The 144,179-nt window shown below is 39.9% G+C and overlaps 1 protein-coding gene and 1 long non-coding RNA gene across 4 annotated transcripts; one reads left to right on the top strand and one right to left on the bottom strand.

Moving 5' to 3' along the window:
- Window positions 1–34,074: 34,074 nt before the first annotated feature.
- Window positions 34,075–49,426, bottom strand: sall3 (spalt like transcription factor 3). Of its 2 annotated transcripts, XM_005799023.2 has the most exons (4): window positions 48,325–49,426; window positions 36,705–39,872; window positions 36,181–36,512; window positions 34,075–35,578 (listed from the first exon to the last, which is right to left on the bottom strand). In XM_005799023.2, the coding sequence occupies exons 1-4, from the start codon at window positions 48,404–48,406 to the stop codon at window positions 35,144–35,146; spliced, it is 4,017 nt and encodes a 1,338-aa protein (XP_005799080.1). In that variant the 5' UTR covers window positions 48,407–49,426; the 3' UTR covers window positions 34,075–35,143. The 2 variants fall into 2 exon arrangements, with proteins under 2 accessions (XP_005799080.1, XP_023186654.1); XM_023330886.1 differs by lacking the exon at window positions 48,325–49,426 and having other exon boundaries at window positions 36,705–42,073.
- Window positions 49,427–54,794: 5,368 nt separating this feature from the next.
- Window positions 54,795–126,748, top strand: LOC111608057. Of its 2 annotated transcripts, XR_002752515.1 has the most exons (5): window positions 54,795–55,029; window positions 90,459–90,643; window positions 102,445–102,489; window positions 123,401–123,532; window positions 124,959–126,748. It is a non-coding gene; the product is annotated as an uncharacterized LOC111608057 (long non-coding RNA). The 2 variants fall into 2 exon arrangements; XR_002752514.1 differs by lacking the exon at window positions 102,445–102,489.
- Window positions 126,749–144,179: the final 17,431 nt, after the last annotated feature.

Here is a 144,179-nt window from a genome sequence, read left to right as displayed (position 1 = left end):
AGTAAAGTCAAACTGAGTGACAGATCTGCTCCCTTCAATACCCATCATGGGCCCCCCAGCCCCCACAGTCCTGCAAGCAGACAAGAAATAATTCATACGGCTTCCCACACAGGAGTGGGTGTCCTGTATCAGCCTGTCCGCTCCACTGCCTGTCTGTTATCACCTGCAATTGAAGTAATCCACGAGACTATTATATTGCGGCTTATTGTACAGGAGAATATAGCGACTCCCCCACCTCCACCCCTCACAGCTGAATCATACCTGGGGAAAGTTGACACCTGTCTGACTAACACACTCTCAGCACACAGTGGAAATGGGGCTTTTGTGTGTGTATTTCTCAGCCATACGCAGCACCGTGTACGCGTCGCCAAGCAGCACGTCAGAGCAATTTGAAATCCCTCAAAAAGATTTCAGGAAGATCTACGTTTGAAAAAGTCACCGAAAGGCTTTTCTCTTTTTTGTTTTTAATTACATACGGACGTTTATGACTCGAGTTTGTAATTTGACTTTTAAATTGTCGAGTTTACACAATTACAACAAAGTTAAACTCAAGTTAGAAGTATGTGTTACATTGCATCTATGGAAAGCCTTAAAAGTGCACAGATGCAAGTTTACATTGTCAGCTTGAATAATAGTAGCTGTCAGCAGTGCAACCTTTCTCTGTGTTCTCATAAACAACCTGTAAAATTGTGTTGAAGGAAAAAAAAGTTGAGTTCAAGGCAGCAGAGGATTCATCTGAAAGTTGTAAAAGCGACAGCATTACCTTTGGAATCAATACAAAACACAATGGCTGCACAAAACAAAAATTGTGATATTAAAGTCTCAAAAACCTAGCAAACAAGCACCTCATGAAGAAATTGAAAAGAACTCTTTCTGCCTGTAAATCACAACAAAATACCAACTCTAACAAAAACTGTAATTCCAAGTTGTAATACTCTGATAATATCCACATAAATGTTCCAATTTCTGCTCCAGTTTTGACCAGGACCAGAATAGCTCAGCTAATATTAGCAAACCCTGTAGCGGTTGTGCAAGCCTCACTTTTCTCCATATTACCATACCGTGTTTTGCCCATTTGAATATTGTTGTTTATTCCAGTAGCACTCAAAGTGTCTGAGGCGAACTCAAGCTTGGTGGGTTTTAAACGTGCGAGAGGTTTGTCTGGAGAGAGCGTTATTTTCTACAATCTGTGAACACCAACAAACGCTCTGACTTACTTACAGAAGGAACAAAACGTCAAGGCTGCTGAAAAGAAAAAAAAAAGTTTTTACCTGCTAAACTTTATGCTCACAAACAACTGCTCCAGTTTCCTCAGTGGTCCTTGTTGCTTATTCCCTAGAATTACCAACCAGCGCACTTTTCGGGAGCGCACGCACATTCCCTGCATGGAAAATCATTGTGGAAATCCAAGAGGTTTTGAAATAAATAAATCAAATTCTACCTTAAAATGTTTAGGTGAGAATCAGTCAGACATATGGAAGCCATCTTCCTTTGCTGTTGGCCTTAGTTCACAAGATGGAAATACCCTAAAAAGCTTCAAATTGCTCTAACTAAAGGTAGTTTGAGCTATTTTTTGATTCATCCCGGTAATATTTATTTGACCAATTGACGATGCTCACAGTCTTTGTGAACAGCATAACTCACATAGCTAATCCTGAGAGAGCAGCACACTGTACGTTCTTAAAACATTCACTTCAACACACGTGCAGCACGCAGGAGCATCATCAGCAACACAGACAGGTGCCTTACAGAAAAATGTGCTTTCTTAAGACCAAATTAAGAAAACTATTTTTAGACAAGCCACCACATGTGGAACGATAAACATGTGTGACATCATCGACGAAATTAGCCCGTTTAAAACTGCTTGGTAGCGCGAGCGTTGCATGTTTATGGCATCTTGCTCTGCAGATAGTTATTTCTCCTCTTGGACAAACCAAGCCAGATTGACAAGAGTAAAAGTTATGCAACATCAGCGCCCTGAGTCTCTGTTTATTGAGATGATTAAACTAAGCAGTATATATATATTTTTTTCCCATATTCACAGATTAATTAGGAAACGGGTAAATTAAAAGGCTTTGGTCACTGATTCCTGGCATGTCTCCCTTTGTCTAACCTGAAATGGCAGCTACTTTGTAACATGGGATTCTCACATTAATCTCACTGGACTTCACCTGCCAGATAGGGCAACCTGATCCTGCTGCAGCAAAGGTTTTACATTCCTAAGTTTACCTTGAAGAAGTGATAACGCACTGTCCACTCACTTGTCATATTTTTGATTCCTTTTTTTCTTTTTTTACTTATAGTTATACTTTATCACATTTCAGTTTTGAAATGTTTTGTGAAAGTAGCCGTAACGCTAAAGAATTCACTTTTTTTTTTTTTTGTCTGAGTTCGTCACTGTGCCGCGCTTCGGTTTCAAATAATTACAGTGCACAGTTGGCTTGGCTCAAACTATTTCCATTGTATGTTCAGCTTCAAGAAAACGAAGAGCTTAAACGCGTCTCCAACGAGACAAAAGAAAAAAAAGAAAAGAAAAGAAAAAAAAGTCAACAACCTGACACTCGCGGCAATAAAACAGCATTTGAGGGACTTAATAATTCAACACACTAAGATGCAAACTCACACAAATACCCATGCTCCCACAGCTTCTCGGGTTGCCATGGAGGCCAGAGAATGCATTGTACGGGGAATTGTCAACATTCCCATGATGAGCCTGCAGGCCCTGTGGTCCGGGGAGGTGTCGAGATGAGGCGGAGGGGGTTAGGGGGCGAGGTGGGGGGGAGTGGGAGAGGGGGAGAGCGAAATTGATTGTAAACGCTGAATTATTCAACCGAGCCCTCCGCCATTTGAGTGAGTTTCTTCGGTTACGTTCAGAAGAGCTTTCATAGCAAAACAGGAGAAGATTATCTTGCACAGCCGGCCCTTGCCGAGGCCCCCGAACGCCTCTCATTAACGAGACAAAGCATCTACAGCCCGGACACACAGATACCGACACACTGACACAAATTTACAAACGCGTGCGCGCTTCGCACCGCCAGGAGAAACTGGTGACACAGACAGACACACGTGCCCAAAGTGCTCCTGACACCGATATGTCGTCGCTGAACGCGCACGTTGGCCCCGCTCCAAAGCACTCAGACCCCACTGCTCGGGATTACCAAACCTGGACGATCTAAATGAGCCTGAATATACTAAATATCACCATTACAAAAAAAGACGTATTTAAACACTGATCCTTTGTATTGTATTTGAAATTCTACTTTAATATGTAGAATTAAAGTAGAGGAACACGAGAATTAGTGTTCCTCTAATTCTTGTGGGACTGACAAATGTTTCGCTCACTTGAGCGCCAAAATGATATTCCGAAAACAAAAACAAAATGAAAGAGCATGCCGGCTAAACTCTTTGCGTAAGCAGCTGATATATGCTGGGACTTCTTCTTCTCTGGTTGCTTTTTTGCACAGTTATTGGAGCTGTCACTGTTGCTTCTAGGAGAAAATGGGGGATTTAAAAAAACAATTGTATATTTGCTTACTTTATCTTCTTACTCATGCAAATAAATTTTTCCCACTATCCTTCAGACTTACAAAAAAACTGGTAACACTTTATTTGACGAGTTGTGAATAAGACTGTCATGGCACCGTCATAAACATGACTTAACACTTAACACTGAACATGAGTGAGTCTTCATGAATATTTATGACTGTTGTCATAAAGTGTCATTCAGTAAATCATGACACTTTTAATACAAAGTTGACATTATTCAAAATGTCTTTGTTATGACAACTTTACATTAACCAAGAAATCATGATCTGACATAAATTTGTTATAAAAGTATTACTGATTAAACTTTGGCTTTAATAACATAAAAATACATAATTTTAAAAGTTTTATCAGTAATACTTTTATAACAAATTTATGTCAGATCATGATTTCTTGGTTAATGTGGAGTTGTCATAACGAAGAAACTTTAAATAATGTAAACTTTGTATTAAAAGTGTCATAATTTACCGAATGACACTTTATGACAACAGTCATAAATATTCATGATGGCTCACTCATGTTCATGACAGGCGTTATGTCATGTTTATGACGGTGTCTTATTCACAACCAGTCAAATAAAGTGTTGCAAAAAAACTTGAATTACCCTTTATCTAGTTTTTTTTTTTTTCACATTTCACCATATTGTATAACACAACACAATTTTCTAAACGTGTACTATGTAAAATTATTTATAATGAAAGCAAAAAGAATTTAACTAAAACTTGTTTCTCTTTTTTGATTTTAGAACAAAATGAATCCTCTATTACACACTCAAAAAATGTATAATGAGGTGAGTTTTTTCTATAAATAATTCACCTCATTATTAGCCTATTGTAGATATTAAAAGCAGAATTTGCATGAGAGCATAAAGAAAACTCCTAAAATGTCTTTCTATTTCATTTCTTATTGCATTTCATTCTTTTTGTTTTTTTTTTCTTTGGCTTTGTAAGAGCCACAGCGTGGGGGGGAGGGGTCTTCATTATGCCGTTCTGATTTCTGTACTTTACTTTGTAATTTTTTGCTGCTTTATGACCAGGACTCAATTGACAAAGGTGTTTTTTTTTTTGTTTTTTTTTTGTTATCTCAATTGAAATTTTCTGGTTATGTAAAATGTAAGTTCAAAATAAATAAAACTTTGAACTTCCTTGTTGCTGAAATGTGCTACACATATAAACTGGATTGACTGAAACTTGAGTTTTGTTTCAAAGTAAGACGGCTGAATAAAAAAAATGCATGCCGCACTTTTCAGATTCTTGTGTAAAACATTTCACAAAGGACTTTTAAAGTTTGCAACTTTGTCATGACGATTAGGTGAGTTAAAACAGTCATTTTAGCAGGCCTGTTTCATTTAGCACAAAGAGAGAACTAGAGAGGATAAACAATGGATATAAAGAGTTCCACGCTGTTTTATTAAGCGTCAGTACGATTTAGTCTGACTCCAGTTACAGAAAATCCCAGTGACCTCACAGCTCTTGGACCTGGGCAGGACATCCAGTATGGCCGTAATGTACTCAGCTTGAAACAAAATGAGCGGGACGCGGGGATGCCAGAGATATGACTGCAGCGCCGCAGGAAACCCTAGCTCGGCGTTGCGGGCCCTTTGGCCCCAGCTATCATTTAATGGCTCGCTGAAATTTTAATTCTCTGATCACATTAAGTGCTTTTGGAAGACAACAAACTCTGCGACACACATCTTGGTGGTGTCAAAGAGGGACACGGAGGTACAGTGCTGGTGTCTTCTGAGGGCTTGAGTTGCGCTAGTTAGTTAGGTTGGTGTGTGTTTGTGTGTGTGTGACAGCTTTTTTTTTTTTTTTTTTTTTTTTTTTTTTTGCCACTGAGGTTTTTAGTGAGGATGTCCGGCTGGTGAAATTATTTCATATGAAATTTAAAACGTTTTTCTAAAGCACTCAATGCATTTCTCAAAGGTTCTTTTCTTTGAAAATAGTTCATCTCAAAATACTTGTTTACATCTGGACTTTTAATTAGAGTTGTGGCTAACAAAGGTGTATTTTTTATTTTTTTTCTGTAAATTTGGGTATAATAATTGTTTTTTCCTGTTGTGCCATTGACTTATTTTTGAGATTTGGAATATTTGAATAGCAAACCACACCAAAATATAAAAATCTATCAAGACCTTTTAGTTCTTTTTGTCGTTACTCCACTTAATTTCCTCTTTGCATAAGGAATAAAATAATTTTTGCTCATTTGTCACTCTTTAATGTTTCGGATCATCAAATTCATTTTCATAATTGACAAAGATAAGTTGAGCAAAAAAAGCAAACCACAAAACAGCTATTATCTAAAACTATTTGGGTCCCATTCCATTTTATTTACTTTATTTCAAATGTGAGTGCAAGTTTAACTAGCCACAACTAGATTTGATTACTGTTCATATCTCTAGTATAAAATAATCCCTACAATAGAACTTGTATGGCATTGCAAAGCTCAGCAGAATCACAATATAAAGCCCAACAGCAAGTCCTGATCTGAATGAATTAAAACGCATAAAGATTTAGAGTGTCCTAGTCAAAGTCTCAACTTAAGTGCAATTGAAATCCAGTTGTCTGACCTTAAATATGTGATGTATAAATCGGTTCTGGAAAAAATAAGAATGGGACATTCATCCACACTGATAACCCACCACCCCCCAAAAAACTCATTATCAGTGAAAGCAGCTTCTTAAATCCCAGAGTTGTAATTCTGAGCAATTTTTTAAACATTATTTCCCCTAAACTTTCTAACAGAGACCAAATATGAACACTTCTAAAGAAAAACAGAGAAGTTTCAGAGATGCGAACAAAAAGAAAACATGCTACATTAAAAAAAAGAAACAAAATTTCAAGACAAGATTTCAGAAACGATACGGTATGCGCCGTCATTAGCTGAAGGTATTTGTGTCGATCCAGTTCCAGTTTCGGAAGCTGATCAAACAGCACATCTTGAACAAGAAATCAAACACTGATTCCTATGCAAAGCACTAATTTGCAGAACACTGGATTACTGGTCGAGGTCATCCAAATACACAACCCTGTCAACATCCATCTGACCTCATCAGTAATTACAGGTCAAGCATTATGGAAATGAATTTGTGTGTGTTTGACAGGGTCAATTTTCTGTCGATATGTTTGATGTTTGATCACTCAAGGTCCTTCTGCTGTGCGCCAGGAGGAAGGCAGGTTCACCGCTGGCTTAAAAAAAAAAAAGAAAAAAAGAAGAAGAGGAGCAGAAACTTTTTTTTTTAAATTTTGCTAACAGCAAATAATATTCAGAGATAGCGGCCAGATCAAACATGAGAAGGGCAGAGGCCTTTGTTGCCCTCTGGCAGGCTGATGAAAGCGGAGCCCATCAAGGTCTTGAATTCCGAGTACAAACTGAAAAGCAAATTTTTTAGGTTTTTTTGGGGGGGGGTTTTCCCCTCGGCCTAATTGATACTAGTCGTATCCTGCTTCAACCCTCTGGGAAGCCAGAGGTGATGTTTTCATAAGACAGTCGTGTAAATAAAGCGCTGCACAGGGAGAGCACCCCCGCCAGCAGAGCATCATGGGAAGACGCTACAGCAGAGGGCCCACACAAGTAGCTGATCACGGCTCAACATGGACATCAGGCTTGTGTTAGCCGTCCGCTTTGACCTCCTGATTACAATTTGAGTATACAGTGCCTTGCCAAAAGTAGTCCAACCTTTTCACAGTTTGTGATATTACAACCACAAACCTCAATGCCTTTCACTGGGAGTTAATACGATTTAATTTTGCAATAGATAGTTACAAGATTAGGGATACGGATATAAATAACTGCGGTATTCGTGTTTAAAAAAGGGGCATTATCATGTAGAATCAACTTTTTTCTTTTTTTATCTTTGCCTCATGTTATAATGGTATCCCCTTATCAAAAACATACCCAGAGTTTTGCCTTGATTCTTCCGTGCATGTGTAAGAAAACCTTTAAATCTCCATGGCAACCATTCAATTGTGCAAAGCACCTGGTTGGACCTAGCCCCGCCTTCGAGGCAGTTTCCAGGCTACCGACCTTGAGAGCCTCCCAGAGCGACTCCCCCACTCAGCTCCTTCAGACTAGCTAGTAGCAATTAGCAAACACCTGGTGGAACTGCACATCTGCTGAGCTCGTTATACGGGGTACTTTTCAGTGCAATGCTGCTATAAGGTTAATATATGACAACTGTTGTGATTATTTTCTGTAGGTGGAGTTTCAGAAAGAGCAGGAGTTTTTAAAGAAACAGTGGCCCAATTTCAAGGTGTTGAATCAGGAAGTAAAAGTTCTTAAAAGCCATATTTGATATTTATAACATTCTTATATCAACTGATGGCAACATTGTTTTTGATTATGCTATAAAATCTCATTATGTGCGTGACAAACACATAATAGTGCCCCTTTAAGAGCACTTGTTTATGGTGCCTCTAAATTAAATTCCTGCACTACCGTCACCATTCATTCTCACACATTAGGATAACAGAGCACAGATCAAATGTGACCAGAAATGACCAAATGCAATGAGCAGAGGAAGATAAACACTGCAAACACCCGGAACAACCAAACCCCTTCATGAAACATTTTTTCTGCTCTACATTTGAGGCCTTATTATTGAAATAACTTTTTCTTAATATTGTTCCCAAAACATTTAACCCAGCATGCATTTTTGTTTGAGTACAGCTGATTCACCGAGTATATATTTTTTATTTGAAAAGCGAAACAAAAAGAAAAGATACAAACAATTTGTCAACATACTTGAACAAAGTAGAGCTTTCAGCTAAATACAAACAATGAATTGCGTCTTCTAATCGCCATCATTTTAATTTGGCTTAGTAGCATGACAGTAATTGCCAATTAAAGCAAAATGAAACTACAGTTAAGGCTGATGGAATTGCAATTAAGCAGGCAGGAACTTGTTCATAACGTAGCCTTATAACAGTTTATCTGAAAACACAATGGGAAACTTTTTTTTTTTTTTTTAGCTGCAAAACAATTTCCAGAGCGCAAACAAATATACCGGCCGGAGGAATACAGATCTCATTGGACATGATTCTTTCAGTCGTTCTTTTAAAAGGTGACAGAAATCTGAAGCTAAAGCTTGCAGTGCTTTTGACCTCTCTGTGGTATTATCTGATTACACTGCTGGCAGTCGAACAATACTACACCACAGAGGAGCAAGGACAGGAGCTAGACATACTGTACACGCATTCACTGAGCTCAGCGGCTGAATGCCTGAAGAGCTCAGAGAAATGCAGCCTGGGCAGTAAAACACATAAAACTACAAAAAGAAAAAGAAAATGCCTGCCTGGTGTAGAAGCTGAGAGTCTGTTCAAGCTGCGATCTTAATCGGTGTTGAAGGAAACAACAAAAAACAAAACAGTCCAAGTAAACTGACACACTGCAGCTTCTTTGAGATGATGCTTGACATCTGCATTAGGACCTCAGATGAACACACAATTAACTTACAAAAAATAAATAAAAACTAGAAAGGCTTTTTTTTTTTTTACAAAAAAGAAAAAAAAATCCTGCACTTTTTGGAGTAATTTTTAATATTCTGATCACATTTTTGAGCAATTTGTTGCTTGGATGTAATGATGTTGGACGTGTCCGTCTGAGTTTAATTCTGGTTTTCTATAATCCACACAGGTTCTAAATTATACATCCAGCATGAACTATGTGTTCGTACACCACCAACAAATATTTGCCATCAACAAGTCCTGGCTTTAACACTCCATTCAAACCGATTTATGTGCTAGTGCAGACCTAGACTTTAAGCTAAGTCTATAAAGTTTCCATAGGAGAACCACACCAGAAGCTTCACGTTATTTGTTCCAAAACCAATTTCGATGTTGATTTGGAATCGTCGTCTGGTTGGAACACCCAAATGTCTATAGTTTGACCCAAAATGTCGCCTCTAATGAAAGGAATTTGGTTAAAATGTTTAGGAACCACTCAGACACCAACACGACCCAAAGCTTGTCATCAATTGGAGTACGGTTGCCACGTGAGGTAGCATCATGCCATAGACATAGACAAAGAAAGAGGATGACCTCCTAATGTTTCAACAATTACTCACTAGATTGTTGGTACTTGGAGAGACAATGTTTTTTCCCAACAGGGCAAAGATCCCTAAATCATATCAAAGCCAGATTTGGAAAGAGTGAAAAGGTAGACTAGGAGTCTGGAAAGGCAAAATCCAGACTCAATTGATAACTCTGTCAATTCTGCCCAGAAGAGTTTTAAATGCCCAACCTGAATTGTGCCAGAAGCTTTTTGATGCCTACTAAATCACTGGGTGAGGTGCAACATGCTAAAGGGACTTTTAGCCAAATATTAATCGAGGTTGTGTGTTTTCTATTCAGTTTTTCTGATGATCAACCTCAGCGTCATATCTCACCATCACAAAGACGTACCATTCGAATAGAACGTCGGTTTTGTTTCATGCATCTTGAGAATCAGCTAATTGTCAAAGAGTTGGCAGCTGAATAGCGCCAGAGCGTTTAATCTGACCACAATGACATGTTTGATTGGTCAGAGCGTGGCTGGGTACACCGGGGTGGAGGGCGTTGGAGGCTTGAAGAGGGGGGGGGGGGGGGGTGCCCCTCTCTTGTGGCAGCGGAGAACAAACATAAATCTTCTTCAACAATCTATTTTCCATCATACTTATTCACAGGGGACATCTCAAAGTGGTCTTTACCCTTTCTGTCAATGGCTGCCCTCATCCATCAATTTCATAGAGAATTATACCCAGGATCGATGTAGTTCACGACCGCTGAGCATTTGTCGAGGGGCGGTGGAGGTGGCTGCGGTGGGTGGAGGTGGTGGAGGGGATACCGGGTGCATGCATCACTGCTCGTTCTCAGCACTCCGATGGCTACTTCTCCTCGGCCTACCCGCTCGCGCTCGGATAATTCACACCACGTCGCAGAAAACAAAAACAGTGTTTTTCCCGGTCCTTAAAGGTCTGCCTTCTCCCCTGCAATTAAGAACTTAGAAGTGACCAAGTAAACACAGAAGGATTCACTAGTAAATGGAAAGACATCAGCCAAATGAATAACAGCCTTCCTGCGAAAATGTTTGCATTTTGCTTTCGAGGAATTTATTACGCAGCTTTATATTTAATTAGATTGAAAAAAAAAAACACACACAAAAAAAACACTTGGCTGGTCATTATTCCACCATGCTGAAATTAAAACTGCGTGAAATGGATGCACGCTCACTACAGCTCACACTCCGGCAGGCGGAGAACACAACAAACAAGGCTTTTAGATTGCCAAATGATATATTTGCTGTTAGCACTAACCAAAGGGTGTATTAAAAAAAGAAAGAAAAACAAAAAACACAATTATGCTTGTAGCGGAGCAGCAGAGCTTCAAGTTTGGATGCGTCGCTCGCTTTTCTTAAAAGCCGTTATTCAAAAATAGAAATGAAATTTCAAAAGAAAGGCGTAATTGTGGCCGTCGTGGCTCTTCTCAGCAAAAGTCACCACGCTCCCCCCGCAAATATAGTCTGGATGCATAATGAAGCTATGAGGAGCTGCAGCACAATGTGTAATTGCTCCTTCTGAAACATTGATGAATTAGATTAGAGTGTGGGTGGGATCAAATTCATAAATCAAATTACAGTACCTTTCCTTCTGCATGCTCAAACAGCCAAGGATTCTTTAGAAGACGCGCTCAAATTGAAGGGGTTGAACTAAAGTAAATGAAGTCGACAAGATTATGTGTGTCTTCTCACTCCAGCATAGCCTTCGATGCATTTTTTACAATGGCAACCATTAGGCACTAATAAATACCAGTTAAGCCTCAGCATAACTGAATTATTAAATCTGTCAGTCAATATCCCATTACAGCCGTCTTATGAATAGTTGATTTAAATGACAAGGCTTGTCATGCAGCGGGGCCCTCTGTGGCATCTTTTGGACCTAATAAATAGTCCATGTAGTATCGTGGATAGTACGCTGTGAAAGTATTCATACCTCTGTTTTCACATTTTTGTCACATCAAAGCTACAAGCTTGAATGTATTTCCTTAGGATTTCATGAAAAGTGGAACATTATGATGAACCGATGCATGGTTTTAAAATTTCTTACCATATCTGTCTCTCTGTCTATTGTTTAAACCGGATATTTACATACACTATAAAAAGACAAGTACACTTTTTTTTTTCTCATTGTCTGAAGTTAAATCTGACCAAACTTTTCTTGTTTTAGGTTAGACAGAATTATCAAAATTATTTCTATTTGATAAATGCCAGAAATAACCTTGGAACTTTTTTTTATTTCAGAAGTTACATAAATTTGGTCAGTATCAGAGATAAGTATCTTTTACTGTATGACATGGGTCAAGCCATATGCTGTTTTTTTATTCAATACACATACTGTACATATCTTGTTTCAACTCTATCTATCTATCTATCTATCTATCTATCTATCTATCTATCTATCTATCTATCTATCTATCTATCTATCTATCTATCTATCTATCTATCTATCTATCTATCTATCTATCTATCTATCTAGCTAGCTAGGTAGCTAGCTAGCTAGATAGCTATCTAGTTATATTGCTAGCTAGCTAGCTAGCTAGCAATATAACTAGATAGCTAGATAGATATATAGCTAGCTTGATAGCTAGATAACAATTTATATATCTAACAATATAAATTGCTCTTTTATGTTGCTATTAGTCTGAAAGTTAAATTTTGGGATGAAGGCTTTCTTTCATTTATTACCTTTTTTGGGGCCAGACTTGTGGAGTCCATGTCTAACATCAGTCCTGTTGATAAGACCCTCCAACTTGAGCTGTGGAGCTCTGCAGTTCCTCCAACGTTACCAAGGGTCTCTCGGATGCTTCTCTGAATAACACTCACCTTTACCTGATCTGTCAGTTTAGGTGGCATTATCTGAGGAGGTTTGTTCTGCCTTAGTCTTTCCACTTCCAGACGATGAATTGAACAGTGTACAATGCTGAAAGCCTGGGGTATTTGTTTTATAACCTAAACCTGCTTCATAATTTGTTTTGTTGGTCAGTCACAGAAACTTCCAGTGAAATACATGGAAGACTGTTGCTGTCTGTAACATTATAAAAGAATTCAGGGAGTATGAATACTGTGAATAAGACATATGATGCAAAATGTGAGTTCCTTTCACATTCTTTTGACTCCACTGCTCGGTTTCCTTGCTTAACATGAATGGCTTGCTTTAACAGCCAAGGCTCTATTTCAATATCAATGTAATGAAGCAAAACATAAACTAAAGTCACTCAATGTGTAAATTAACTGTCAAAATTAAAAATTAGACCCCCAAAAAGGGCAATAAATTAAATCCAGACTCAAAGTTTCCAGATATACAACCTTGTTTTTTAACTTCCAATTTCTTGCTAATATGCAAGTCTCCCTCCTACACGCACGCACGCACGCACGCACGCACCCACACACACACACCCACTTAAGACATTAAGTCCTCAACCTGGACTGTGTTTCTGAGGGATATTGGCATGTACACGAGATTGATGAAAATTACTTCCAGAGCATTTATTTCCTCTAATACCAGTGAAAGAGGAGTGTGCACTCAGGAGATATTTGATCTGAATTAGGGAAACTGATGAAGCAATTGATTAATTGGAATTTAAGCCATCAGTCACTGGAGCCATCAGCAGCATCATTTACATTCCAAACAATCAGCTGATGGTCCAATAGGACACTGAGTATTAATACGCAAGAGTCAATGTGATACAGCCGCGTCGCCACCGCCCTTCATTGACATGCACAATGACACTTTAATCCCCGCTTTATCAAATCGCGTATATTTTGGGATTCTCCGGCCAATTCGATAAATCCCATGAATTTTTAATCCTAAAGCAGGAGCGGTGGTTTCGACACGTAGATTTGTCTTGTTCTGTTTTTGACACATTAGGACTGAAGAAAAGACTGAAACAAAGACTCCAGCCTGTTCAGCATAACTTTTCACAATTTTCCTATAAGAAGTTAGCAGATATTTAGCATTAGTCAGTTTTTTTAATTTACACTTTTACAGCTACAGTAAACAGATCGATTCATGTGTGTGTAAAGAAATAACATTATAAAAGTAACAGAAGTTTTCCAAAACTGTACAACTGTAAGTCACAGAACCTGTATTACTTGACCACATAACTTCATAAACTTATCATTTTAGAGTTACTTTCTGGTAGGCATTGAGGTCTACACTGTCAACAATTCTTGCTAGCCATCAACAAATACTGAAATACCTGTAGGGACTTAATGATGCGCTCAGCACACAAGATGAGTTGACACATTATTAGATTCTTGACAATACGATGGCTGAAAACCTCAGATTCCCCATTTTATTATTTTCTAATATGAAGAATTGTCTAGAATCCGTCCATCCAACATTACTACGTTATTTTTTTATAACTAATTTCAAAATATTTTCTTGTCCGATTCTGGGACGCTCCTCTTGCCAAAATGCCTTCCTTTTGCATTTTTCCAAATATATTTACTTCAATTTCTAATCGTATTAAAGATTCTCTCTACAGTGCAGAGAAATTCAGTTCACGTTTAATCTGTCTGAATATTTTAGAGAATTAGTCTAAAATATTGAAAACTGTAAAATAGCCCCTTAGTTTTGTAAATGTAGGAAGCTCTGAATCAGTCGTGATATCCTCACAGAGCTGCCGGTTAGCTCAACGAGCAGTTTGTGAGCAGACTCTGTCGCTCACAAACACAATAACTACTTCCTTTCTCATAACAACAATAAGCGTGTGTCCAGGTGTCGATGTAAAAGCGCACAATTTGGTCGCATTTAGTTCATCAGAAAAAGTCACACACTGACAGGAACTAGATAGAATTTGACAAGAAATATTGGTTCATTATTTCTCGTCACAAGATTTCATTACAGCCCCATGTGTTTATGCAATATGTTAAATTAGAACAGCTAGGCTACTTCACTAGTCATTTAGCTGACAACTGAGTAAGCTATTTTTTCCAATAATCATTTTAAGAAATATTCTGGAATTGTCACTAAGTTAGATCCTCTAGAACCAAAAACAGAGAAGAGTACATGTATTTCAGTATCATATGTCACATATTCATACAGCTGTGTTGTTGCCATTCTCTAAGTTTTATTAAATATTTGGTCTATTTTCATTTTTTCTGGTAGCCATACAGGGTAATATTTCTGGAAACCACTCTATTAAAACTATTTTTCACTTCCTGGTCAATTATTTGTTACATTAGCATAAAATGTATGTTTCCACAAGGAGAAAGCAATACATTACAAAACCAATTTTGATCTACAATCAGCTGCAAGAAAACAAAACTATAAGGGGAGCTCTTAAAGGCTTCCTATGCACAAATGACAAAGTAAAAAAAAAAAAACTCCAGATATATAATATATGTAAGAAAATATATGAGGAAAGTCAAAGTTATTTAATCAATAACCACCTTTTCAACACTTTTGACATCAATTTAAAGGAATGCCTCGCTACCTTTTCCTTTGCAACCGCATTTTTATGTTTTCTTTCTTGCTTTTTTTTATTTTGCAACACTCTGTTGTTTGATGGGGGGAAAATCACACAACTCGTCTTTAAAAAAAATTGCTTCAGAAAGATATTTTCCCAACTAACATTTAATGAATGAGCAGTGACATCAACGTGAAGATTAATTCCTCTATCCATTGGTCACTGGATACGTCATAATACCAGCCGCACTGAGTTCGCAGTCCAACAAAGTCACACTCGCAGGAGAAACAACAAAGCATCGAGTTCACTGTGAGTCACACCGTGAGCCACAGTGCTGGAACCCGTGAAAGGTCACGCATAACCATTAGCTTAGTTTCTTCAGACTACAAATAGTTTCTCCTTTCTGACGCAAACATGAATTATACGTCGGCCTATATGATTCACAGAAGGCAGTGATTGTCCTTTCAAAGTGCCCATTACGGAGGCCTATCATTGCGACATCAAGCCCTCCTTCCCATTGACAGCCCTGACGTTTCCCCACATGGCCTGAGCCCCCCACAGTCAGCCATGCCAGTAACTCTGCCTTCCTCCCTCCTTCTCTGTCTTCGCTCCCTCACTCGGCCGCCCGCTCTCGCGTTGTTAAGATTTTGCTGAAGAAGTTAGTCATTAGTTGAAACAGCAGAGTGCAGTAATGAAATCTGCCGGCCGCATCAATAGTGTTTACTGTTGCCAGTTTGCGCTTTTTTTTTTTCCTTTCTTTTTTTAATGTCTTTGTTGGGCGCGCCGCAGTGGGCTACAGCAGGCATCGGTGTAATGCTGCTGACCCCCACTGATGTGTGAGGCAGAGCGACTCAACTCTCTGTAACGTACAACTGCGTGAATCAGGTGTGTGTAACTTTTAGTTGCGCCGCCTATTATGTACCCTTTGCCCCCCCTTTTTTAAAAAAAATCATTCATCTTCGCCTGAAAACAAAAAGATCCCATTCATGTTTGTTCAGAAATCAAAAACGCATCCGGTTTGCATCGCCGGTCGCCCTCTTGGCTGATTGACTCGTTGAAGCGACTGGCTGCTTTTGCTCCGTCTTAAAGCTCTAATTAAGTCGCCGGGTGCGAAAAGTGACAAACAGCCCCAGCAAAACGGACAGCGCCGATGCGAACCATGGCAGGAGGAGACCCGCTCGTTTCCACAGATGGGTGTCAAAACATGGCCTCCAATCAAGTCTCTCCCCCCGCACACGCATGGGAAGTGAGCTTCTGAAAAGGAAAGACTAAAGTATTCTGGAAGCACTGCTGGCAGCTGCACATGCCCCAAAGATAAACTTTGTCAGGCCACATGTTAGAAACTGTGCTGGACACATTTGGCATTTTCGAAAGTAGTACAATCTGGTGTTCTCATACAGTTGTGGTAAAACTCCTCCAGATATTTGACATATGTTTCATGGTTTGTAGCAGCTTTTCATCTTCTAAATTTTTTTTTTGTCCTTGCTCTGAAGTTTTGATTGTGTTTTAAGAAGGAACATAACCACGTTTTTTCCCCCTGGGGTTCATAGATGACTGGAGAGAAAGCTCATGTCTCATGTATGACATAAACGTGTCATAAAGTCTCTTTCCCCACTAAATGATGAGCAGATGTGAGTGACAGCTGTCACCATAGTTACATAGCAAAAAAATAAATAAAAATCTGAACATTAACCATATTTAAAATTTGTGGTGTATGATTAAAAGCCATCCAGATTCAATAAAGTACAAATTTTACATTGAACTGTGGTCAAACACACTTGCCGGAAGCTTGTTGGCAACTTTAAAAATTGAAACCTGCCAAGAGACATGTCATTAGATCTCTGAGGGTTCGCCTGTATACTTTTGAACCTGTTGGTATGATTTTGAGCTTGTTTGGGTTATTAGGGGAGGAAAACATCTAAATAATGTCTGCAGATATTTTCTCAACCTTCCCATGTTTCAAAATGAAACAAGTTAAACTAGTTTCCACGCGTGCATCCCACAGCAGAACAGCACACTGTGTCTTTGCCAGATTGTATCTAAAACTATTATAGAGGACTCATACGAAGGAAAGCAAAGCAAAAATAAGTTTTATATGACAACCACTCGTAAGATTTCACCCTGTTTTCCACACCTCTCCCCAGCAGGGGAGATGAATTGTGCGCTCAGTACGCAGCTGATCCTGAAGTGGCATCGAGAGCCCATCTTTCATCACAGCCTTCAAGCGAGCCACTCTCGCACGAGGCTCATCCTGTCTGAAGGTGTACGTATAAAGTTTCACTAATGAGCAGTCACAGAAAAATTGCTATTTACACCCACTTAACCCTCAGCCGCACACGCTCTCGGAGTGGCACGCAAATGAACGTGCGTGTACACATCCTGCCAGTCGACGCCCCTGTGCCAGCTAGCCATCTGGTCAAAACATGATCATCATATGCAATCTGCCCACCCAGCCTGGCACTGATTCACCATGCCAACACTCCAATTACCCTCATCTTGCCAACAGCGCAGGAGAAAACCAAACAGTGTGCAGGCACCACAATGGGACCCACCTGTGCTGGGAGGGGCTCACGTTGCCTGACAGTTGGTTGCAGAGGTTGGCGGTACAGGAATGAAAAAGGTTTTGTTGTCCTTTTTTTTTTTTTTTTTTTTTTTTTTACATGCATTTTGGAAACATACTGCAAGACTTTACAGGTTTTATGCTACAGAAAACTTACTCTGCCCTCAAAAAGTATGCATGCTTGATCTTTTTCTCATTTTTACACAGTTTTCTTTTTTTTCCCTACATAAAACACAATGTAACTTTGTGTTGTAAAGTCACGACACAAAGTTGTGTTTCACAGAGGCAGTTTCTATTTTTCTATTCGAAACCCTTTATTTACTCTGACACGAAATCAAATCCGATGCAGCCAACTGCCTCTAAAGTCAACCAGTTGATGAATTCACTGTAATATTTCTGTGAAGGCCCCAAAGCCTTCTCAGATAACACACCAGGAAGGTAAGATAACGTAAGGTAATTTGATTTATATAGCACATTTTCAGCAATGAGGCAGTGCAAAGTGCTTTACATGAATTAGAAGGAAATACAAACAAAACAACAAACAAAAAGAAAAACAAAAAGGTAAAAGTATAAAACTACATATTGGTTCCCCATGTTTGATAAGAGTAAGAATTTATAAACTAGTAGAGTTTTCTCTGGATTCTTGATCTGATAAAACTAAATGTTGGTTCTAGGTTGACCTCTAGATTTGTACAATATGTCGATGTTGGTTCTCCATGTTTGATTCTTGTTCAGGGAGTTAAGTACATGGTACTTTCTAAGTTTGTTCTAGATTTGTAAACTAACAGGAGTTACTCTAGGTTTTGCTCCGATATTAAAAGTATGAAGCTAAAAGTTGGTCTAAAGTAATAAGTACTCTACAGTTTCTAAAAGTAATGAACTAAGCAGTTTTCTGAACGGTATATGGTATAAACTGACTGCTGTGCAAAAGTAAGTAAAACTTTACTTAGGTAGCAACTCTCAAGACATAAATCACTAAGTACTATACAGGAGAAAACCTAAAACATTAAACACCAGTACATCAAAGAGTTAATTGAATGTAATTGTAAAAAGAGTTTGAAGTTATTTTTTAAAAAGCTGACAGGTAGCATCCTATCTCAGGCTAATGCTAGCTTGTCAGTGCTAATGGAGAGCAGAGGAAGTAGGCAATCCAATGGGTGACCAGTCCAGACATGTTAGTTGCCAACTTCTCTAACGCCAAAGCAAATTAATATTCTCCTTCTCCTTTACCGGACAATCATTAACGATGTCAGTGGCTGGCCTTTGGAATGGGTTTAGCCTCCTGTAGCAAGGAAGTAGTCTTCATTTTAGCACTTATGCTGTCAAACATATTTAGGCAGGGGAATAATGAGTTACAGTAATCTAACCTCAATGAAACAGATGTATGAATAACAATTTCTGGTTCTGTACACCAAAATGAAGATGGCCAGAGGGAGATCTACAATTTGAATTAGCCAAACGTCACCAACAATCAGAAAGATATGAAAAAAAACAAACAAAAAAAACACTGTAGGGCAGATCGTGATACATCGGCTCAACATCTCAACCTGGCAAGCAAGTTCTGGCGGTCAACTGTATCAAAGGCTAAGGTTAGGTTCTGCAGAGCAAATTACGAGCTATCTGTGTTGGAAAGTAATACTTTAATAATATAATGTGAAAATTTATCAAAAAGTCTTAGGAGTGTAGATTTCTGATCATCTATTTGCTTTAAAGTTCAGAAAAACGTAGAAACAGGCCTACCTTAGGAAGCTTTCATTGTGAAATTGAATGCAAAAGTACCTAAATGATGGATTTTGCCTCATCAGTTGAGCCTGAAATCTTCTTCTCCAGCCCATATCTGCCGGTAAGCCCCCCGGCTCAACAGTAATCAATCTCACAGCCCATCTCCCTTTTCTTAATTTTAATTTTCCCTTTCTTAACCCATGCTAATTCACCCCCCTCTGCTGTATGATCCACGGACCAAAGGCCTCGGCAGCGCAGAGTGCCAGGAAGGGTCACTGTCAATTATATCCATTTAATACCCACTTATGTCTGCAACAACGTCTTCCTCCTGGGGTCACGCAGACTTCGCCCTGCGCTTTATCCAATAATCTCGCAGAATATAGGCTCGGATATTCCGAAAGATCAATGTCATTAACAGGGAGACACAGAATGCATTTGATTATGGATGTAATTAGTACAGGCTTGAGGGGGCTTGCTCTTATGCACAAAGAGGCAAAATCCATTTAGTATCAAAATTGCCTTAAAAGTGGACACCACTCTCAGATCATTTTTGCAACTGATGACCACCATAATGCAATTAGTATCACTAATGACAGGGAATTAGGGCTCATATACATAATACTGAAGCCTAACTTTGACAGATAGTGGAGAGCATTAAGTGTGGCTGAAAGATGTCCAGCCATGTGGTCAGAGGGTTCAGTTTACTGTGACCAGTCAGTGGATAGTCTAACGTTGGGCACTGATTTAAAACCAGTTTACCTGTGACAAAAAAAAGTGCACTCCTGCCAAGGAGTCCCACTGTGAAATGCTGCATTCAGAAGATGAAAGTTTGATAATTGTGTCAGAGGGCCAAAGAATATCGGACCAGGATCAAGAATTCGATTTCAGTCGACTTTTGTAGATCTGAATGGATTTCTTTGTCAATTCTTCTCTGCACCTTAGCTCAAGCTCAGTCAGATTGAACGGAGAGCGTCTGAACAGCGGTGTTTACATCTTACCACTATTTCTCTAATGGATTCAGGTCTAAGCTTTGACTAAGCCATTCTAAAATATTCATTTTTGTTGTTCTAAACCATTCCATTGTAACTCTGGCTGTATGTTTAGGGTTGTCTGTACTGGACGGTGAACCTCCTAGCGGTCAGTGGATGAGTGTGGCTCTAACTTAAAACACTTGAGTTGTTAGTATGACTAGAAAAGCTGCATTTTCATGACTTTCTTCTTATCACTCTTCCACAAAGGCCAGACAGATAAATCCCAATAAAACACACCGAAATCTGTTACTGTTACTTTCAAAAGGCACCAAAAGGGCCGTTTTGGCCTCCAGTGGAAGCCTGTAGCTGTAGATGTGAAAGGAAACAGGCAAAATGACAAGACAGAGGAGAGTTTCTCTGACGTCTATTGGATTGCAACTGCACTGAAACCCAAGCCTGTGTGGTGACAGAGTACGGCCACTTAAGATGGGGAAGATAACCGCAGTGACAGGCAGGTACATTTTTTATATAATATCATCCACCGGTCACACTGCGCAAGTGCGGAAACAGGGGAAACCAAAAGCGCAAAGCATTCTGTGAAAAAAAAAAAGGAAAAAATATTTAGTTATGTTACAGCTTTTTTTCTCCTAGTTTAATTTAATACCGGCTTCTAAGGTAACTAACAGCGTTTCGCCAGGACGGCTGGTATTAATGCGATCTTTTAACACCTTGTAACATGTTAATTATAAGCACCAACAACCTATAACATGTGCGCTTTGCATGTTAACAAAACCTCCCAACATTTCATGATACTCAATTATAGGCTTGTATATGCTTGGGCAGATTAGAGGACCATGTCAAACGATGGAGAAGAAAAAAATGGAGGAGGGGAAAGACAGCCTTATAATGTCTGGCTGATTTTCCTTTATAGCAGGGCTACTGAACCACTGGAAGTGCACACATGCTAAAATGTTCCTCTGTTTTCCATCAAGCTGCTGTGTAGTGGCAATGTTAAATGTAGGTGGTAAGCTCATGTATCTAATTATACAATAGCCAAACATTTTTGTTAATGAAATGGAAGGAGTGTAATTGAAAACTTCAGCATAATTATTGCTTGGCAAGTGTCTGGCTTCGGAAAATTGCACATGTAGGAAGAAGTCTCAGCAGGAGTACCTCTGACTTATGAATCAAGCCGGTCCAAAAAGTTCTCGCAGAGAGAGAGAGAGACGTGTGTCCCATATAGGTTCCCCATCTTTTATGATTACCGGGATAACGATGCTGACTGTTAGTATTACAGTTATAAAGTAAAAAAAAAGAAAAAGAAAAAGAAAAGAAAAAACATTGAAAAATGTTTTTCAATCAACCCTAAAGAAAAATCTGAACATTTCAATTGTCTATTATACAAATCATATGATATGGTGGAAGTAATATTTCAACCACCAAAAAACACCAGGTGTTAAATAAAACACCTGGTGTTATAACAGCACTCCAATGACATGTTTAAGATGTTTATTGCATCAATACTTGTAGGAGGAAATGATGTAAGAGACCCTTTGCCTGTGGCTTTAGCCACTAGGCCGCTAATGCTAGAATTAGCATTAGGTACCTAGTGTTAGAAGTATGCAAGATAATTGTGAATCAAATGCATTCCCCTATTTATCAGACTTTAACAAATTCTAAACAACTCAACCAGACCTTGTTTGTGTTTATAATACAATGGCTGTGAATATTAAACATTTAAAATGATTCTGGCAGATTAACCTCTTGTTTTCTTCAGGCTAACAAAATCCTTGTTACTTCATGAAGTTATGTCGGAGTCTCCAGCCTTCAATAAGCTACAAGCTTTTCCATTCCCACAGCTGCCGTAGCCTTCAGTCACTTTGTGATGTTTTTTTTTTTTTTCAAAAAGCTCACAGAGATGTGACCTGTTTTGTTACTGGTAAGATAATCGTTACCAATGGCAACTTAAAAAATAAATAAAAATCTTCCACTTAAGAAAAGCTCATTCAGCTGCTTCACTCGTTGAGAGATTTTGTTTCGATTGCTATTACAATAGCTGATAGTTTACACGTGCAAATTTAGCAAACCTAAGCATTTCGCTGCTTTTAGTTTTATTCTGCCTCGTCCTCTCACTGAAGCACAGTGTCTCTTTTTTTTTCTTTAAACAAAAAACCCCGTAGCAAAACACAGATATAAAACTGAGCAGAACATATTCTGCCTGTGCGTCTGTGATGAACCATCAGACGAATATCACAGTGACAGTGACGCAAAGCAGAACAATCCTGTTGGCTTCATCTTCAAAATATACTTTTTTTTATATATATTCAATACATTTGTAACAAAATAGTTGATAATAATCATAAAGCATTTTCACTCAAAATATAATGATTCGAATTTGATCATTTTAATTACAGTTCTAGTTTTGTCATTCATTGTTGTACTTTTACCTTTTCGGAACACTGCAGCTCACAAGACCCTGTCCTCCCAAATACAGTATGAAAAAATAAATAGCATTTGGGTGCCTACAGCTGCACTTTTTCCTCATGTGAGGGATTAAAACGGAGCAGGTATTTGAGTAACTTGGGACATCACCTCATAGGTTCTTCCACAAAGAAACCAGAGCAGCCAAGACATATAAATCCAGGTCAGGGTGTCTTGGCAGCAAGGCTAACAATGTTTGTCACAACTGCCCTCTTTCCATCTCAAGCTCAAATGAGAGAAGTCAGAGAAATATGGGATTACCATGAGTTATTTATGAAGCTGAAACCCAAGAGCCCTCTTTATGAAATCATCTCCGCTGATTGGGGCGTTTTTTGTTTTTTTTCTTTTTCTCCCCATCGTCCCTCTCAGCATCTGATATGATTTTAAACGGGTTGACATCAAAGTCGCCTGTGTAAAGTATGAGTGGTTTTGCACGCATTCAATCAAAATACAGATCTTTATCGGCATCACGCTGATCGACGCCAGCGGCCTGTTTTGAAACAGATACTGGGGCTTTCGTAGTCGGAATGGATTTTTTTTTTGCAGTTTCGAGATACGTTGGCAGGTTGGGGGAGGGAGAGGAATCCAAAAGTCCTTAAGAACCTGGAACTGATGCACTTCTTTAACCTGGCTAAGCAGGTTTCTTCTCAAGCAAAACCAGTTTTTGTCTGAGAATTTTTAAATAATACCAAAGATTTTAATTTAGTTTTCAGCAAAACGCCAAGTATATGTGTAGAGTTACTGAACAAAAGAAGAGCACGTTGCTTTAACAGTTACATATCCTCAGTTGTAAGCCTACACCGGGCAGAGAAATACACAAGGACACAATCAATGGCAGCTCATAGTTAATGAACTTTCTGACCTTTAGGAAAATGTACACTGCTTAACCAGATTCTGGGTAATTAATAATTCAGGTTCACCGTAAGAGAGATGGAGAGAGGAGCATCCTTCACCCACGTTCGGTCTTCAATATTATTTTGCCCAAGACGCGAGGCGTGATATTTTATTTTGGACAACCGGACACAGTAACAGAAAAGCTCATTATGGAGACTTTAATTTGGTGTCGGTTTTAATAAAAAGGCCGAATGAATCTCGGTTGCCTGACGAATGGTGGGATCCAAGCAGAGCAACAACTCGCTTTATAAACGTCCGGGACATTTTAGGCCGTCGCTGGAGACATTTTTGTTGAAGCTGCAGCAGAGGGTGGTGAAGAATTACAGCAGTAGCTTGAGCTGCCATTGAGAGCTTCTAAATGGGAGATCATGGGTGCATTATTGATGAGTTTCAGTTTAAGTTTCAGCTCTAGAGGAAATGATAAGATGTAATGCAATGGTCCGCTGTGATCATGTACAGCTTTGTCCTACATACTGTGTTGTCAGAGGCTAAAATGGCAGTCCGCCTCTCCAGTATGTCACTTTTTCTTACCTTGCTATAGAGAGAGTTCTGTTTGAACTAAAAAAAATGGGTATTTCCAAGTTACCACCCAGAAAAATGAACTTAAGCACCATTTTAAGTTCTGGTTTGGAAAGTCAGAGGTCCCAAACTAAAAGTCCAACATGGCTGCCATTGAACGTAGTGTTTATTCCAGTAATGAACTGTTCATCTGGGTTACTAAAGGAGCGTTAAGCTTACAGGTATAAAACATCCATACAGAAGATAAGTCAACTAATTAAGACACATAGAAACCGATTTAAGGAGTTCGGTTGATAGCTGAGCAGTTTTAAAACTAAATGGTGCCTTGATTTATTTAGTTCTGATCCTGGGAACATGGAAGTGAATGGGACTCTGATAATGTATGAGGTGTCGGCTGTTGATACCGGGCAAATCTGAAATGTATTTAGGCCCAAGACTACTCGGAGTTTTATAGAAGAAGAAGAAGAATTACTTTATTCATCCCAGCAGGGAAATTATTTTGCAGTTACAGCAAGAATTTTTTATACACAGATTAACACACACGACAGGAGCTGCGTCTGCAGGCAGCCAGCTGAGCCGGCGCCATTTTTGAAGGAGGACATGCGGCAAAGGTCGTCAGGACCGGGAGTCGAACCCGCGACGTCCGCGGGTCTAAGGCCTCCAAATGTGGGGCGTCTAACCCCCTGCGCCACCACAGCACGCCCCCAATAGACCAGATTTTATAGACCAGTCCTTAGAACTTCTTTCTAAGGACTGGTGTGAAATGGTTGTACGTCGGAATGGGTTGCTGCTGCCTGATTGATTCCTTGTACAGAAACCAGTAAATACACATTGCCGTAATGCAACCTACAGAAAGTAAAAGAAAGCGGTTTCTCTCTATCCAGTTTTTACAGCAAATCCTCTTACTTAGATAATATTTTCAAGATGCTACTAGGATGAGTAATGCTAATAGACATTATTGGGGTGTTAAAATATAGGGCCGACTCCATGACGACACCTTGGTTTCTCGTATCACTTTGGCCTTTACTATTTTTGGAATGATGTAAACTGAATATGCTTCAATTAATTCGTAGCATGCCACATAATGAAAATGAAATGGATAAGCAATTCATAATAACAGCAACAAAATCTGCTTCCTAGGCCAACTTCCTAGGTTATTATTGCTGTGCGTATGGTGTTTTCTGGGCCTGTACATATAATCAATACCCCTAGGCAATTTCAAACGTGATCACTTTGGATGGATTATTGCTTCGAAGCAAGGCTTTTCCATTGATCCCCTCATCATGTCAATCACCGACACTGACAACTCCGAACTCTTCAGATTCCACACATCAGCAAGCCCTGTTCCCAACCAGGCCGCATCAAAAGCAGCATGAGTGAAGACGCTGTTGCGGGATGTGCTGAGGTTGGCTTTCTTTCTTCGTTTTTATGTACATCGTAATGTACTTGAAGGAGCCATCCAGTTTCAGTGATCTGCATCATTCTGCTTTCTGCTGTGCTTCTCTGTCACTTTTTCTTTTTTTTGTTGTTTTTTTTGCCTATGAGAAAAATTTTCCAGCACAGGTTTTACAATGCAAATGCTCCACAGCTGTCACCGCTTTGTCACAAAATGGCAATGTTGATCTGTCGCATGATATTTGGATTTCTAAAGTTTGATCCAAAATTTGCTGTAGGTCACAACTAGAACCGACCGTGCAACACTTTGCAGACTGCTACTGGTACGTCTAGCTTTTCCTTTTCTTTCTCTCTTTTTTTAAGGCTTTTTATTCATTCCTGCAGTTGCATCAGAGGCTGAGATCTCATCTAATGAACAACAGATAGCAGAAGCTGTTTCAAATCAGTGTTGGGAAACTAGGGCTGGCTGGTGAAACACAGAGTGAGTTGTAATATCCTCATTTTCTCCCAGCTGGAGCAGACTAGAAGCATGTAACCGATAGTGTCTGCATGCATATTTTACCACCACAGACCAGGTGTAGCATTTCAGCCCATCGTACAGGAACTGAACTGATTTGACCAAGGTAGAGCAGAAGACGTGTAAAGAATGAGGCCGCATGCAGATTTGGTTTGGAATCACTCTGGTAGTTTATGCTGACGACATGTTCACGATATGCTTATCGGTTGTTCTTCTCGCAGAAACCCCATGAAGTCGTTCAAACAGCCAGTACAGTCTCAAAGAAGGAAAGGGACTTTAAGAAATGTGACACAATAATAACTTCATATGGTAATGAATGAATTTACAGCGTTTTCCTTTCGGTTTGTTTAAGCTGATGATCATTCATTTCGAGGGCAATTTGATAAATTACCATAAAACTGTATTTCCCCATTCTGCTAGTTGTGGTTCCATAAGCATGAAAAGACAGATATTTATGCTCCAGCAGGCAAATCAATTGATTTTGTCACAGATTCACGACAATTGTTTGCCAATTGAAATTGTTTGCCCTCCGACATGAGGTGTTTCGAATGCATTGTGCCACGTAGGAATAAATCTTGTCAGTTCTCCATTTATTCCACTTTGAAACACACTTTGTTTTTTTGCTTGTATGCGGTTAGATAGACGTATTCACAATACAAAAAATGAAGGGGAGAGAAGGGGGGATGCGAGTCAGTTTCTCAGTTTCTGGTCAGGGGGAGTCTCTGAAGATGGTAAAAATGTAAACTTTTTCAATGCACTCCAACGCAGCCTCCATTTTGAGCTACGTAAAATGAACTGGAGAGTGTAGGTAAGAAGAGGGATGTCTGGATTTGCTTTCCAGATTTGTTTCGCCAATGACCCAATCTCAAATACGCGAAATGTATTCGTATTTTTGACGGATCAAAAATACAACATGTCGGTTGGTTTAATATTAGTTTTCACTTTCAAAAAGGACGGAAACTGTTCATCGTTTGATGGTGAAAATGTTTGTAGGCCGAGAAACATTCAATAGACTTTCACAAATCAAACTTTAAACTAGAAATTGAGTTTGGCTTTAATAAAAGAAAAAGTCAAATAATGGTCCTAGGATAAACATAACAGCACGTTGACACTGGGCTGTCCATACATTAGGAGCACGGTTAACCGAGCCGATAAAAAGATGAAATGAGCCGTTGTTAATCATTGAATAACTCAATTGTAAATCTCATAATGGCCTCTGATAATGAGGAAGCTCCTCTTAGTCACATGACTGAGTTGGAGCCCTAATCATTGAATTGTTACAGTAAGTCTCGACAGTTTATTGGCATGGAATTCCATAATGGCTCGGATCAATAGGAACCCAGGAGGGATTCCTCACAGTCGGATTTGACGTATCTGAATAAGTGCCACTAAGGGAAAGTAGGCATACGAGAAGATGTCCTTACCAAGCAATTATATTAGCAAGAGTGTTCTCAACTTGCTTCGATTTTTTATTCTTTTTTTTTTTTTTTTACAAAATGAAGGCAAACTGCTTGTGAAGTTGTGACTCATGAAAAAAAAAAGGCTCTCAAATCTTCTGGTCAGTGAGGCCATCAAAAGTCAATTGTTTGGACAAATAATGCCGTGAAACTTCTGCGAACAAAAGACTAAATCAGGCTCGTGCCCTTCTCACCCTTCCGCCCCCCCTTTGAGATATATCTGCGGTTGGAATAATATAAGGCTTAAGGAAGCAGGTTGTGAGATAAAAGATCCACATCACAATGATGATCTCTATCGATCCGCAACCTTGGGAACACAGAGGAGGTTCGGCATTTGTCACGTCGAAGCTGAACCCAATAGCTGATCCGCAACGCGCTCTGATGAATTGGCCCTGTTCGCCAAGTTTGTTTAATTGATGACATGTTCCCTTTCAGGTGGACCACCGCTATGTTTCATGCATTCATTGATTTTCCAAAAGACCCCCACCTTCTCCTGCACTTCTTTCCCTGGCTCTCCTTAGACACCTCGGCGCATACTACAAATCCGCCACCACCTTGATTAGACCTCGACGGAAGAGGAAAGCAGCGTTCCTCGAGCCGGCATCTCGACAGCTTGTCAAGCTTTTAGAGATGACGAGGCAGAGTACGTTTGCACAGGAACTGGGCAGAAGTTAAATCTATTTTCTTCACAGACAACACTACAGATGAAACCGATGTGACCCTTTTGACTTGCAACATTCCCCAAAGGGGTTGAGGTACCTAAATTGCTGTAATGATGGAAGAAGGAAGGCCTGACTGGCTCTTCAAACATAGATTTTTTAAAATTTTTAGTCAAATAGTATTTTTTTTTTTTAGTATTTCACTCATCAAATAGCACTGTTGTTGTCATTTTAAAGCAAATCAAAATTGTAAGATTTTCCCCCCCAGATAAAGGTTTTTCTCAATCCCAAAAATCATTATCGTGTTCAGCTTGATGGTCTTCAGCCTTTGGAACCATAATTATTAATCTTTAGTTGTATCCCATTTCACAACTTCTCCCTATTTCGCACACCTACTCCTTAACTTTCAACGGAAGTTTCCTAATTACCTTTTTTGATGAATAGGAGCCAATACAATCAGATTATCTGAGGTCATAAAACGATGAAACCTCAGCATTCACACATCTAAGCATTTGGTTTGCTTAAAAAGACAAACATGTCTGCAATGCCCCATTTCATATCAAAAATGTTTTAGGCCTGATCTGATATTTACAGTGTAGTTGTTGAACATTTGAAATTTGGGTCTTCAAACTATGCAGTAAGGGTAAAGTTCAACACTAGTTGTGAGTGTATGGGTGGGGATGACATCAGGAAAAGGCGTTTGGAAAACGACACGCCAAAATGCCAATAGGTGCTCGATAAGAGTTTTTAATTTAAGGTAAAAACAGTGAGTGAGATCTTACTTGTAGCATTAGACAACGCTCCTGGCAATTTCATAAACTCAGGTTAGCTTGTCCCGGAGTCTGAAGTCAACATTTACCCTGAAAGACCACAAAAGCAACTTCATTTCAACTGCACTCTCAATAAAACCTCGTAGGTGTCTGTGCAAACATCGTTTCATGAACCTCCAAACCGCTGTCATGTTGGCATTTGGAGGTTATTTATGCCAAAACTAATCACTGTTTACACAGAAAAAGGAGGTAGGAGGCTGTGTACCACCCATGATTTTCCTGTGTAAAACACACGCTGAGAACGGACCATGTAAATTGTTTCTGGTTAGAGTAACTATCTAATAGAAAAGTAAGGCAGGATAAAACAATAACAAAATGGTCTCTTGCAGAGCAAATAAAACATAATAGGCAAACATATAACATGTGGGGACATCAGTTTTTACACTTTAGCTGAATACCTCAATCATGGTAGCAATGTCATCTTAGCTGCAAAAATATGAGGGTAAAATTTAACTTCATTTGTTTGTTTTGTGTTTGATGATTTTTAAGTGGAAACTATTTGTTGTACTTTAAGAATACAACTCTGAAAGGAAAGGTCAGAATGTCATACAATGATGCACTGGTCCTACCTGACTGGCTCCCAGCAGTGCTGACAATGTGTTGTCGGCTCTGGCCGTTGGTCGGAGCCGGGTCGGGTACGGTATGCTCAGCAGTCTCCGTGTCGAGGAAGAAGTGAAATGAACAAGCGTTAATCCGGTGATCTTTTTCAGTTTTATTCATCTTGGTTTCCTCACCTGTCGAAAACGTAGGGAAACCGAGCCGCCGATCGCAGGAACAATCCTGTTTCACTTTGGGTGCACGTAGACAACACGCTCCTAGGTAAAACTGCAAACACAGGAAGTGCCGAAGCTTAAGAACAACAAAACTGACAAAAATGAGGATGAAATGGTGCTTAAACTACCTGAGAAACTGCTATCTACATACAATTCGACAATAAAACAAATCACTCCACTTTTGTCTTAGTGGAGAACCTTCAGTCAGTTCTACAGCCACACAACTAGGAATATGGTGGAAATGATAACTACTGTAGATAAGATGATGCCTTCCTATAAGCCTTCAGTGACGCACTTTTTATCATTTGAGTTATTGACAATGTTTTCTTTCTTGGCTTCCCGTCTTCCTCCTTCCTAGTGGCCTCAGACGTCTCCAGTGCCGTTCAGGACCGACGATCACTAACTATTACTGATTGCGTTCAGGAAAGCATGTAAAATGTGAAGTGCGACCGCAGGCGGCCTTCTGACGTGCCACACTGAATTGTTTATCACTTACTATAGTGAACGGTTAATGTTTCAAATGCCAGCTAGGCTAAAGTGTACTACGCCTCAGCAACTCTTAACAACCCATACAGGAAAGAATTTGAATTGGTAACCACACAATGCTTCTTCTTCTTTCTTTTTTTTTCCCTTCAGGGTATCGGGAGTGCATAACTTTGTCATCTTGAAAGCCTCGCTTGAAAACGTACACTTGGAGGAGCAGCAGAGCGAGCAGCCAGTCGAGCGCTAGCCGGGGCAGATTTTGACCATCAAAGGGGGAAATTCCGGCCTTAGTGGGGTTTTAGAACCGTCCACAGAAAACACTGATTACCAGAGGACTGTTATCATACAGACACACACCCACGCACGCGCACCCACACCTTTCACACTCTCTTAACGTTGAGTTTGCACTTCAGGCGGATGCCCATGCTTTAGACAAGCGACAGTGGGAGAGGTGTGTGGGAGGGAATTTGACAGCCGAATGACCAAGAGTCCAAATGTGTGGCGTCCGTCATTAAGGCAGCTCGGACTTCGAGCAAATATAAAGGGAAGCCAGCGGAGCACCTTGGCGCGCTGCGGATTGACTCCACGACCGAGACGTGGAAGTGAAAGAACAAGAGGCGCCGGAGCAACGAAAGCAGAAGAGCAGTGCAATATGAAGGTAAAGAGGAAAAAAAGAAAAAACAAGGCACACTTTTGGATTTAAAGCACCTATCTCCAATCCCACAGCCTTGAGAATGGGATTGGATTACTGTCGGTTAGATTTACTCCCGAGGCTCTTCACCACTACATCATCGCAGGGCCCCCTGCCTCTGGATCAATGGGGATATTTACTGCGCCTGTTTCAGGGAGACTTTCACAGTGGGCAGGGCATTAAACAAACAGCCGACAGCCCCCGTCCCAATGATGGCCTGTCTGTTCACACTGCGCTGTGCCCAAATGTCACACACGTTCACTTGGAGCAGGTAGCCAACACAAACAAGTGCAGCTGAAAGAAGCAACGGTTGAGAGATATGCTCTGTGAGGAATTAACAAGAAAGCTAACACTTTCTTTCTTTGTTTTTTTTTTTTTTATAAAACGTAAAAAAAAAAAAGGCAGAGAAATGCAAAAGCATGTTTATTCAGATAATTAGCCTTGTAACCTACTCTTAAACTATACTTGTTAAAGTCCTCCTAAATGGACATAGCTCAACTGATCCTTTGTCTGGTTTCTATTAAAAAGTTCTTCACTAGTAAAACAAAATTGCAGGGCTAAATTACATTGTATTCTATTGCCTAATGGAAAAATAATAAAATTCTGAAAGGAAAATCTGGATAACAGTGTTTTTCTATAGAAATAACATTCATACATAGTCACCGCCGGGTCTAACCTCACGTAACCCCGTGTTCAGCAGGCAGGCCAACATGGCTGAAATCACCCAAGCAGCTGGACAAGCAAAAAAAAAAAAAGAGGCAATTGAAAATATCATACAAATGTGAGGAGAATCACCATTTAGTGTCCCAGACAAGAGCCTCCTCATATGCGGATGTGCCGGCCGTCTGCAAAATCATTTGCTAAATGCGAGCGCATGAGTGAAAGCATGAGCGGAATGCGTTCTGCTTCCAGACAAATATCAGCAAAAAAAAAAAACAAAAAACGAACGTCTCAACAGAGGAAAAACAGTCAGCGTGAGATTTCTTCATTACTCGGCGATTTCTCTGACTAAGCTCCCGGTGATCAGCTGACAGCGCGGTGTCAGACAATGGGCCCTACACGCAGGGAGCATCGAGCATTACCGGATCAGCCCCAAAGAGCTCTCCAGGGCTCTTGAGGAGTTAACTCACATCCATCAACATGAAAAGTAATATGTGTGTAAAAGTGAAATGGGAAAGGGGGGGAGTTGGGGAGGATAACAGAAAAATAAACACTCCTGGCTCAGTGGTGAAAGCCCATATAAGCTGGACTTTGATAGACCAGTCATTGCCTGGCAGCAGTGGTTTATGTCCGGGGTGACTGACTGGGTTTTTGCAACAGGAGTCATAAATGGTATTTTTGCACTGAAAGGGGGGTGGAGGGGATATATTTGTCTTTATTTCACATCTTGACTGTATTTGGGTCTCCATGTTAGAGTGTAGCTGATTTAACATTGACAAGCATTTGTTTTCAGGCGCGTCCTTGCAGAAGAAATCGGACCGATCCATTCCGAAGGGCCTCAAGTGTTTCATTCTGACCCCGATGGATGACTCTTCTTGGCAGGAGCGGGCGTAAGGACAAGCTAATTTCACTTTGTATTGTGAGGAATTCAGGATAAGCCCCTTACATTAAAGTCCTCCACGAACTCGTTAGACACAGATAAGCATTCAAACGCTCTTTTGATCTCAGCGATTGCGCGATTGCAGAGCTTTCATCTCGCAGCTGATGTGGATGCAGTTTGTTTGTGGTGGAGATATTGCTTTATCCTGCCTTTCTAAGAACATATATAGATTTGTTTATATTTTTTTATGTATATGTGGTAACTGTGAGAGCAGGAGGATTTGTGTCAAGAGTCTGAAGTTGTGCGGATGTGCGTTTGCACATGTGTGCGCCATGTGTCATCACGGAGTCCCCTGTAATGTTATTGCGCGGCATTACTCAGACACATCGCTGTCTCACGCTTTGGCTCCGGTGCCACAGCTTTGGCAGACGTCTTACCTTGGAAAGGAAAACTGTGTTTAACAAAGTCACAACATGATACTCCAGCCTGATTTGTTTCTAGAATGTTCTCCTGTATTAAACCTAACAGCAGTCACTTTTAAAGTCGGGCTTGATTGCAACACGTTTTCATTGGGGCTGCTACAAATTCGTTTCAATCATGTGCTGTTTCGGATAATGAATGGAAATACTGAGAAAGAAATGGGTTAGGAAGCTAATTTTTGCACTCTGTGTGATGTTAGAATTGAGGTTAATAAAACCTGTCCAATTTTATTTATTTATTTGCTTATTTTTAGATTTGAAAGAAAGCTAATTTGACAATATCACGAACAACGTCTCATATTAACACATTCTTTCACATTTCAGGAAGGTCTGAACAGCTTTCGAATGTGTGCACGTTTTCTCAATCTGGGTAATGAAACGAGCCGATGTTAAAAAAAGTACTGATGCAGAAATAGAGCGAAATAAATAGCAATTTGTCTTTTTATTTTAACTCTACAACTCTTAAAAATTCTGATCAATAAAAATAATTAAGCTCACTTTCAAAAGGCTTTAAAAAAACAAATCCGTTTAGAAATATAAAACATAAAAACATAATTTAATGTCATTCAGTTATTTATTTTTGAATCTTCTTTGTTATAATGAAGCAGTTAGCGCTGAATTTGTAAGAAAATTGAACTGCACTGAATCATGCACTAATATAATCTAATCAAATGACAAAACAAGCTGCTCATTGGTAATAACAGGTATAAAAAATGTATTTCAGTTTTCTGATTAGAAATATTTTACATTGTGTGTTTTAATTTCTAATAGAAACAACAACAAAAAAATAAGACGAGTAAAAGAGAAAACAAATTCCACGAGAGAGAAAGAGACCATTCAGACGCACACACACACACACACACACACACACCTGTTTTCCTTTTTTATTTGAGGGGGGGTGGGGGTGGGGGGGTTGATTGGGCGATGAGTTTTGCACTCTTGACGAGTTGCAACAGATGCAATAACAGAGAACCGACTCAGTCAGCTGGAGCAGTGGTTTGCTGAAAACAATGAAAACAGCACGTGATAGATAGCTCAGTCAAAAGGTTAACGGTAACTCACAGACAAAAACGTCTTGTTTTTAAAAAGTGCATTCACAAACATGACAAATAACTCTCAACTCATGATGTCTATTTTATGTGATACAAAATATGCATACCTGTTTTAGATTTGTCTGTATTTCTATACATAGATATTTCTTCAAAAGGTTCACCTCTTCTTTTTTTTCCTTCTTATTTTTTATTTTTTTTACTTTTTTTTACAAAGGTTAAAAGCAGGGTTGTGGTCATAGCAGCTTTGGATATCTCTTGCCTCCTTGTCATGTGAGAAGATACACATGGTGTCAACAGATATCCAAATAAAACCTACAATTTTATCTCTGTTGGTCAACTCAAGTGACATACTGCCTTTATTAACAGAGATACTCATCAGTGAAGCCTGCTGTTTATAAAAAAAACAAACAAACAATAAAATGCTTGGGCTGTTAAATATATTTTTGAATACCCGCTTCTTTTTTTTTGTCAATATCATAAATACTAAAGACACGGGACAACATTATAAGACAATGCTGAGAGACTAAATGTAAAGATTAAAATAGTTCAAACATTATTTTTTCAAGTTTTCTAGTTCATGAGAAAAAAAAAACAAAAAACAAAAACAAAGGTTGTATCAAGCGACCACGAAAACACTACACTTCAGTCTTTTCTTCAGTCTCGTCTCGGCCCTTGCGTTTAAAAGAGCTACCGCTAACGGGGCTGCTGGACAAACGTCAGACTGTCGTTAAACAAAATTGTTCCTGTGTGAACTTTGTTCTGTCCGTTAAAAGATGCTTTGCCCATTGTCGCTTAGGCAGGATCCTGGTTTTCAAAGGAATTCATAAAAGCAGTCAAACATACCAATAAAAACAAAGAAGTACCATGCATATCTTGCAAGACGACATATTCTCAAACAAGAGACAAAGTTTTCTTTGTATAGACGAAATATCAAGTGAGAAGGGAGTGGGTGAAAGGCAAAGGCCTCTAATCAATACTAAATACCATAATTCCAAAACCAAACAAAAAAAATAATCTGTACACACAGAAGTATGCATGAGTTTAGACTGGATCAGCAGTTTGTTTTTTTTTCCTCAGTAATTTTCTCATCATACTTTAAGTCTTTGCCAAACTGCTACAATACAGACAAGTTTTCAGTTGATCCCAATCTCTTTGTTCTCCTCCATATATCTGGAAAAGGGTCGACTGGTTGGAACCTCCAGACCAGACTTCTCCATACCCGTGATGGGGGAGCTTCTGCCAGTGTGAACACGGTCCATGCCTCCTCCAGGCATGGCTCCCAAGGAAGTGATTCCCGTCCCGCCGAGTCTGACGGGTAGCTGGGTGATGCCTCCGTTCTGAATCACAGAAATCTCATTGTTCTTCATGGCCAGGCCGTTGGTGATGGCGGCGGCGTACTGGTTCCAGAAGCCCGGGTCGACGTTCATGGCCCGGGCCGCCAGATCCTTCTGAAACATCTCGCTGAACTTCATGGCGTCGCCGCCCAGGAGGGCCATGGGGTTCTCCACCGACAGGCGTCGGCCCCGACGAGCGGGGGCGTTGTTCCACATATGTGTTCCCATGTGAACCTAAAGGATGCAACAAAATGAGCAAAACAAGGTCAACCACGGTTGGGCATTTTCTGTATGTCAAAACTGTAAATACCACATGAATAACGTGCTACGGTCTAAAATGAAATAGAAATTGCAAAAAATTTTACATTAAAGAAACGTACCAAAATCAACCCCCCAAAAAATAATGCAACAGTGATGTCCAACTATCGTGCTGAAAGGACAATATTTCTACATGTTTCTACTCTAGTACAGCCGATTTAGGTGGCTGAATCACCTAACAGTCAAGTCGTCAAGTTCAGTAGATGCCTGTTTTTGGGCCATCCATTTTAATAAGGTTTGTTGAAATGTCAAAACTCCTAAAATACATAGGACGCTGCCTTTGAGGGCTAACACCAGCCACCACTGTCTTACATCAGGCAAAATTACAGAACAGTTTAGTCGTCAGTAACTTTGAATATATGTTGGTGGTTTGATCCTGGAATTCGTCTTTAATCCAAACAACCAACTCTCCTCCAGAGAAATACGATAAACTGTTTCACCAAGATCATTTCCATGAAGCTAATGTGTTCCTGCAACCAGAACGACCCAGTGTGTCCAGAGTTTGTTTGGGGTCTCACCTTCAGATTGCCCTTTGTGGTGAAGGCCCTTCCACAAATGGAGCAGGCGAAAGGTTTCTCTCCCGTGTGTGTGCGCTCGTGGATTTGAAGCGCGCTGGCCGAGGAAAAATTCTTCCCACACGAATGGCAGTTGTGCTGCTTAGGAGTGCGACGTGGAGGCGGCGGTGCCAGCATAGGGTTGATGCTGGGGCTCATGGTGGTCGGGGGTGCTGCGGCTGGAACCTGAATGCCCACGGGCAGGTGAGCGCTGTCGCTCAGGGACTTGCCATGTCCGTTAATTTCCATCTTGATCATGTTTGTTGCCGTACTGGCTAAATTAGGAGTACTTAGTCCTGAAAAACAAACGCAAAGGTAGTATTTTAAATGTTGATTAAATAAATTTTCATATAGTAATTTAACGAAGTAGGAGGCTGATAATTCTCTCAAAACATGCATATTTTCATAAGCCAATATTCTGATAACTAGTAGAATGAGAAAATCGACAACATACACATAACATTCTATCAGGTTTTGCTCAGACTCACCTCGATCTCTGTTTAGAAACAGCATGTTGAAGTGGCTCTCCTCCTTGATGAAGTGCCTGCCAGGTTGAGTGGCAGTCAGGTCAAGGGCCCCGGTCCCTTCAGTAGCAGAATGGGGAGACGGGGTCTCAGATTTTTCTGACTTCACTGTTGCCAGGCCAGCTGCATTGTTCTCCTGGCCCTCCTCTGCTGTCATTGCACTGCTGCTGTTGTTATTATTGAGTGTAGCTGGGGACTTGGACTGCTGGCTCTCAGAATGGCTGTGAGCTGGGGACAAATGCTGCATAGAGCCAGAGGACTCTGACAAAGTGGGACTTCCCAAGCTATGACCTTCAGCATCCCCCACAGCAGTCAGGGAGTCAGTTGTAAAGCAGTCAGTCTCCCCATGAAAGCTGCTGCCATTCTGTGCAGCCTTCAGGCCAAATGTGCGACTTATGTTGGCAGTAGAGTCAATCATCTTCATCTGGTTTTCCATTGCAGCAATGCTAGAAATGATAGAAGTTGGAGGTGAGCTCCCAGGTGAATAGGGCTTAGAAGGGTCTACTTCTCCGTCTTTTAAGTCCATGTCATCATCCATAGCCTGCTCCATTTCATCCAGCAGGTCGTCATCGTAGTTACTCATTGCGTCTAGGCTCTTTTCATCGAAGGACACATCCATGTCCATCTCCTGCAGATTTTCAGGAACAGGGGTGTTGGGAATCTGCCCTCCCATGTGCATGCGGATGTGTTGTTGCAGCACAACAGCATTGGTGAACTTTTTCTGACATATAGGGCAGGAGTGCTGGACTCGAAGTGGTGGTTTCGACCTGTGCACGCCAAAGTGCGTCTTTAGATTTCCCTTAGTAGTGAATGCACGTCCACATATCTTGCATTTGAAAGGCCTCTCGCCAGTGTGGATACGGTAGTGCATCTTCAGAGCACTCTGACAGCTTAGAACACGATGGCAGATGACACACTGGTTGGGATCGGTCATCTTCTTATCAATGTTCTCGACAAGTTGCTGCAGCTTTGACGTCTCTGAGGTTTGCATAGAGTCTAGGAGTCCTCCAAAGGGAAACTTTGCCTTAAACTGGTCAGAAAGCATTGGAAGGACGGGATGGGAGACAGAATTTGAAGCGGAGTTGGAACTGCTGATGGGCTCAGTGATTTGGCCACTACCTGACAATGTCGTAGAGGTGACAGTGGTGGGAAGAAGCGCTTGACTTATTGTGGTTGTGGTGGCTGTGCTCTCTCCTGGCCTAATAGGGCAACTTGGTGACAAGAGAATGCCTTCAGGTTTCAGGAGCGGGGGTGCATCACTCCCAATGCTAGGTTTCGGGGAGGGTGAAGTAGTGGTCATGCCAGAATCATTGGCGATATTTGGGGACAAAGATGCACACTCACTTGTGGGTGGTGAAGGCCTCTGAGGGGACCTATTAAGTGGAGTGAGGCTAGGAGAATCTGTAAAACCTCCAATCATACTGGGAAGCGTTGGAGGCAGCTGGAGGCCAATGGATGTGGGGACAGTGGGGAGGACCGGTTTACTGTCGAGCCAGGTGGTTACAGGTTTTTCGGGAGGCAGCGACATGCCGTATGGAATACCGGAGCTTGTGGGCACATTGTCCAGGTACTCTGGTACAGGGTAAGGGTTCATTTGAATGTGCGGGTATTTTTCTTTGTGCCTCTGAAAGTGGACTTTAAGATTCCCCTTGGTGGAGAAACGATTGCCACATATATTGCATTTGTAGGGCCTCTCTCCAGTGTGAGAGCGCAGGTGGATCTGCAGGGCGCTGTCGCTGCCAAACACCTTGGCACAGAACCGACACTTATGCTTAAAGAAGGGGTCTTCGGAGCTGGGCTTGGTGTCAAACACAGACACATTGGGGGGCTTTCCCTTGCGGTGTTTCATTAGAGCAGAAAGGGGATCAAGTGCATTGGCTGTGGCTGCTATGCTAGCCAGTGGATTGGGGAATATGACGCTGCTCGAGGAACTGTGAGGTATCAGTGGTAGACTGGAGGCAGAGTTCAGGAGGCTGCTGTGACTTAGCGAGGGAGGGGTGGTGGAGTTCCTGGGAAGAGCCGAAGTGCTGCTGACACCACCGCCGCCTCCTGTTATGCTGCTACTAGTGCTACTGTTGTTATTTGAGATAGTGGATGAGCAGGTGGGATGTAGGGCTGGCAAGCCAGAACCACCTGGTGGTGGAAACGCTGAGTTGTTTGACGATGTGTTTGGAACTGAGGAGTTAGACTGTGAAGTACTGCTCTGTGGTGTTTGAGAGAGAGGCCCTTCTATTGCTGAGGTGAGAGATGAAGGTCCTTGAGCACTAAGAGTGGCAGGCAACCTGACAGGTAGCTGATGGACAGGGGGTGTGATGAAGTTATGTAAATGAAGTTGGTTTGCAACAGGAGGGACACAGGAGGACACAGAGCCCTGGTTTCCTGCAGCACTGTTGTGATGGTGGCTGAGAGCAGGTTGTGGGGCAGACTGTCTGTTCATGAGAGCCACTTGACTTCTTATTTGTTCTATAAGCTGCAGCTGATGAATCTGTTGCTGCTGGAGAGCCATAAGCTGGTCCAGGATCATAGGGATAGCCATAGTGGACACCCCACTGCCCGCTGCCGCCGCCGCCGCCCTTACACTCTGCGAAAACTGGGCAACTGCAACCCGAGTACCGTGCAGGGTCTCCAAGGTAACATTGGTGCTTGGCATGGTGTAGCTTGTAATTGCAGAGGGGACAACATCGCTTAGCTGAGGTAGGGAGCCATCTGGCTCGGGTGATGTCACGTCTCTCTCTTCGGAGTCTATATTTTTGTCAGGAGAAAGCTCCAGCTCCATCTGCTCATCCTCCTTTTCCAGGACACCGACCCCGTTTAAAGGATCCGTCTCTGGGATGTCGTCGCCCTCACCGGCAGGACTCTGGTTCCCCTCCCTGGCGTCCTCGCTGTCGTCTTGCTCGCTGTTGCAGCTCGGGATGGGTGAGGGCTCTGAAGGGTACTCCTGGGAAGGGTTCGGCGTGTCCTCATTGTCGTTCACGATGAGCACAAGGGGGTTCTTTGTACAGCTCTTTAAATGTTCACAGAAGTCTGACCACTTGAAGAACTCGGCACAACACTTCTCGCACACGTGGGTTTCTTCACTGCCGCTGCGGCTCTCGTTCCCGCTGTCGGCATCCTCCAGCACATCACCTGGGGCTGCAGGGAGGGGAGAGGGTAGAGAGGAAGGGAGGAGGGGGATGAAAGAAGAATTAATGAATAAATAATCAATAAAGAATTCACACATATTTTGCAGTAGAGAGCAGCAAAGATTTAACCTTTGATTTTTCCCCCTCTCTTTTAACATAACCAAAATCAATATTCTTTCTCTTTTTCTTTTTTTGCTTTTTACGCTGAACAAATTACCCTAGTTCACCAACTCTCAAGACCCAGATTTGTGCATTCACACCCTCTCCAAAGAGCCAGCTAATAATTTTCTTTGTGCAATCCATCAAATTATGAGGGCCTATCAATTGTGGATACTGCCGCTTAATGAAATTCCATAGAACCCATTGATTTCCAATATTTCATACAATTCACAGCTGCCTCATCTGTTGGGTACAAATAAGGACTTTGATGGCCCCATTAGGATTCCCCTCTGCTATCAAGCTCAGTCATTTCCACCTGAATTTCAAATGCTCCGGCCTTTCCCTTTAGTCCTTTATAGCACTGCAAAGATAATCCGCGAGCCCACGAAAAAGCACGGCAGTCTGAGCTTTCAGCTTAAACGTTACTACAAATCGACTCCTATTTTAACTTAAAATGGAAGAACATGAAGGAAATTGGGCATTTCAAATGAGCGCAGCCAGAGGAATTTAAATTCTGTGCAACAAAATGTTCTTCTAAAATATTCAGAATGCTGCAGTTCAGTTCCTTTCAGCTACTCACTTTTTCTTCCCAACACTAGACTCTACAAATTACATACTTGTGCCATGGCAGCAAAGTCACTGATTAGTTACACATGTTTAATCACAGTTGTTGGAAGCCACTTCCTCTTCCACATGCAGTCCTCGAGAGTCAAACAAGCCGGCACAAGCTCTGAACATGGATCCAGTTCACACTTGATCAAAACCGAGGCAAACGTCCTCTTGTGTACGTTTATGTTTTTCTTTCTTCTTTAAGTGCAGTTACACAGCATGTCTGTGTCTCTGTGTGTGTAATGTGCACAAATAAGTCAAATTAAGCAAGACGAAGGGGAGGGATTATCAGCATCAGAACACACCAAGACATCTAAACAACAAAAAGTGATACTTTAGATGGAAACCTAAAGACATATTTTTGCAGGTGAAAGCCCTTTTGGTGAAAGAGCAGAACGTGACGGATGTAATTTCCTCCTGTATGGAGCACAGAGTCCCTCCCAGCTCTACCTGTTGCTCCGCTCTCTCAATCACTACGTCGAAATAAGTCCACAACACCTTTACAAGTGTGACAAGCAAAGGTTGAAAATATTTTAGTCCAGAAAATTGTGGTGTAGAAACTAGAGGAGCAAACACCCATCACTCTTATTAGGGAGACTTTGTTTCAAAACTACAGCTTTACCTGCCGAGCAGCAGAAAGCTTCACTATAAATAAACAACTAATTCTTCTTTTTTTTTTTTTTCTTTTTTTTTTTTTAGCAAAACGGCAAAAATATTCAGCACAATAAGCAGCTAAAGTCAGCAGGTGTTTATTCAAAAATATTTTGCTCAGTTTTATGAATAAAACAGAGCAGATATTACTATCATCCTAGGCAGAAATTGTTATATTAGCAGCAGTAGGAATATTGTTTCTTGCTTTTCTGTTTCTTTGATTCAAAGAAACCTGATGTTATGGCATGCATCTTTGTTTTAAACAAATCTGAAAATCAAATCTGAAAATATCATGACAGCCTGAAGCCGTGGTGTTTTGACGCTTTGAGAATCTCACGCAGGCCTGCATGCCTGTCTTCGGTCTCGGTAGGACGCGTGTTCACTCACGCGTGTTATTCTGATCTAAGTTTTTTATTGTCATTGATACAAACTGAACCCAAAGATCGTTCAAGCGTCAAATGCAAATCAGTTTAATTTTTTTTTTCTTTACCATTTTGACAACTTCTGCCCTGTGTGTGACTTATTCAATGAAAATATTCAAATAAAAATACAAAATAAAATAAAATAAAAAAATGACAAATGAAGCAAGGTTTCAATTGCAGAGCCTTGTTTGTGTTGTCATCGCCACTGGCTGCTAGAAGTGACAGTCAATTTTTCTTATTAAGGTAAAAACAAAACCAAGCAGAAGAAAAATAGAAAGCTAACACTAAGCCCACTTTAAATGTGCATGATTATTTTAGAGTTCCCACTGTGTACTGTATTACAAAGTACATTTAAGCAAGATTTGAATGTCATAATCTCCCTTAAAAATGATATATATATATATATATATATATATATATATATATATATATATATATATATATATATATATATATATAATGTTCAGTTTCAAAAGAAAAACAAAACCCAAGAAGAGGAAAAAAATAAAAGTAAAGAAAGGAGCCAGCGCCTGGAAATGCAGTCGACACGTGACAGCGGGTTAAAAAGCTCCTTAACCCGGCAGCGGACAGCACAACTCATTTCCATAATTGAGGGTTGAAAGGTCAACACAAATGAGCAGGCATTGTGTTGAGCTGATTAGTTATTAGAATGGTATTACTGTCAATCTCTTTTATTCATTCATACAATCACAAGTGGGGGCCTTTGTGTGCCTCTGACCTCACACACTCACACACACTGGCACGTTTTCCAAAGACAAAGAGTGTACTCAGACCCTGCGCATATGTGTGGAGATCAGCATGTTAAAAAATTATATACATATACACTGAGAATTTTTATTTTTATTTATTTTATTTATTTATTTATTTATTTTTTTTGCACAGACTTGACAATCTAAAACTGACTCATATTAAAGTTGGTCCAAAAGCAAAAGACAAAAAAAAAAAAGAATTCCACTATTGTGAATTTACAAATTCCTCATATTAGAGGAAGAATGTATAATTAACAAGATTTAAAAAAATAATAATAATAAATGCTCAGCTAAATTAAATGCTAAAACTCGATAGGACGCGTGTGTGACCGCCGTTTAAAATTTCAGAGAAACAGGACAAAATAATGAAAAAAACGATCAGGAAGCAGAGGCGTGCTGCTGAGTGTGTGAGTTCGAACGCGGCAGCAATTAGTCAGTGTTAATTACAGCGATGCAATCCGTCGCCATAAACCACCTGAACACTTCCGAACCTCGAGTGGAAACAGCACAACGTGTTGGAGGCTCAGGAAAACAAAAAACAAAACAAAAAACCACTTCGTCGTGCAGCTGTCAGAATTGTTGCATCTTTGCAGCTCGAAGGTGTGCGTCTGCAGACACGTGCGCGCATGGGTGTGTGTGTGTGTGTGTGTGTGTGTGCGTGTGTGTGTGTGTGTGTGTGTGGAAGAGTGTATTGATTTTCTAAGGACTATAGGATGAGAAAGAGTGTGGGGTGGGAGGAGGAAAAAAAAATCCAATCTGTTTTTCCATTCCTTTAAAAGTCTTCATTTACGCAGATGTAAATATTTAGCTGAACGCAGTCGATGGAGGGATTGTTGGAACTGAATCTGTGTGTCCACTTTTGTTTATTTATTTAATTATTTTTTATGTATTAATTTTTTTTACTGAAATCACTAATTTGACATAAAACCTCAGAGATTTTTTATGCTAATTCTGCAAAGGACATACAGGAAGAGGATCGACAAAGAGAAAAGAAAAAAAGAACAAAACACAAGTGCCGACTACGCTCCCGTTCCTTCGTTTTACAGATTCAATTAGTAAGACACAGAAACGACGAGCGAAGCTTTTCACATCCGAAGTGTGTCTTTTTTTAGAAAAAAAAAAAAAAAATCAGGTATTGTCATTAATTCGCCAGCTTGTTTTCTACATAAACCGTCGATGATCAGCATCTGTGCTCTAATTATTCCCACATCATCCATTTCTTTCAAGAATCCGAGGACAACCTCACACTCTGAGAGAGAGGAAGAGAGAGAGATGATTCACTGTGAGTTCGCTCTCCAGCTGGGAGAAAAAAAAAACAGAAAAAAGAAAGAAGACCTTAATGCTTCCAACATTGTTGGAATTCTGTGATTACGGTTTTTTTTTTCTTCCGGTAAATGTTCTTTTTAAGGCACAAAAAAAAAATAAAAATTCTGCTCCCAGAACTCTAATCATCCAGATAATCATTTTTAAAAATAAATGTATGCTATAGAATCCACTCAGAAAAGATGAAAAGTGCTCTGCTTTGAGATGTCCACAATACCACTTAAAATTAATTATGTGAATCTCTCTAGTTGAAGTTTTGCTCAGTGTGAAAGCGTATGCGTTAATTATTTTCCTGACATATTTTTTTAGTTTTCTTTAGTGTGTTGGGGTGTGTGCGTGTGTGTGTATGCGTGTGTATGCTTTGGCTATTGAACAATTCCTGGAGACTGGTGTCTGCGAGGCAACACCCCGGTGAATCCCCAAGACCTGGCGGAGGCTCGGCCTGCTCCGAGGCCGGATGTGCGCACGTCATCGTGTGGTACAGTCATATCTGCAAAAACAGCCACACACACACAACACACACACACACACACACACACACACACAGAGGCCTTTTGTCATCCCCCTGCAGATGTGGCGCAGCCAAAACATTAACGATTTGTTTGTGCAAGCGTTCGCAATACAGTATTCAGTGACGGCGCTCCGTCCGGATGGCCGCGCCGCTCGGCACGATGGCTCTCCTGCGCGTGGAGGGGGGGGGTTCAGGAGGTCTGACACGCGAGCACACGGACATTTCGTCAATTTATGTTCTTTCTAAACTCAATATTCGCGGCAGGCTTCAACTGCTGAAGCAAAATTGGTTTGGAGTTTGCTCTTCCTTTGCATTGAAAGTCTGCACCTTTTACAGCGGTTAGGGATAGGGTTAGGTTCTGTGAAGAACAAGAGGAAGGAGGATTAAGGCAGGAGGGGAGGGGGGGGGGGGGGGGGTAGAGTAAATTTGACCTGACACTGCAGGGCAACCAGACCCACCATACTGTTTGCCATGCAGGACAGGGAGGTGGGGGGCGGGAAAGAAAGTGCAACATCTTCAGCAGGTGATCCGTAAGCCTCCCAAACACGCTCCAGTCAAGTCAAACAGCGCCTTCCGTCTTCCTGCCTCGGCCCTTCCTCTCGATCCGGATCGCGCTTGCTCGTGCGCCGTTTTCAAGCTCCGAGTAGTAATTAAGACGCAGCCATCTTTATTTATTTATTTTTTATTTTTTTTGTTTGAGTGCCTTCTCAAAAAGACATCCTTGGCACATCCACGTGGGTGGTCCGCAGGCCTGCACCCAGTGGTGAGAAGGGATTAAAACAAAAGGCAAACAAAAGCCCCACTGCAGGGGAAGTGGGCAACAACTATGTTGTCACTGTCAGCAGGGGTTTTAGCACTCGCTCCATAATTTCTCTCTCTCGTTTTTTTTTTAACTCTTCAACAAAGCACAAAAGAAGAAGGTTCTGACTGAATCATTTATCTCTCTCTGAAGATGTCAGCCTTGAATTAATACAAGCACCGGTTTCAGGAATGTTGCGGCTAAAAACAAAAAAAAAAAGAGTAATAAATAAAAGGTAAAAGAGCAACCGAGTTATGCTTGCTCATCCATGCCCTGCATTTCCCCCTGAACTCTCTCACCACTGCACACAGGTTGAACGTAAAAGTGCAGATGGAGTGACGGTGTGCTGCTGCTGCTGCTGCTGCTGCTTCCCACTCAGACACGAGTGAGCTGTGCTGCCAAGGTCAGCATCACGCATGTTCTAATTGTACAAAGAGCTTGACATCTAGCGGCAGGATCTGCCCGGCCAGGGGACTACACAAAGGTTAAGTCAGCAAGCTTTGTAAAAGCACTCCTAAGCTGACAACCCCTCCCTCCTTCCTCTCCCCATGCTAACACACATACACAACCCCCCTCCCCAACCCCCAACCTCCCAATCACCGAGCCCCCAGGCGAGGAGGTAGAAGGGTGGGGGCAAATGTCCGGAAGGCCTTAGAGATGGCAGCAGACATACTCTCTGGTACTTTATTTCAGTTTTTCATGTTTTGTTTTTTTTCCCCCCCCCTGTTGTAGTGATGCAAGACAATTACCGTGTTTGAGCTGAAGAAGGGGGGGAGGCCTTGTCTGAAACACATCAGATAAATTTGAAGGTTTAGGGAGAAAATACGACGTTTTTATTCAACTTTTGCTTTTCTTTTCTTTAACAAAATGAATGGCTTACTTTTTTTTGGTTTGTTTTCTTTTTATCATTTCCCCTTTCCAGGAATATGAATTTCAACTTCGAATTGGAACTTTCGAGCTACTTCGGGGATCAAGCTTCGAAAGGCCAGCGGTCGATATCGCCGTGGCGACGGGTGGTAAGAAGGAGGAAGAGCGGAGAAAACCGGTCACGACGACGGTGTGGCGTTATTAGGTTTGGTGAAGTGACTGTGCGGGGATTCGACACGCCGTGCCAAAAAAAAAAAAAAAAGGTCGGGATTGTTTCCATCCCTCCCCCCCCCACCTCAACACACACACATACACACACACACACACGCACCCATGAGGACAAGCCAGCCTGTGTGGTGCAACAATGAGAAGAGGACATTCCACGGCCACTTCCAGGCTCAGGCACAATGGCATTGTCGGGATACAGTAAAAAAAAAATAAAAATTTGGAAGTTGAGTTGAGAAAAATCCAGTAGTAAAGTCTACATTTATCTACTCCCGTTTCTAGATCCATCTCCTTGCAGATTTTCAACAGGAACAAGAAGTCCCCCCCCCCCACTCCTCTTTTTTTTTTGCCTCATTATAAATCCAACAGGAGAGAAACCTGATGGATGTTCTGTATCTCTGCCCAAAATTCAAGGGGGTGAAAGGAGGGGAACAGGGAGGAGGGGTAAAACGGGGCGATCTGAGCCCCCAAACACTGACGGTGTTTGTGTTTTTTGTGACTGTGAGCAGCCCATAAATTACCCCCCAAAAAAACACAACAAAAAAACAATGAGCAAATTGGACAAAAGGGCCAGGAGTCATTAATGTGAACCCCCTCTGACTCCGTACACACACACACACACACACACACACACACACACACACACACACACACACCCCACACAGCCACAATTCAACATGCAAAGACAGCCGCTCCCCCGAGATTACATCACGCATTTCTTTCCTAAAGAAGCCCAGAGAGATGTGTGTGTGGGGGTGTGTACGAGCGCACAAGTGTGTGTTTTTGTCAGTGGAAACGCAGACATCACCAGATTTTTCTCTCTTTTTAAAAAATTTTACCTTCAAAGCCGTAACTTTGTGACAGATTTGCATTGCGACAGTCTTAATACGAAGGCCTAGACCGAAAACGTCGCATCAAATTTCAGCATTTTCTCAAATAGCTGCTACACGTTCCAATATCATTTCAGCACTCCAACGTTTTTCTTTTTAAATTGTTAATTTGGTTCTTTTTAATGCCCCCTCCGCCCCCCACTTGTTTGCACAATTCCTACAGCTGCCTCCAGACTTGAATTTAACTCTAATATAGTGATGCTTTTGCGGCGCAGGCTGAAGGATAAATAATCCCCTCTCTCCATATGGCGAGGACAAGCTCTGTCAAGCGATGTTGTCGAGATTGTGAGCAAGAAGAAAAAAAAGGAGGGGGTGTGGGGGGGGACAAATCAAGTGTGGTAAATTTATGTGGAGGGGCTGTGAGGGGTGTTTGGGGTTTGGAGGAGGGGGGTAAAAAAAAAAAAAAACATTTCCATGACAAAAAACAAACAAAAAAAGAAAACAAGGCTTTGACCTGAAACAGACTCCCGCATTTTGACCCCTTCTTATAAAGCATATAAGACAAAAAAAAACAAAAAAAACTAAACAAAATAACAAAAAAACACAAAACAAAACCAAATAAAAAACCCCTTGAAAGGACATTTAACACAAATTATATGTGAGGCCTCTCATGAAGGGTAATTCCACATTTTCAAAGACAGAGAGGAAGAAATAAGATTGTCAACTATCCCACGGTGTGTGTTTGAAGAGTCGTGGACGTAACGACATAATCAAGTGGAAAACGACGTAAATGTAAGAGCTTATACAGCTCGGATGTTTAAATTTGCAGAATTTATTATTATTATTATTTTTAAAAAGAGGGCCTTTTTTTTTTTTTTTTTTTTTTTAAAGAAGTAAGGCCTACTGCAAAGAAAAGCCAAGCCTGCAAATATGTGAAGCGCCACTGCGTCCAGGTCGCTTTAATGCACGCGTCTGTTCCGTTAATCCTAAAGGTCATCTGTCAGCCAACAGCCGATCATGATGCAATCTGTGCGACAATCAAAAGGCAAAAACTTTCCCGCAGAATAAAACGAGGAACTCGTGCGTCGACAAGTGGATTATTGAACTGATATAAATATGCTATGTTTTAATTATTACTATTATTATTAATTTCATAAATAACCCACACCAGAACCTTAAGAATAACGCAAATTAATTCAGAAATGATAACAGCAACACTATCAAGTGTTTTACTCTGAGGGAAAAGTTGAAAGAAAGATCGCGTCTGAGGTCGGAAGCTGACCGGATCCCACTCACCGTGCTCGGAGATCACCCCGGTCAGAGCGGGATCCTCGTCCGACTTGAGGTGCTGCGGCTTGGCTTGCTTGCGTCGGGACATGCTGCTGCTGCTGCTGCTGCTGCTGCTGCTGCTGCTGCTTCGGCTGCAGGCGTGAGTGCTGGCGGTGCTGCTTGCGCTGATTTGACGCTGTTGTGTCCGCGCTGTGCAGATGCATCAGCGAAGATCGGCTTAAAAAATTATTATGTTTTTAAATGATATATATATATATATACATATATATATATATAAAAATAAAAGTAAAAAAAAAAAATAAAAACAGAAAATAAAAGTTCACAAACAGTCTGCGGCGCTTTGGAAAGTGTGTGTTGTGCTGTTGGCGTGTGTGTGTGAGAAAGAGGGGGGTTGCAATCTGGGGAAATTAGCCAGTGTTGCCGCTCCTGTCGCCTCTGTCGCTGTGCGTCGGATTGCGCATGTCGGGATAATAATTATGATAGTGAATAATGCCTCGCGATTAATGGCACCGTGTGAAGGTGGGGAGGATTGGCTGGGGTCCAGCGGACGCGCATTGGATATGGTAATGAGGGACGGACTGAGCAATTAGAGTTTTTTTTCTCCTCTTTTTTTCTTCTCCCCCCACCCTTCCTCCTCCTCCGTCCCTCCGTCCGTCCGTCCGTTCCCCCCACACCCCTGTCACACCTCCAACACAACACACCAAAATCTCTCCTGTTCTGCCCCGTTCACAGGGCGCTCTCCACAGAGGAGCGCAGGGCTCAAACTCCGCTGTTTCTGGTGCGCATCGCTCAGCCTTGATGGAGCTGGAAAAAAAAAAAGAAAGAAAGAAAGAAAAAACTTCTCAAAGTCTCTTCTGGAACAGTCTGTCTTCCAATCTTGGTTCACTTCTTGCCTCTCTCTCTTTCTCTCGTTTTGCCTGCTCGCACCTCCTCCTGCCCCCCCTCAAAGGAAGCGACTTGACGTGTGGTCTCTCTCTTTAAACTTTTCTCTTGGAGCGCATCTTTGGATGCTTTGGGTTGTTTTTGTTTCTTTTTTGGAAATAGCAGTTCAAACCATCACTGCTTTCCTCCCCCCGTCGTTGCTTCTTTTTTGTTTTGGAACAGATCGGTTCTTCCAAAAAAAAAAGATATATATATATATATATATATATATATATATATATATATATATATATATAAAGAAAATAAAAGAAACGAAAAACAGTAAAGCAACAAGAAGAAGAACAATTTTGACGCGCGTCTTCCGAGAGAACAACACGGGTTTTCTTCTTTAAAAAAAAAAAATACAAATTCTTTCTCTCTTTTTGTTTTGGCTCAGCAACGCCACACGCTGATGCGGGAGCCTGAACTGAACTGTCCCCCCGACAGAAGAGAAGTCTCTTCAGTCTTCTCGATCGCTTGTGAAGTTGCTGCTTCGCTCCTCCTGCAGCCCCGCGCTTTCAGCTCCCGGTTGCGCCCCTTTGCAGTCGGTGCGCTCTGCGAAAGTGACCCCCCACCCCCCCCCAAAAAATAAAAAATATGTAAGGATAAAACAACACCAAAAGAACACCCGCTTGTTTCCCAGACGAAAAATGAAAAAAAGGAAAAAAGAAACTTTGGTCACCGCGTCGATTCTCCCTGTCTCTCTCTCTCTCTTTCTCTCTCTCTCTCTCTCTTCGGGAAGCGAAGCCAACTTTGAAATTATCTTCTGGCTGCCCGCTCGCAGCGCCGCTGCCTCTCGTCGCTGGGCATGGCTCTCTGTGTGCGCGGAGGGGGGGACTGCGCTCTCTCCGCGTGTGTGCGCGAGTGTCAACCCCCAAGCAAAGGGTTCAGCCCATTGCTCTCAGCCACCACTAGGATGTACCACCACGTTGCTGTTCAGTGGCTCGTCCCTCTCAGTCCTCCACCGGCGCGAACCGCCGACCTCCCATCATATCATCATACGGCGCGGGACGCGGGATGAATCCATGCCGGATTCGTACGGATTTTGTCGTGGAAAGTTCTGCGCGCTCTCTGAAGTTTGATGACGCGTTGACGCAGCCGCGGGAGAGACTGACGGTCTTCAGTTGTTTGAGGGTTGAAATAAAATATAAGAATTGTATATATCAAATCAAATCTGGTGACCTGGACCTGCGTGTGGCCTTCAATTGTGCAAAGTCAAATATTAAAAGACATAAAGACCGACATTAAGAAATATATATATATATATATATATATATATATATATATATATATATATATATATATATATATATATATATATATATATATATATATATTACTTTCAGTTACATCCAAATGTCTGGACGTTTAATAAAAAGCAAATAAACAAGATATAATTTGGCACAATTAAAATAGCTTTACTTTTACTGCTCTATTTAGAATTTTACAAACAATAATATTCCCCATTATTGCAACGCATCAAAAGACAGAAAACATAAAGTTGTCTCCAGTTTATGGAGTTCCTTTCACTGATGCAAAAAATATTTCTCTCCCTCAGAGCCAACTCATTCCTCCACCAATTTGAAAGAATCCCTCCAAACAACAGACGTTAACGGAGGTTTCTTTTGTGGCGAACTCGCGAGTAAGCCTATATCGAGCAACGTGAAAATGCAGTTTAAAGTTCAAAAGGTGTCTGCTGATGGATTAATGTGGCAGAAAAGTTGTTACGGTTGATCAAATGTAACCAAGGGATGTTATATTCTTCCCATGGTTGATAACTCAAAGCACGTTGCTGGGTTCTGGTCCTTTATCTGGTTTCTGACCTCAAAATTTAAGCTAAATTTGGAACAATCACATGACCTGGAAAGATCTGGAATTATTATTATTATTATTTTTTTTTTCCTATGTCAGGTCAGCCAATTATATTTAACTCAAAGAAAGGCTGGAAGCATGTGGCTGAAAACTGAACAGTGGAAAAGATCACAACAAAGATACATTTGTCTTATTATTGTCAAGGCAAATATGTCTCTGGTCATATTTGAGTCTGTCTTTTACTCCCAAACTCCGAAAGTTCCACATTCAGGCCCAAACACTGGACTTCCTGAATGTCTTTCCTGTGGCTATTTCAGGTGGTGGTCAGTTCCTTTATTCAGCACAGAAATATGCATTGAAAATGCAACTCTTTAACTTGCATATCTTGTCTAAATTGAGTCTAAACAAATACTATGAAGCTAAAGAATAGACAACGATAGACGCAGGTGTTCAAGAAGATGCCTACAGGTCTACATATCGAGGTCGATCAAATAACTAAATTTTGACTTCTTAAATCAAAATGCATCGCTTTATCATGTTTTTGTCCAAATTTTAGCCTCAGAACCTCCAAGATTCCTTCTTAAATTTAGAGCAATTGCTCCAAACAATGGACGTCTACTTTAAGATGCATAAAGATGTCAAGATGTCAAAGAAGTTGTTGATGCGATTGATGTAATGGCCTAACCAGCAGTCGACAAGTCCTTGTCTTTATTTAGCTGTAATCAGGCTATAAAAGCTAAGACGACATCATTATCCCCCAAAGAAAACGTTACCTCCCATGTTTACGTTGCTAAAAAGGCGAATTGTTGTGTTTTGAAGTCTAAACGTGACTAAGAACTTGTGAACCTTGATAAACTGGGAGCATAGTCTAACCTTGTGTATGTCGTGAACGTGTTAACGCCTGACTTTCACCTTCAAAAGCTGAAGATTTTAAAAGAAACATGAAACACTTTCTCCTAGAACTCCCATCAAAATATTTCTTTGGAGCAATTATTTGATAAACTCGCTGATCAGTATAGAGCTCCCGTTCAAACTTAGTTCACACGCTGACATTGAAACTCATACCATGAGCATAGAACAGACAACGCTGCCTTGTGTTTAAACACTAAAAAAAATGAAAAATGAAATCCGGACATCTCTTCGCCTTTTCAGACGGAAGGCAACGTTTGTTTTTTTTTATACGTCTTTTCAACCTAAGGCTTCCCTCCATCCTCTCCGTCCCTCTTGTCTGTTTGACGTCTGCTCCCCCGTGTTCGCCTCATGCGAGACGAATCTGTTGACAACAAGGTCGGCCTGCAGACCAAACTTTACTCCTACTTCCCCTCCGCCCCCCTCCGTCCCACATCATCCCCTCGGAAGGATATGTCCATGAGGGTGTTATTATCTGGTATTAATAGATGCAGCCCCGGGAAGACAAAATCAGCTATTGATAATTGCAAGGAGTCCACGGCAGCCATACTGTATCGATCGGCATGTCCTCCACTCCCCCTGGTACCGGGAGATAAGGAGACACACTCTTTAGAGCAATATAATTTCTTTTGACCTATCTGCTTGCTACAGACTTATGATGAATAGCCACAGTGGCCGGAGTCTTTTATCACCAAAGTTACCCCCCTTGATATAATATTGATTCTTTATAACTAGCTCACCGCACAAAAATCAAACTGTCCACTTGGCCATCATCATCATCAATATCATCACAAAGGCAGCAGAATGAAGATCCCCCCCCCCCCCCATCACCGCCCCATGCCTCAGAGAGGGAGAGCCCTTACAATCCCCTCCGTATAGGCTTAATCTTTTATTTTGCTGATGATGAAAGGGAACGTGAGGGAAAGGAAGTAAGGTGCCATTTAAGTCCAGGTGCCACTTTAATTCGGGGTGGACATAGGAGGAGGGGCTTAGAGGGGGAGATCCAAAAAGTCCAGGGAAAATCATTAGGATAGGGTTTTATCCTGTTTGGGATGTAATGAACTCACAGACGCTATAAAAAGGTTTTCATAGGCTACGTAAGTTTAGGGAGGAAAATTCCAGAAGTTTTAATGACATTTTCAAACATTTTATATGAGTAAGAATCTTACCCTCAAATGTTGATTAGAAATTAACTAAAAATGTCGCATCAGTCCACTGTTATTATTACACCGCCTGTAACAGAAACATGTTTGTACGGCTTTTGTTTTGAATGAATTGATCTACTTGTTAAAAACAAAACAACCTACTAATAAAGTTGTTATTGAAAAAAGTTCCCATTTAGCAACGATGCCAATGGTATTAGGAGGTCCAGGTTCTTAATTCTGATAGTTACTGTGAACGGATGGCATATGTTCACACAACTTATATATATAAACATTCACATTCCACCTTATAAAGGCAAATTTTAACCAAAAGTGTTGTGGGACATGATCTCCAAATGTTAAAATGCCACAATATTTTTAGTCAAAGCTGATTTGGTCTGACAAAATACACATTACGGTATTATTTTCAGATGTGGTTTAAGTTAGACACTAGTTTTATGTATGTTGGAGGCTCTTATTTTGAAGTGGAAGAGGAAGTAGTTATTGAATTGGTTTGTTGTGTTGACTAAGTGGAGCTGGCAGACAACACTTGCTTAGGAGTTGAAGACGCATCGTCTCTTTGAATTAATTTATCTGCCCGCATTTTGGGAACAAGACAGGATAAGGAAACACTAACAGGCAGGACACAAAAGATCTGTAAGGACTGTAAACAAACACATAGACGGCTAACTTTTAGCCGCCAAGCACAAATAGGTAGCGCTTAGCTTAACCTATTTTTCTTAAGGGGCTGTGAAAAATGTGCAACTATTGCCCCCCCATCAGTGCTACACTAAATGGCTGTTTCACAATTTTTATAGTGTCTGTATTACATGTAATATTTATCTAGAAGGATAATTCTACACTGAAAAGTCAATCTTTAAAAGAGTTTGAGATTTTAAAACCTGTGTCCTCTGTGTGAAAATGTGCAAAAAGAAGATTTTTCAATTGTATTTCAACCATGACGACAACCAGCAGCAGACATTCAACTACCCTGAGACCAGTCTAACCAGAACTGGAGTTCTTTAAACAATTGATTGAGCCCTGTACTGATGGAAACAAATAATAATTATATATATTTTTTTGCCTCTAAATATTGGAAAAGCCATTTTGTTTTTATGGACCCAAAGTGATGCCTCTATTTCAGCAACATTTCATAACTTCATCAAATATCATGTTTTACATAGGATGATAAAATGATCCAAAAAAATCTTAACAGTTAAAATTTAAGTAATTGTATTAACTACGTGCCTCTTAAAAGTGAGTTGGAATCTACGTTGTTTAATTTAACATGTTTATTCCCCCCCAAAAAAATATTATTGAGATCTAATCCAAATAAAAATCGTAAAATATAAAACTTTTTTCTTTTTTTTTTTTGCTTTCAGCGGTGAAAATCTGTCGCCGCTAATGATGAATTACAATTAGACTCGTGCATTTCCGACGCCGACAGCAGAAGGGAAAGCAAAAACTAAAACCTTGTTTAATGATGCTGTCGGTACCGGATGCGGCTCACTGTTTTGGCTGCCCCACCGAGGCCACTCACTCTTCCAACGAGAGAGTCACCAAACGCTGCTGCTGCTGGAGGAGAAGGGAAGAGGAGGAGGAGGAGGAGGAAGAGGAGGTGGTGAAGGGAGCGGGGGGCGAGGGGCGGGGGGGGGGGGGGGTAGGCAGGGAGGGTGGGAGAGAAGAGGAACGCGTAATCTCCCAAACATCCGTTGTTAACCACTTCACCCCCTCTGGATCCGTGCGGCAAGGTAAGAAAAAAGCCTGCGCGGCTTGGCCCTCTCTGCATCGTAAAGTGCACAGGCAGGCGGGTGTAGCAGCTCCTCTCCTCTCCTCTGCTCTCCGGGGCTGAGGCTGAGGCTGAGGCTGGCTTCCACTGCGGATAGAGAGCGGATGGAGGCCGGGCACGGAGCAGGACACCAAGAGGGTAATTTAACTTTTACATTCCTTACTTTTCTTTTTTGTTCTCCCTCTCTCTCTCTCTCTCTCTCTCTCTCTCTCACTGTCGCTGTGTACAGTTAGGGGAGTTGGCGTGTGTGTGTGTGTGTGTGTGTGTGGGTGTGTGTGTGTGGAGGGGGTGTTCAATATTTACCACACGGAGCCATCCATCGCTGGGACATGATATTACACGCGTGTTCCGGGGAGTGGGGAAGCATTTCATATGCCCGCTGAAGTTGCGCAGCATGAGAAAAAAGAAAAAGAAAAAAAAAAAAAGTGAGGATTGGGTAAGCGACCAATCAGGGGTCTTTGCGGCGCCGCAACCGACGCGCTTACAGGCACAACCGCGCGCTTGCGCGCACACGCAAACACGCGCCGCGCGGGCTACTGTAGCAGCCAACGGCGCACACCCCGGAGCACCATCTGCACCAATCAGACAGCTGGGAACCCCCACCTCATATTAATATGATCATCTCTGAAGACAAATTTTGTCATCATATAGTTATTAGTTATTGCGCGTCTATCGTCACATTGCTTCTTAACGCCAATTCTGAACTATTTCTAGTAACACAACTCAGACTTGCAGATTATAATAATATCAGGTCCTATAACTTGAAGGGTTGTCATTTTCTGCAAGGGTCAATGTAATTTTAATAAAAGCACATTTATGCTAATTCATAAAATGTTTATGTTATTTGCATTTTGAAACAAGTTATAGTCTAGGTTGTTTCGGTGTGTGGAGATATTACAACTGCCCCAGCTGATACACACCTTCAGGTATTAAAATAACTTTAATTGGTTGAAGTATTTACTGAAAATGTCCAGACATTTTACAGTTACCGTGCACAAACGGACTGACAAATATTTACTGGAAAAACCTGAGAAGTCCTGTCAAAATCGGAAAAATTGGTCTAATACATGTGTCAGCATTTATTCTTAGGAGAGTTGGATTTCAGTCCAACGTTCTGGCTCGCTTCGAAATAAAATTAGGGGGGGAAGTTAACTTTAAAGAACTGTACAGTTTCAACATTTCACTTGAAGTCAGGGTAGCCCAAGGAGAGTTTGTGGATTTCATTTTCACACTAATGAACTTTAGCAGTTGAACTGTGGGAATGTGCAAGAGAAATCGCAAACTGTACTGTGTGAAAAGCTTTTACTTTGGGCTGATGTGGGTGAACTTGCAGCCTGATCCTGCCTGCGTTCATTTAACATGACAGCGTTGGGTTTTGGGAGTAACCCAACACACTCTGTTGGGTTTTTAACCAAAAAAAAAAGAGGAAAAAAAGTGTTAAAGTTTATAATGTTAAGGATAAGGAAAGGGGTTGTTAATAATAATAATAATAATAATAATAATAATAATAACCACAAAAAATATATTTTACATATATTGCATTAAAAATGATCAGGTTTTTTTTTTAATTGAACAATTTCACAGTGTTAAAATGTATAACTTTTAATGTGATAATTCGTCTTCATGTGGAAAATAATGCCTGAGATCCCTGTACTTTGCAGGTGAAGAGTTAAAAATACATAAGCAAAACTTCTTCCTCTGGTATTTAACAGAAGCATTTTTCATTGTGTTTTTTTATTTATTTATACAGGACTGAGATTTTTGTCAAGGAAGTCCAAGGGGATTTAAAAAAAATAAAATAAAAATGAATATGTCAAAAACTTTGCTTTACAAAATGCTGTATAAATAAAATTGAGATGACTGATCAGCACTGTATAGCAAGGTCGCCAAAGAGAGTTGAAAAGATTGTTGCTACAAGTAATTTTTGGGTCAAACTAAATGAGTTTAGATCACACTCCACGTTTAATTACATTTGTACACAGGATTTATGAACACATTTTTGGTCAAAGTATGATTTTGTTTTTAAATTATGGTAATGCATTTTTTTATGAGTCTGATCTTTTTTAACATTTTTACCCAATAATAATAATAATAATTTTTTTTATTAAAACAAGCAAAGTAGTTTACTTCCTTAATCTTTGGAGTTGTGGTTACGGGCCACACAAACTCATTCCTCAGGACCATAAATGGCCCAAGAGCCACACTTTGGACATCTCTGCAAATAGCTCGTGCTAGCTAACCTTGGCAGCTTTTCCTAATTGAAATGAAGAAAAATCATTTCTTCATTTTAGAAGAAATGACTTTTACATCACACACATTTACATTATTAAAAGCATAGTTTTAATTTAAATGGCTTCTATTCTTTTATCTAAACAACAAACTGGGCCACATTTTTGTGACTCATTATTTGGGTAAATAATAAGAGTAATTAACATTTTGGATAAAAAAAATAAAATAACAAAGCTGCCTGACCGAACAACGCACTGTGCATCTTTTTATTTCCAGACGGTTTGTAGCGTTGCACTCTGCCACACATCTCTTAGTTAACTATGTAAGACACACACAATCTGATACATAATTGTGGACATCATGAATTAGTAATGGCTATTGTAGCTGGGGCTCCACTAAGTGGCAAGTGGCTGTGAGCCTGCACTGAACGTGGAGTGTTTTTACTCTCCCTCAGATCACAGACTCAGCATCTACTGCCTCCATTCTGAGAGCCTAACCAGAAATTATATTATTTACCATATCAGGCCCCCGTTGCTTATCTCGCCTCGGCCGAGACGCCCGGAGATAAAAAGCGGCTGTACCTGAGATGAGTCAAATTTGATCCGACTGGCCCGATCGGGAATAAGCGAAATGAATTGAATCAAGCCATTTCCGCTGCTACTGTAATTAAATTAGTCGCCGGGGCGTAATTGGACATCGAGTTGGCACTTCAGACGGAGACGACACAACGCTCACTCCTGCCACCGAACGGCAATGTGTCAAATTTAGAGGGAGAGGCAGAGCGGTAGATGATGGCTGACACAGCGATGAGTCTGCCGCTTCAGTGGAGGTTTTCTGAAAATGAACCGGATTCACATATGATTTATAAATGAATGCGCACACATACACACAAAAAAAAAATCAATGCAATAAACTGTTGAATTTTGTACCCGGAGAATATTTAGTAATTCATTGTACAATCTCTTAAATGTGAACAGCCTTGGCTTGTTTTAAGATCCACTGGCTGATTATGTCATTAGGAAGTGCAGAAAAATATGTATTGTTTACTTTTTCTTAAGTCTCTATAGTTGGTGTTTAAGTTTAGTCAATAATGTGTTTCAATAACGCGTCATTACCTTGTGATGCTTTAAAATTCCTCGTCGATCTTCTCCAGTTTTGACACAAAAATGCCCGCTGGTGAACTTCCCTACCAGGGCCACCAGCTAGTTTTATATATACACATATATATAATATAAAGTGTGCTAGAGTTATGCCTTTATTTTCTGTATCAAACCCTGCAGAAATCCTCACATTTTACAGTTTGTTGATTTTAAACGCAAAGTAATCTCCACGCGGCCACAATTCTCCTAAAGTGAAAGTAGAATCAAAGTTGCCTGAGTTGAAACTTGTTGGACGCGCATTACTGTAGGAAGGTTATCACTCTGACATTTTTAAGCTGCAGGTCCTGCATCAAACATCCCTGGTGTAAACCAGACCAAACACTCAGGGGAAGAGGTTTTATGGCACCAAGACGTTGGCCATTTCAGCCTCGAATGCGGCTTCCAAGAACAATGAGCAGAAAGGAGCTAAAGCCGCAATGATGACACTTAATCTCACTGGAATTCCTCGTCAGGTTTGACCTTGGGACTCGACAAGTGACTAATAATAAGTGCGTGTGTTTGCGCGAGGGGAGAAGGTGTCTCTATCTACAGTGTTGTGAACGCAATGTGGTGTTTTTTTTTTGTTTGTTTTTTTTTTACAAGTTTAATTGCACAAAATGATACAAAAATTCCATAAAAACCCATTCCCAGGACGGGTTTTAAAATAGCAGCCGTCGCAACATTTTCTCGCGCTTTTCACTGCCAGGCCGGAGGAGCTGGAGTTGTGCACCCAGATGTGCTTCTGGAAGTGGAGGTGGAGGAGAAGGAGGGCAGCAGCCAGTCGAACTGGTGTGTGGCGCAGGGATGTGGGTGTGTGTGTGTGTGTGTGTGGGGGGGGGGGGGGGGTGCTACAGTGTCTGCTCAATAGAGGCTCTTTGAATTTTTAAACAGCATCGGTTACCTCATACCGTCATTGTTTTGGCACCGTTTGCCATGCTTAATCCTGGTAAGTGCACATCTACCCTGTCTGACAGTGTGGACGTACAGCTGTGCGCTGGTGGCTGTGTGTGCCACGCTGCGGCGCGACCTCATGCTGATGAGGGCGACTGTAAATGAAAATATGGAGCAACATTTTTGCATCCTTTGCAGTCATACACTTGCTTATCGACAGTGTGTGTGTGTTCGTCTAAGGGGAATTTAAATGCAATTTGGAGAGGAGTTGATTTGATGAAATTAAATGAATTTAACGTCACCTTATGAGTAACTCACAGTGAAATCTGATGTTTCTCTGGAATTATTTGACAAATGAGTGGAAGTGTTTGCATCGATAGAGCAGAAAGCTGGGGAGAGCGGTATTGGACATAAATTTGAATGCAACTTTAGATGGAAATAGATCTTAAAGTTTGTAGAAACGGTGTGAAGAGTTTCTGACAATGTTGGGTAAAAGACAAAAAAAAGATTCTCCGCTCTTTATTGACCTTTCAGCTCCCCTCACTGTCCTCTGCAGGGCCTTCTCACCTCCTGTTTTCATTCTGCAAATTGGGAGACACTGTTCACGTTATCACAGAAAGTGCGGTCTAGTCTGACCACGTTTGAGAATTACAAGTTAACTTGAGTCACAAAAAGCAGACCAAAAACAAACAAAAAAAATATAGACACAAAAAAATATTAAAGTCCTGTTAGTTTTCCATTTGAGTAGCCAAGTTAAAATGTGTTTGCATTTCTCTCCTGAGATGTTTTTTGCGTGTGTGTGCGTGTGTGTGTGTGTGTTTGTTTCAGCTGTACATACTAGCTCCAGGAATACAGTACAGTGCAACCAATAAAAGGTCTGCTTTAAAAGGCCTGCAAGCTGTAAAAACAGCAAACAGAGTTAAAGCTTCACCTGACTGCAAAAAAAGAAAAAACACACACACAGCAAAGGTAGGGGACATATGAGAACTATGTTTTTGTTTTGCAATACATTTTTTTTTATTTTTTTATTTTTTATAAATTCTGATTTAATACAGGTTTATTCGCAGGTATATCATTATTGACCTGTAAGGATATTTTGAAATGAAGAAGCTATGCATCTTGTGAAGATGGACGTTATTTGAATGTGTTTTAAATGTTTAAATGCAAAAGTTAGGAGTGCTGTATTGTAATACTCATAAACAAGGGTTATTGAGGCATGAACAAATATTTGGCAAAAGCAAAACATGTTTGGTTTGAAGATGATACCTCTGCTTAAACTGATATAGATAAAAAAATATCTAGTCTGAGATCTGGATATAACGGGCATTCATCTACTTTGAATAATTAATTGAGCGTACTGTACTGTTTGATAAGTAGGATGGATTCAAATGTATGTGTGATTGAACTGAAAAGATTTTATTTTTCGCAAAGCGCCTTTAGACGACTTTTGTTGTGAGCGGGCGCAGAACTGGACTGAATTATATCAGACACTTATAAGTTGGAGTTTTATATTAATTTGACTTTTAAACTTAAGCTTAAAAGCTTAAAACTGATAAACAGGAAGAAAAAAAAAGGAAGTTGGTCTTCCAGACAGAAAATAAAAGCATTTAGGGAACAGGTTGGTGTTTCTGAGTGACCAAGCTGATTGAGATGAACAAATGAAAAACCTTGCTGAGTTTACTGTACTGGATGCTATGGCGTGTTAGCAGGCGTGTAGCTCTTCTCTTGCCCTGCCTTGCTTCCGTCTCCATGGGGGAGAAATATTTGTACAGGGAATCCTTTTTTTCTCTCTCTAGCTTCTCTAGTCATCCCTCTTCGTCCCCCGGACTGACTTTATTTATGGCTACCGGCTAATGAGCTATACGCCGTTTTGTAGCGAGCGACAGCGTGTGTAAACATTTAGATTTTACCCCCTCGACTACAAGAAGCGGTCCAGCGAATTAAACGGCGCAAAGCGAAATGAAATCGCAGAGCAAACCACAACACCTGATCAAACACAAGGTTACCCAGGCTGTGTTTTTGTGTTCTGCTGTGTTAACGCCCCGTGCTGCTATCAGTCTGCCATGTGTTTTGGAGGGCTGCCAGGCAGGCGGAGGAAGAGCACCTATTTGGTGGAGAGGTAATTGCTACACAGCATAGCCTCTGATTGCCAGGAGCCTTCGCCGGGGAACATCCTCGGCTCCCCTTTTCGCTCGCTCCGGCGGCCCTGATTACAAATCATCTTATTGATTTGACGAGCGCAAGATGCTTTGCTAATAACTGCTCTCATGCCATCTGTTAATCTTTTGTTGTGATTAAAAAGGTAATCCCAGTAGCCATTATTCCCGGTGACAAGTGCCGCCCGGGAGAGAGAACGCGCTTCTGTTCTGACAGGGGCCAGAAAGGAGTGAAAGGGGAAGTCAAGGGGGCGAGGGGGGAGGGAAGGATGGGGAGGGAAGGGGGAGTTCCAAGGATATCAGTGATCTCTGAACGCGATTGAGAAATCTGGTCAATCCTTAACACGACATACAAAAGAAAGAAAGAAAGAAAAAAAGAGAATTACATCCCTGCTAGAAAAAAAAACCAATACCCTGTATAATCACGCAAAATGATTTTTCTTAAATATGATAATAAATCACAGGCCAAATCAATAGCCTGCAGACCAACTGCTGTGCCCTGATAAGGCATCAATCAATATTTAGTATTTAGATTTTAATTAATACCTCGGCCGGGGGCCCGTGGCCCTCTAACACTGGGAGAATTATGTTCTGTGATAAAAATGGATCAAAATAAAGCAAGTGACAAAAAAAGCAGGCCCGTTAACACTCTAAGCTGTTACTCATTTCTGCTATTGATCAGTCCGTTGTTTAGCTGTGATTGAGGACCCTTTAAAAATCAACCCGGTGTGCGTTTGCGTGCGCACACGCCTGCATGCGTGTGCCTGCGTGTGTGAGAGAGTTTATGCATTGCACAGGGGAGGTATGGATGTGTGCGTTCACATGGCAACAAACCCAATGATCACGGTCGGTACAGGAGCCCGAGGTAAGCTTCAGGAGTACCTGCTGCAGACAGAGCAGGCAGACAATCTCTACCTGACACCATGTGTTGGATTAGAGGTGGAGCGAATGGGGCGGGGGAAGCGAAGAGGGAGATGGGCCCAGATCCATTTCACGGCGAAACGCAACCAAGACGACATGTGGGCCAGCCGAACTCTCTCAACGCTACATTTAGTAATCCCAATCTTCATAGTTGTGGTCACCTAATGGTCGCGCGGACCGGTTTACAAAACAGTTTAATAGCTGCTTCCCTGAAATGCTCCCCAGCATACAGGAAAGGATCTCCAACTAATTTCATGTTGTGCAAAAATAACGGAAATACTCCGGCTAATGGTGTCGGAGGGATGCATTTAGGGTAACCGGTGGGATGTATCTGTTTGTTGTGCACAAAATAACCGAGGAGAAAATGTGAAGTATAAACACATAGAGCAGATGAACTCCAGATTTTACTGCCCTGAGCTAATTGTTACATGAAGTAGACTTCGCTTTCAATATGGAGTCACAGTCGTGTTTTTGTTAGAATTTCTGTGAGATGCCCTGCAAATAATCAGCGACGTCATGTCAATGGATGTACAGAACATCTGAAAATGAGGTATTTTTTTTTTACCTCGGAAATGACTAAATCTACAGTTTCGCGCTGTACGTTACTTCAACAGCAACAGCGTTTGATCAGTTTACTGTTAAAACTGCAAAAAGAAAAAAAAAACCTGTTTACAGGGTAAACAACTAGTACTTTCTTCCAAATGCTGTAATTATGGGATTGGAGTTGAAGTACCTGAAAACCCATTGATGGAACTGCACCTCAGATACATTTATAATGCACTATGAAAACTGGAGGATGTTAAATATTGTAGAACAGATGAATACAACAGATCAGGAGGAAAAGCTCCCAAAAAATCCACTTAAACAGTACATTACATATCAAAATAAAGCAGTGGCAATTACTTCCCCCCCCCCTTCTGTTAATATTACTGTGATTTAAATTAATTATAGAATTTGTTGACCTTCAGTGACGCCATGTAAACTGGTTGTACAGTACCAATTTTAAGTTGAATTCAGTTTTGTTTTCAGTTCAAATACACACGCTCACGTTTAACACAGTAAACGTGGGTGAAAAGCTGCAGGTCGAAGCTTTGTCTTGTTCTACCTCCACGTCATTCATGTCAAGCATGTTTCACACTCCAGTGAGTTGAAGCGCAAGTACACACAATCTGAAAAAATAAATAAATACAAATAAAAAATATGATGAAAGAGCATCAAACCCTTCTGTTCTCATACCCGCTCCTGAGAACGTGGTAACTTTACTGTGAAAACCACTAAATGCACCGGGACACCGTGTACTTTGCTTTGACAGTAAAAAATAAAAAAATCTGTTGTAAATAGAGTAATTTTACAGCTAAAACAGCACAAACAGTTTTCGGTGCTTCCAAAAATAACCGTTTCTTAACGTTTGTTGAAAACTTTCAACATGATTTATCTGGAAGTGGTTTGCTTCGTGTTCGACAGATCCACTGAAATTACTGGATCTCAAACGTGTCATGGAGGTAAGACTCAATTTTTAATAATACAACAAATGCACAAAATATTTAGTGAACTTTATCTCAAAACGGCTTTTTTTTACTGATTAGTTGATATTACTGTGACTGAATTCATACTATTTTAGAATGTTTCCAGAATACTTATATATAACTCTACAGTAATATTGTGTAAACAAACACTACATAACTGCAAGAATCACTGTACCTTTACTGTAAAAAACAAACTCCACATTGAAAAAAAACCATATTCCTACACCTTTAGAGATGCTTTATAATTTCTGTTAATACAACATGAATTTACATTGTGTGTTAAAAAAAAAAAACACTCAAAGCGTTGAAATGTTATCCAGTGGGTCCATGAGGAACTCATGACAATTAAGGGTTCAAATGACCTGCACCAAGTATGAAACCGTTGAAAAATCTTTTGACTCATTTGAGTGACATTCAGCTGACAGCTACACAAAATTTCAGGTAGGGTTTGACCGGCGGGATTTGTATCGTTAATAACTCAGTAAGACAATTTGACAAATTGGATTCAGTGTTAATCTGCTCAACTGGTGCATCTGACTCATAATCTTCAAACGTGCGACATCCACCGCTCAATTAACCTAAAAAAAAACATCAGTTCGTTCAGTTTTTCTTGTACAACTCATGTGCAAAAATACCAGCGTGAATATCTACTGTCGACATGAGCTGTACAGTCATTTCGTCGCCTGTCGGGAAACACCGTCCCGTGTCTGGCTTGACCGAGGGTGTGGCGTTGCAAGATTAGTTGAAGACGAGCGTGGAAAGCTGCGCGGCCCCCTGTTTTTTTTTGTTTTTTTTCTTTTTGTGTTTTTGGCAGAGGGCCTGGAAGGTCCCCCTGTTCTCCTTGATGTGAGCTAACCAGACATGTGCGTGTTGCTCGGGGTTTGCGGCTGGATTTAAGTGTCTCAAGGCTGTCTGCTGTCTAACTTAGGTCAACAGGATATTAGGTCGCAGCCAGGCAGTGTCCAAGTGGATGGTGTTTCTTTTAAGCCGATTCCTAAGACACACGTCCAGTGTCGCCCAATGGCAGACGCACACACACACGCCCACGGGACGGCGTCTGCACAAACATGCGACGGATGTCAGCTTAATCAAGCTTGGTGTCAGCCGAGGCGCTATCGCACGCAGCGCTATCATGTATCGACATCATTTCTTTGCTGCAGCACAGTACAATTAATTATTTTTATTTGAAGTTTAAAAAAATGCTTGAAAATATCAAATGTCAAAAGGAAAATTTGCCACACTCCTGCAGTCAGTACCGGTTTGACTTCGCCAATTGGCCTGCCAAGTGGTAAGACAAGACGAATATGTTTTTACTCAACGGAGAGAAGCCATCAAACTGCAGTTATCAGGGTTGAGCTTAACCGTGTGATAAAGTTCACACACCATGAGTCTAAACAGGATTTGACGATCCCTATTAATCCCTTCTTACTGTTAGATGGACAAGGTGCCAAGGGGGCAGTGTGTGTGTGTGTGCGTGTGCGTGTGTGTGTGGGTGTGTGGGGCCAAGCATAAGCGGAGTGAGTCAGCTGCTGCTGGAATTACTGTAATTAAATTAGCGTATCTGTGACAGCGCTCCGTTTCAAACCACAGATTAAATCTGTTTTTTAAGAGAAAAATAAAAACTCAGATGGTTGCAAAGTCGGGTGCTCAGCATCAAACAAGATCCTAAAACTGCTTTTCAACTGAGCATTAAAGTGAACATATGAGAACTTATAAAGCCTAATCATAAGTTAAAAATAGGAATCCTCAACATTAGGCGTAAAATAACATACAAAAGAAATCCAAACGCTTGGTATATCAATATATACAGTATATATACATTATATATATATATATATATATATATATATATATATATATATATATATATATATATATATATATATATATATATATATATATATATAGGGTTAGCAACTTTTCCTAATATGCAGATAATATTTCTATTGTTGTTATAGAGGGCATGGTTTGATCTGGATGCAGTGCTGTGTTTCTGCAAACAGACTGCCTCACTTTGTAGATTACAACATGCTCTTGTCTAAACAGGTATTACGTCCTGTAAAATATTATAATTTGAAAAGTTTTTTATCTTTATGTTGTCTGTATTAAGTGAATATCCACTCAGATTTTTGCACTGTTTGGTGAATAATCCTCCAGCATTAGTTGTAAACCCATAGCTGACTTGCTAACTTGCATTAAGAGCCATAAAAGACAATGTGAATTAAATAAAGCTTCCCTGTACATCAGGATAAAAAGGTATACTGTCACAGAATTGCTAAAATACAAAGAAATTCTACATATTGGTTATGATTAACTTTCTTTCTCTCCACCTCTGTTTTTGACTATTAGCATGTCTGCCACTAAAATTACACGCCAACTCATATTCAATGTGGGTGATAAATGTCTGCAACAGGTCAAATGTTATTTGACTGAATAATTTGTAATAATATCACACCAAATATTGCATCCAATCCATTAATGCATTTCATACCATTGATATTTTGATCCTAAATTCCAATTTTACGAATTATGCAGGATATCCAGTTCTTACGGTGTCATGGTGAACCTGTGGCCGTTTCCTGCAGTCAGTGGGCAACAGGCTGGGTATACCAGTCAGTCACAGGGCTTACTGACATCCACATGCATAAAGAAAACATACATTTACATTAAAAGTGACACAATTTCTATCCCTAGTCATCACTACAGGCCTGTTTTCTATGGAGACGTCGCTTCAGTATGAAGAACATCCTGCTTCTGACCTTCTGTCTAACTTTAATCTTCTTATTATCATTATAATCGGCTAACAATCTGACCTTAATGGTTTTCAGGATTACAAAGTTATTTGAAGTGTGTTAATTGACATAAGCTTGGGCTTGACATAAGCTCAGAGATCCCTTTTTGTTTATAAAATGTCTTACATTCGTGCTGCCTGGAATCTTTTATCAACACATGTAAAAAATAATCACTTCTTTAGCCTCTTTCATTCCTTAGGATAAAGCTGGAAATGTAAATGTATGTTGCGCAAGCCTTAGTTGATGTGCAAGTTCAAGAGAGCAATAAAAAGTTACTTAAGTTTCAATGTAAAACAATTACAAGCAGGGACAGTTTATATCAACTGCGTTAAACGTCGCTGGTGTAAGTTCAGCCAGTTTTAGTTAAAAGCTAGCAAGCTAACCTTTACGACAAGCTGGACAATGCATGAGTTCAGCACTATAATGTTTAAGATACAGTCAGTTCGTGTTATTCAGCTGAGAGTCCGACTGTATTCTCGTTGAATTTCAATGTTTTTTCAGATTTTTTTTGTCTTAAATTTGAGTCCACATACATTTTTGACTTGGTTATTGGTTCTTCATGAGGTCCTCAGTAGCTGCATTTCCATTGATGACATAATTACACAAATTGGAACTATGAAAATAAATTCACCTAATGGAAACACGGCAATTTTGAAAAAAATCTCACGTTTTTACGCCAGGATGAGGTGGTCTGTCCGGCTGTACCGAAATTAGGGTACTTTGCAAAACTGCAATGGGAACACTCAAATCACGTGATCAACAATCTGCTACTGTTGGCGGAAAAGACAACAGACAACAAAGACAACAGGACGTGGTAGGAGGATCACGGCATAGCGTGTTTTTTTTTTTTTTTTTTAATTATCGCGTGAACAAACTTATTCCCTTGATCTTTATCGCGAAATCGTCACAATTGCGAAATTTTGTTTATCCGACATTAGCGGAACATTGACAAAGTTCTGTGCACATTTGTGACGAAAACGTAGCGAGTGTTGGCATCCTAGCGTTACCACCGCTGTGGATCTAGTTTGGTAGAAAAATCCAGTGTGAGATTTTAACAAAAATATTTGTTTCAATGGATCCCAGTCAACTCAGTTTGAGTAAAGGTTTAGAGCAAAGGTAATTACCAAATCTATTTTAACAGAGAAGATTTCAAATACTTTAGCATTTCTCTTAAAAAATACAAATTTATCAAGAAGAAAGAGCTGCAGGCTGAGTCTTTCTGATACCCCACCTCTGCTCTGAAGCCTCGACAGTCTGTGGTCTTTTCCAATTAGTGCGTGCATAGAGGTAACCCAGACATGCACACGCCAACACATACTGTTTGAAACTTTAATTAATGTAGTTTGTGTTTATAAGGTTCGACTGATAGGATTAGGATTAGCAGAGGCGATGCAGAGAAATCACCTGGTGGTCAGAATTGTAGTTTTTATTAGACGGAAACTCAAAATGTCATTCTTTGACATACTAAGTGCTACCAAGCTAGCTGTTTTCAGTATCGGTGAAGTGTTTAAAACAAAGTCTGCAGAAAAATAGGGACGGATAAGGGCAGAACTGGAGAGATAGATCAGGTTCTAGTTTAACGTCATCTCCAGAATCGTTCAGGTTTTGCTTTAAAATAATTGGAAAACCCGGTTTTACAGTGACAATTGTCTCACATTTATAACATTGCCTCTGCTCCTAATGCAAATAATTAATGACCACTCAGGAAAAGCAGACTAAGAAATATTTGAACTTACTGGCAAAACTTTACAGGAGTTTAGAAATCAAAATGCTGATACAGTTAAGTGTTGGAATCAGAGTCGGTAGGTGGTGACAAACCAAAAAAAAAAAAAAAAAGCCCCGCCCCCCCGACAGAAACAGAGAACCAGTAAACTTTTCAAGACTGTGGCATCAAATTGATGTAATTTCCTGTTTCGGGTTGTAACATTCTTATCAGTCAACTTAAACCAAATTTGCTTTCTTGGGATTTCTGGACCGTTCTTCTCTTTACGTGGACTTGTGGTGGGCCATCTGTCTCAGACAAAAGCCAAAAGAGGTCGGCGAAGATATTTTATAATTCCAATAAAATTCATACAACCGTAAATACAAGCAGGATAGACAAAAGTGACACTAAAGCCTCGACTTTCATTGTAACATTTTAATTTAAACTGTACGTGGAATGGGGTGTGTAACAATTTTGCAGGCAAAAATGGTTTATAGAATGAGGTAAATGTGGTTTCTTTGTGCGTTAATGTTACTTGTGAAATCAGGCTGCATTTTCCTCATGTTTTTATCCCTCTTGAGTAGTCAGTGATTATTCTGGAAATGTATTGGTGATTTGGTTTGTATTGTTCTTGTGAAGTTTGAAGTAACACAGAGTGAAACGTCCAGGGAAATCACGCAAAGTAGATTTTTAATTATCAGCAGAAAAAAAAAATGCTTTCTGTAATAAAAAAAACACACCCAAAACTGTTCTATTTCCACATCATTTGCTTTAGGTTAACATGTTTAAATTGGCATATTGTTCAAATTTGACTGGATTGAAAAATTTAAAAATGAAAGTTTAAAAATCGTGCGTAATCTCACAAAGCGCACGCACCAAATTTTAACCGTATAATTTCTTTTCAAGCTCTGCATTGAGTAAAATGAAGAATAACAGCAATGCAAAAGCAATCAGGTGAAAAGATTGAAGCAAAGCTAAAGAAGAGAGCTGTGATGGTGGAGGACTGGGGGGCTTCGGGGACGGGTGGGGGTGTTGATGGACAGTTGTGGAGACAGGGTTGTTAGTTTATGTAGGCTGCAGGCTGAGTCGACTGGAAAATTTTGATCACTTTAATTTACTATATCCAGCGTTGCTTCTCTCCCTGTCCAGCACTTTTATCAAGTCCTGTAAGGCCGTATTGATTTTTTTATTTTCTGCCCAGGATAAGAAGACAGAGAGTTAGGGAGCTCTGGTGAATGGAGAACTTTCCTCAGATTGCTGCTATTCTCCAGCTTATTGCATCCTGTCGTTTGTAGTTTCAGATGATGTCCAGTACGCCACGGCTGCTCCAGCCAATAAACTAGGTGACTAACAATGGGAGAGGGCCAGGAATGAAGAGAGGGAGACAGGCCGGCCGGCCGGCCAGCCACACCACACACAGATAACACACAAGGTCGGAGGAGGACATTTTACAGCCAGAAGTTGCCGTGTCGAAAACCGGCAGGGGGTGGGAGGAGCCGCTTTCACAAGGTTGCGTTGAAATAATTGCACTTTGTGTCAAAATACTGTTTTCATTCTATTTTTTTTGACCCAATTAATGTATTTCTAGTAATCAGAGAGAATTTATTAATTCTTTTAGACGCGTTATATTTTTAAAATGCTTTAACTTTTTTACCTAAAACAAATTATTTTTCTCATTTTAAAGAAAAAAATTGTAAGTCAACCTGGAACTTTTGCGGCGCGGGTTCAGCTTGCTTAATTCCCTCTTCCCCCGCTAGTCTAATAACGGTGGATTGTGAATTTTGAGAATGCACTTTAACATTTTCTTTTGCACAGTCTTGTTGTTGCCTCACGTGTGCCTCCCTGAGTCAAACGAATCATCGCCTTTGCCCCTACAAAAATGCAATTAAAAAGTAGAGGTAACAGTTGTTTTTTTTCCCCCCCTTCACAGTGAAATGGGAGAACGGTTTTCTTGCTACTTTATTGTCCTTCTGATAATGTGGATATCAGACAAATTGTTGCGTAAAGTCTTTCTTTTGTTATATTTATTTTTGCGTTCTTACGGCAGGAAATTTGCATCTGTGAGTGTCCGTATGAGATATGTTTGGGTGTGTGGGGGTGGAGAGGAACGAGTGCGATTAGTGACAGTCTGATAAAAGATGTCTCCAAAACCCTAATTAAAATTGAATACCCCTGCAAATGCAAAGCAACATGCAATCTGCAGGTATTTCATTTAGAGCAACTGGCTCAGTGAGGGGCAGTTTTTTTTTTTATGTCTTCCCTCATTGCTACCAAATAGCTCTCCCTCTTCCGTTTTATTTCTTCACACCTCTACATCTGCTGCTGTCTTTGTCAAACCTCACAAGTTTGCCCTTCTCTTCCCCTCCACCCCTTCATGCCTCCTTGCTCGATGTCAGACATAAAGCCAAAATAAAATTAAAACAGAGGTATTCGCAGTGTGTCCCTCTCTTTAATGGCAAATCACTTCTGATGCTCAGCTCATTAAGAGAAGAAAAAAGAAAAGGGGGCTGCGGGGGAAGGAAGGGATTCCAAGTGTTGAAGTTTTTACCTGATAGAGCAAATGGGCTAGGAAAGAAAAACAAAAGCTGAAAATGTAATTTTATTCCGTAGCACTTGGTGACAAAGATGCGACTCTTTAAGTGATTTGTTGTTTAAAGAAAAAAAATTTTAAAAATTTGGTCTTCCAAGGTCTCTGCAGAAACCCTAGGAAAGGTGCGTAGAAAGATTTGGAGTAAATTTCACTTAAGGAGCAGAATCTCACATAAAATTCAACTATTTAAAATAGCAACATAGCACTTCAGTAAGTTATGTATTTCTTTAAAGTTATATATATATGTGACCAGATTCCTAATTCCTTCTAATTTTGTCTTGTTTTAGGTAAAAAAAAAAAAAAGTCACTATAATGAGAGAAAGTATTTCTCTGAAATGTATTTATTAAAATCTTCAAACTTAGAAATGTACATACATTTTCTCAGTATCTAAGCTTAGCCTCTGAACTCTATGACTTCTGTCCAACACTATGGGATTGATGCCATGGCTTTGTGCTGGCCACGTCAAAACATTGACTTTTTGTAACCACGTTGGCTGTATACTTAGGATTATTTATCCATTTGGATCCAGTTGAGCCCCAGCTTTAACATTCTGGTTGATGTCTTTAGATGTTGCTTCAGTATTTCCACTTTGCTCATGATTTTGATTATTGATTATTGAAGTGCACCGGTTCCTCCTGGAGCAACAACATAATGCTGCCACCTCCATACTTCACAGCTGGGATGGTGTTCCTCAGTTTTTTCTTGTAACAATTTCGAGACTTTGTCGCTGTGTGCATCTGCACACTGCAATCTGGCCTTTTTATTCTTCTGTGGAGTAATGAGTTCCTCCTCGCTGGGTGGTCAGTACAGGACAGGTTTCACTGTGGGTAACGACACTGTCTTACTAGTTTCAGCCACAAAGCCTTTGGCTTTTGTTTTGGGTTCAATATGCAAACTTAGGACCAAAACATGTTTCACTCTCGGACACAGAACCCGTCTCCTTTTCTTAGTGGTATGATTTTTGGACATTCCCATCATGTCTACATCAAAGCATCTGGAAAGGGTTCCCAAGAACGAACCAGACTGGAGCCGCTGCACAGTTCTCTTTCTGATATCTTGGTTGATTTTTTTTTACTTTTCCAAAAAAAAAACAAAGAAAGCAAGCAATGGGCGTGGTTTAAAATACCTCCACAAGTGTGCCTGCACTTAACTTAAGTGGGTCAGTTAAATTGTTAAAAGTCTTAGAAGCCAACACATCACTCCTCAAGAAAAAGGATATGTACGTAAAATAAAAAATAGCTACATTAACAGCGGTCTCCTTGTCACTGGTCTTTAAATACCTCTTGCAGCTTGGTGGCGGAAGCAAGAAAAGCGGCTGCACCGTAAAGCGGAAAACCGCGGTTGAGGTCTGACCTGTGTTGTGGCTGCTGTAGCACTTTCACTTCCTACTGTCTGGACACAGACTGCCGGTCATGTGAACCCTCTTCGGAGGAATTCACAGACAGACACTTGCAAGTGTCATCAGCAACTTGTGTTTCATAGTTAAATCATCGCCTTGCACGAATCGCTTAAAACTTTTAGTTACGGGTCTGAAAGTTAGAGCAAGGATTGGATACCAGCATGTCATTTGAGGCATTTTTTAACTTTCCATCTTCTTTTAACATTCAGCTTCAATCTTTTATAAGTGCATTGCCTATTCTTGCAAAGTGTGTATTCCTACATTATATATGCAAGACTTTGATCATTTCTTGGTCACTTTTAAAACTATACTTTGCACCAGAGCTGGACTCTGCACTCCTACTCATGTTTCTTTAAAAATTAATTACATTAAAACAAGCATAAATATATTTTGTGAAATGTACAGCTGCAAAAAAAAAAGCACAGGAAATTCAGCTTTAATAAAAGAAAAATGTTGAGTTACATTAAGAAGAGGAACAATATCAAGACCAAATTGTTTGCTTCTAATAAAAAAACCACAAAAATGTCCTGAGAAACATTTTGCCATATCAGCCTGTGTTGGAAGTTTACCCAAAGCTCACAGCTATAATAATTTCTACTTGGCTGCCTGCTGAAAAATCCAAAGGAAATTGCTCTGGCCTAAGCTGCCGTTTAGTCATAAGGATATGGTCAATTTGGTACCCAGCCAAAGCCATGTCCTTGAGTCATTTTACTGTATGTATTATTGTTTTTTTCTTTTTTTTGCTTCTTTTTGTTATCCATTCCCAGAAAACCCCTTGAATCATAGACAAACATTTCCAAGCTCATGGAGCGGAAGACGTGCGTCTCGAGCGTCTTGTTTCCTTTTCACCCCACATCTCTCTCCGTTTGCCTTATCCTCATTTTCCACTCATACAAATATAAACTTCTCTGATAATTATTTTATCATGCAAACTATCGATTCCCCATTGTCAGAGGGTCTGATATTAAGGATATCTCCCTGACGGTTTGGTTCCATCTGCCAGGAGAGACGGTCCCATGTGTTAAAGACGTGTTTTCTTCACTCTGGGATCAATAAGTGCTGTGAGCATGTGCTGCCGTCGTTATTGATGCACAATGTATCAAATTATGAAATATATGTAGGAGGAAGATTGAGTCCTCATAGATCAATGAGAAGTATGAGTGTTAATATAGCGCTAGCATTCCTCTCCTCTTGAAACTCCACTTTGCTTTTTTTTCTACTTATTTCCCTCTCAAACCGAACACTGCTCCACGTAAACGTGCTTAGATGTGGACTGGGTGCATTAGGTTTGCTTGTTGCTGTTTCAGTCCAATAAGTGCCACTGAAAGGATTCTTTTCACTCCCACGGCCAAAGGTCTCTCATTTTAGGTCCAGGAGAACAGCAGTACCTGGTAGACTTTAAACTGCGTTATCAAGATGGAGTATTTTCTAGACCTGGGTTTGGGTGTTGTGTGTGCCATAGCAATTTTCAATTGTAGCAATTGTTACAGGTTGTTGTTGACGATGAAACTAGCTTGATGCACTCAGGGATTTATCCTCTTTACATATGATTTTCCCACTTTCTTACACTTTAAAACTGATTGATAAGCAACCTGTTGTGTTTTGTTTTGGGTTTTTTTGTGAACCCAGCCCTGGGTTAATGTAGCACAACGGGGTTAAGCTACGAGTTTGCCCTAGCATACTGAGCTAGCTGTTTAGGCCATAAGAACGTAACGTAAGGCAACGTAATATAATGTAATGTAACACAATTAACGCAATGTAACGTAGCATTTGTTCTCCTTGGTACATCATTAACTTCACACTCCAAATTTAATCAAACAAATGCTGGTAAACTACACCTACAATTATAGCATGTTGGTGTCCTTTTGGCCAATAATAAAGAATTGTTTTGGTCACTATAAAAGTTTTAAAAGCTAGCATTAGCTTCTGCCAAAGGCTTAGCAGGTAAAAGGTTAATGTTACATTAAATCAAACAGGTTCTATAAATTATATCATTGGTTAAAAAGAAATTAATAAAACTAATTAGCTCATCTACAGTGACTCTATGACATATTTGTTGGTTGAAGTGTGAATGTTGATTACATCTAGCTTTATCAGCTGCTGACAACTAGTGAGAACTAAATTGTACTTTGGTTCAAGCAAAAACTTGAATCGATGAACTTATTACAGCTAAAAAAACAAAACACAGGATGACAATTGTAAAAACTGAAATTAGAAATACATATTTAACTTCTTAAACTATATTTTCTAAATGTTATCTTTAATATTTTTTGGACAAAGGGTTAGTGGGAAACAAAGCTAGCAGTAGACTGTGAAATTACTAAGTAGCTTAGAAGCTAATGTTGGCTAAAGTGAATAATTTCACACTTCGATGTAAAGATTTGTTCTTTAAAGATGTAAAGATATTTATCAATATACAGCATAATTTTACATTTCACCATGTTTTACGTCATCTTGTAAAAGAGTTTTATAAAGTCTGGTCATGTTGTTGACGATCCCAAAATGGAAGCATGAATAAGCTCTTTCCCAAATACACAAATCCAGCATGTTGAAGATATAACCCATTATTTTTTTCTTTTTGCTAATTTATTTATTTTTGCTTATTTATCTATATACACTATTTTCATGTGTATATAGTTCAACAAGATTTTGTTAAATGTGACAACAGCCTGTTTCCATTTTCATTGAACTATAATTTAAAGCTTCCCCTTTGTGTGTTTTTCAACTCAAAATAACTTCTTTTTTTTTCCCATTTTGCCATAAATACAACATTTGTGCCTGGTTACCACCCTGACCACATCCAGCTGACCTCACATATAAACTACACTCATAAACAAATTTTCTATGACGCATGTCAGGCTCGCATATATGAGCGTGTGGGATGAATATGTCCCCACTGTAGAGAGCGACAGAGGCATGCTGTCGGCCGGCTGACCCTTGAAGTACGGCCTGATGAAGGGCAGCGAGGCGGAGGAGGAGGAGGAAGGGTGAGGGGTGGAAGGAAAACTTTGTCCAAGGTCACGATAGCTAATTTGTTTCCTGGATCCTTGTGCCTTCCCAGAGAGGCAGACCACACACTGCCCATACAGAGAGGGCTTTAATGTGGTTAAGGTGAATAACATGAGGTGGAGGTCACCGGCTACTGGGTCCTGTAATGATTAGGACACATGATATGTTCTTTTGTAGTTCTATATTTTTGCTGCGAACTTTAAGACACAGGCACAGAGAAGAAACAACGAAAGGGGCGCTTAACCCAAAAGGCCGCATGAGAATAAATAAATAAAAAAACAAACTATTTCCATGAAAATACTAGTAAATACTAAAAAAAAAAAAAAAAAAACTTCCACGAGTCAATACACTAAACTTCACTTTAAGTTTCTTAAATTTCTTGTGATAAATGCAAATAAATGAGAGAAAAAAAAGCCATTTAAGTAAATAAATGAATGAAGAACACCGAGTCACTTGTGCAGCACCATAAACTGGATGACGACATGTCTGTTAATTAGGCTTGCTATGACTAGTTTTTTCAAGTCGCAACAGACTTAAGGCGTGTGAAACGTCTCCAAATGAGACGTTAAGCAATTTTATGCAAAAACAAAATATTGTTAGATGCTTTGGCGTTACAAAATCAACGTGCAGTTTTTCCAAAACATACAAAAACCACCATTTGTAAAAGGATTAGTTTAATAGTTATTGTGGGAAATTGTCATCCTAGCAAAAGCCAATAAGACAATTCTGAAGATTGATATTTTTTAATGTGTTCATTTTATTTAGCACTAAATACAATGACTGCGTACTTCCATAAATGACTTATCTATTATCATACAAGTGTTATTGAAGCCGTCACATCTACTGAAACTCCCAGTTGCTCTAAAATTCTTTATTTGCATTGGAGATTTTCTTTTAGAAAGTATTTCCCTGACTAAAGGTATGGGCCAGGTTAAATGAGTGGCTCATTTCTTTCAGCTATTTCCCGATTTATGAAGATTACAGGACTTTTCTGTCCCATTTTGAAGAAGTACTATGAGAAATAAAACCTCAGTTGCCTGCTGAATTACCAATCAAGTTAGAAAAAGTAAAACAATAAAATAAAAACGGCTTTAGATTATTTACTAAAGGTTTGCTTCTTCAAAACATGTTCCCATTTTGTTTCCTAAATTAGCTTTCGTTCTTAGGTTTCTGTGAAATTGCAGATTTTTTTTTTCAGCTGACGCTGGCCTTCTCTCATCATCACCCCTCCTAATGTGTACTATGCCGTATGGGAAAACTAGTTGTGCCAGAGCAGCTGTACCGTCTTCTTTTAACAGTCGAAGTCAAAGAGGAAATGAATGTATTAGCCACCTCAAGGGCACACATGTTTCCTCAGTTGATCCTGTAAAGCGGTAGTTAATCAGCATCTGCGTGGGGACTCAAGAGCCTTCAGTGGGGAAAAGCCAACAGCAGCAGAGGAGAGAGAGAGAGAGAGAAAAAGCATGCATTACTGAATTGCCATATTCTACAAAGAACAGACCCCAGACATTGTTATCTTACCGCGTAGTTGTGGAATAAATGTTGATATGTTTACAGTAGGAACGCGGAGAAGCTGGGACATCGGGGCGTCTGACTGCATGCGCGACTTCCCAAAGAGAAGTTGGCCGTGTTCGCAGAGGGTGAGCAAATAGATTGACGGCCTCAAAGATACCGAAGAGATCACTTTTTTCTTCTCTATTTAATTAGCACCTGTGAGCTGTTTCCCATTAACACTGGCCACATTAAAAATCCCTCTGTTTTTTCTAATTAAGTAAAGTGGAAACAGATTAGATGGCTTCTTTGAACAAAGGTCAGTGATTGCACTCCGTCTCGCCATCCCCCCCACCAACCCCACCCGTTTGTTTGTTTGTTTGTTTGTTTGGCCGACTTCAGGAGAGGGGAGAGTGCCACCCCTTGCCAGAAAGTCTCTTCGCGATCACCTCTTGTTTTACAGAACATGCTTTTCCTCAGTTTCATCTTCATGTCCTCTGATTTTTTTTTTCCTCTTGTAGAATTTGATCAATAGATCCTTTTTTTAGTCTTTTTTTTTCCCCACCTCCATGTTTCTTCGTGGTGGCGTCCTGTAAAAGCAATCTCCACAGGTGGAGGGGAGGAAAGGCGATTTATTTATTTTTTGTATTTGCGGATATGATTATGAAAGATGGGAACCGTCAGATTAAAGCTGAGCTGATGAAAGATAAAGCATCAATCGGCGATCTCTCAGGAGAGGCTGCGAGACATGACATGGTTGTCAAGATGGAGGAATATGGTGACTCACGCCGCGCTAATCTTCCCTTTCCTGGCCAGATTGATCTGACTTTCATATCCATTAGCTGGGCTTTCATAGCCGCTTTAATGAATGGGAAGACTATAGACATACTTGTAGAAAAAGGTTGTCTCTTAGAGTTAAAGAAAAGAAAGGAAATGCGGAGCTGGTGGCAGTGATATATAGGTAATACCAAGATCTCGTGGATGTACGGTACCTCTGTAAATCCTAGGCAACATGGAGAAAAGTTTCAATGTTTAGCTTATTTTCCAACAACTTGTTTCACTCTGAAAGCAGAAACTTCAAACAGCTTCTTAAAATGACTAAAATGTTTGATTACACTGGATCAATGATTTACTTTAAAAAAAAAAAGTCAAAAAGATTAATACATGATTTTTATTTATTTTTTTCCTTTGTCTAATATGAGTGTACAATGTTGTTACATTGTTTCTTCATTGCTGTAGTGTTATAAATGACATTGTTTTGGGATTTCAAAACATTTCCGACCAGCACGGCCTAAAGAAAGTTTCTAAATGGGTGGTCAGATAGTGATCACCGCCTGTCTTAGGTTAAACAACCAAAACTAAAAGCCATTTTAGAATTTCAGGAGTTATTTTCGGGCTGAAGTTGGAAGTAGAGGCAGATACTCAATAGTGGCACACTGTAAAAAACAACAACAACAAAGAAAACAGGCAAAACTTTGAATAAAATAATAAAATCAGAAAGTTACACATGGTTGAAGTTCAGTCTTTGTCTTCACAAAACATGCCGGGCATAGAGCTCTTCTGCCCAGTGGCACAGATGCTCCTAACATGGTTATGTTTTATTTTTTTTTATTTAGTAGAACAGACTGTTACTGGAACAACTTCATTGCATCTGAAGTCGTCTACTAAAACAAACCCCAGCAAACGCTAAGTTATATTTGGGGAAGGTCAGACTTATTTCCTGTAGAAAGTTTATATGGGAATGTTTGATTTATATTTGGCTTTTAGCTCTGAGTTTTTTTATTTCTTTTTTTATAAGGATGCTTGTGTCTAATGTCTGATATATATGGTGCTTCTGTATTCAGATGCAACTACATATGGGTTTAATTAAGGTAACTTTGAATTTTGAACAGTGAACTTCAGTAAACTTTAAATTCTTTTACAATATAATGCTTTTTGCATGTCTGTTTTATCTTTTCGAATAATTTAAAGTACTTTGAACTGTCTTGTTGCTGAAAAGGTGCCATACAAATAGCATGGCCTTGTGTTGCCTTCTGTTGGATGAAGTTGTTCTGAAGATGATGCTTTTGAAAAATGTATTTAAAAAATATTGAACTGAAATCATTGGTGTTACCAAGACTGCATATGCTGACGTTGATATTTTACAAAACATAAAAACAAAACAAGTAAAGCACTTTAAAGTGGAGATTTGTTTCTAGACATTATGAGAAACATTGTCATAAACGGCAACATTGCTAGAAAACACAATAGTCAGGTGTTTTTATGTTTTATTTCCACATTTCTCTCTCTCTTTGTGTCGACTCTGTTTTCTTGTAAGCATCAAATATATGTTAAAGAAGTTTTGACTGAAAGGAAAAATTCAAAAAAACTTTAATAAAACTTGAGCTATCGATGCTTTGGAGGATATTTGGCCTGACGCTGCTTTAGCCATGCTCAGGATCATCTTTGAAATGTCACATTTTTTTTATTGTGCAATCTGGTTTTGTAAAAGGAAGTTGTATTTCCTGAGTTTCCAGTTAATAAAAAAAGAGACTAGAAAACAATCAGAATCGGAGTTCCAACTGGGAAAGTAGAAGAGCAAAGAGCAGCCTCGATGTAGAATTCAAAATTGCTTCACATACATTAGAAGGAACAAACTGTTTATTTACATTCCTGATTTTACATTAGACCACAGGGATACAATGAAAAGCTTATTTTACTGAGCTTGTTCCATTTAGCTAGCTAGCTAAGTCACTGGGTTGCATTGCTGACAGGTTGCCTAGGTTTCCTGATCAACTTCCTGATAACCATTCAAGATCGGAGTTCCCACTTCTGCGACAACTTGAACGCACTTCCAATGTTTACATCCCTGCCACCTGGTGGCACAGTATAGATACTACAAGGTTTGACATTTTCATTTCATAAACATCAGAAAATATTAAGAACATTATTTGGAGCGGCGTCACAGGCTATTCACCAGCGAGAACCACAGAGGAGGAGCAGAACATCAGTAAAGATTATATAAGATTCTGACCAGAGTCAAACATTAAACAGAGAATTAATCAGGAAGGGAGAAAGCAAAGATGAAACAAAGACCGATCATTGGTGAAACTATGAACTTTTGGAGGACTCATTTATAACAGCGACAGACACAAAATGCACTACATTAGGACAGTTCAACCTTTTAAAACAGCTGTTTACAAATCTTCTAAATCGCTGCATATTTACTGTATTTACAATGTTGTGTTCACAATTTGCCAATTGATCATACATTTGCAAACCAACTCTCTCCGTTATCAACTATCTCCTGGCTTTTTGCTGTAAATAAAGCACTTACAATTAGCCTGCTAACTGTGTTCCTTACATACAGTTCTTTTAAAACATTCTAAAGCAATTTAGCCACTCAGTATTTAAATACATTTGATAGCTTCCAATACAATAAGACCTTATTTTACATGCATCTCTGTAGGATTTTATTTTATTTCTTTCTACCTAATTTGAATTGGCTCAGGGTGAACACCCGCCACATTTCCTAAACAGGAGGACAAAAATCAAAACATCTGAGCTCCGCATGAGGAGAGGCTGACAAAAGAAGCCAGACAGAAAGGAAAGAAAAACAGAATTTAATAAAGTTCAACAAGGCAGAAAGGATTGCCCATTCAGTGAATAGAGATTCTACTTTCTTTTTCTTTTACAACTTCTGCCTACTTAAACACTTTTACACCGCCCCCCCTACTCGTGCTTTCATCCGAGTCCGCTTTCACTGGGAGAGGAATAGCGGGGACACAGAGGGAGATGCTCGTTCCGTTTTTTATTTGAATGTTGACTGAGGATGGCCACCATCTGGGCAAACTGTCAGACTCTATGACTCTTTTTTTTTTTTTGCAGCCATAAATATCCAGACGGAGCTTCCCTTGAAAGATAATTCACACATTGCAATTTATGGTCCCTGCTCTCTCGCTCTCTCTTTCTTTTTCTGCCACTGTTTGGGCTTTTATCACTATTCTCTTAAGTTGGCATGAGCAGAAGCACTTTATCATTTGCAGCAAACACAGATTTCTGCCTTTCATCATCATTTCACACCCTTCTCTCTAGTGCTTAGGGTGGCATCTGGGGCTTTTGTTTTTCCTGTGTCTCATCGGAAAGGACAAAAAAAAAAGTCTTCAGTCCTCTCTGGAATGCAGCATACACTTATCTCTTCATGTCTTTGTGTGTGTGTGTGTGTGTTTTTTTTCTGCCCGCTTTCCTTTCCGGTCACTTTCACTAAGCTCAAACACAAAAGGGGAGTGGTGAAAATGGGCTAAATGACATTGTTTTCAGTGATATTGACGCTCGGCTCAAAGACAAAATCTGCTGGCTGACTGTTGTTATGTCAATAAGCCATCAGTCGCGCCGCTAACAATAAGTTAATGATTCCCCAGCAGTAATACATCTATGAATAGAGAAGTGTCTCCGTCAGCGCAGTGGGGGTGCCCATTAAAACGGAGCATGAACAAAATAATTGTGATTTGCAGATAAAATCCACTTTAGAATGGGATTCCGACTGAGGAATTGTTGAGAGAGCTGTAATTTTCCACTAAAATGTGACACACACTCACAGGAGTCCCGCTAATCTACTGGCGTGTGTTGGCGCGCGTTTGGACGTGTGTGACTCATTTGAAGTCTACGGCTGGCATTATGCTCGAATGAAATGATAAAGAGATGCAGTCAGGTGCTGGTTCTTCAAAGTTTAAACCTGTTTTGTTTTATTTAAAAGCTGGTCATAACTCAACTTACAAATAGAACTGGAAAGTACATGTAAATGTGGTTTGTTTTGCTGTTGATGAAAATGGGAAACGCTGGGGATAGCAGTGGAGAAAAGGAGATATTCCATCCATTTTCTTACACCCTTGTCCCTAGTGGGGTCGGGAGGTGCTGGTGTCTATCTCCAGCTAACGTTCAGGGCGAGAGGCGGGGTTCACCCTGGACAGATTGCCAGTCTGTCTCAGGGCAACACAGAGACAGACATGACAAACAACCATGCACACACTCACACCTAGGGAGAATTTAGAGAGACCAATTTACCTAACAGTCATGTTTATGGACTGAGGGAGGAAGCCGGAGAACCCAGAGAGAACCCACGCATGCACAGGGAGAACATGCAAACTCTGTGCAGAAAGAATCGAACCCAGGACCTTCTTGCTGCAAAGCAACAGTGCTACCAACTGTGCCGCTGTGCAGCCCCCATGCTGGGGATAGCAGTGGAGAAAAGCAGATATTCAGAAAGTGTAAACCTTTTCCTGCTGAAAAATACTTTGCTCTTCCCTAAAGTTTAATCAGAACTTATTCACTTAGTTCGATTGCAGTTCATTTTCCGCTTCATTTTTACTAAATGCTTTCAAAGTTGTAGAATTTTTCATCTGTTTTGGGTACACCGTTCTAACCAAGGTACATACTTCATCTTACCCCACCTGATCATGTTCATGTCTGCTTTTGAAATTTGTTGAAATTTCTATTTGTATAAGCCATTCTGATTATCTATTTCTTTTGTTTTCTTTTTATCACATGGCTGTTTACTGCCATGTTTGCGGGTTTTTGTTAAAAGTAACCCTACACCACTGAAACATATTTGTGTTGTCGCCCTGCTGTATGGTTTTCATCAACCGCATCATCACTTATGGAAAAAACCTTTTGATGGAATGTATACGCTAGTATGGCTACCACATCTTCAACTAAGAAAGACAAAAGCTAAGCAGCCTAGTGACCCTTTAAAAAGCAGAAGTTGGAATATTTCTCAAGGCAGCAGAACAAAATGATTTCCCCATAGCTATCTCTGAAACGAAGTATGGAGAAGCAAAAACGGTAACCACCCTGCTCCCTAGAGCTTCTAACCAGAATCAAGGTATATTTTAGCTGAATATAAAAAGTTTACCTGCAGGACATGCTATGTGACTGAAAAGAGTTTTCTTTTTCCCATTCTCACCGCCTACACTCATGTAGCCAGTGCTACATGGATAGATTCCTCATCAATCAAAAAATTGCAAGGCCAGGAGTTTCAGAAATGATGTGTGGCTCACTAGCCATAGTGGGACAGCCATCAGTAGTGTGTCATTCAACATTGGAAGTTAACCCTTTGAGTCCTAAGTTTCAAATCTCCTCCTGGACATTTTTGCTTATTTTAATTGTACAAAGTTCTTTAAATGTCCTGTCAGTAAATATATTTGCTGACATCTAGCCATAACAACTGGAACTTTCAACATCTAGCAAGTTATTGCTAGATAACCTGCTAGATATCTAGCAATCTGGCATCTATTAAAAGAGCTACTGCGGTAGTGAAATTACGGTAATAACCCAATATTGGCTGGAAAGCGCAACATCTCCCCTTTCAGAAACCGTTGAAATTTTTCAGATTGCGGAATGACGGTACTGAAAATTTGGCTGTGTCGTCACCGACATGTTCAGCCTAGAAGTGTTAAGGTAATATCAGGTACGTCATTCTCACTCACTTCTAAAGGTGTTTCTAATTTGAATGTGGGATTTCCCTCTTACGCCACTCACCGATGTTCCTCGTCTTGGTTTGCTTTGCTCTTCTAAATAGTTGATATTTAGTGTTGGGTTTAGTGAGTGTACATAGTGTTGGGCTGTCATTTGCCCTCTTTACTTGGTGTACATCTTCAGTCTGGTACATTTTGTACCCCAAACTGCATTGCATTTGCACTAAGAGCATGATTTGTTCTTCTCTATTCAAGATCTTTCTGTTCTATAACCCAGTGTAGAGTTTAGCGAAACAACTGAAGATACCTCCGATCTCCAATGAGTTCAAATGATGAACAGAACCTGATCAGGAAGCTGACTGTTCATCAGTTCACCGTTAAATGTGATTGATGGATGCCTCTTATCTCGAACTTTTGCTGCCCAGAAGTCTTTAACGGAGGCATGGAAGCAGAGGAGGAGCTGCTGCATTTTGCTTTCCTTGAGTAATAAAACGTCTAGACACCAACTAACACAAATTTCCCTAAAGAATTAGTGTCATCAGTGTGAGAGCCATGCCCTGTGCTCTGGGGTGTAGTTTGAAATACTGTCTTTCAAATCAATGCTCACCTCTCTTCTCTCCATTTAATTGAACTTTGTGGCCTCCCGTTAAGACCTTTTGTCCAAGACAACAATCAAGCCCTTAGCAGTAATGAAGGTAAATCAAACTTTTTCTTCAAACTACTGTGGCCCGGTCAGATGTGAAGACATACAGAAAACATTCTTAGGTTTTTCTATGCCGTTTTCCCCGACTAGTTAACTCTTTGCAAAGTTGCATTCTTCAACAAAAAGAAAAGGGCGACCGCTAAAGTGAACACCGGAAAGAAAACGTTGATTCCTTATAAGCAGAAAAGACAGTAAACGGCGTCAGCATGCAGCGGCAGAGGCATTGTGAGGTGATTTAGATAATGGCAGTTTTTATTTATCTTACTTTCAACAATTGGCACTTTGGAGAAAAGTCAACCCAAAATGTCTCCATCTATCATGCTAACTGTGTTTCCACTGCAGCGTTATTGGCACCATAAATTAAAGGAGTCTCACATAGGCTACTTGACGGGTTCAAGGCGTCAACAGCAAACTTCTGTCACAGTGGGTGAGTCTGCCCCCCACCAAACCCCAGTCTTTCGCTACTATTTTTTATTTTTTTTACATCCACATATCTCAGCTTTTTGTGCATCTTCATTCTAAGAAGTAGCAACAGGGTTTGATTTTTATGCACACTTAAAAGAAGGAAAATGGATCCCATATTTTATGGAGTGTTTTATTCGTCTACACCAGGGGTGTAATGAGAATTTATTTTCTGAGACCTCGGAATATTAATAAATCACATTTATTTGTCAAACTGACGTTGTCTTCTTCTTGAAGGGCTATGCAGGTGACTGCTTATCCCTCACACCTATGTTTAAGGTTCGTTGTTTACAGAAAGGCCGAAGTTTTAAGTCGTCATCTTACTGTATGAAGGATTTCAGCAAGAAAAGCCCCTTTCAGTTCATCCTTTTGTAGACCTACAAATTTCCACATTTGTAGGTCTACCGATCAGTCAGAATTGGGGGTTGAAGTTGACCCACCAATAGACGAGGGTATCCAAAAATCCCGTAATGAGAATGAGATCTGAAAAATATTCGCTGCCTTCTAGTGTCTAATTTAACATGTATTTTGATTAGCAGAATCTGGAGCGTAATAACAATAGCTTTGCTTGTATTCAACCACTGAATGCATCTTGGCAACCTGCATGATGACTATGGCAAAGATCTTGGCCTAATACAGGAGCTTTTGCTGTATTAGGCCATACATACTTCTTCTGAGTAAGAAGTGCTATGTGCAGGTGCATGTGAAAGGTCATAAACCTTTGGTTCTGCACTCCAAGCAGCATGCTCTGAAAGCACACATCGCCCGTCATTTATCTAGATCAACTCGCACAGTGTGAATGGTGAAATTAGCTATAAATGGAGGTTTGTTGTTTCATGTTCCAGGTTGGCAATCTGAAAGGGGTTAGTGAGTGTATATCAAGCTTGGCAGACGACATTTAATTGAAACAGCAGTAACCAAACTGCTGACACTTCTGGCACAAAGTGATACACAAGATAACCAAAGTTTGCCTCTCTAAAACCTCATAGACCATTTACATTTTGAGAAAATCTTACCCTAAAATAGAGAAGTGAAATCTGAACTTTGTATTTCTAAACTGAACAGAGATTCATCAAAGCAGAATTTGTAAAAACCTCGCTGGAACCATTAAGAGAAGCACAAACTCTGCAACATATAGACTGGTCAAATGTAGATTAGTGTTAACCCTAGACTATTGCAGCATTCTAATTTTGTATTTAAACATTTACATAAAAATAACTACAGCATACTGTATTGTGAAAGAAAACATTAAGCTGATAGAAACGGTAATAAGCATTCATTTGTGTTGAGAAGCCTCTTTGTCTTTCAGTTCTGCAGCTATAGATCAAATTTTTTCCTGTGATTTTGTCCTTTATGACTAGTGATAATAAGCAGGAGTCATTTTTGTCCAACTTAGTAAAAGGTTTTTGTCTCTATGGGTGAAATGATTGGACTTTAAGAAGACATACGACCTGTTGCAAATCTTTTTGACATGTTTAAAAAAGTAATGAACCACAGCAGGATGAGAGCAGCCCTGAAAAGTGGAAATCTTGTTAAAAGTGTTACAACACTAAGTCATTAGCATCATCTTAAGCAGAACATTGTTAAAACATTTTAAACGCTCTGTGTTTTAGGAACACCTTTGGGAGACTTGGCGATTAAACAAAAAAAAAAAACAACAAAAAAAAAAACTACAGAAAAACGCCACTTTTATGTCCTGGGCCTGGAATCTTCCCTGGTTGCCATGGCTATGAGAGGGTTCAAGAGCATATTAATCATGAGGATTTAGATTTCCCCCGCTCATTTAAAAAAGACACAGAACCTCTCCTTTATGAAGCTGATAAATCAGCCTCTGTGCGCCGATCATGGGGAAAAAAAGAAAAAAAAAAAAGACTTCAGGAGCTTCCAGTACTCCAGCGTTAGTGTTGAAGGAATTACTTTACGTCTTCATGTATTACGGTAAAAATGTGGAATACAGCAATTCTTTTATCAACTGTCTTCCTCTTATTGATGAACATAGATGTGTGGAACTGGTCTGCCATGCAGCAGGTTTTCTGGCACATATAATTTCAGAGTTCAAGAAAAAAAAAATAAACATCACCGTCCAAAGATGCTTTCTATTACTCTATCTTATTGCGTAACCACCATCTCGGTGAGCATGTGCGACGCAGACTTGTCCGTTTCGTACCCACACACGTTATCCACGACAGACAGGGCAGCTGATAAAAATGAGATAATGCATAAATAAGTTTCACCCTCCCCACCCCACTGGTTTTAAGCTGTAATTTTTTCCCTCTTTGTCTTTGGTCAGAGACTGCAGATTGATGACATGGTGACAGAGTGACATTGCATTCTGGGAAGCCAAGGACTGCGACTATAAATCCATGGCGATTCAGCTTTACAATGGCCTACTGTCTAGCCATCAGAGGGGCTGGGAGGCTGTTACTGCAGCTCCCCCGCTGAGCTGCTAGGGTACAACCATTATATGCCGTTCAAGGGGGAAGAACGGTGAAGTGAAGGCGTCGGGGCCCAAACAGCCCAGGACGCTAATGAATTATGAAAAACTAATACAATTAAAAGGAGGAAGGGGAAAGAGTGATTTCTTTGACGGAGGTGGTGGGGAGCATTTCCCACACTCTTTACAGGCTGCCGTTCTTTTCACGTAGATCTGTCAAATCTGCTGTATTAGACAGCAAATAAAGCAGTCGGACAAACAAACTCTGCGAGTTCCTGACTGACCTCAGAGAAGCAGCTGTGTTGTGGAGACGGCTCAGCTTCGATGATGGGATCGGTCTCTATATGATTCTGTCTCAGCTATGTGTTTTTGTTGTTGTTGTCTTTTAAAAAAAAGAAAATAAAAAAAAAAACATTTCAGACTAAACGAGAGAAATTTTCAGAAATGATTCTTAAAGTGATCCCTTGCTCGTCAGCATTAATATGAGAAAGTTTCTCCAGGCTGACCTTCGGCTCTCATTCTGTTTGCTCGCCAAGCATGGGCTGGCATGAGATTCTCACGGCATCGTAACCTGGAGGAAAAGTCTATATGAAAGAAAAAATTATAAGTGAAAAATGTGAAACATGACTGAAATGAATTGGAAGTAAATGAATAAAATGTTTAAAAGAGATAAGCAACAATTATTCCTTCCGAGGCAAAAACAAATACTTGAAAATGTCAAGTATTACAGTTTCAGTAGTCCTTTTTTGGAAATAAAATAATCACCTACTTAATGTAAATCTCCTTGTGTAGAACATTTTACTTAAAAAATTTTTTTTTTTTTACTGTTTTTCTTTTTTTTCTTCTTCTAAACAGAGCCGCGGTGAGTGGCAGCCTTTTTAGTTTCCATGCCAAGGCCGTGTTTGTCACAACTGGAAATATTTCCCCCCAAAAAAATAGACTTCTAAGCACATTGAAGGTATAGTGGCCTTCTGTCAGCCAGAGCATCTGCAGTGTGGAGCACAAAGTGTGAGAGAAGCCAGACTTTCACCATCGTCTGACTGAACTGAGTTTAAATAGAACGGCGGGAATAGAACATTTTTGCGGTTTAGTAGCAGTGATTAAGAGATTGGTTTGAACAGGAAATATTTCTCATCAATGGACAAATGTAATAAAACCCTTTAATACAGTAACGCAAGTCTAAAAAAAAAAAAAAAACTTCATTGTGGTCACATCTCACAAATGAGAAGTAGAAACATTTTTTGGCACCCCTAATAAATCCTAGAAATGAATTTAAGTGAAACATTTTTGTATTTCATCCTTTACCCTTAATGTCTATGAAGTTTTAATTTTTTTTTATTTTATTGACTTTCAGTTTCCTTCTGCACTTTGACCCTCTTCACAATGGGAAAGACAAGAAAATCTGCCATTTGCATGAGGTGGATATGCTATGATTGTCGGAACATGAAGCAAAATAACAGTGAAAGAAATTCAACTGATTGATATTCAGCTGCAATTGTAAACCAAGCCCACTGGGTCAATCAGATAAAAGGTCTGCAAGAAATACATTTCTGATTTTCTGAAAGTGAAAGTTGGTGAGAGTTTAGCTAGAGAGCAGTAATAAGAACAAAATACAGTAAAAAACTGGAATGCAATTAAATGGATTATAGCTATTTCAGAAGAATTGCTCCAGGATTGAATTTTCATGAGGAAAACATAAAATTTCCTCAATTTAACTATGGTCTTCAACTATTTTAGAAGATCTTGACAAACTGTTGCAAATGTGTTTTATTGTTTATTTTATTTCTAAGGAATGTGTGGAATGCTTTGACATTTTGGTTCCTGGAATTTTTTTTTACAATTAAATCCTTTGGGGGCACTTGCAAAATTTATTTAGATTCATTTTTATTGAATCTGCATATTAGCTGCATATCAAAATCCCTGTTTAAGATGCTAAACCATTTTAAAAACTGCAATTCCTCAGGTTGACAACATAAAATGTTTTATTCTTAAACACCAAAAAATTAACAAAAAGCTGAATGTCTAAAACAAATAGGGCTTATTTCTGCCATGCAGAGTTTTGCCATAAGTTTTTTTTTGTTTTCTGACAGCATAACTAGACTTAAATGCATCCTTTCCAGCAATCAAAGACAATTTGAATGGAAAAAAACAAAACAATTGCACATATTTAAGGTATGAATATTCTTTTGAAAACTGGCATAAAAATCTGGCCAGATATTTATGGTTTAAAATTTATTTTATCTTTTGGATATTTAAATCCATCTCAAAAGTTGTCATATTTAGCTAATTAATTTGTCAATATTCTTGAAATATATATTTTTTCTCTAGAACTTGGAACCAGTTTTCTGTAGACAACTGTCTTCTTCCTCATAAATTACAAATCAACATTCAAAATTTCACCGTTACAGGAAGATTAAAATTTTAATAAAGCAACTGAAAAATGACAACTGTTGACAGGGTGTTGAATTATCCAAGGGACACACTAGATCATGGTAAACCAGCCCAGACGTGCTTCATTTTACAGCAATCATGTTTTTCGGCCCAGACTGTTTCTGATCGTATCCCGAAGTGGCACCGGTCCCATTCGAGTTTTCCGAACAGTTGAACAATTCTCTGTTTCGGGAAAACGTCGGGCATACGTTCTCCAAGCGCCAAAAAAAAAAAAGAAACCCCACAAACACGTCCCCGCTGCACAGTGACCGCAGAAGTCGAATGAACGGCCTCCGCTAACGGCCGGTGTGGTCTGTGTGAAGCCATTCCTGAGCTAACTTGACTAAAATACTGTAAAAAGCAGTAAATTCCAGCCAGGCTAAAGCTAACCGACATGTTTACCCTCATGAATGAAATGCGCACAATCATCATCAAGTGGAAAATATTTGACTCTTATTTGATCACCACAGAGAGGCTCTTGGTAAATTTGGCCCAGTAATGGGAGCCATGCCTCCTTCCCCTCACTGTAGTGGGAAAGCAGCTCCACTGTACCGACCCCCGCCTTCCTCCCCCTCCACCCCCACTTTGGTGTTCTCAGGCCTGCAGCACTTGTCATCTCCCCAGTGGCAGCTTAGATCCTCCAATTTTAGGTTAATTAATCAAAAATGATTTCTTTTCTCATTAGCCATGCAGTAGGTTTGCAATCTGCGAAATCGATGTTTTACAGATGTTTCCCTGGGTTTTGTTTTTCAAGCCGGTGCTGATTTTTATTGGATATAGATTTAAGAGGGTGCTGAGGGATTGAAAGTTAACTCAGCCACACAAAATCACACACATATGCAGCCACAGCCACAACAAGTGCCCATTATTAATAGTCGCATGCTCACAGCAACACAAGCTTCAATAAAGTAGATAAAATAAAAAACAAAAAAAAGAAACACGGAAAGAAATCACACGTTTTGGCTCTGCCGCTCAATGACTCATCAATAACTTTTCTTCGAAACATTCACTTTCCACCTTATGGATCACGGCGCTGTCTTCGCTTTGGCTCGGGTTCTCCTGAAACCCATTTGGTTGTTGCCAAACCCATGGAGGTTGGAGCCCCCCCCACACACACACACATACGCACACACACACCCCTACACTCTCTCTGGGTAGCGCTCTTTAATCACGTAACGGCTTCTTGTTCTAGTTCCTGCTGGTTGTAAACAAATGTAATGTTGCATTTCCTGTCGTCTAGACATAACAACAAACCTGGCACGGGGGAAAACAGTGGAGCGACTTGTGGTCGTTAAGGAGTGGCTGGCACGAGTCGTCAAGCCAAGCCGGGGCATGTGAGGTGCAAACGAAGAAGCAACGGAGACGGAAACAGCGGAGGTGTCGGGGCGTCGCATGGCGAGCCTCTCTGATGTTCTGGATCACTGGGTAAGGTCAGATTTCTAACGCCGAGGTATTTTTAGGTTTTATTTTGGAATTCGGACTGAATTTCTACTCTGCTCTGTATCTCCAGTTTGTAGAGCCGATTTGCATAGATTCACAGCCACAGCGTTACAGACGGGAGGAGTATTAATATTCATACCCCTTGAACTTTTTTATTTTTATTTTTTTATGCAAAAACTTGAGCCGTGAATTTAGGGTCACTTTTTTTCTTAAACCATTTAAATAACTAAAATTTCAAGTCGAGGCAAGTAACAAGGCAGTTCAAAGTGTTCTACATCATAAAAACTTAATACAGTAGCCAATTATGAATAAAGAAATAAACATTGAATTTTGTCAAATGCCATCATCAAAATCATCAAGGTCTTACACATCAGACATATTGATTAATGATCCAGTTATTATGACTCAAAATCAATTCTAAACAGGTGGGCTTGTAGCCTTGATTTAAAGGATCTCAGTGTTTCGGCTGTTTAGCAGTTTTCTGGAAGTTTGTTCCAGACTTAAGGTGCAAAGAAGCTGAATGCTGCTTCTCCATGTTTGGTTTTAAAACCAGGAGATGTGATTCATCTAGAAGGTTGATGCAACAACAGCAGATCTTTAATGCATGTTGGTGCTAAGCTGTTCAGTGACTTATAAACAAGCAAAAGTTTTTTAAAGACTATTCTCTGAGCAACAGGGAGGCAGTGTCAGGTGTAAAATTAATGCAGAGTAATCAATTACCTTCAGAAAAGTTTTAATAGTGGATTTAAAAAAAAATACAAGTACGAACCTATCTGCCTTGTGAATGCTTGTTAGAGAACACTAGAGATGTAGATGAACGAAAGGTCAGAGAGAAGGTTGTGGAGAAATTTAAAGCAAAGTTAAGTTATGAAACAATGCTACATGTTTTCTTTTCTTCAAATTCATCATCTTAAAATTACAGATTAAAAAAAAATAATAACCTAGGCAATGTTAAACAACTAAACAGGCAGACAGGGCAAAGAGATCAATAAGAGAAGGAGCCAAGAGCCTCATGACAGCTATTTGCCACACACTCCATAACCTAGCCTCAAGAAAAAAAGGCAACACTAAAAGAAAGCTGTAAAAAAATCCCATTTGGAGACAAACATGTAGAGGAGGGTGCAGTGGTGCATCAAAAAATGCTTAAATAAATAACACCCCGGACAATCCATACACATGGTGAAACATGGTGGCGGCACCGTCATGCTGTCGGAATGATCTTTTTTTTCTGCAGGGACAACGGGACAAGTTCCATGAGAACAGGCCCAAACCTACAAAGAGTTAAAACAAAGTGATTAGATCAAAGCTAATTCGAATGCTCGGATGACCCAGTTCAAATCCAGGGCTAAACTCAGCTGAGAACCAATGAAGTTATCTGAAATATTACATTTACAAGGGGTTTCCGTCCAACCTGACGGAGTTCGAACTGTTTTGTAAAGAAAAAATGAACAAAACATTTGAGGCCTCCAGACGTGCAAAGCTGGTAGTGACATAACTCCAGAGATATTTAGCTTTAATGTTGATGAAAGAGAGTTCTATCTTTAAAAAAATGCTCTACTTTGTTGCTTTTTCAAAAATAAGAACAACAACAACAAAAAAACTCCCTGTGAAACACGTAGAAGTTTGTGGCTGGACTATGAGAACAATGTGTAAAGGTTTACGGGGTATGAAGACTATAGATTTTTAATCGCTCCTTCAATTAAGTGTTTCCAAGTGTTAAAAATTTTTCTTCTCTCAAAATTTCTGGACCCACCAACATGCCCACTGTGCCATCTGGGACGCAGTTGTTCTGTCTTTTCGCAGCATATGGCAGCTCTGTGTGTGTGTGCGTGTGTGTGTGTGTGTGTGTGTGTGTAGGGGTGAGCATTCTGTGCACTGCATTTCTACTTGTGTGCGCTGCTCCCCGCCCACCGTTCCACTCAACTACACAGGAAAAAGAAGATGAAGCAGAGGAGCAAAGGAGCCCAAACAGAAATTATTATTGATTTAATCACATAATCAGCTCCAAACACTTCAGGCCAAGATAGCAAATCCATAATAGCCTCCCCACATAACCACCCTTACAAATTTACCATCACAGCCCTCTGCGCGCAAACTGCAAACACAGGAACCGGGGGTCACCTTCAGTCGCCGGCAAAATATTGACTCTCCTAATGCCTGTATATGTTTTTGATTTAGGCGTTATCAATCACTGATAAGGGCCTCGCGTCTCTAAAACATAACTCCTGTGGCGGCGGAGGATTACGGCGTCACTTTTCTTGTCATAATCTGAGAATATCTGTCCAGAAAAGACGAGATGTGAGGGAAAAAAAAATTTAAAAAATCAATGCAGCTCGGCGGCGGACATTTCCCACTGCGGACGGTCTAGTCGTGTGTCGACACGAGTTACAGGAGCTCCACTCATCAGATGGAAGATCTGGTTTTGTGAAGAGATTTAATGGGGACGTAAGAGGGATTTTTGATATTTTGTTGGTTTAAAAACTTCCTATTTTCCACTTTAGACACTTTAGTGGTGTGTTGCCATTGTGTCTTTAATAATGAAGAAGAACATCTGAATTCATTCAAACAGAACAAAAATTCCTAATTGTGTTCGAATTAATGAATTTGGACCTAAGACTAAGCATAGCAACTAAATCCTTTGTTTCAGTTTCTATGTGTATTGTTTGATTTTTGTCTTACTTTCTACCAAAACATAATAAATTAATTGTTAGAAACACAAAAAACACCGTTGGAGTGACATTAGTTGAATGAATAATAACCTCATGAAACAAAAGTCCTTTTTTCCCCTCTAATTTGTTGTCAAAAGTAAAGTAAAAATTGAAAAGTGAGGGTTTTTTTTCTTTTTACCTTGAATGCAGCTTTAGAAATCCCAAAATCTGCAGCCCACATACTTAATCAAAATATTTCACAATGTCTACATGTATGCCCATTTTCTACTGTTTTTTTTTTTAAAGTAATCCTACAGTAGCTTCAGGTTCATTCGCCCCACTTCGTTCCCCCCCTTCAGTGCCCATGTGTCGCCATTTGCTTCCTTCGTTCTTCCATTCCCTACCATACTGTTCCCCCACACGTTACTATTCCATGTCAGTTCATTTGATAGTTAAGGTATTTGGGTAAATACTAGAGAGAAGTAACCAGTTCTCATTGAGAAATTAATTTTATTGTATATCCTATTATAAAGTCACCCTATATTCATTGATTGTAGATTTGATCCCTTTTAACTCTTACGAAACAGCCTGTGATCGCCAGGATTTGACTTGTTGGTGATACAGAATCAATAATTTTGAGTTGCTGCCAGATGTCTGATGAAGTCGACTATTAATAAAGTAAGCGTTAAAGAAAGTTTCCCATGTTTTAATCATTCACGTTGCATTTTGCGTAATTGGTCAGCAAACGAGAGGTATTGTCTTTACACACAAAGGAAAAAAAAAATCCCCCATTCTGCAATTTGCGTGAAACCGCCAACCATTGGTGGTTTTTGAGGTTGTTCATTAAGGCACTTGCCCAGAGCAGCATTGGTGTAGGGGAGGCACAAGCACCAGATAAAATTATATCGTCAGACGAATCTCTAAGAAAGTTTCCTGGAAGACCGTCTCGTTTTATGTGGAGATTTACTGCATTTGACCTCCGCCGCATAACTTCGGCAGAAGGAGGTGTACGCCCAGCGCGCCATTCATTCAAGTATCGCCACTGCCTCCAGGAGAATTCAACTATAAAACTTGAATTTATAACTACTGTATGTGCAAATATCCTGGTTTCTAAATTTTTAAGGACAATAGAAAAAAAAATACATTCTAGAAATGATAAACTAACATTAAGAAATAGTCAACACTTGCCTTAAATATTTGCTATAGTGTTTTGCTCCATCGCCCCCTTCTTTGTTGACATCCAGCAATAAATCTGATTTAGATCTTGACACTCTCTCAACATTCATATCTTACAGCATCTATCCATCCGCTTGCCTATCCTTGTCCGTCCAGCCTGCGGCTATGGGAGCCTAATTGTTTACCAAAGGGTTGCGGCTCATTTGCTCCTGGAGATTGGGCCTAATTAACACTAACTTGTCTGAACACCGAGAAGCGCTGTCCACTCCACTTTAATCTAATCTGTACTCTTTCAAAAAATAATGAGATCATTTACACCTCATTAACGAACAATGTAATGTCCGTGCATTAATCATAATGATTGCTTATCATTTCACTTTGCAATATTATCTCCTCTAATGAAACTGTTCACACAACTGCCAAGAGGGCCTTAATTGGTCGTGTGAAATCACAGAGCGCCCAGCAGCTTGCTGCAACGTGTGTGAAGTTCTAATTTGCATGGCAGGCAGAGGGAGGGGATACGGGAGGTGGGCACGAGAGGGGATGGTATCACTTTGGAATGTGCATAAGGGCGCATGAAAAGGCAGGATAAGGGGTTTTTGATTTCTTGTAGAAGGAAAGTAATGTGTTTTTTTACAAAAATAAATAAATAAAAAAAATCTAAAAAGTGTCTCAAGAACTTAAACGGTTCATCCTCCAGCAGGACAAAGACCTTAAACATAACTAGCCAAAGCTGCAAATTAATGGTTTAGATCAAAGAATGTCCATGTGCTCGAATGACCCAATCAAAGTTCAGACCTAAATCCAATTAAGAATCTGTGGCACAACTTTAAAAAAAAAAAAAGTGATTCTAACAGACACTTTGCATCCAGTCTGACTCAGCGTGAGCCATTTTGCTAAAAGAGATGATTAAAAATAAATATATATATATATATATATATATATATATATATATATATATATATATATATATATATATATATATATATATATATATATATATATATATATATATATATATATATATATATATATATATATATAAATATATATAAATATATATACATCAGTCTCTACGTGCAAAGCAAGAAGGGATGTACCCTAACACACTTAAAGCTGTAATTGCAACTTAATTTAATGACTCAGAGGGGATGAAAGGAAATGAACACCACCCATCCGGTTGTAACTTTACTGCAATCTAATTTTACTTAGTGACATACATATTAGTTTTTATTAAGAGCAGCTTATGTGATATTTGGTAATCCACAGATTTATTCCATAGATATTGTCAGTCAAAGGCTGCATTTCCTGATTCTTTGCAGTCAAAACATGGGAGAGAAGTAGTTGAGATTTGCTAAGGAAAAAAAGAGTCAAAGTTCACCTTTTTTTTCCTTTTTCTGCTCTACATCATTTGACGTTTTACATCCTGCTCTTTTTTTTTTTTTTTTTGCAAAGTGAATTTGCAGCAACATATCCCTTTTTTTGTTTTATTTTTTTCCCAACAAATTTGCAGCCATACAATGATTTGAAAATGTCCAGAAATACAGCAAAGAGTTTGTGGCTGGCGTGTGACGAGATGGGGGGGGGGAACAGTTCAAAGGCCGTGCATACTTCCGTGAGGCAGCGTAGACTGAAAATTTAAAACGACTCCTGGCCATGGATCTTTTTGGCATAAGATCCATGCCAGTGGTGGATGTGATTACTCAGATGATGTGGCGTCCAGAGTGATCCCAGATTTATGCAGCCGCCTTGAAGCCAAAACAAGAAAACTCATCCAATATTCCAGTTTTTGCTTTGCTACTTCCTCTTTCTCACTGTATATGCAGCCACCTGGTCACCCCCCAACCCCCTGGGAGCTTGATCTCCGGTGGGGTATTCTAATACCAGTTAGAATATATTAACCCACCATAGTGTGTGGACCACCTAAAGAGGCCATGCTTGACTGGGGGAAGGAGAGCTCTGAGACTGCTCTGTGCCACAGCTCCTCGGGCTCAGGAAGGCTTAAGTATGGATGTCATTTACTCTGTCTCCCTGGTCAGAATGGCTAGCTGCTAATTGTGGCCCCTGGTCTGTGAGTTGAGCTTGTGTAGCCTAGGAAAAAAAAAAAGGCTTGCCTAAATTGAAATCTTATAGCGTGTCTGAGAGTTGGGGCAACTTCTTACCAGTCCATAAGGTTTTAAGACGTGGTCATAAATCCCTCTGGAGTAATCTCGTCAACCATGCAAACGTTATTTTTCCTGTTCACCGCACCAGAATCTATGAGCCTTTCTTCTTTTTTTTTCATTATAGTTTTCTTTTTAGCATATGATTTTTACATAAGTGCACAAAAACATTGCAACCTGGCAGACTCCATGAGCAATAAAGCTAGGAAAGATCAAATAGTTGAATCTTTGTCATAACGATCTGACAATGCAATTTAAAATTTCAAACTCAACACATTTTTCCTTTTATGGCAATAGATTGAGTTTGTTTCTTCGCATTTACAAATTAATTTGGCAGAAATGATTAAAATACGGCACATGTCTATCTTGTGTTCTTCAAGTTTAACAACTAGTTTTAATCTTAAGGTAAAAATGAATTATTTATGTTTTCAATTCACAGCTCCAACATGAAATAGTTCTGGTTTCGCTAATCAAAGTTTTAAGAAAACAAACTGTAGCTCATGCAGTTAAATAATCAGCTGATGCCATCATGGAGCATCAGGAATCTGGTTGATCCCCTTTAGTTAGACCTGAGCAACAAATGAATTGGCCAAAAATAAAAAAAATGTTTTGTCTCCGACTAAAAAAGTCACAGACATAAATCCTTGGTTGGGTCCTCCTCAGGTCCCAAACAAAACTCAATTGTCAAATGCTGACATCATTTAAGCTCATACTCCCCGACAACAAGAAATTTACTTGTTTTACTTTGAAAAGTAAAACATTTTTGACCCACTTAACCAAAAACAAACTAGCCCCATGCAATACCTTGACAAGGGATTATAAAATCTTGTAGATATATGCAACATTTCAAAATCTACAAAAACAATCTCTTGGAGCCATGGTTCAATCCCAGAGAAAGTCAGCCATTTTTTATTAACGCGATCATTTTATGTACATATCTCAGCAAACTCCTCCTACAGTTTTCCACTTTGAGACTTCAAAATGAGTCAGTAAAATGTTCAGGTATTGGAGGTCAAGTTATCAAAAGCTTTTTGCTGCATCAAACATGTGGGTGTGACCGATCTTCAGAATCTGACTTCTCGCCATCAAAGACAAAGGTGTGATAACTTAAAACACATAAGGTAGGAGTTTACCAAATGTGATGTGTTTGGTAAAGCTCTGATCTTCATCATCAAACTAATCTTAGACTCAGACGGACATAAGCAGTCCTATCGTCCTATCAAGTCCTGTCAATACAATAGGTATTGTTTGAATCATGGCTTCCTTACTTGAAAGAAAAAAAAGCCTTTCAAACCAACCTGAGTTTGTGTGAAAATGTAATCTCCCATGAAATCTAATCACTAGTTTTGTGGCTTTTGGCAGGAACGACTGACTGAGTGTTCGCAGTAACTAGCAATCAGTCGTCTACATCTCTGTCAATGAATCTTAACCATTCAGATGTGGACTTGCAGGGTTACTGTCCCTGCTGAGGAACTCCAGTGCACCTGATGGCTGGATCATTTTCTTTTTGGAGAGCAGAAGTCATGGTTCCATCAATGATCTGAAACATTTAAGAATGAGTGAGGGGGCGGGAGGGAGCAAAAACAGAAGACATCTATAAAAGGGGAAATGCTTTTCCACAGCTCAGTCAGCAGACACAAACAGCAGTTACAAGGCCCATTCTTTCAGAGGAAATGTGTGACTCATTTATTCATAAAGATGCTAAAGTTTGTCCTAAAAGTTTCTCATCTCTCAGGTTTTGTTCCCTCCAAACGTTCAATGGAACGAGAATTGGTCTTGAATTAGGTTTATGTAAAAACAGTGTTATTAACCTCCTGGTTTTGGTTGCTTTGCTCGTTGTTCAAATGTAGCTCTTTGAGTCTTGTATATTTTCTGTAAATAAAGATTTGTCAATTTTGTTTTATAATAGTGAACCATACAAAATATAGATTTTAGTCTTGATATCTTAGAAAACTAAATATTAGTAGCTGTGTTTCCATTATAAATGTGCACAAAATCTTCTGAGTATTCTGCTAATGTTGAAAGAAAAAAAATCTAACTATTTTGCAATTGTGGTCCATTAAATAGGAGGCACAATCAAAATCACACATGAATGGGTGTGCCGTGGTGGTGTAGAGGATAGCGCGACCCATGTTTGGAGGCCTTGAGTCCTCGACGCGACCGTCGTGGGTTCAACTCCCAGACCCGACGATATTTGCCGCATGTCTTCCCCCCTCCTTTCCTGTCAGCCTACTTTCATATAAGGGACACTAGAGCCCACGAAAAGACCCCCGGGAGGGGAGAAAAAAAAATCACGCATGAATAAGTTTTTCTCATGCGGTAAGTCATTAAAAAACATGCCACTCCATGTTCCTCCGACTACTTCCTGTCGTCTTCTTCTTTGTGGTTTGAGCCAGCAGCAACATCGGGTTGTTGATCATGTGACGTATGTGATCCAAAACAGTGTTACCATTGCAGATTGCAGTTTTCTGAAATAAGCCAATTTTAATACAGCCAAAAAAAAGGAAACATTTCTTCCTGGAGGCAAATTCTTTTAAATCAAAAATTTAATTTTTTTGTTTTTTTGAAATCAGCGTGTTTAAGATTAAGCAAGATTATTTTCTGAATATCAAATTTTGCAGATACACGGCCAGTGGAAGCATAGTTATATTGACCTAACTCGTTGTGTCTTTAATTGGTCTTAAATGTGATCCTGTGATCCACAATGAGCCATTTTAGGATGTAAATCCAAGATGAAAAGACAAGTTTAGGGTGTCATACAAATTTGTTGCCACAGCTATGCCTCGGTATAATCCTCTCCCATCAGCGATCCCCCATCATAACCACTTGTCTCCTCATCTTCTCCTCGTTGTAAAGCGAGCTGTCAGTTCCTCTCTGGATTATTGAAGGCTCTGGTTAACCGCCGTATGACTGAGTCAAACGCCTGGGCTGCCATAACCACGTGCTGATATGATTTATTCTCTCCCTCGAGGAACCTCCTAATGAACAGAGATGTATGCTCAGCATCCCCCCGTGCAAGTAACCCTTGGCGCGCTCGGAGGACACGGCCGTGCTGTAATATGATAAGTACCATGTCGATAGGCTGTATGATATGCTAATCATACTAAAACACGGCGCCTCGGGCTCTCCCCGTGTTTATTTATGAAGGGTTGACCTGAGGGAGAGCAGTAATCGGCTTTTCTCTGAACTCTGCAACCCCGGGAGCCCAGGGAACCGCCAATCACACACATCTGAGTACCATAATTCCCCCACCTCTCTTTTCTTTTTCCCCCCCCTTTTCCCTTGTTCGTCCCCCCCCCACACACACATCTCAACCCCACGCCTTCAACTTCAGCCGAAACGGTAGATTTATGCAAGCAGCACTGAGTGCACATTTTCCTGCCCCCATTTGTCCAGGGCACATGTCAAGCGCTAACATCATTTAACTAATTATTAATTGGGACTGACATAAACAAGCTGTCACCGGCCTGAAGACTTCAATATATTCGGACCGCAGCAAACATGGCACCTTAGTGTAATGTAACCGATTCAAATATGGAGCACTATTTAAAAAAAAAAAAAAAAAAGTATTCACAGCCTTGAAATTGTTTGCGTTTGTCTCATTAGAGCCCTCTTCAGTGGATTTTATTCACTTTTTTTCTTTACTATTAAAGTAAAATGGAGTGTTTTAGTCAGATGAGAACAAAAAGTCAACTTTTTGTGCCAAATACATGTTACCCTCACCACACCGTCCCCACAGTAAAACCTGGTGGTGGAGTTATGATGCTGTGGGGTTCTTTATTACAAGAAGGAACGGGAAGCAGTCCAGAGTTAACAGACAGATGGATGTAGCAAAGTACAAACAATCCTAGAAAAAAACCTCTTCAAATTAGAGAAGAGGTTCCCTAATTTGAAGGGAACCTAATTTGAAGAGGTTCCAAAGAACAGTGGCAATGATTTGGATTAAAGCACATAGGAGATTTAATTAGCATATAGATCTAATTTTATATTTTTAAAAGGGCAATATTATGTATATTTTAGCCACATAGTATCAATTTCTGGCACAATCAAGAAATTATGTCACTTTCAGCTCTTCTGAAAATACTGTATATATCAAATAGGTTAAAAGAAATTTGACTTCACAATGCCCTGAAATTGGGCCTCTGTCTCTTTAAGAAAGTCCAGCTCTTCCCGTCAAACGGCCTTCATCACGTCATCACATCAACATTCCTCTGTTAATGTTTACAAACATTCATCGGAGCATTGGAATGACAAATAGTTTATATAATGAACTCAGCAGGTGTGCAGTTCCACCAGGTGTTTGCTAATTGCTGCTGCTAGTTTGAAGGAGCTGAGTGGAGCAGTCAGACGTGAGGGGTGCTCCGGGTTCGTTTTTCATGAAGAACAAGCATTAAAGCATGATGTAAGGCTGAAAAAAGTTGATGTCCCTTTAACATAAGATAAAAGCAAATTTGTGTATCAGTTAAATTTCACTCTTAAATTTACAAATTTAACTAATAAATTTCACTCTTAAGTGAAATTTGCAAAAAAATAAATAAATAAATAAATAAAAAAATAAATAAATGTTGCTTTGACTGAGCAAGAACATTTATTTATTTTTTTTAGAAAAACATGTCAAATTCTTCAGTCTCTAGATGTGTTCAGTTGGTTGAGACGTGACACAAAATACTTGCAGCTTTAGTGTGTCTGAGTTTTTTTAAAACTACTTTTAAATTTGGTTTGTCTAGATTAAAATCAATCAGTTCACGGTACATAAACACTCTGAACTTAGTCCACAGCTTCAACTTGATGTAATCATCATTAATTTGTGATATTTTCTTTCAGAAATGTTGAAAAGTATATGGATCGTGATGAATTTATCACATTAGCATGGCGATTATTCTATTGCCCAGCAGATATTTTATTCTCCTCTGTTAATAATACTCGCAGGAACTGTATTTTACAATAGAGTTCCCAAAACAACTTCTGTCAGTCAAATATTTTAACATTTTCATTGTAAGAAAAACAAAACAAACAAAAATACAAGTTTGAAATTTTGACTGAAAAGCGCTTCATTTGTAACTGTGGTCACTTCTAAACACCAACATGTTCCTTTATAATAAAATCCTGACTTTGTTTGGGCTCATTAGCAGATAAACCTATTGTCATATAATATAATTAACTGAACGCAGCTGCAGGTTCTCTGGTTTTCATTTCTCCATCCAGAAATACTAAAATTGGGGTGTAAAAAAAAAAAAAAGATCATGTTTAAGATGGAAAACCGTGTGCAGGGACCCAGCTGTCAGGGAAAAATTTGTAGCTGTTTATCCTTAAAAATATCCAAAGTTTTTCCAAGTCGGAAATCTTTCATTCTACCCTTAAAAAACAAGAAAGACAAAGAAAAAAATAAATAAATAAATAAAAGAAACTTTTAAGTTGCCCCCCCCTTCATGTAAGAAAAAAAAGACAATTCCTTATGTAAAAAACAGTAATCAACAAAAGATGGTTCTACATGGCATTAACTCAGTCTGGGGGTAAAACTATGTGCCACACCGTTTCCATTTTTACTTGTAAACATTCTTAAAGGTATTTATGTTTGTCCATTTGATATAATTGCATTACTTTGTGTTTACTGAATAAAAGCTCACTGAAATACAACAAAGGTTGTAGTACTGTAGGAATTGATAGAAATTGTGGATCTGAAACACCATAGGAGTGTTTCAAAATCGCTTCAGATGTGGTCGTTTAATTTAAACACTAAATGTATTATCCCTAAAAAGAGCAAAAAAACCCCAAAACTGATAAGTTCCTTTCCCTGCAGGTTTCCTGGTCTTCACTACGGTTTGGCATGCCTTGCGGCTCTTCAGTAAGTGCAAACATTGCCCTGTACAAATATTGCAAGCAAGACAGACAAATGGATCCATAAAGTATGAAGGTTATAGCTGACGATAATAAAGTTTTATTTTCCTGACACTTGCGTTTCAATAACCTCATTCTTTCATACCGTCTTAGTTTCAAACTATTAGGGGGGGGGGAAAGTGCAAATAAGTTGCGGGGAGGGGCGTAAATCAGAGCGCGCAGAGCTTTGCATCTGTGAGCTGGGAAACAAAGGTTTGTTTGTGTGCCTCAATCACTCTTGCTCATGAAAGCAGACACTTAGTTGGGAAAAAAATCCTCTCTTGCCTTCTTTCTCTCTCCCTCTCTTACTCTTTTTTTTTTTTTTCAGGGAACCACTCTAAACCAACATCCTGGGTATAAATTTGCAAAACGCAATACAGGGCTGATTGTGTGTGGCGTGGATGCGAGGTGCATACGAATAGACCCCGGACCCCTTCCTCTCTCCTCCGAACAGTACTACTAGTTCCCTATACTGCGCACACACACACACACACGCGCCCACACACCAAACCCTCCACTTTCTGTTCGTTCTCATGCAGCCGATGGAAATAAAGAAGAGAAAACTCAGAGTTTTCTTGACTCAGTAGTGTTGGATTACTTCATTCTGACGATGCTTTTCAGCTTTATCCACAACAAGGAGTTAAGGGACTTAAATACATTTTTTTTACATTATTTCTTTTCTTGTCCCCACACGTTTCAAACGACTAGCTGACACAAAAATAAATCTGTGGAAATACTTTTTAAAGTCTCTGGTTCGTATAAATCTACAATTTTACTCGTCATCTCCGACTCTCGACGGCTAATTTAGGGCGATCACAATGAAGTGTTAGGTACAGTGTGCTCTGCCATAGCAAAAGCTAAGGCTGGAAGACTTTGAATAGAAAGACTGAGAACAAGTGAAGACTTGGCACCGTCTCCAGGTCCGTTCGAACCCCCTCCCTCACCCCCTCGAAGCCGAGCCCCTCAGCACCAGGTGTTCCCCTTGCATTCAAATGATACTCTTATTCATACACTGCTCCAACTGCAGTATTACACTCAGAATTTGCAACTGAATGCTGATATAATCCCGCAAATATATGTCTCCATTAAAAAGTAGCCCATTTAAAAGAACAAGGCGGCCTTTGTGAGAAGCTTTATGTATATTTATCAAGGCATTAAAGGGAACTAGGGGTGAGGGGCTGAGGGGAAAAAAAGGGGATGGAGAGGTGGGTGGGGGACAGTGGAGACTTTCCAACTGTTTACATGTTAATTTCAAACTTAACAGCCCTTGTCATGGAACCATTTATACACTGAATGCTAATCAATTTCTTGTCCTTTTTGTTATCTCCGGTTTCTGCAGACACTTGACTCTTGATGGAAAAATGCTAATTACTGCGAGCGTGGAAAGTTTTCCGGCAAAATTCTCCTGCGACATGTCACGTGTTGAGTTTGGCCAACCCGACATGACGGACTCTTACTAAAAGCTCTTCTGTTACAAAAATGAAAATATTTTACACAACATAAATATTCATATTGTTGTTTTTTTTATGTTTATGTTGTAGAATAGAAAAAATAAATAAATAAATAAATGCATGTGCAGCCAAGAAAAATGAAAATAATAATCAACTTAAATAAATTTTATTTTACGTTTTAGTGACGGTAAAAGCATGTGAGGATAAACTGACATAATGGAGAAAATGCTGCTGGACAAAAATCCAAGAAAAAATATTTATCATAATAAAATACAAACTAAATTCAAGTCAGTTTTAAACAATGTGTACAAGAAAGTAGCATCACTGAATATTCTGCTTTAGCTGCTTGAAGAGCAGGTTCTCAGTGAGTGAAGTGGATCTGAAGTAAAGCAAACATTTAGGTCCGGACTTTGACTGGGCCACTAATTCTTCAATAACGCTTTCTTTCTAAATCATTTGTCTTCTCAACACTCATGAAAGCTTGCTAATATTCAGATTTTTTTAAAAAACAATATTCAGTTCTGCCACATCCTCCCACCTGAGCTGTGGATCTCTGCAGCTTCTCCCCGAACTACCGTGGGCTTGTTAACTTGTTGTGTCATGTTACAGTAAACCATTCGTGAATACCAGGGATGCATTTATTTTATAACATTTTAGACACGTTATCTGAAAAAGGGCACATTTTTCATGAAACATTTGGAAAAATTTGGAAATGCTGACCATCCACTTTATTTCCATTGTTGCATTAAGTCGTCCAAAACTCAGTATTTGTTTCATAACCTACCCATGCATCCTCTACAACCGGTCTGCTGTGTTTTTGGCCGTCTGTAAGAAACCTTTGAGGCTTTCCCAGCACAGCTGCATTTACAGTATGCTGGGATTCTGTTTACTGTTTGAGTGGCGTCTGAGGCAAATAGGTTGCACTGACTTTCATTCATAAGTGCCAGAAAAATGGGCTAAATATTTACAGATGCCACTCTTTTGTGGTTTTAATTGATGAAAAAAAAAAAGAGAACTGTGTTTTGTTTTCCTCCCGCTTCCACTCCCAGCATTGTAAACACATTGTAAAGTGAAAAAGTCAACAGGTGTAAAAAAGAAGAAGAAAAAAAAAAGAAGATGTTTTTGTTACCCCATCTAAGCTCAACTAAATAGTCAGTTGGCAAATTGTGAGGTGTCGTGTTTCTAAAAGGTTTATAATTAGTACAAAACTGTATATTTAGGACATTTGATATGAAGTTTTGGGAAAACAAACGAAAGTATGGGAGACAGAGGGCAGACAGAGTTCATATCAAAACTAGTCAAATGAAATGCCATGGCAACTGGTCAAGAGTCCACAGAGAAGGAATGTGCCTAATGAAATGTAACAATAACCCCCCACCCACACACCCACACACCCACTCCCCACTCCCCACTCAGCCCTCCTTGTCTCTCTGAGTGAATGAGTTGGTTTTATGGTTGGACTTTCAAAGCTCAGCTGCAGCGTTATTTAGACAGGTTTCAGATGTTTGCCTCGTTATGTTTAGGTTCTGCTAAATGTTTTTCAGAGACAGATTTGATGGAATAAGCAAATGTCATCACTTGTGTGCTGTCCTCTGAATGCTGTCTTATCCCTCATCTGTTATCTTAGGAAAGATCATTAATCGTCAAACATAAACTGAAGAAATACAAAATGTAGTTTCAGAGGGAAAAAAAAGGAAAATGCCATCAGAAGCAACCTGGATCGATTTGAAACAGTAAATACCCCCTTTGTTAAATTATTAATTACCGTCATCAACTATATATTTTTTGGAGTAAAGCTGAGTTCAGTTCTTTTTAATCATACCTGGTATCTTATCTAGGTATTTAATCATAACTAAATTGGTCTAATCAACAAATCATTTATCCTGGCTGACAACAAAAGGTTGACTAAAAGACCTCAAGAAGCAACACATCACACCCCGATCTAAAGAAATTTTAAAAACCATCTAAGAAAGAAAGTAACAGATCTATCAGTGTGGAAATGGTTACAAAGTCATTTCTAAATCTATCTCCAAAAACAGAAAAAAGAAAAACACACAATAGTGGTGGACCTCCTCAGGAGTGGCTGGGCGACAAAAATTACTACACAAACATAGAAAACTTAATCAAGAGGATTTAAAAGAACCCAGAACTAAATGTAAACTAGCTCTGCATGCTCTTCATGCCTCTTTACACTGTTTATAATTGTAAAAAGACTGGAAAAAATATCACTGTACTGTGTGTGCTTATTTGCACACATTTTTTGTTACGAAATGTGTTCCACGGTTCATTAAACAATTTGTGCTTGATGAAGATACTCAACGGATCGGTGAGGAAAACAAAAAAAATGCGACTACGTCCTAGAATCACAGCGCCGTATAGTGGCCTGGCATGAGAACTACAGCAGATTCTAACAGTGACGGCTAAGCGGGAAACTTTTTCCCCAATTGACATCCGAAAATACCAGAAGTTTAGCAACAGCGGCCTCATGTAAACAACAAGAAGGTTTTTGATCATCTTGAAACATTTAAGTGTGGCAAAAAAGGACAACAGAGGAAATCTGAAAGAAATCAAGTAGTCACAACCCTGTAAATCCATCATTTGGCTTAAAGGAATAACTCAGCAGTTTTCTGAGAAATCAATCTACCATGAAAATAGTTTGATTCTCAAACAGAAGAAAGTACCAAGGTGTAAATGTATTTTTTATCCGTCAGGTAATTGTCTTTCCAAGTTACACGACAATCAGCTTAACTAGATACTGCCTATAAGAGGTACAAACCTGAAATGCGGACCGGTACAGCTGATGCTTATACTTTGCATAACTCGGGCGTCATTGGCACTTCTTTCTCTCTGTCTGATTATGATGCTAATATCACCGCTCTCAACAAAGAAACAATCCCAGTGACAGAAACGAGGGAGATAGCACTGTCCTTTACAAAAGAGAGGGAAAGTATGGAGGTATTATTTGCGCTCCGAAGCTGCCAGGCGAGGGTGATGCCTGCGGAGAGGTTGCTTTGGCCCGCTAATGCGATCACCTGAATTATGCGCAGTCCTTTGTGTCCAAATATCATAAATTGAAGCATGAACACCCCCGCAACTCAAACACGGGCCAAAATTATTATTTATGTGGCTGCGGAGATGCACAGAGACAATTAGTCATATTCGTATGGTGAAATTAATTGAGAGAGATGTGGGAGACAAAGACGGAGAACAAAGACAGCTTTTTATCACTTCTCTCCATCTGACAGCGATAATTAGATATATGAAATTGAAATTCCTCACTGGGGGGTCCTGTTGACAACACTTTTTTTTTTCCTTGTTTTGTTCCTAACCCCCTTTTCTTTTGTGTTCCTGTTTATGCAAATTTGGACCTCGTGTTTTTCCCCCGACCGCTAAAAGCAGCATCCTCTCCCGCCTTCTGCTTTAATTCACTGTAGACAAAGAGCAGCCTGTCAGACTATTTACTCCCTCCTTACCTGCCACAGTAGAATGTAATGAGGGAATATCTCCTCCCTCTTTGCGATCAGTGGAATCTAATTGATTTTATATCCTCAAGTTCACGGTCACCATTGAGGAGTCCTGACGACATTAGAAAGTTAGATCCTTCATACCTACACCATTTAGAATCTTTTGTCGATTTTAATTGTACGTTATGGAATTAAGTATTAGTCCAAGAGGAATTTATTAAAAATATTTTATTTGATTAAAATTTTTATATAGATATCTTCACTTGATCCATTGGCTTCCAGATTAGGTCAGAGAGTGAACCAAGAAATCTCTTTTCAGTAACAATGTCTACTTTTTCTGGACAATGCCAAGGCTAGAAGGGATTTAAAGTCTTTCTTGTAAGTTCTGGGTCTATCTTGGTGTTTTCCTCCCAGTTGGATGAGGCTGAAAAACCTCCAAAAGGAGGCGGACAGGTGATGTCCTCATGAGGTGCTTGCACGACTACGACGGTATCTTTTTGATATTGACAAGCAGCGGTTCTACTTCCCCCAAGTTGATGGTCAGATCTCACCCTATCTTGGAGGATCTTTTGCATATTTGCTGTCAGTTATGCAAGGACAATAAATTTTTTACGTTTGTTTTGTGTTGCCCTATGATGCACTACAGGAACCTGTCCAGATTGTTTCCGGCCCTTTGCCTAATGATTTGTGGCGATGGGCACCAATCGTCTTTGGTCAATTTGTGACTCACACAAATTGTCCTTGCTCTGTTTCTACCACATCAACTTTAAAAATAAAAGACTCTTGTTGTCTAATGCATCCCACGCACTAAAGGAGTCAGAAATATTCAATATTATTAGTCAATGGTCATGATCGTAGGCCTAACTCAAGAATGAGGATCTAATTTTTTTGTCTCAAGTTCTTAGCAATGCTCATCTGAGGTATAAAATATAAAGAGATTAATTTAGGCAATTTTTAATATTTATTCTGTCTATGAAGAATCCTCTATGTGTGCATTTACAAAAAAATAAATAAAAATGCTTCAAATCTCACCTTTCTGAGCATTCAGCCTCTTAGCAATTTGTCATTTGCAACTGGTTTGTATCATGTGAACAGCCCTCACAGTGCCAGAGAGGAACATGTGATCAAAGAACCTTGTGGTTGGAGTGGAATTATGGGTTATGTCACCTTTCACCACAAAACTGGAAGCAGCCTCCCAATGGTTTCTTTTTTTTTTTTTACATGAGAAACTACCGCCGTCATGTTTCTCACAACTGAGGAAATGACAGCAGCACCATACTGACATACTGTAAAGTTAATATCATAAAAAAAGAATTTTCTTGGATAACTTTTACAAAAGAAGTTAAAGTTCCCATTTTAAATCATGCTTATAAATGAAGATCACCCACCTCAAACATTTATTTTTTTTCCCAAAATGTCTCCTTTCTAAAAACATTAAAAAAAAATCTCCCTTAAGGCCACTCAGGTTAAGACATAATGACTAGTCCAAAAAAGGAAAAAGAGAGAAGTTAAAAAAAAAACTGAGGATGGAGTGCAGTTGTTAGAAGGGGAAGGAAGGCAGGATGAAGATATGAATTGAACCGGAAAGAGCCTTGTGTCTAATGCTTGCCACATTCGCTCTTGAATGAAGGTCTAATTACCCATCGGTATTTGGTGCCAGCGTTCCCAGGTCCCAGCAGCCCCTGGGCCCGCGCAGGCAATGAGCGTCCAGAGCCAGCTGCCTCTCAAACACTTGCAGGTATACAGGCCTGGGCTAATAGTCCTACCACAAGGGAGCCAGATGAAAGAGCAGGAAACTGCTGCCAGAAGCCCTGAAAGGATTTATGTAAAGACAGAAGGGGAGATGTGGGCATGTGTTTGTGGCTGACCCCACCAAAACTTTCTTACCTGTTTACGGTTGACGAGGTAAATCTTTACAGCCTGTTGTTCAGGCGTAATTTGAAACGACAGAAACAAAATCATGTGTTGTTATGGTAAATATTTCATCTGAAGTGTACAACCTAATATAGACAGTCTATGTATCTTAATTATGTCATGCTCCCAGTGAGCATGGAGCAGTCTAAAGCAGGAAATTTCCCCCTCTGAGCTGCCCCTGTACTCCTTTGTTCTGTTGCACGGTGGAGGTGTTATTTTCCAGGGCTGCTTGAACAATTCCATGCTGAAAAAGGAATTCTGAAGTGGATCAACATTAGACAACAACTTTATTTTGGGAAGAAATTGTATCTAAAAATTTTTATTAGAACTTAAGTTCTGGGTTCAGTCAACTTTTCTCATGTTCAGTGTTTAAAATGGCAGAGCAGGCATGTCTTTCTGGGTTATGCTAATAATTGCATCAACTCAGGAAGTCCTGAAGTTAATCATAGTTGAGGAGGTTTCTGTGTCTGAGCAAGAATATTAGTTTATTTACAGACAGCGCTAATGCTAAAGCCATTAAGCCAGCAAGTGGAGCAACTTAGCTCTGAGACAGTTGATGCCAGATCAGCACCTCTTAGGAAAAGGAAGGAAAAGTTTTCATGGTTAGAACGAATTTGAAAAGTTGCAGGAAAAACAAATTAAATAAGCAGATTTATGGTAACAATTAGTAAGAATTTGGTAAATTTATGTATTATAATCAGTGGTGGGAAGTAACAATGTACAAGTACTTCGTTACTGTACTTAAGTACAATTTTCATGTATCTGTACTTTACTTAAGTAGTAATCTTTCAGATCAATTTGAGAAGCAATTTTCATAGGTGCACTTAATTTTATTGTGTCATGTAGCGCAGGGCGCTGGTCTTGGTCTTCACTTGGTCTCGGGTTAAGTGGTCTTGACTACAACACAGCTACGTTGCTCCTTGGCTGTATGTCCTCCCCCACCCACCTTCTTTCCATCCCTTTCTGTTGGATTTCTTTCAAAATAAATGCCTTTAGTGGCAAAAAAAAAAGTGAAGTTCATGCTACGTTAGGACAGGAGACAAGATGTTTCCGTCCCTGAAATTATGATGCATAGAATCACATATCTAAGTCTAAACTAAGTTACAGAGAGTAAACACAATAAAAACATGCTTAATCTGCGGCATTGTTCATTAAAATGGCCCATTTCCGATGTATTAAAATTAAATACGATAGGTACACTTAATGATATTGTATTAGCGATTAGAGAATGCATTCAGCAAATACTTTTACTTTTAATATTTAAGTATTTTTAAAAGCCAGTACTTTTTAACCTTTACTCAAGTAAAACATGTTAATGTGGTACTTTTACTTTTACTATGGTACATTTTTGTCTGTGTATTTGTACTTTTACTTAAATACATTGTTTGAGTACTTTCTCCACCACTGATTAAAGGTCTTTAAACTTGAAGGATTTCTACTTAGAAATATTGATTTCACATCTACTCAAAGAAAAGCAGCAGTACTCAAACTTAAGGCATGCACATTTATAGTAACAATGACATTGTTCGGGTTTACCAACAGTTAGTAGCTTATTGGGGACGTATCTTTTCTTTGCATTGTAGAAATGTGACACTTTATCAGTGTGCATCTGGTGTGAAAGATGGTGGGTTGATCAAAATTTAACAAAATTGAAGAATTTACGACTGGCTTTTTGTAAATAAAAGTTACAAATATACATACACATAAAACTTTGTTAATATGTGTGGTTTTAATGCCAACAGTATCCCAGTTCCAAAAAGGTTAATAGAAATGCCCTTTTTGTTTTTTTCATTAAAGAATAACGGTTTCATAAATCTTAAAGAATTTCTCCTTACTGTAGATCCATTCAGTTTATATTACTAATACGGTTGGTGTTCCAGGTTTTGAACTTGTTGAAATGAGTTGCAAGTTGGAAAATCTGTAGTTTCCCAATTGCTGTGGTGCAAGCTATGATTGGAAATACATATAATAAAAATGTTTCCCACCGTTTTATAAATTAAAAGACTAAATAGAAAATGTATAGAATAATTTTATTTTTTTTTAATTTGGCAGCTATATTGAATCTTAAATTTGAGCAATCTGTGAAACCTTTGACTCTGAATCGGTACACCTGCTTCAAGGGTTGTTTATTTCTGATTGGTGAACTTGAACGATTAGATTTCACAGTACAAACAGAATCAGACAATAGCCAGTTTGTTTAGTGCTGATGAACAAATTGTCAAGCAGGTGATACTTTTAGCATCAGTTGCAGTTAACATCCTCTTGTGGTTTTCTCACAGTGCTGACAAATTGTGGGCAGCTTGACTACCATTGTTTTTCTGTAGCTTAAAGTGGAGGGAGGCTGCTTCCATGCTTCTTAAACCGAATGTCAGCTAGCATCAGCAGGGCAACTCAAGAAGTACTTCCTTTCTTACTTCAAAATAAGGGTCTGAAACATAAATAAGATAAGGTCTCACACTTAAAGAGTACCTGTTCATATCCAAGGCTTATAATAATTTACACTTACTTAATGACAAGTATTGTGAAAGAAAATTATCTTGAACAACTTAGCATCTTCCAACAGCTGGCTCTCAGTCATTAGCTTCTTCAGCTAATATTTGAAGATTAATGGAAACAAAGTCAAGTCGCAAAGCCTCCATTTCTCCATACAGTCTCCACATATACACCTTTTCCAAAATCTATTTTGGTAATTTTTTTTTTTAAATATGTTATTGGCAGAACTTTTTGATTTCCTTTTAGATAGTAGGTACAAATGGATCAGGAAATACCCGTTCCCTAAAAACATGTGGACAGGGCCTGAGAAAAGTCACGTCTGGGTCCATGTTTAAAATAAATGATAAACACACCCTTCTTCTTTTGTGCTTGTATGGTTGACAGTCTCTAATGTCTAAGAAAACGAAAAGTGAGTAATTGTCTGTCTGTGAGGGATTTGATTTCCATGAAAGAGCCAAGCTGGGTGGGACGGGAATATCGCCAATTGTGACGACTGCAGATCTATCCTGAGGAACAGGAATTCCCACAAGCTGAATAAACATGCCGCTTGACATGAGGGGTGGGGGGAGGCAGGGTGCTTGGTACTGCTTCTCTCATCTTTTAACATGGACATTCTCTATCTCTTTTTATATCTTGTCCTTTCCGTGAAAGTAATCATTCAATATCCCATCTGCACACTGGATGGGGATCCTGCGTTGAAAATATGTCGTTTTAGAGACAAAATGAGCCAAAAACTGTGGACAAAAAGACAGACAGGAGGTAATAAAGTGTAGATGGGTGGAGTCAGGGTGTATACTTTTAGACTGTTTTGCTTGATGGAATGTGCCACTGTAGGATAACTCAGGAAGGACAAAAATAATATGAAATCTCAAGCAACCTCCATAAGGTGCATCCAAATGAGTTCAGAGTAAATCACAAACAGCATTTCTGTCAATCCGAATATGCCACATCTCCTTTGATATCTGATCATGTTGATTTTGAACCGCAACAGTTACTTGACATCACTGTTGCCGAGATGTGATCGCCGTGAATCGGCTCTTTGTGCGTGGCTTAAGTCATAAACAGGAAAGAAAGACCATCGCTGTGCCAGAAGGGTAGCTCGCTACAACGCTCCAGTGGCAGAAAATGAAAAGCTGTAATTCCTCCTGTGAAGTGAAGTCTGACTTGTCTGAGGAAAGCACTTCCTATCCTTTTGTTCGGCTCTCAAAGGGAATTATAGTGGAGCAAGTTAGATATGGCTGTTAATAAGACCAGCGAGCCCTGACCAGATGAACGTCAAAGTGATTTAGACCATGGGAGTTGTGTTAAACTCACAAAACCAGATTGCTGAAACCAGGATGGTCAGATTTCGGGGCAACATGAAACGACGTACTCTCGTCTGACTTATTGTGAAGGTAAAATGTAGAGTAGAACAATGAAACGCATTTATCTTTAAAGCAATCCGGTAATATTGTTAGTTGTTGCCATCAGCTCTCAAATTGGTAAGCAAATAAGAAGCTGTTGGAGGGAGGTGGTGGTGTGTAAGGAGGCGAAGGGCGGCCGGGGGGGGGGGCTGTTTCTTGGAGATCAATGAGCTAATAAAACAAATCAATGGCATGAAACCACAGAAAAAAGTGAAGTCATTAATTTGCAGAGACAGGATGATCCCACCAACCACCATGCATTGATTAGAAATGAGGTCTGTGGAGAACCTTGAGGGGGTATCATATTAGTGGAGGGAAACAATGGGCAGGGCGGGGTGGTAGTGGTGGAGGTAGCAGTGGAGGTGGAGGTGGTGGTGGGGGTTCTTTTCTCTGAGGGCTTGCTTCTGAACTGATGCAGGAGAATAGGTTAACCGGCGGATCAATGGCCTCTTTGGAATAACTCCAAGAAGTCACCGGCTTGCGTTTCCCCTCTGAGGCTCTGTCAACGCAACGCCTGCAGGTGGGATGTTTTCTCCTTGCCTGTATGAGCATTTTCGTCGATGATGATCTTTCCTTCGTTCGAACTAAAGGTAGTCGAGCATGATTATGCTATTGAATGCATCACACACTACAAAGAGGTCTCTGAATAAGGTCAAAGGTGAGCGATAATGTTTCTATGGACGTTACTCTGAGGCGGTGCATTCATAACTAAGCTGGAAGTCTAAGAAGTGTACGCATAACCACAAATTTCCCAGATCAATCATCTCCATCTTGCTTCTTGAACGCTATCTGTGTGTGACTTGTAAACAGGTGGTTGTAAATGAACAGAGTTTAAACCGCGTATGGCGTCTCCGTTTGACCTCTGATGTCAGGAAAGCAGCCGAGCTGCAGCTCCTTGCATTGTTTTTCCCGTAGGTCGGGGTCTGTCTGATGTGCAGACACAGCATCGCTTTTCTGCAGCTGTTTGGCTGCAAGAGAGAAAAGAAAAGCAGGTGATGTGAGATTGACGACTTAAATACTTCATCAATCAATGCTGCGGCCAATGTGTTGTTTGGTGATTGGTGGAGAATTCAGGCAATCCATCTTTCCCACCAGCAACTGGCATTCAAGATTCTCCTCAGGTTCTCCATGTATTGCTTTTATTTCTTTATTTCCAGGGTTAACCTGGGCTGGAGATATTTATGCGAGGTGTGTATGTAGGGTGGAGGGATACAGAGGTCTGCACAGTTCACCTGTTATTACAGGCTACATGTAAGCTGTAGCAAAATGTGCACGAAAAGCACTCAAGTGCTATTATGATCAAACATAATGCTAGGAAACTTCAAGGATTTTTTTAGACATTTATTCTGGAGCGCAAGTAAGGCTACAAACTCTAGCTGTACCTTGAGATTTGGTTCTAGGAGATAATTTTATAGAAGTACAAGACTTCTATGTCTGGAGAAAGTCCATTTGTTACTCCAAAGTAACAAATGGAGGCTTTGGGAGTCATTGTTTTCAAAAACTATTGCTTTATAATAGGGATGGACATTTATCATGATAAATTTCTTTTCATGATAAGAATTGTTATCACAAAAACCTCCAATTAATGATGTTTTAAAAAATCCTAAACTGTCAGTTTTGTTGGGGTTGTTGTTTTTACAGTTTTCTTCGCTGTTTGTTCATTGAATGGATCAATAAATTTAAAAATATGGTTAAATGCAGTTACTGTGTGCTGCTTACTGACATGAATCACATTTCTTCATGTGCCTGGTGTCCTAAGGAAGCGCATTAAAAATGAGAATGTTTTTGAAGAGCAATATGTGCTTTTGCAGAGCTGTGATTGCCGTGCCATTAAGTCACAGTCATACAATTACCTCTAAATAGTCCTTATTGTCAAATGTATCATTATCACAAGCACTCCATAAAAAATTGTGATAAAACTTCCAGTCAATATCGCCCAGTCCAACTTTGCCACCTAGCGAAAGCTGATTTTTCAATGCCTTCTTTTTATTTAATTTTTTTTCAAAGGGGTTCACCTCCCTTTAACTGTTTTGTGTTTTCTCATGGTTTAACCACCAGCTTTAATTAGATGGTTTAGGGCTGTAAGAATAAATTATTCAGTGCATGCCACACTGTTCAGATTTTTGATTATAAAAATGTTAAAACATATATGTGATTTTATTTCTGCTTGAAAATTTGCTACTTTGTGTTGGCGTATCCTGAAAAAGAAGGTCATGCCCTTAAATACATTTAGGTTATGCAATGATTCAAAACATACCAGCAAGTCCACACCTAAATGATATATTTCCTTGGAGTGGCCTAGTCAAAGTCCTGAAGAAAATCCAACTAAAATATCGTGGATTGACTTTTTTTTTAAAAAAACCTCTATACCCAACTCATCTTTAAAAATTGCAGTTTGTATTCCCTCATTGCATGATATGAAAATTTGCTTAATGATTTGAATAATTAAGTATAACAACAAAAAACCCATCAAAAACAGAAAATCTTTGAGAGGGCAAATACTTTTTGCATGACAAATGTTAATGAAAACATCATTTTATGAACAATTTTATCACATATAACAAATATTTTTTATAAAATACAATTTATTTGTTTTCGGATTCCATAATAAAATAACTATTTAGCATACTTGGCTATATTTAGCTATATCAGTGCTGGGTTAAGACAAACAGTCACAACTAAATCTAACAACACCTTGTAAACATGGCACAGAGAGAGAGAGAGAGAGAGAGAGAGAGAGAAAACACAGGGGAACGATAATGGAGGAAAGAAAAAAAAGAGATTGGAGTAGGGGTGGGTTGAAGAGGTGGCACCCCCCACCCCCATTTTGTGTGTAAACCTCCTGGATTTTGTCACTGAGCTGCGTTTTCATGCTAAGCTCTGAGCTTGAACCGAAATCCCCTCACTTATCCTCAAAATCCAAGATGAAATACTGTCAGATGTTCTGTGATCCGGGGAATTTGGTGGGGAGACTGACAAGGGCGAGAGCGGAGAGGCATGAACGACTGAGGGTGAACGGCATGAACGTGTGTGTCGGTGCATGTGGCGGGAGGAAGAACGGGGACGCAGAGAGGGAAGATTTGATGCAATGATTTGTCACAAGCGGAGTGATTGAGTGACTGGTGTTACTTTCTATGCGCAGTGACCAAGGACAGCAAAAAAAAAGAGAAAAAAGGGAATTAACTACACCTGACCTAGCAAAATCTAGGAGAGTTATTTAAAGGGAAACTTGCTATTTTTAAAATGATGTTCTGTTAAATGGTGAAGACACTCAATATCTCATCTTCTGTACTGTAAGTTTCTCAACATCTTAAATGAGTTGGTTCCGGAGGTTAAAGCTCCATAATAAAGTGGACTTTTATACTTTTGAAACAACTCCAATCTGAAAAGCAGCACAGTCATTTATCTAGAGGTGATTTTATTTTTCACATTTGCTTTCGGCAGTTATTTACACAGAAGTCATGACTGTTTTTCACATGACAACTGAGATATTAGCGGTAAGCCACCAATGGTGGCATGGGAAACACATGCTGGTAATGGAATATGTAAAGCACTTCTGGTCAGAGCTGCTGTCTGAAAAGTAAAGGTCCAATATTGTTTTTCATTAATTTTTCAACAGCCATTCTGAATGAAAATGTGTCACATCAGATCCTGGGGCAGCCGAACTAAAGGTTACAAGGGGAAAAAAAACAACTTAAAGTAATACATAACACAATGCTTGTCTTTAAATGTACACTTCACTTGCAATGACGGTAGTAATAACTGCCAGCTAATACCAATAATTATCCTACTCAGTTTATTATTAAGTACATTTTTAGAAAATCTTAGTTAATCTCTGTCCTTAATCATGACACTAATGTGAACGAATACCTGCCTACCTCTGCTTTACATGTTCCATTCTCAGCACGTGTTTCCCACAGGAAGATCATTGGTGATGCACCACCTCCAACCTCTAATTCCTGTTTAAATAACCACTGACTTTTGTGTAAATAACCATACATCGCTAACATGACTGTGGTCGAAAGGTTCATAAAATAGTTCCCGCACAAACTGGTGTGGCATTGTGGAAGATGGAGTTGTTAGCCTCATTCTCTGTGACCGACTAATATGAATTTAGATGCCAAGAAAGTTATCCACCACAGGGAAGATATTAGCTGCTTATAAACCTTTAACAAAACATCATTTCAGAAATGCAGAACAATTTGTGTGTTGTATCAAAATTTGATTAGCAAAAACTGCACATGGCAACAGATAGTATCTGTATGTGTTCTATACAAATGTTTGGGAAATAAAAAAGTGAAATTTTGCAAATGGGGGCTGGGGGGCTGTTCGTTCCTCATCTCTGAATAGCTCTAAGGCACAGGCAGGAAATGAAGTTGTGGCATTTTGTTTTGCATCAGTGCCCCTCTTTATTAGAGAGGAACAGAATCGGCATAGAATAATAATTGGAAAATAGTAACCTTGTTTTCATTATAATTAGCGAGATCACAGAATGCAATAATCCAATTATTTTACTTAAAAGCAAGTTTCCTCATCCATCCCTCCGCTCACCGGCGCGCTGCGGGACGTGTGGGCCCCCGAACCCAACACGAACCTCCTGTCGCCTCAAAATGGCAAACTCATGTCTCCCCTCTCTCTCCCTCTCTCTCTCTCTGCCCCCTCACATGTAAACACCAGCATGCTTGAGCGTGCTCAGATGGGCTGAACATACACACGAGCGTCGTTTAAAAAAAGGGCCGCCACGTAAACACACATGTGCGCGCAACCTCTGCGACATACAAATAATTGAGCGAGATTTGCTGGTACATTAAGTTTAATGTGTTTGACATACGGGGGGGTGGGGGGTTGAAAGCATGACGTGGAGTGGCCGGGCGGCGGCTTGCTTCAATCAGGCCACTGCAGGGGCTTCGTTTTACTGCCCCGATGCAAAACGAAAGCCGTCAAAGGTAATTAGCGCCGTTGCAAATGGACGCAGGTCATGGCTCTCAGCGGACTGGTCCTCGGAGAGGTCAGCAGGGGTCAAACCTCCAGTATGGAATGATATAAACAATCATCCACGGGCCATGAACCAATCAATCCCTTTTAACACTAGCCACTTCCTGGTTGGTTGCTTTTAAAGGTTAAAGGTCAGTGTACAAAAAAAAAAAAAAAAAAAGAAAAGATGACTTAGCCAGTGGGTTTAGGTAGAGAACTGCACATCCTTAATTATACGTTCTGCTTTCCGTAGGTGGGGGATCGATACTCTAATTTATTTAAATCTATTTTCAGAGAGAATTACGCGTGTTATTCCTTTACTTTTCTTTAATTCTGTCTAATTTTAATACCTCAAAGGCTTACACGATTGATGCTCAGTTAAGATTCTTTCGCAACACTCCAAATTCAAAGGAGGAATTTTGATTCTACATAAACCTTCTGTTTTTGTTGTTGTATGTAAAAATAAGTGTGTTTTCATGCACACCGAATCAGACCACTTCAACATCAACACAAAGTTTGGCAATTAGCTGCCCAGAAAGAAAGAAAAGAAGGGAGAAAGAAAGAAGGAAAGAAAGGACAAAAAGACAGAGAGAGAGTGGGGAAGTGGAAGGAGGGAGGAGTGGAGGGGGGGAGATGGAAACCGACGCTTGAGGAATTGAATTACCGGAGCCTTTTCTCATTATCATTTAGCCGTCTTTTATGGCCCACCAGTAAGAGATGATGTTCCCATGACCCCCGCGCAACACACAGACATATTATTCAATCCTGCCTCGATGAAATTCCTGCAAATAAAACCTTTGTGCCGGGCAACAGCTAATTATTTGACAGATTGGCCCCCTTCTGGCTCAAGTTACAGTGTGGAGTGGCCATGTTTTAGTACACCCCTCTCCTCTCGCCGCCCCCCTCCAACACACCACCAGCACTCACCCAATTTCCCCCTACCCTAGGCCAGAGAGGGGCCACTTTCAGAAAATCCCAGAGGGCCTCATTCTTTTCAGGAGATTATATATTTCACCCCCCACCACACACACACACACCTCCTTCCCCTTCTACCCCCTTCTCTTCCGAACTATCTATCCATCCGAAATCAGGGGAGCGTGGGTGTGTGCGTGTGTGTGTATGCACAGTGACTGGAGTCATTTCATAGGGTGTCTTTAAACAGAAATATTTAATCTTCCCACGAAAATAAAGTTCGGCGGTGAAAGGAGAGCTCCAAAAAAGAAAACACACCAAACAAGGTCAAATATGTGTTTTGTTACTCTGTATTTACGGCGCTTTGAAGAGTTACTGCACCTATGAATCTAGCGTAGGTTTTGTAATTCCAAATTAGAGAGTGGGAAACATTAAGGGATTACAGTTTTGGGTGGGCATACGCACTTGGCTTTGATTCAGTGCACTAATAACAAGAGTTTGTCATTAGTGCTCGGACATGGACCACCAAGATAAATGCCAACACATGTTTAAATTATCTGGAGAGTAATGGCATTTTCCTTCAGCCCTCTTTCCCTCCCTTGAAGATCCCCCCGTTGACTCGACGACGCTGACATTTTCAGTTATCAGTGCAGGTTTAATCTGTTGCTTATTTAGTACCCATGGGGATTGTATAATTCAAGACGCTAGGAGAGGTTACGCAACCACCACACACACACGCCCACACGCCCCCGCCTGCCCACACACACAAACCCCCCCCCCAAAAAAAACAAACAAATGGGTTATTTCTATAGTTAGAAATTTCTTTTTGTTAAGATTGAAATTGAGTAGTTTTAACTGAACACTGGGTCAGAGGTTGGGACCTCAGACTAGAAGGAGTCTCAACATTTTTCATAGGCGGGCATTTTGTAACACAATGACCTGATCAAACATCATTGAATGTTTTCTATAGGATTAAATAGAAGATCATTTGAAAGTAAAATAATGCTGTGCAATAACGGGCATTATTTTACTTCCCAATGAGCAAGCAACCTGATTTTACTGTTTGAAGCTCTATGTAGGCTTAATTTAGACAAGGGTCAATGAGATCTTGATTTGTTGCTTAGATACTTTTATCTCTAAGTTTAGACAACACCGATCTGCCTGGTCTGTCACATATCTAAGCGTAGACTAAAAATTGTAAAAATTGTGAACTTCTGTCAAAAACAAACTCTCCAGAAATACCACAAGTCTAGACTGAAACACAAAGACAACTTTACTTGATTTAATATTATGAACAGAATTTGTAAACACTAGGCTAGATGTGAAACAAAAACCTCCTGATTTTCTTATAGTGGCACTATGCATTTGTAAAAACCATGACACTTTTGGCGGGAGCCAAGAGAACTAAAACAGGGAAGCGTCGCCACTGTTTGAGGTCTTTCTACTGCCAGGCTTCTTAAAATATGTATTTCTGGAGGTAAATAAGGAAATGATTTCATAGAATGAAACAAGAAAAAAATGGAAGTTGGATTTGGGTGTATTTGAAAGGTCTGAGGACAGAGTTTCATGTAGAACATAAACTTTACAAGAGACAGTTTCCCTAGAGAAACTGGAATGTGATCCAATGTTGAAAGAATGAGTGAATCCAGTCTGGGTAGATGCTAATGTGAGTTTTTCATTGTATGATTTTATCATATTCCATGATTTACACACAAAATAAGATTAGCATGTGTAGCATTGTTAGCTTGTTTGACCTTTAAACTTCCAATTGCTGCTGAAACTGTAACATGGATTATTACAGAACCATCTAATATTGTACGGCTTTAGTTTAGCTTATCCTTTCGCCAATTCATAGCACATTCTGTACCTTTACATTGCCGTTTTGCTTTACACAAACCATTTTGTACCCATGTCCAATTATATAGAACTTTATTTTCTTTTAAGTTTTCATAAATTATGAATAATCCAATTATTTTACTTAGAAGCAAGTTTCCTGGTCCATCCCTCCGTTCGCCGGCGCGCTGCGGGACGTGTGGGCCCCCGAACCCAACACGAACCTCCTGTCGCCTCAAAATACCAAACTCATGTCTCCCCTCTCTCTCTCTCTGCCCCCTCACATGTAAACACCATTATAAAAAATAGAGCAAGTCTCACAATTCATTTCATCCAATTGTATTTTATTTTGTATTTTTTTTTTATATTTTATTTTTTATTTTATCTACAACTACTACTCAGTGGTAGTTGTTATTGTGTCTTGGCGCTATGCTGTAACTGCGAAGTAATTTCCCTGCTGGGATGAATAAAGTACTTCTATTCTATTCTATTCTATTATGGTTTAAAAATGTTATATTACACCCTGTTCCCACTTATTTTTGTTCAGATCCCCTCTTGGGGCAAGATTACTCAAATTAAACACCCCATTCAGCTGACCTTTTTCATGATTTAATAATTGGTTGAAGGTCTGTCACTCCATTTGTAACACAAAGTAAAATCAGTGTGACATGTCCAACAATAGATGGCACCATTTTGTGCCAGAAAAAGGTGTTAATAGGATCAAAGATGCAAAACAACCAGCATACCTTTAACAAAAATATCAATGCCCATAATGTAGTCAAGCATGCTACTCGTGCATACCATCATTCCTCGTCTTTCTGTCCTTTAAAGTAACCCTCTAGAGCAAGCCGCTGTTAGCTAGCTAATTATCTGGGCTAACTGCAAGCTAAAAAGTTGAAACATTTTCTCCCTCCACTCTCTCAGCTTCCGCCAATTGGTGTCATTACTTTCTTGCTGGGGATCCTGTTGTGGGCCCGGGATGCCTGTCTGCTGTGTTCGCCTGGCATGAACCCAAGCGAGAGGAGCCTGGAGTATTCATTGCTCAACCCGGGTGAAGGTCACAGAGTCCAGCCTTCTCGCTCTTCTTCTCCCCAGCGAGTAAACATATGGTCACGGAGCACCTTGAACATGTTTGGGTGACCAGAAACTACTTAGCCCGAGTGGCTGCAGCAAAGGGAAAGGGGTATTAAAGGAGTTTTTGAGGCCGGCCTGCTAAAGAGACAACGAGGAGAAGAAGGGAAATGGGGAACTAGCAACCTCCAACCCCCCCCAAAAACATTTGCTTGTTTAAACTAAGTGAAGTCATTCTCTTTGAGAACGACGGTACTCCTCAGACTCCATCACTCGTCTCCCTTTCTTTTTGTCGTTTGGGCCGATATAAGATCATAAGGCGCAATATCGCTGCCCTGTTTTCTTGTGTGTGTGTTTTTGAAACAGCCAAACCTCGTCTAATCGCTTCCACGTTTCCTCAGTGTTAAGCTCATTAGTGGGTGACCTAAAGGCATGTATGAAAAGACACCACCCTCAACCCTCCTCCCAAAAATAAAACAACAAAAAACAAACAAACAAAAAAAAAAAACCTTGGATAATGGATGCTTGCTGTTTTGAGACTGTAAAAATAAACAGGTCTGCGGTTTATATAATGAATATCAGTCTAGAGTGCGAGTTTATCCCAGCTAATAACCTGCGCTGTGCACTAGGCGCTCGCACACTCGTATAAATACAGTGTGAGTGTTTGAGCAACGCCTTTGGTCAAGCCCGTGTGTCATGGCAGGCGTGTGTGTGTGTGTGTATTTATCTCCGGCCTGGCCGAGGCTGAGGAAGCGGCAGGGGAGTGTTGAAGATGTTGAATTGCTATCAGACTTTGTGAATGAAGGGAAGGTGGGGTGTGTTAGTGGTGGCAGGGAGGAGGTGGGGGGGAGGTCAGCATGTCTGTGGTGCCTGAACGTCCGGCCCAGGTGGCGACTGGAGGACCGACTTCATTAGGCCTGAAGAGGAAACAAAGGAAGATGCATCGTAAAAAAGTGCCATCCCTCATCTGCGAGGCCACCGCCTGACACATTAGGAATCTGTATGCTCAATTAACCACTGGCAGGCTCATTTTTCCTCCCTCCCTCCTTTTCTCTCCCTCTTTCTCACTCCCTCCCTGCCCCTCGCTCCTGATCAAACAGAGCAAGCGAGAGCGAGAGCGATCACGCCAGACCAAAACGAGACTTTTATCCGCGGGCGAGTTTATGAAGCGTGCTCATATTTTAGCGCCGCACGGTTTTGTCGTTCAAAACCTCACGGCCTCATCTCGTGGGTGAAAGCGGAAATTGTCATTTCCTGTGACTAAGCATATTTTATTTGCTGCTATAATAATAAAATAAGGGGGGGAAAAAAATCAATTTTAATTTCCATATGAATTCCACAACGACCTCCGTCTTTTGTTACAGGGGGAAGATGGAAATCGGACGTCCGTGGGGAGAAGAAATTGCATGCCAACAGCACGTCGTTGGTGGAGTTCTTTTCTTTCTTTTTTTTTTATGGGAGGCGTGTTTTAAGGAGCTCCGTTTCGTCCTCATGTGGTAGGCAATCTACTTGGGACGGCTGAAATTTCTGTTCTGCAAACACGACACACAAAAGTAACACAGGGAAAACTTTTCCTAGCAGGTTTACAATTGTATTAACCTCAAAGAAAGAAAGAAACTTAAAATAAATGTTTTCTCTAAAAAAAAAAAAAAAACGTAAATTAAGTTAAAAAAGTGGAAGCTTAAGAATTTGTGTATTGATTTGCTAGCCTATATTAGAAGTCAAGTGAAGTCTCTTTGTGCAGAATTTCAGCAACATGTCAGTTTAAAGTTCATTGCACCATACAAACATAATGCAGCAACCAATTACAGAACAAGCAAGAAACATTGAATTTTGTCAAATGCCATCAAAATCATCAAGCACATATACATCTAATGTGTTTATTATTGTTTCAGTTATTAATCAAAAGGAAACTCTAAACAGGTGGAGGTTTTAGCCTGGATTTGACTCAGTGTTCCAGCAGTTTTGCAGTTTTCTGGAAGCGTTTTCCAAATTAGTGGAGCATAAAAATTTTAATCTGCTGCATATACAGCTATGGAAAAAAAAAAAAAAGAGACCACTGTATTGAACCCCATTGAAAACCTCCTGGTTATTCCACCAAATATTGATTTCTGAACTTTTCTTGAGTTAAAACATTAATATTGTTGTTTCTAAATGAATATAAACTTGTTTTCTTTGCATTATTTGAGGTCTGAGAGCACTGAATCACTTTTATTATTTTGACCACTTCTCATTTTCTGCAAATAAATCCAAACTTTTTGCTAGGAATATCAGAAACATGTCGTTAAAGAACAATATTCACTTTACCCAAACATATACACATGGAGAGTAAAATCAGAGAAACTGATCATTTTAAGTGGTGTCTTAATTTTTTCCAGAGATGTATGTTTGCTTGTTTTTTTTTTTAAAAACGTACTTCCCAGCATTTACATATGAGCAGATGCCTTCAGCAGTTTTGCTTCAGTCAAACCTGCCTCTTTGTATAATTTGTTCTGTTAAATACATTTACATGTGAGCATGTGTTCAGGAGGAAGTATCAAACATACATTCTGTTACACCTCAGTGAAACTGAATGGCAATTAAAGAGTCTTCATCTTCCCATGAACCTATTGTGTTAAAATGGAAAAAAAAAGATAAATGGTACCTGGCTGAGGCCACTCTTGGGTGGGTGGGTGGGTGTGTGTGTGTGTGTGTGTGTGGGGTCTGTCACCGTGATACGCATCAGCCTTTGATTAACGAGTTGAGATGACCAGTCTTTAAAATTCACAGAGGTCACGACTTAGGAGGCATCCATATGACACTTCACTGCACTTCACAAGACTAAGAGTATTTTTTCCCCTCATCTGACCCATTATACATCTCTCTCTCTCTCTCTCCCCTTTTCTCTCCCTCATGTTGCCTCTTTCTGCCTCTCTTTTAAAGGTCCGTCCCAGGGATGAAAAATGGCGCGCAGCTGGCTGAGTACTTCCTTCCCCTTGTTGGGGTCAGCAGTTCACCGTGCTGATAGAGACCCTCACACCTTCTTTATTAGGAGCTCCTCTACACTCAGACAAGTTGTTATTCTGCATCACTGGACAGCTGTCAGCACTGCCTTTGTCTAGGTTATCTCTGATTACATGACTTCATCTTTGCATGAAGAGGAGACTAAGAAAACCTTTGCAACACCTTTTCTTTTTCAAATTAATCATACTGTTAGCCTTTGCTCCATCAGAAAGATTTTGTTATTCGGGGAATAAATATTTACTTGAAATCTGAACAAGAACAGGGACATCTAGATGTGTGAATTTAAGAAACAGCAATATTTGCTTTACAGATTTGTTTCTCCCCATCAAAGGAAACTTAGCATTAATTTTCTTACCCAGAAAGCTTTGAGATGGGAAATGGTGGCCAACTTTGACTTAGTTGGCAACTGTTTCCAACTAAGTGGAAAAACCCTTTTAAAACAGTTTCCAACCAGTATCTAGACGTCTTCTCCATGTGTCCGAGTGATTTGTGTAGGCAAAAAATAAATTGAGGTCAATGTTGTCCCACCTGTACTATACCTCTGAGCTGCCAAGTAAGCCAGTCGAGGTTTAAATCATTTAAGCGAAATTAAGTCACAATATGTTTCCAATTTCAGTTCTGTGTTATGAATATAATAAAAAAAAAAGGTTTTTCATTTAATTGTCTTTTGAAATTGGCTAAACTCACATGTTCTAAGCCCTTTTTTTGGACATTTTGTACTTATTTTTGACACGTTATAAAGACAACCTGATGTTGTAGATGTCCAACATCAGGTTTCAAGATGCCATGACATGTCAAAGTTATATTGGCTTAGGACATTCCATAGATTGTAAATATTTGCTAGTCACCATTCACAGATAGAAGAAATTGAGTGACATTCAACTCTTAATCTTTAGTGTTTTGCATGATATCAAACCATCTGCAGCTGTAACAACTTAAAATTTTCTATGAAGGCTTTCTGTAATTTTTAGATGTGTGTTTTATTTGTTTTGAACAATTATCCACAAGAGCTTGCAGTCTCCACTAATTCATTCCAAATCATCTTTTTGGTTGAGGTCAAGACCGTCTGGTTCGTTCACACCAAACTCGCTCATCCGTGTCTTTGTGGATCTTTTGTTTGTTCCACTGAAAAGTTGTGCCTCGGGATCCACTAAGACTCACCAAGACTGTGACTTCATGTCTTAGTTGACAAAGCCTTTCCACTTCCCTATGATACCACTAAAAGCTGACTACGGAACGATTTGTAGGCAGAAAATTTCACAGCTGGACTGGCTGCTTAGGTGGCATTTCATCACAATACACCAGGCTGTATAAATAGTCTAGTAGGATTAGAATAGTGATAATAAAGGTGTCCAAAGTTTGTAGTTTCTTGTGGTGGACTGCAGTCCTTCCTGCGTTCACCGGTAAGACTCATGAGAGTCAGAATTTGTAAAATAAAAATCGCAACCTCGACTTGTATAATATTTTCCAGTAAGAACTGTATCACCCAACTGACTTGCAAAACATGGTGGAAAAAGTAAGTGAAACTGTAGTTTCAGTGTGTTCATGCAGGTGTATTATGAATTATGAAGGAATTAGGTTTTTGGTCGATATCCGGTATGCCGATATACTAACTCATTTGGCCGATAACCGATACCAAATTTTTCCTATACTTATTGAAACTATATGGCTTTCTCTGCTGTGGAATTAAAATACTGCATTATCTTTGACGACTTAGCCTGCTACCAAATGCTAAAAAAGAGGTTGAAAATGATGCAACACTTTCAACTTGCGTTATGTTTAATGTCAAATTTATTCATGACATCTGACGTGCTGTGCTGCAGGCATCATTGTCACTGGTTTGTCACATAAAAAGAACACATTTTATATAGGTGAGTTATTTTTAAGAAATGGCCGATATAAAATTTTACAGCCAATATCGGCCGATACTGATACCATGCCGGTAATATTGTGCATTTATGATACACACGTCTACACAAAAATGATCTCGACTTTAAACTCATTTAGACACGTTTTAATCCAAACAAGTTTGGTGGGTTCGGAAATATTTAGAACCTATAAATACTTCTGTAGTGAAGTACTTATCTTTTTGCTAAATACTTATTCTCTTAAGGTGGCAAGGAATGAGGGGCAAATCCCAGTTTACCAAGAATCGTTTTGGCTAATCAAACACAACATTTTCCTGTTCATCATTTTATCAATTAGTTGTATCTTTTCAACATAATGAAAGTTGCTTACAAACTTGCTGCCTTCAATTAATGTTCAAAATTCTACATAGTCAATTTTTGAATCATTTGTCAATCTGACAAATGATTCAGAATTACATTTAACAGACTTAACATGGGCCCTGACTATGCGATGGTAGGTAATGTGTTGACAATAAAGACAGACTGCCTTGCTAGTTTTGGTCCGACACACTGTTAATCGACATTTCTAGGACGAGATTCATTAAAGCTTCTGCTTTATAAACGCGTTGCTGTCCCCTGTGTTGGCTGTCGAGCAGAAGGAACTGACAACAGAGGGCCTAAGTGGTCAAATTTTAAGTGGACTCAAAAAAAAAAGAAAAAGAAAGAAAGGTGCTAATCATAATGCTGAGCTGGCCTTGTTGAACAACTAATTACCTCCATTATGAAGATGTAGAGGCCTGTTTGGAAGTGTGTAGATGTGTTACTATGCACAAGCCAGCCTGCTCCGATTAAGAGGGGGGATTAGCCGTCCATCCTGAGGAAAGGAGGCAACTCGGGGGTACGGGGATAGAAGAAGAGGGAGGGAAGACCGGGTGGTGGCGGCGGGGGAGGAGGAGAGCTCACCCCCCACCCCCTCCTGGAGACGAGCCCTGACCTTCTCATTTCATCCTCATTAGTATCTCATGTCAACAGAGCAGCCACTCCTTAATCATCTGCCATCATCCTAGGCCTGCACACACAAGCATACAGCCCCCCCCCACACACACACAAAGAAACAGACAAACAGAAAGTTGTCCTTACAGTTACTTTTAGACGCAGGAACTGAAAGGTCCCACATGGGGTGTTGTTCAGTCTGAAAACTGTAAGCGTTTTCAATCAAAGTCCTGCCTCTGTCAAGACAAACTTTTAATTTATTATGTTTATGTTTCATCTTGTTTATCAACGCGTTGCACAGAAACGTGTGCTTTGCACTAGGGGATGTGGCAGCGGACAGCGGGGTCCAGCGGCATGGCACAGAGTGACCCTGTCTGTCTGCCTCGGCCCCGGTGCCACGGAGGGCCCCAGCAGGGTCGGGGGGGGGCAAGAGCTCGGGGTGCCAGCACAAATGAGCTCCATTCATTTCCCCACTTCAGCATATGGTGGCCCATTGTCCTCGGCCACAGAGGCAGAAATGATGCAATTTGTTGGCATGTCCTGTCATTTTCACAAACTGTCCAACCCACAGAGGCCCCGGCCAGCAGAAGACAAGCAAGGGCAGCTTGTTGTTTTACACAATACACACACACACACACACACACACATGCCTGGTGTGTGTGCGTGTGTGTGTGTGTGTGTCCTGATTTCAATCCAAAGATAAAAGCAAGAGCACAAAAACACGACAGACATTTATAGTGATTAGTAGAAATATTTCTTATTTTTACTAGAAAAAAAAACAACAAAAAAACAAAATCGGCCAGTTTTAAGCTTCCACATGTGTGTCAATCCTTGTTGTGCTCTGTGTCCCAACAATAGCTTATCCTTATTTACCGAATAAACTCTAATCTGATCCAAGACACGATAACCTTGATATTTGCTTCACGGTAAGCAGATGAGCTTCGATAAACCAGCTCAAGTGCAAAAACAAGAAAATATTCAGCAATGAAATCAAAGTAAAAAAGTGAAACAGCAGGTCTATGAGTAAGAGTGAACCGGGGCAGCTCCACTGTGGCCTGTTCCTGGTTTCACTATGCCAGGCATGAAGCTGCTGTCAGACAGGAGAGGGGAAGGAGTCTTGTTCAACTTCCTCAAAAAAAGTGAACTTTTGACACGTCGCGCACAATACAGAGCGAACAGCAGCAGTAAAACAGAAAGAAGCGTCTAGACATGCCTACATTTAGCTCAGACAAAGGAAAACATATGATCGCACATCCATGCATCAAAAATGATAGCGGTTTATCAGATGGACGGGGTCAAATGTCGCTACCTCATCCTGACATTTGTGAGTGTGTGTAAGAATGGCACATCCCAGTGGTGCCAGTCTGTTCTGGCTTTATGGGTTGAAGGATGTTTTTCTTATTGTTTGCTCTGCGTGTAACTTGCTCCCAAGGGCCAGATTCGTGACTTTTACTGGACCGGGCTGATTCCTTTTATTTTTATTCTTTTGATTTTAGGTAAACCAACAAAACACTGGGTCTTCTATAGTGCTTTGAAAAGACATCCATACCACTTGCACTCTGTTGCAGTTTTTCCATGTTATTGCATAAGAATTCTATGGAGTAGATATATTTAATATCATATAAGTAGCACCCAACTCTGCCTTTTGATTGAACTTATCTTATTTGGAACAGTGGGTAGACAAAAGAGACAACAATGTATTTGTTTAGATTGTATTTGCTAGAACCAACTTTCTATCTCATCCCAGAGTGATCAATTTTGATTGTCTCCATAGTGAATTAGACTGACGTATCGTCTTTCTACTTTTACAGACACCAGTCAATTCTATGTCTTATTCATATTATTAAAATCAATCAATGCCATAAAGGCCTCGATGGCTTATTCAGATTGGACTGAGAAGATCAGTCCAACTACTTATCTTTAAGTTAGTATTTGAACCTTTTATTTTCTTTACTCTAAACCAGTGGTATCTAAAATTTTAAATCCCCAATTCAAAATCCAGCAGTTTAATAAAACCAAGAGCAAAAAAAAAAAAAGAAAAAATCTGTTAAAAGGGGACTTTCGGACTTTTGCCTTGAAGGGGCCGTGTTATGTATTTGGGATACATAGTTTCATTTCATAGCACAATGGCACACAACACAAGTAATTCTGCTATGTTCAGTTGTTGTGCAAATGCTGTATTTAAATAACTTAAAATAACTTTATTTCCCATCTGATGCCTTGAAATTTAGCTTCTGCCTCTTTAAGAAGCTTCTGAACTTTCCGGCACTGCCTTCAGGACATCACAACAGTGCTTCTCCATGATGTCATTTACAACCGTTCAGTGATAAGCTCTAAAGACTTAAAGTTCCACCAGGTGTTTTTCTAGTGCTGCTGCCGCTAGTTTGAAGGAGCGAAGTGAGGGAGGATTCCTCAAACATGCATGAGTAAGTCAAAGCTACACTTTGGGTATGCTTTTAAAAAAGGTGATTTTGCATAATCCCCCCCTTTTAATAAAAGAAAGTTGTAATGCTTTTAAAGTTTTTGGATTAGACGTTGTTAGCCTTAGCTGTGGCTGTCTACTGCTCCTCCAATTTTATAAGATAGCTTTTAGTTGCCTGTAGTCTACCATGTTAAGTTGACATCCATGCGTTGTTTGATTTCCACCATACTCTTTGGCCAATTGGTTAAGATGGGTTTTATTTATAGGTATTAGAGTAAAGGAGACTGAATGCAAATGATTAGAATTATGCAGTATGTACTATCAAACATTTATGATAAATCACAAACAAATCTAAAGCGATAAATACTTTTTCAAGTTTTCCTGAACTCGAAACTTCCAAATACTTACGATTTTAGCCCAAGTGACATAATTCACTTTTGTTTATATGTCACATTTAATAGATGCCCATACTGTCAGATAATCCATCTTTGTCCCCCCACACAAACATTTAACCAGGCTAGCTGTGGCTCTTGTAATTCCCAAATCATACATCCCTGACCTCAATCCTGGCCACACTTCTCTCCAGTTTCCTCCCCCCTCCATTCTTTCATCCAGTGGCAACCACGATCCCTCTTCATTCCTACCCTTAACCCCATTTGTACTCTCCACCCCCGCCTTGTCCTCCAAACCTGTCAGGGACCGGTTTCCCATGTCCATCACTGGGTGATGGATGAGGTGGAAGGTCATCACCCCACTCTCCAGAGTTTGACGATCCCATCAGCCGTCCAGACACCTCCAAATCATAGCGGCGCATGTTATGGAAATTATACACTATGGAAAAACAACCAGGAAAATGTTGCCTTTCCGTCGCCATTGGCCTTAGTAAATATAGGGAGTTGTCACTGGCGACAGAAAGAAAATATTTACAGAGAGAAATATTTAAAATGGATCTGGCTATATACCTTGGCTGTATGCTGGTATGGGTTTGCTATGTTTGGTAAGTCATTCTGCATTGTTTTGGCCACAAGAACAGCCCTCAATAAATAAATATGTTATACCTTTACATAAAACACTATACTTAATACAACAATTACATTACCATTGATTCGTAATACGATTGTCTGTAGATATTAGTGATGTAGCAAGAAAAGCAGTTGTCATGTTGGCTAGTTTTACATACCATACCTTGCAAAACCTGTAGTTCTAGAACTTTGACATAAAAAATAGATACATGCATGTAGAAAATATATAAAAATTGTTGCATGAAAATTTCCACCTGCCTTTGTTGAAACTTTTCAAATTTTATCTTTTCGTTCAGTGAGAGTTGCAGTTCTGTCTCGATCAGTTTTACACGTATAAAGACTAAAGTTTCTGCCTATTTCTATTTGTGGAATATCTCATAAGTAATCAGAGTGTCTATACAGAGCATCATTCAAGTCTTGCCACCAACTCTTAATTGGATTTTGGTCTAATCTTCAGTCAATCCAAGTCATGTCATTATGTGATCTGTAAATATTTGTCAAACCTCGTGGTCAATTAAAAGGTCCCAGAACATGAAGGGGGGTTGAAGTCGACCCACCAATAATACACCTCTCAATGGGAGATACAGTAGTTGTAAACGTATAAACTGAAACCATTATGTGCTATAAGGGGTAATGCACAATTGAGTGCGACATAGTACAAAGCAAAGACCGAAGTTATAGTCGCACAGTCGGGTGAGAATAGAACATATTGCATCATCCTACAGTGTCTGTCAGACCTAAGAAACATGTTGAGAAGAATCTGAAGTCAAAAATATTCTGACGATGTTACATAACTTTGCTTGTATTTAAAGCAATGAAAGAACCTGGACAGCACTACTGCATGAGGATAGTGATATAGAGTTTAGCATATGTCTTTCACTGAATGCTGCAAGTTGTAGTCCAGATATCTTTGGGTTCAGCAATCCCATCTGTATGATTTGAAAGTGAAAGGTGATCTGTAATTGGGAGTTTGGCAATGTATGTTAATGGCAAAGTTGTTATCTGTAATTGACTTTCAAACAATCCACTCTAACACAAATGTTCTTTGATCTAATTTCATGGTTCTCAAACATTGGTACCACCGTGCTACGGGTTACCCAAGTAGAACCTGTAGTTCTACTTAGAAACTGTAAGTCTGGTAGAAATCTAGTATCAATTATTTCTAAGTCAGATTTCATGTCTATCAATCAAGAAGACGAGTTATTTGTTTCATCAAAAAGTTTGAGAACTCCCTGGTTAAACTGCAGCGGATGACAGTGAAACAGGAACAAACACTGGTGGTCACATATGCGGCTCTGCGTTTACCTCAAAAGTCGGAACTTGAATTTGGAATGACATCGGTGGGTACCTTCAACCATGTGTGTGAAAGATTTGATTATAAAAGTATTCAGAAAAACAGATTGTTTTTTAGTTGGCTCAAAAATCTAAGTTTTAAATGTATAGAAATGCATTTTGTAGGCCTTGTGTTTCAAAAGTAAAAACATGTATGAAATATCACTTTCCAGGAATACTTTCTAAAGAACTATATAGTCCACTCAACCAAAGCTACATAAGTGACAAAAACAGGCGCTTCAGTTGGTGAGAAATGCAGACAAGTCTGTCCTCAGTTTTCCAGCAAAGGAGAATATGTCAGCCAAAGTAGGCAGGATTTTGTCCCACTCATATCAATCTGTCAAGACAAGATTGATATCTCAGAAACACGCAAGAAAAATAAACAATACACAACAGTGTCAAGCTTCGCCACTGGCAGGAGCATAGATCAATGTTATTTCCCGCTTTTGCAAAAATACCTAATTCCCCTTATTTAATCAAGCGTCTCCTCGCTCTGGACGCTCCGGCTGATTTATTGCGCCCGCCGTCTTTATGAGTACCTGCTTCATTTTCCTGTCTATGCGGTGACATCTAAAGTGATACGAATTTTATGCTTTTGATAACAATATGAGTTTCGCTTTGGCCCGGAATTCATGGCTGTGTCAGCGGCCGATAAATAACAACCACAGCGAGGTGAAAACATTCACGGGCTTCCGAGACAAAACATCCACCCAATGGGATTTATCTGGAGATGGAAGCAGGGAAGACGGAGCTCTAAGTGGGAAGGGAGACACGGCACAAGACGGGACGGGAAAAACGCCACAATCACAGTTAAAGGTCATGCAGACAGCATGTGGAGTGTGATATGTTCCAGATTTGTCTCTTCAGGATTTGTAACTAGACTGGGATCATAATATCTCTAACACTGAACATAAATAAAATGATTTGCTACATTTGTGAACAAAAAAATATATAATAATAGCCATCTTAAAAAAAATTCTACATTGCTCTTCTTTTTCAAAACATGTAGGTGAACTACACGACCTTTCAAGGGTACTGGTGATCTACAAACACCGGAAAATATGACTCCTAATGCTAGCTTATGCTAAATACAAACAGAGGATTAAACTGAGAAAATGCAATGTTGTCTTCCACGTAAACTAGAGCTGTCCAAACTTTGTTACCAAAACCAAAATTAGCTTCTGTGGCATTGTTAAGGTGGTTTTCACTAAAGCATATTAATATGCTTTAATATGCGTATTAAAGCATATTAAGGTACACCTCTGGAAAAAGTTAAGAGACCACTTAAAATGATCAGTTTCTCTGATTTTACTCTGTATAGGTATATGTTTGACTAAAATGAACATTGTTCTTTTATCCTAAGAACTACTGACAACTTGTCTCTGAAGTTCGAAGCAAATATTTTCTGCAAGTATTTACAGAAAATGAGAAATGGTCAAAATAACTAAAATGATGCAAGGAAAACAAGCTCATATTCATTTAGAAACATGAATGCTAATGTTTTAACTCAGGAAGAGTTGATCAATCTATATTTGGTGGAATAACCATGAGGTTTTCAATAGGGTTCAATACAGTGGTCTCAAGTTTTTACCAGAACCGTATGCCTGGTGGTTGAATAATTAAAATAGATGTTTTTAGAGGAGGTCTCAAGTATTCATGGATTTTAGCCATCTGTGGGGACTCAACCCCTGTGAAAACTGGGATCCATTGCAAACTGTGAAAAGATGTGCATATTTAAATGTCTTCTGACCTGTAGATTTGGTTGACAACTGGATTTGTTACAGTTTATCAAATGAGCTAATCAAACTTAACTTCTAGTGTCTTTTTTTAGTCCAGTGCTCTTAGTCCTACAGTGCAACTGTAATCGTTCAGTGCCTCCATACTGAAACTTTTAGCTCCTGCCCCCACACACCTGAATCAAATGAGAACTTAATGATCAGGCCTTTGTAAAACTTACTCACATGCCAGGGAAGTTATTCAGCCTTTTGATTCAGGTGTGTTGGAGCAGGCATGCATCCAGAAGTAACAGGACAGTGGCTCTCCAGGATGTTGTATGCCCCTTTCTGAGTCTTTATAGGGACGAATCCTATGGGCTGCAACAGCCAAATTTTGGTGGATAAATCAAGACCGGGGAAACTTTAATAGCCACAAAAAGATTCCTACAGAAATCATATCTTGAGGGCAGATGGTTTTAGTCAGGCTCAATGCTCAGATAGTGAGCTCATAGTCATGCCACCTGCAGTTTGAAAACTGTAGTTTTACAACAGCTTTACTTTTACAACAATAGGTGAGGCTCCTTAGTTTTCACACCGTAACTGTGGCTCTTTGTTTGCCTGATTACAAATGAAGCAGCCTGTTAATCCGACCCAACATGCATGGATGAAGTTAATCATTTTCATATGGAGTACATCCTAATCATTCACATATTACATAGAAGGTCAGTTTCTGCCATCCCAAAAAAGGCAACTGGAACTTCAAATGCCCTGAAGGTATGCAACAAACCAAAACATTTAAAGTGACCATACTGACCATACTGTGTGGTTCCAACTTGCTTGTTCCACCTTCTTTGAAACATACTTCCCATTTATCACTTGCTGTAGCAAAGTGTGAGAAAGTGACGCTCCCAAGCTTCTCATAAGCATTATGAATAAATTACCTTGCGAGTCAAGATTGAAGGCTTGAGATTTATATCAACACTTTCCACATTCCCTTGACACATTGTCCGTTTCTCTGTTGTTGCCAAACACCTGCTGGTCACCAAGGCAATGACATTAAACTGAGATAGCTCTTTGCGTGTGATGAAGTCTAACAAAGATGACGCACTGTACCCAGGACTATGTCTCAGGAATACAGAGTAAAATGTCAAGCATTTCAAAAGAGAGTGGCCATAAAGCGTGGTTATGGAGACTATAATGAATCATTGCCCAGAGCCAAAGGTCTCTTTGTTCTTGGCCCCGTCTGCTCACTAACTAAGAGAATATTATTGGTCTTACTGAAAGAAAGAGGGGAGAGTGTGTTGTGTTGATTGTGCATCGCTACTTGAGTCCTGTGTGTGTTTGGCACAGGGGCCTCAAAAAGAGTGGCAACGAAAACAAAAGGCAGGGTTAGCACAAGTGCTTGGTGGTATAGGGGACTGAACTGGCACGGGCTCTTGGCATGGAGACAATGCATGTTGGGACGGCTGTGTCCAACGGGGACAGAAGCTGCTTGGAGCCGCATCAGCATCTCAGTGGGGCCACAGGAGGAAGAAGAGAGGGAAACATGATCAGAAGCAGAGGGGAAAATTGAGACAGATTTTCTTGCAGGTGTTGAGATAATGGTCGAACAAATGATGTAATTGTTGGAGCATTTCAGAGAGAATCGAGTGGGGGGAGGCCCTCGCGTGCCTCGCAAAGGTGGTTTTGGAGATTGTTGTGGAAGAAAAACAATATACATTTGAATCACAAAGAGAAATTGGATAACATATACAAACCAGAAAACCAAGACCAAATATTGGAACAGCTCAAGACTTTTTAGAATTTTGTTGTGCTGTTTTTTTTTTATATATATATAATTTCAGTTCTTTCTTTAATGCTGGTGGACAAACATTTAAGAGGGAAAAAATTAGAGGATACAGTTTGATCATTTTGAAATTACCCAACAGACAAAACAGATTTTCTTTTCTCTCTCAGGATTTCGATTTTCTTTCCTTGTACGTTAGCAATACTTACCATCCTTTAGACTGAAGTGTTCAGACGGAATATCCAGGGAATTTCAGTTCGTACCGTATTTGTTGGAATTTACTGCTGTGGTATCAGGGATGTCCAAATCATTTTTTTTATCCTGAATTTTGATAAAGTTGTTTACAATTAGCCTTTTGTAGTTACAAATCTTACAAAAATCTTGACTGCAAAATAATCATGCTACAAGCATTATAAGGTCTACATGAAATTCACTCCAATGACAATCAGAAAGCTGCAGTATCCAGACAACAGATATTTTGTTAAAACTGGAGATTCTGCAGAATAACCTTGATTTTTTTAAGTTATGAAAGCCACTACAATGGAACCTCTGAATACACATTTAATCTGTTCAAACATTAATTTTTTTTAAAAGGGCTTTTAAAAAGAAATTAAAATAATTTATTCCAACACCTCACTTACACACCTGCCAAACCATAGACAACATGCAACATGGCAGATATTCAGCAACTTAAAAGTAAAGAAATGGTGATAAATGGAGTAACTTCTAGTCATACTGGTCACTCAAAGCACCAATCACCAGTCAATAAATGCTACCTTCAAGTCTTGATCATGATTAACCTCTCTGATAAGTCATGACTTATCAATGAGTCTTTTCAAAATCAGAAAAATGACAGCCGTAGCGGTTGCTAGCTGTCTATAGTGGCAGCTGATAGACAGTATAACAACAGATATTGGGTGTTGAATTAAGTCTCTGTCTGTTGGTATAGTTAAAAAGAAAGATGGAAAAATAACAACTATTGATGCTTCCGACACAAAACTCGACTCAGTTTTTGACCATGTTTGAGTGGACTGGTGAGTCGAACGTGTTTTGCCGGATTAGTAGAGCTAGCCAGGTCAAACGCCATTGCTTCACAGAAAAACACAGTTCTTGTTTGGCTGAACTATCAAGCAACAAAGTTTGGAACAATCTTGAGCTCAATTTCTCAGGACGCATTTCATCCTGATCAGTCAGCGAAAAGAACGACGACGCGCCGTTTTTAAATTGTAGTCCGCCGTAGGTTGTAGTTGGGAATGACAGCGAGGAAAGCAAACAACGTCTTCAGTCCGCGTTGGCCACAAATTCAAGTTTTGAACAATTACAGTCAGAGCAAGAGACAACGTATTTTAATGCTGGTAAAGATGTTGATGCCTTTCTCATTGGTGGGGGATGGTTTATAAAAGCACTCTCAATTTCCAGTAAACTTCTAGTTTAGCTTACTTCACAATGAAGCTGCTGCATTACATAGCCAAATGACCTATGTAAACTTCAACAGAGTTCATGCCTCCAGCAAGCAATCGTTTCTCAATAGCCGATGGTCCAGATCGGCTCTGTATGAAGCCGATCTCTGTACGAAGCAAAGCGTAAAACACCAGGACGGTTTTACCAGACTATATCAAGTTAACTTAATATTCTGTAGATCCTGGCACAGTGCTCACTAATAAACCTAATTTACACAACAATCATGGTACAATCTCCAGCATTTTTAGTCACACCTGCATTAATGAAATTCCTTTTAAAACTATATATATTTAAATCACTTTTAATCTGTCTTACAGATTCATTATCCAGCTGGTGTTATCAGAGCTTATTATTAGCACCTTACAGTATTAGTTATGCTCCCCCCCCCTTAAAGTTGCAGACCTTTAACTTTGAAACACATTTACACTCGTTCTAATCAACCAGCTCCTCTTTAAATTATTCAGGAACATGGCTGGGTCCTATCCATATGGCGAGAAAGGAGAGAAGATATATTTGGAGCATCACACTTTTAAGAGCGTGAGCCTCAACTCCCTTGGGTCATTTTCTGCTTTGGTCTTAATTGAGAGTGTTCTTGAAAAATCATTACTATATTAATGATTTAACACAAAGTAACTACCTGCTTTTTTCCAGGAGGAAAGGGAGATTTGCCTCCAATCAATACCCATGCACGCTCATTATAAGGGAGGTAAAGTTATAGTAATTAGGCAGACACCAATAACTTTTTAATGATCTTTGTTTTTAATTGCATATTATCGGGTTGCACCGTGTGTGTGTTTATACCCAAATATAAGATAATGGCAAAAGGAGAAGTAGATTAAAGAGGAGCTTGCAAGTTTTTTTTTTGTTTTTTTTTTATTTGTTTCAGCAACAGCAGCCCAGATTGTCTGCAGAGGAAAGGGAGTATGAATGCAACCAATGCCTCTGCATCTTTCCTAACATGTGCATCAGTTTTCCAGTAATGTGCCTACACCCGCAGTCTGGGATTTTGAAATATTTGTAAAACAACACTTCCTGCCGTCTATAAGAACGAGGAAGCGAAAGCGCAGCATGGAAAGACAAAAAAAAAAAAAAAAAAGGGCACGAGGAACTTTTAGAGAAATGAAAACTTTAATATGCGAGTTGACTCAAAAGAGAGTCAACGCAATGACACCAAACGATGCCTTACAGGTAAAGCGAAAATCGTCAACAGAAAAATTTCAATTTTATGTCATAAAAAGACAGACTGGCGGTGGATAGAAGGGGTTTCATGTTGCCTGTATAAAAAGGGTAATAAAAATATTAATGAAAATGAAACCTCAGTGTAGCCATCTGCTAGCTCTTAAAGGGGAAGCAGCGTATTTAAAGCAGAGGAGGGGAGTGTGTCTGATACAAAGTAGAAAGAGAGAGGGAGGCTGAACTGGCAATCCGGTACTGCTCTGCATCCGAGAGAGCTAACATCGACCCCCTCCCCACTGCCGTCCTCACATGGCCCGTTTGCCGTGGCCCGCTCCCCGGAACACGGCGGCAGATTGTCGATTCAATGACTCCCCTGTCAGGTGATAATCTAGGAGCTTTAATGTAATCTTCCACTCACACGTACCATATTTAAATTACGACCGCCGTCATGAAACAAGCTGCAGATTCAGTTCGCCCGATCGCTCCGCCGCCGCCTCCTCAACAATGTCAACTGTAAAAGAGCGCCAGCTGAAGGCAATTACGTATGTTTTCAGAGCCAATTATGATCGCTCTCGTGGCGGCAGTTATGCCACAAGCAAGGGAGTGTTCGGAAATTTTTAATTTAATGACAATATGCTCATAGCAGGATACGGCGGACTGCCCCCCGCTCCCAGGCCTGCAGTCTAGGAATACGCATAGGGGGAACATAAGGCAGGCAGGAGAAGATTATGGCTCCTCTCAAGGGCCACACTGGGAGCACTTGGAGGGCCTCGGCAGTGAAGGGTAGATGGCATCCACTCATCCTTTCTGAGTGAGCACAGCTGCCAGGGCTGAGCACAAGCTGGAAAAGAAAAGACAAGCTGGGGTTTGCTCGACATCCAGTTTGGCCAAAGATGGCAGAGGGAGTGCAATGTCACGACTTCCTGTAGCAGCTCCAAGAGACTCCTTATGAAATAATGTAGTTCTATCTATAACATAATCAATTGATCTTGTCAATAACAATTATTTCTACTGCTGCCAAATCATATGAAATACTCAAAACCTGAATATTACGTTTAATTACAGCAATTTTTAATACAGCACGTACCTTAATTGGACAAAATAAAAATGAACAAAAGACCTGCTAAATTTAGTATAGTGTTGCACATTAGCAAGCTCTGTTGCCCAGTAGGAAGAAGGATTACTCCTAAAGTTCTAAAACATGACTGATAATGTTGGTTAATGTTCCCTCTAAATTGCCCTGAGGTGTAAAAGTGTGAGTGTGCGTGCATGGCTCTTTGTTCTGTATCTCCTTGTTGCCCTTTTGATGGGTTGGGGGCTTGTCCGGGATGTTCAATGCCTCTTGTCCAGTGACCGTTGGAGCTCAACAGCAACTCCCCTGCAATAAGCAGGTATAGACAATGAATATATGGATGGATGGATGGATGGATGGATGGATGGATGGATGGATGGATGCGGTGAACTTAAGTTCTAGTATGAACTTTTTTCAGGCAGCGGGAAGCAGCAACAGGTGAGGAGGGGCCACACATCTTGACTCAGAGGAATCCCCAGTGACTCACAGCGCTTTTTCTATCTTCTCGCTAAAAGGGTTTTAAACTGGTAGGAATGGTATGATGTGGATTCTAACAAATGCTTAAAACCTTGGTATAAATAATACCATGAATCAAGCTGTGCCCACTGACCAAAGACAAAAATTAAAGCAGTGGGTTTACCTCCTATTTTTCCTTTAGTTGGAGGCCTTGCACATTATCCTGAATGCTTCTGAATAATAATGATACATTTGCTTGAATTATTTTTGCTTCAAAGCCTCATTAAAATTGGGTCCAGCGGGAAGAGGCCAAAGGAGAAATGCCAGATATCCCTCTTCTAAGCGACCTTCTGCTCATTCAACCCAAGGTGTTCCCAGGCCAGAGGAAGAATATGTTCTAGTCTCTCCAACAGGTTGACGGTTCTATTCCTAGTAGGATGTGCCTGGAAATCGTTGAAACGGAGGAGCACCAGGTAGGCCTCATAAGGGAAGATGAGGATATTTTTTTTTTTTTAAATCGTAAAATCATTTTTTTTCCCAATCATTTTAATATAAGTCAAAATAACTTACTGAAATGTTCTTTGGCATATTTGTCTTTCTAATTAGCCTATTGTCAAATTTACTACTTAGGCTAGCGTAACAAGCGAGAAACGGACACGTTTTGTCAAGAGGAAGACAGAATTAACCATCCGTCAAGCAGCCCTGCTGTGGAAGACACCTCTGCAAAAAAACCCTAAGAAGTCATGTCCAACTAAAGTCAGAAAGTATGAGGCAGCATTTCTGCTAAACAAATGGAATAATTATAGTGAATGATAATAAAAGTGAGTAAAAAAAACATTCTAAAAGGAAGTTTTTTCTTCTTTTGTAGCATTGTTGTTGGGTATTTCAAGGGGTTCCACAGCCAGACGTTATTGCTGTTTGGGGTGGGATGGGAAAGTTTATAGCAATATCATTCCATCTCGGCGATTTATTTTTTTCTTTTTACATGTGTCGCTTTGTCTTGTATAATGTGTACAGGCAGCAAAAATTAGAAACTAATATCATGGACAAAATCTTCATAAACTTAACTGGCACCAATGTAAATAAATTCCCATGTCAAATTACTTTTTATCATTTAATAAAAACAGTTTTGGATGTGCAAGTGTCTTTTCATGTTGAACAGTACTTGTGTCATTATCACACAATTTGCGCTAGAAATGCAATGTTTGAGATTCCACAAAAAGCTTGTGGCAATTCACCATCAACGGAGATAAAGCAGGGGTTCTAATAACAGCAAACACACATATATGTGCTACATATTTGTCAGCCATTGTTTAACAATCTGACAGAAATCAGGCTGGATCAGTTAGCTGCCACTAGGAGGCTTTTATGAAACCCAAGCGTCAGTTCTCAGCGGTGGAGGTTGACGGAGGAAGACATTGCCTCCATTCCTGGGAGATTGGTGAATACAACACATATATTAATGTATTAAAGGTGTTGGCAGTGCTGGATGCAGGAGAGAGAGAGAGGAAAAAGAAGCTGATGTAATGTATGATGTTGTCTTGTATAGCATGTCTGGCAGAAGGGGTGGGGGGAGGCGGCGCGTTCCGGCCAGATTATAAGGCCTGTGCTGAGAGATGAGGGATGGCTGGCTTGTAAACAAGTGACAAGCGTCCTGGATGACAATTCCTAATCCATCATAGTGCTGTCAGCGGTGACCGGCGGGGTGACGGACAGGACCCAGGAGAGGGGACAGCTGCTGCACGTCAATCCACATCATAATTTGAAAAGCTTCTTCACATGAGCTAAAACAGAAGGAGAGCAGCGGGGAGGGAGGGGAAGAAACTTCCTACCTGATGCCTTCTCCTTAGTCTGTCACTCCAATCTCCATTCCTTCCTCCTTCTCGCTTTTCCACCTGCCTTTACTGTTGCCAGCCTTTAAGGCCTGGTTTTAAGTTGCATCCATCTGAGAGAAAACAAAATGATGTAATTACTTTTATTTTCATCTATTTCTGTTTGCTTTAACTCTGTGATCAAAACAGATTTAACTCAGGTTTAAGTCAAAGTAATACTGTGTTTTGCTGTAAAATTTTTAGAAATGTAGGAAATGTAAATCCCAAAGTTACTCAGCTTAGACAACTACAGTTAACATTATTATTATTCATACACTTAGCAGATTTAAGTGTAAAATAATGCGAATTTTACCAGCATGTTTCTGTTTAGACTGGAAGTAATGGTAAATTTTTGAAGTGGCCTAGTCAGAGTCCGGCCAGAGAATCTGTGGAGGAAGTTCAAAATTAGGATCCTGGCAAGGATCAAAGATGTGGAGCTCATCATCAACGATAAATCTCCACAATACCAGTAAAAACACAAACATACCATAGGGGCTTCTTTGTTGTTACGCGAAAAAGACTTTAACTACGATTCTTGAAAAAAATACAAATAATTTTAAATGTATGCTCCTTTTACCTAGATTTTTTTTTTTTTGCAAAATAAACATCAAGCCAGAAAACATAACATTGTAACAGACCAAATGTTCTGTTCTTTGTGTGAGAAATGCTTGTGTGGGTTTTTTCGCTGTTTAATCCTGATAGATTAGTGGACCTGTTGTCAGTCAGCTGCTATGGTAATGGGTCTGTATGTAGCATAAAAAATATATTTTACTTGTGGTTTTTAGTTATTCTTCAATGGCTTTTCTGTGTTATTCTTCCCCTTGCTGCAGCGCACTGCACTAAATTAATAACAGCTACCTGCAGGTTTCATTATGTTAATTGCTTTATTGTAATAGCGTGGCTGTGGATGATAAAATAACCGCCTTTTTGCCCTCCATCGTTGTGTACATGCACAAAATTTCCTGATTTAAAGCATAACATGCAACATGTCTGCAGTGTCGGCCACAAAGTGAATATACAGAAAAATAAGTACTGTATGTATGCAAACAGTTAATACTGCAGGTGTAAATAATCCCTATGTAGAGAGTATTAATCTTAGGCAGCTGATTAAGCCCATTTCGTCACGTCAAGGCCACCATTCTTTCCCCAAAGACTCCACTTCCCTGCCAAACCGGGGTTTCCGATCGAGGGCGGAGGGGAGACCCTCAATGACAACTTTGATGTGAGCTACATCTCACACGGCAAAATGAGAGGCGAGAGCGCGCAGGGCTGCACAAATGCCCGACCTTCCCACTGCATCTGCACAGATCCCACTCTAAATGGTCACATTGATGCTCCTGCTTAGCTCTCTGCTGCGAGCCTTGATGGAGCCAAATCTGGGAGGAGGCTCTGGAGGGCGGGTGGTGGGGAGGGGCGACTGAAGGGGCACAGCAAAGCCTGGAATCCTGCCAAAAGACAGGCACAAATTAATGGAGATAATGCCAGCTCCCATTGCATTTAACTCTGTTCTTTTTAGTAAGGTCTTCCCAAACTTTGTTCTTGCATTTTCTTTTGTCTGTCTTGATTTATGTTCACCCTTTCCTATTCTTATTTGTTGGTTACATTAATTTTTTCTCTCTCTCTTTCTGATGTTAATTAATATTCAATTACATACAGGAATGTTTCACATAATCACAGCAAATGTTGGCCTTCAAGCCTTATTGGCTGTGTTTGGAAAGACACTTGTGAATAAATACAAAGTATGGGTGGGGGGGTTCGAAGGGATGGGATGTTTGCTTTGTGCCAGGGGCATTGTCTGTCAAAATGATGAAGGTGAAATTAAAAATCCCTTCAAACTATGCTTTCTTTTATTAGAGCACCCTAATAAAAAAAAAGGGAAAAAAAACAAACACTTGAGGATATGTGATTTACCTTCACTGCCAAACTTTTCTCCTGTCAGGTGCAGCACAAGGACGTGGCAATGATCCAAAATATGTTAAGTGTGTCT

This window comes from Xiphophorus maculatus, chromosome 3, assembly GCF_002775205.1.
Source record: "Xiphophorus maculatus strain JP 163 A chromosome 3, X_maculatus-5.0-male, whole genome shotgun sequence".
NCBI lineage: Eukaryota > Metazoa > Chordata > Actinopteri > Cyprinodontiformes > Poeciliidae > Xiphophorus > Xiphophorus maculatus.
Note: the sequence above shows the minus strand (reverse complement) of the source record. Positions and strands in the feature narration are given on the sequence as shown.

Bases quoted from the DNA above. Each gene is read 5' to 3' on its own strand.
- sall3 (XM_023330886.1), bottom strand. From the start codon at position 40,020: ATGTTAAAAGAGAGGGGGAAAAATCAAAGGTTAAATCTTTGCTGCTCT. The intron at 36,513-36,704 runs GTGAGTCTGAGC...TTTGTTTTTCAG, and splicing joins GTTTCTAAACAGAGATCGAG to GACTAAGTACTCCTAATTTA. The intron at 35,579-36,180 runs GTGAGACCCCAA...TGCATCCTTTAG, and splicing joins CCACAAAGGGCAATCTGAAG to GTTCACATGGGAACACATAT.